At 56.7% G+C, this 124,689-nt stretch overlaps 2 protein-coding genes across 10 annotated transcripts; one reads left to right on the top strand and one right to left on the bottom strand.

Annotated features, from left to right (window-relative positions):
- The first annotated feature begins 41,481 nt into the window (after window positions 1-41,481).
- COMP (cartilage oligomeric matrix protein) lies at window positions 41,482-48,563 on the top strand. Of its 2 annotated transcripts, none has more exons than XM_079116006.1 (19): window positions 41,482-41,580; window positions 41,823-41,908; window positions 42,274-42,325; window positions 42,689-42,858; window positions 43,511-43,648; window positions 43,900-43,974; window positions 44,074-44,232; window positions 44,312-44,416; window positions 44,505-44,612; window positions 44,787-44,946; window positions 45,395-45,513; window positions 45,753-45,805; window positions 45,898-46,079; window positions 46,197-46,375; window positions 46,502-46,550; window positions 46,819-47,015; window positions 47,575-47,747; window positions 48,147-48,286; window positions 48,368-48,563. In XM_079116006.1, the coding sequence occupies exons 1-19, from the start codon at window positions 41,502-41,504 to the stop codon at window positions 48,412-48,414; spliced, it is 2,271 nt and encodes a 756-aa protein (XP_078972132.1). In that variant the 5' UTR covers window positions 41,482-41,501; the 3' UTR covers window positions 48,415-48,563. The 2 variants fall into 2 exon arrangements, with proteins under 2 accessions (XP_078972132.1, XP_078972131.1); XM_079116005.1 differs by having other exon boundaries at window positions 42,686-42,858.
- Window positions 48,564-52,872: 4,309 nt separating this feature from the next.
- Window positions 52,873-119,898, bottom strand: CRTC1 (CREB regulated transcription coactivator 1). 8 transcript variants are annotated; one of them, XM_079116000.1, is made up of 16 exons: window positions 119,743-119,898; window positions 78,137-78,253; window positions 76,947-76,994; window positions 75,283-75,420; window positions 74,266-74,327; window positions 72,570-72,664; window positions 70,484-70,569; window positions 68,054-68,094; window positions 67,389-67,609; window positions 62,931-63,064; window positions 61,038-61,190; window positions 60,879-60,929; window positions 58,608-58,712; window positions 55,403-55,489; window positions 54,674-54,854; window positions 52,873-53,606 (listed from the first exon to the last, which is right to left on the bottom strand). In XM_079116000.1, the coding sequence occupies exons 1-16, from the start codon at window positions 119,866-119,868 to the stop codon at window positions 53,395-53,397; spliced, it is 1,857 nt and encodes a 618-aa protein (XP_078972126.1). In that variant the 5' UTR covers window positions 119,869-119,898; the 3' UTR covers window positions 52,873-53,394. The 8 variants fall into 8 exon arrangements, with proteins under 8 accessions (XP_078972126.1, XP_078972123.1, XP_078972129.1 ...); XM_079115997.1 differs by having other exon boundaries at window positions 60,879-61,190; XM_079116003.1 differs by lacking the exon at window positions 55,403-55,489.
- Window positions 119,899-124,689: the final 4,791 nt, after the last annotated feature.

Below are 124,689 nucleotides of genomic sequence, written 5' to 3'. Positions count from 1 at the left end.
AGACCTGACCAGCTACTGGTTCTGTGACCCTGTACAAGTGACTTCACCTCTTTGAGCCTTGGGTTTCCTTGGCTGAGACTGGGAAATAATGACCATTAAGGTGGGATAAGGAACAAATGAGCTAATATTCACTCCTATAATCATTACTTATTTGAGAAGGTTCATTAAGACCAGGGGTCTACCTTTTTCACTACAGGTCTTCTCCCTAGGGAGAATAATACTACACAAAATAGGTGCTCAGTTAAAGGTTTTCCGATCATTTAAATCCAGGGTCAGCCACTGGTCTGTGGGCCTTTATCTCCCAACTCCAGGACTCAGCTTCCTCTTTTGCAAAGTGACATGGAGAACTTATCCACTTCCCTTTCTGTCCCAAGATTCTGGAACTCTGTAAATACTTGGAGCCAGCCCATGGGTCTCCTGGCGTTCGCAGCTGAGTTAAAAGTTCCCGATCCTACCATGGTTCCTCATTTTCCCATTTTCCTATTTATCATGGCAGGAAAAGAGGTTTCATTTTCCTTCACATTTTTAAAAATATGAGTGGTAGATGAACACAATACCTTTATTTTATATTTATTTTTATGTGGTGCTGAGGATTGAACCCAGTGCCTCACATATGGTAGGCAAGATCAATCTGGTGACACCTATTGGGGTTCTCCCGCTCTGACCCAGCAATTCCACTTGTAAGGATATTCACTTATTTTCTACAAATACTCTCATTTACAAAATGACATTGTGAGGGCGCACTAGAATGTAAATATATATATATATATATGTGTGTGTGTGTGTGGGTATACATGTGTGTATGTATATTTCAAACAAAAGAAGTCAGTAATGGAGGAATTAGACAAAAAACAATGTGCATGGAGAAATAGAAAAACAGCATAAATAAATCCTCATCAGTAATTATATTAAATGAAAATGGATTAAACTCTCTGCTTAAAATGCAGAGACCATCAGAATGGGTTTTAAAACAATAATCCACCTGTACACTATTTAAAAGAGACCCACTTTAGCTTCAAAAACAATAGGTTAAAAGTAAATGGACGGAGGGACTGGGGCTGTAGCTCAGTGATAGAGCATTTGCCCCGCATGTGCAAGGCACTGAGTTTGATCCTCAGCACCACATAAGAATAAATAAAGATACTATGTCCATATGCAACTAAAATATTTTTTATAAAGTAAATGGATAGAAAAGATATTCTATGCAAATACTAATACCAGAGAAAATAGATTTTAAAACTAAAATTGTTATTTGAGACAAAGAAGAGCATTATAGCCAGTTGCAGTGGCACCTGCCTATAATTCCAGCAGCTCAGGATGCTGAAACAGGAGGATCAGGAGTTCAAAGCCAGCCTCAGTAAAAGTGAGACACTAAGCAACTCAGTAGGACCCTGTTTCTAAACAAAATACAAAATAGGACCAGGGATGTGGCTCAGTGGTTGAGTACCCCTGAATTCAATCTCTGGTACCAAGAAAAAAAGAGCATTATATAATGACAAGAGTTTTGATCCATCAGGTAGATACTATTACAAACGTATATGCACCTAAGAACAGAGCCCCAAGATATATGAAGGAAAAAGTGAAAATTCAAAGGAGACATAAACAACAATAATTATAAGAGACTTCAGCCTTCACTTTCTTTTTCTTCTCCTCTCCCTCCATACCCCACCATTGTACTGGGTGTTGAACCCAGGGACACTCTACCACTGAGCCACACCTCCCCACAACTCTTTTTAAGTTTTATTCTGAGAAAGGGTCTCACCAAGCTGCCCAGCCTGGCCTCAAATTTGTGATCCTTCTGCCCTAACCTTCTAAATTGCTGTGGTTATTGGCATGTGCCACCACACCCAGCTTCAGTAAAAAAATTTTTTTTGGGGGGGGTACTAGGGATTGAACTCAGGAGCATTTGACCCCTAAGCCACATCCCCAGCCCTATTTCATACTTTATTTAGAGACAGGGTCTCACTGAGTTGCTTAGTGCTTCACTTTTGCTGAGGCTGGCTTTGAACCTGCGATCCTCCTGCCTCAGCCTCCAGAGCCACTGGGATTACAGGCATGCACACTATGCCCAGCAGCTTCAGCAAATTTTAAAAGCTTGAAATCCTAGTAAATATATTATCTGATCACAAAGACATGAAAATAGAAATGAATAACAAACATATTTTAGAAAATCCATATATGTGTAGTAAACAATATATTCCTAAATGTCCAAAGGATTTAAGAAAAACTTTGCAAAGGAAATGAGAAAGTGCTTTGAAAATAAAAGCAAACCATACCAAAATTTATGGTATGCAGCATAAGAAGTATCTAGAGGAAACTTCATAGTTGTAAACACCTACCTTAAAACGGAAGAACCAGATGCATTGCACATGCCTGTAATCCTAGAATCGCAAGTTTGAGGCCAGCATGGTCAACGTAGCAAGCCCTTGTCTCAAAATAAAATGCAGAAGTACATAAAAAGGGCTGGGGATGTAGCTCAGTGGTAGAGCATCCCTGGGTTCAATCCCCAGAGTTGAAAAAGAAAATAGCCAGGGCAGTGGCACACACCTGCAATCCCAACAGCTCGGGAGGCTGAGGTAGGAGGATCCAGAGTTCAAAGCCAGCCTCAGCAAAAGTTGAGGCACCAAGCAACTCAGTGAGATCCTGTCTCTAAGTAAAATATGAAATAGGGCCAGGGATGTGGCTCAGTAGTTAAGCACCCCTGGTGTCAGTCTCTGATACCAAAAAAGAAAAGGAAAAAAGAAAACCTGAATAGATCTATAACAAAATTCAGCAAAGGGAAGCCCAGGAACAAATGGCTTCATCCATTTGTTTTACCAACATTTAAAGAATTAACACCTATTCACAAACTCTCCAAACCAGCAAACGAAAAGTAGAAGAGGAAGGGTCACTTACTAACTCATTAGTACATTATCATCCAATACATCACAAGGAAAGAAAACTCTAGACTAATATTCTCTTTTTCTGCTTATATCATTTGTTTATACATACAGATATTTTTCAGTTTTCAAACACCCTATATCCAAAGCACTATTGTTTACATATGCTCAAAGATAGAAACAAGCTGTGATCTCACTGTGATAGATAAACTTGGGTTGAGTACATCTGGTGTTAAGATTTGGCTTTAGGATTTCTTTCTAAGATGTTATAGAATCCTAAAAACCAATAAACAGTTAATCCCTTTATGAAGATCACCGTTATCTATGATTTTTGAGAAAACCTGCACTGCCTTCCACTTGACAACTATAGTTCTTTTTAATTTTTATTCTAATTAGTTATATTAGTTTTATTTTGTTCTAATTAGTTGTACATGATATTAGAATTCATTTGTACATTTTGATAGATCATACATAAATGGAGTGTAATCTCTCATTTTTCTGATTATACATATTGTAGGATCACATTGATCATACACAGACTAATATTCTTGATAAATACAGATGAAAAAACTCCCAGAAAAATAATGTAAAATAAAATTCAGCATCATATAAAAATTGACATTTATCCCAGGAATGTAAAGTTGGTTGAGAATATAAAATCAAACAAAATAACAAATCATATTAATAAAATAAAGGGGGAAAATGATTGTCTCAATAAACCTAGAAAGAGAATTTGACAAAGTCCCAACATCCTATCATGATGAAAACAATAAATGAGGAATAAATAGAAAGGAACTTCTCAGCCTGATAAAAGACATGTATAAAAATCCCACAACTGGGCTGGGGTGCGGCTGAGCGGCAGAGTACTCTCCTGGCACATAGGAGGTGCTGGGTTCCACCCCAGCACCCCAGCACCACAGAAAAACCAGCTAACCAACCCACCAACCCACGGCTAATGTTGCACTTAATGGTTGAAGATTGAAAACCTTTTTTCTAAGATCAAGAATAAATCAAGGCTATCACTCTTGCCATTTCTATTCCACATTGTGTTCGTGGTTCTAGCCAGAACATTTGGATGGAAGGGAAGGAAGGGGAGGGGAGGAGAAAAGGAAAGGGAAGGAAAAAGAAAGGAAGGAAAGAAAGGGAAAGAAGAGGGTCATTTACATTAGTTAAGAAGTGAAGCAGCTCGATTTGCCGATGACATGATCTTTTATATTAAAAGAAAAAAAAAGGCCTGGCGCAGTGGCACACACCTGTAATCCCAGCAGCTCGGGAGACTGAGGCAGGAGAATTGGGAGTCCAAAGCCAGCCTCAGCAAAAGCGAGGCCCTAAGCAACTCAATGAGACCCTGTCTCTAAATAAAATACAAAACAGGGCTGGGGATGTGGCTTAGTGGTTGAGCCACATCCCTCCCCGCCCCCCAAAAAAACCTAAGGAGTACACACAGATGAAAAATTTGGAGCTAATAAAGAGTTCTTCAAAGTTGTAGGATGCAAGAGTAATGTACAAAAGTCTGGCGTTTCTTTTTTTTTGCAGTGCTGGGGATTGAACCCAGGGCCTTGTGCTTGCAAGGCAAGCATTCTGCCAACTGAGCTATATCCCCAGCCCAAAAGTCTAGTATTTCTATGCACTGTAATGAAAATCTTAAAATGAAATTAAAAAGTGATTCCATTTGCAGTAACAAGAGCACAGTGCTTAGGAATAAGTTTAAAAATATCTAAGATTTGTACCTTGAAAATTATAAAACATTTTCGAAGCCAATTAAAGAAGACTTAAATAAATCGAAAGACCTCTATTATTCCTAGATTGAAGAACATAATTTTGCTAAGATGGCAATACTATTCCCAATTTGATCCACAGATTCAACTCAATCCCTACCAATAATTCCAACTGTTTTTTTGTGTGTCAGCAAAGGACAACTTGATCCTAAAATTCACATGGAAATGCAAAAGACCCTGAATACCCAAGTTACTTATTTATTTATTTGGTACTGGGGATTGAATTCAGGGATACATTAATTCTCAAATCTCTTCTTTATCTATGTTTAATTTGAGACAAGTCCTCACTAAGATGCTGAGACTAACCTTGAATTTGCAATCCTCCTGCCTTGGCCTCCTGAATCTCTGGGAGGAGCCACCACACCTGGTACTATACAAGAAATCCTTAAGAACAAATATCTACACTCCCTAACTTCATCACTTACTACAAAGCTACAGTGATCAAAGAAGTGTGGAACTGGCCTAAGGGTAGACACACTGACCCACAGAAAAGAACCAAGCATCCATAATCAAAGCCTAACATTGATGGTCAATTGATTTTTGCCAAGAGCTTCTGATGGTTAATTTTATATGTCAATTTAGCTACACCTTAGTACCCAGAGATTTGGTCAAACATCATTCTAGATGTTTCTATGAAGTTATTTTTTTTATGAGACTCATACTGAAATCAGTAGACATTGAGAAAAGCAAATTACTCTCCATAATGTGAGTGGGCTTCATCCAATCAGTTGAAAGCTTTACAAAGACATTGACCTCCCCAAACAAGAAGGAATTCTGCCAGCAGACTGCCTTTGAACTTGAACTGCAACTCTTACCTGGGTCTCTACCTGTTGGCCTACTACCCTGCAGGTTTGGGATGTGCCAATCTTCCATAGTCACGTGAGCCAACTCCTTCAAACCTCCCTCCACGAGGTCTCCATATGTGGAGAGAGAGTGTGTATGTGTGTGTGTGTATCATATCCTGGTTCTATCCTGGTTCTGTCTGGTCCCTGGAGAACCCTCACTGATAGATCTGGGTATTCAAAATGGTTCTAGAGGAACAGAATCTTAAGAATGAGTCTTCTGAATTAGAATTTCTGGAATTGGTTTTCTCTTGCTCTCTCTTTCTTCCTTTCTTTCTTTTTCTTCTCTCTCTCTCTCTCTCTGTTTTTTTTTTTTTTTTTTTTTTTTTTTTTTTTGGTACCAGGGATTGAACTCAGGGGTACTCAACCACTGAACCACATCCCCAGTCCTATTTTGTATTTTATTTAGAGACAGGGTCTCATCAAGTTGCCTAGCACCTCAATTTTGCTGAGGCTGGCTTTGAACTCACCATCCTCCTGCCTCAGCCTCCTGAGCTGCTAGGATTACAGGCATGTGCCATGCCACCATGCCAGACTGGAATTGGTTCTCTAGTCTGATTACATTTAAAGATACTACTCACTATACTTTCAACAATAAAAAAAAATCACTGATAATTTATGGCATGATGTGACAATAGAAGCATGCAGATATCACCATTAGATACTCCTAAAGAAATTCATGAAAGGAATAAGATTACGGGTCACCATGTATATGGTACTTTCAAGTATTTCTGTCCAGCTAATGAGATAATGAGATTGTCTGTTGTTCCTAATGTTAAAGGACAAAGTAAGAAGTTATAAGAATGAGCTCAGGGATTCCAATTCCCAGCTCAATTACCACATAGATAACCTAAAAATTTATATGTCTGCCTTGAAAAATGCCCTTATTTCTTTTAGCTACAGAGCTGAGATTGCTGAAAATCAAACCCAGAGTCTCATTCTGCTAGTGACTGAATTACAATGCAAAGTGAACTCCCAAGTTTATGAGTTGTCTACTGTTAAAGTGAGGGCATTGATTGGGAAGAAATGGGATCCTTAAAATAGGAATTGGGACACAGAGAAAGACTGATGAAGTGGAATAAAAGTCGAGGTATTGAGTCCCTAAATTCTGCTGTCCCCCCACTTTTATTTATTTATTTATTTTTGGTACCAGGAATTGGACCCAGGGGCACTTAACAACTGAGTCACATCCCCAGCCCTTATTTTTATACTTTATTTTGAGACAGGGTCTCACTAAATTGCTCGGGGCCTCACCAAGTTACCGAGTCTGGCTTTGAGCTTGCAATCCTCCCGCCTCAACCTCCGGAGTCGCTGGGATTACAGGTGTGCACCACCACGCAGGCAAGAGTCCCTAAATTCTGATGAGTCCTCTTTGCCAGTAAAAGCAAACTCTCCACCACACCTGAGGGATCAACCTTACATTGCTGTCCTCAGACACAGTGGTCTTTCAAGGTTCCTCAGAACCCAGCTCCTCTACCACTCTGCTTCCGGACCTCCAAATCGCCATTAGTCCCAGCAGATGCCTAAAGGTACAACACCAAGTGTGGCCCATGAGGAGGTTTGCCACTCTCCAAAAGGCCCCTTGACTTTTTCTAATTTATAAAAACAAACATCTCAGGAATACGTGTGAGAATGCATTAGGAGTGTGGGCTGGCTGGGGCTGGGGCTCAGTGGCAGAGTGCTTGCCTAGCATGTGTGAGGCACTGGGTTCAATTCTCAGCACCACATGTAAATAAATGAAAAAAGTCCATTGACAACCAAAAAAATTTCTTAAAAAGTGTGCGATGAGGGTGGGAAGGGCCTAAAGTCGGAGCAGGTAGAAGGTACTGACGTGGGCCATCAGTGGAGATCTGACCTTTAACGCTGGAGCTCGGGGAGCTAGCAAGCACTTCACCAGTTTGTTTAGTTGGTTGGCCCACCGTGTGCCAGTTGCAAATGCCAGCCTCATTGCACTGTAAGGGGAGGCTCAAAGACTCGCCCCCACCAGCAGGGCCAGAAGACTCGCCTTTCACCAACACGTGAGACAGCGAGGCAAGGCAAGGGAAGCCCAGGCTCCTCCCGGAAGAGCGGGTGATTGCTCTTTGTCCGCAGGCGGTCAGACCGATAGGGGGGAAACGGCAACGGAAGGCAATGGGGGTGCTTGGGTCCCCATCGGCGTTGCAGGAGCCGAGTGGCAACACTCAGCCACCAAAGGCAAGGTGGTGGTCCTTACCAGGAATGGACGGCAGATCAAGCAGCAGTTGACCTGGGGAGGCGGCTCCGACGTGGTGCACGGGCTAAACACACGCAAAGCCCTGTGCTCGTTTTTATAAAAACAAAAAGAGAAGCAGCAGCCATCAGAATGGTCTGATTCACTCAGACCTATGATGTTCCTAGACGCGAAATAGGAAACCCACTACATTCTTAGTTCATCTGCAAAAGTAGAAAAGCTCGAGGTCAAGGGAACGAGAGTCTATCCTGAATTACAAGAACACGAAGAGCCAACAATCCGCAGGGGACTTCCAGACCCAGAGTCCCTTGAAGAAGGTGGAGGCCGGGTCCCCTTGAGGAAGGGCCCTGGGACACTGCCAGAAATGGATACCGTTCACCTTTCTCTCAGACTTCTTTACTGGGCTTAACTGCGCATGGAGGAAAAGAAAATAATGAGACCATCTGGGGACTGCTTGGCACTGGCTCTCAACTGCCATGGATTCCAGGAGACCCCCAACGTCACTGAGGCCTCCCAGTAAGAGTAGGAGCTCAGGGAGGTCAGGAGATGGATAAATTTTAGCTCAGGTCTCTTTCCCAGTGGGTGCAGTAGTCCCCAAACCCCTCCTCTGGTTGCTTCCCCGGTTCCAGAATGCACAGTTGGAAGAGACCCTTAACAGACGCATGATCCTGACCGTGGAGTGAGGGCTGTTAGGTGCCTGTGACTGAGACCACGTCAAAGTCACTACAACTCTCCACCCAGGAAGATTGCAACCCAGAAGCAGGAGTGCGTTGCCAGAGGCAAGTGCCACAGGCAGACCTAAAAGGCGCAGGGATGGCGACTTGGGCCTGTCTCCAGGCCACTCTCCTAGGTGACCCAGGCCAAGGACAGGTGAACAGTGGTGCAGGGTGCGCTTAGCCTGGTGGCAACTGCCACGGCAGCTGTTCTACCCGACGCAGTTTCACTGGGCAAGCGAAGTAACATACCCGCCAGCACCTGATTTGCCCCCACTGATCTGGCGAATGCTCTTTTTCCTCTGTCCCTGTTAGTAGAGACCACCGGACGCGGATGGCTTTCACCTGACGAAGCCAGCAGTATACCTTCACTGTCCTACCCCGACGGAGTGCCAGCTCGCAGCGCTGTGTCATAATTAGTTCACAGGGATCTTCTCTCCTTTCCCTTCCACGGGAATCACTCTGGTCCATTACGTGGTGACATTATGTTGATTGGGCTGAATGATTAAGAAGTAGAGCTGGCGCGGTGGGGCTCACCTGTAATCCCAGCAGCTGGGGAGGCTGAGGCAGGAGGATGGAGAGTTCAAAGCCAGCCTCAACAGCAGCGAGGCACCAAGCAACCCGGTGAGGCCTGTCTCTAAATAAAATACAAACTAGGACTGGGGATGTGGCTCAGTGGTCGAGTGAGTGCCCCTGAGTTCAATCCTGGGTACCCCACTGAAAAAAAGAAACAGAGGCTACTTTTGACTTATTGGTAAGACACAGGCCAGAGGATGGGAAATAAATTTGACAAAACTTCAGAGGCCCCCTACCTCAGAGAGATTTCTGGGGCTTCTGCAATCTGGGGTATGTCAAGATATCCCTTCTGAGGTGAAGAAAGAGTTGCTGCATCTGCCCCCTCCTACAACCAAGATAAGAGGGGCAGTGCCCAGGGGACCTCTTTGGGTTTTGGAGACAACATGGTCCTTAACTGGGTGTGTTACTCTGACCTACTTACCAAGCCACCAAAAAAGCTACCAGCTTTCTGTGAGTGGGACCCGGAACTAGAGAAGTCTCCACCCCAGGTCCAGCTGCTGTGTGAGCCGCCCTGGCAGCCAGGCCATGAGGGTCCAGCAGACCCAACGGAGCTCGAAGAACACGGGGTGAAAGAGGAGCTGTTTGGGAATTCTCAGACCCGTTAAGTGAATCCCACTGCAGGCCCAAGGGAACTGGGGCAAAGCCTCACTGTGCCCTGTGGTGACTACTCTCCTTTGAGGAAATGGCCCCCGTCCTGCTACTGGACTTTAATTGAGACTGGATGCTTAATCATGGGACACCACGTCAGCATGCAATCTGAACTGCCCATCGTGAACCGAGTGTCTCATGACTCACTAACCCGTAAAGCCAGGCATACACAACGGCACTCTGTCGCCAACGACACAGACGCTTGGCTCTCCGTATCTGCCCATCCTGCATCTGCAGCTTCAACCCACCAGGAATCAGAAATATTTTTTATTGATTTTATTTTATTTGTTCTAATTAGTTGTACATGACAGTAGAATGCATTGATACATTTTGATAGATCATACATAAATGGAGTGTAATCTCTCATTTTCTGATTATACATATTGCAGGGTCACGTGGGTCATGCAGTCATACATGGACCTGAAGTAATGTCTATTTCACGCCACTATCATTCCTTCCCCCGTACGCCTCCCCCTCCCTTCACTCCCCTCTACTAATATAAAGTAACTCTATTCTTCCCTACATGTCCCCCACCCACCACCACCAATTGTGAATTAGCTTCCGCATATCAGAGAAAACATTCAGCCTTTGGTGGTTTGGGGTTTGACTTATTTCACTTAACATAATATTCTCCAACTCCATCCATTTGCAGCGAATGCCATAATTTCATTCTTTGTTAAGGCTGAGTAATATTCCATCCTATATATATAAATATATATATATATATAAATATATATATATATATAGACATCTATACCAGAGCTGCTCCTTTATCCATTCATCTATTTAAGGGCACCTACTTTGGTTCCACAGTTTAGCTATTGTGAATTGGGCTGCTATAAACATTGATGTGGCAGCGTCACTGTAGTATGTGTAGGATATATAAAGAACTCAAAAAACTTAACACCAAAAAACCCAATAACCCGAACAATAAATGGGCTAAGGAACTGAACAGACACTTCACAGAAGAAGATCTACAGTTGATCAATAAAATATGAAAAAGTGCTCATCATCTCTAGCAATTAGAGAATGCAAATCAAAACTACCCAAAGATTTCATCTCACATCAATCAGAATGGCAAGAATACAAGGAACAATAAATGTTGGCAAGGATGTGGGGAAAAAGGTACACTCATACATTGCTGGTGGAGTTGCAAATTGGTGCAGCCACTTTGGAAAGCAGTGTGGAGATTCCTCAGAAAACTTGGAATGGACCCACCATTTGACCTAGCTACCCCACTCCTCGGCTTATACCCAAAGGACTTAAAATCAACATACTGCAGAAATTTTTTTTTTTTTTATAAAAGATTGCTTCCGTACTGAATAGGTAGATTTTTCTTGATATTATTCCTGAACAATAGAATATAACAACTATTAACACAGCATTTTATACCGTATTTGTATTGGGAGTTATAAATTCCTCAGAAATGATTTAAAGTCTGTGGGAGGGTGCCTATAGGTTCAAAGCGAATACTAATTCGCATTTATATAAGAAACTTGATAGATATCGATATCTCTGGGGAGTGCCCCGGAACCCTGTGGTTACTAACAGTGCGTATACCTGATGCGTCTAAGTAAACCTGAGGACACAAGGAGATTACGTGAAGTGACTCGACTACTCCTGGTCCCCCTCCCAGCCAGCAATGCGGCCTGTGGGAGTTGCGGATGATCCGTTCGCAGAGGACTTGGCCTGGTTCGCAGATGGTTCTGCCTGATGTGCAGGCACCACCCTACAGCAGACAAGCGTGGTGAGTGGCGCCTTTCTGGGAAACCCCTGAAGGACAGCAGTGAAGGGAGATCCTCCGAGTGGGACAGAACGCTTTCGTTTAGGTGCAGAAATGGCCGAATACCTAATTAGATACTGGTTCACGGACCATAGCCATGGGTTTGGCTGGAACATCAGGGATTTATAAAGAACAGGACTAGAAAATTGGTAACCAGAAATCTGGGGCTGAGAAAGGCAGACAGAGCTCTCTGAAGGGGGAAACGTGAAGATGTCAGTGTTCCACATGAGTGCCCACCCAAGGTGAATTCTCCTCTGCAGAGGAGGATCTTAATAATCAAGTCACTAAGCTCACCTGCTCTGTGGACAGCGCCAGCTCTTTCCCAGCCATCCCTGTCACTGCCGTGTGGGTGCATGATCCAAGTGGCCGTGGTGGAAGGGGTGGAGCTGATGCCTGGGCTCAGCAATGTTGACTCCCCTTCATCAAGGCTGGCCTGGCCATGGCCACCGCCAAGTGCCCCATCCGTCAGCAGGAAGATGCCCCAAGATGGACCGTTGCCCAAGGTGATCAGCCAGTGACCTGGTGGCAGGTTGATTATGTTGGATCACTTCTGTCATGGAAGCAGCAATGCTTTATCCGAGCTGGAATAGATGCTTGTTCTAGGCGTGGATTTGCCTGCCCTGCACACAATGCTTCCGCCAGCACCACCATCCCCCGTCTTAGAGAGCGCCTTGTCCGCAGTATGGTACTGTGCGGAGCATTGAGGTATTGAGTTACAGGTTCTGTGTTAGTCAGCTTTCTGTTACTGTAACAAAATGCACAAGATAGTCAACTTCTAAGGAGAAAGTCTTCTTTAGGCACATAGCTTTGGTCAGTTGTCCTGTGAGGAGGCAGCACACCACGGTGGGCAGCATATGGCAAAAGGGACCCATTCACTTCATCGCATGAAAGAAAGAGAAGAGGACAAGATCAGGGTCCCCAAATTCCTTTCAAGGGTACACCCCCAAAGATTTAAAACCTCCCACTAGGCCCCACCTCTTAAAATTTCCCCCACCTCTTAGTAGTGCCACGAGCCAGAGTCCAAATCTTCAACGTATGTGCCCTTTGGGGAATTTTATCCAAAGCCTGGCTGATACCAAGAAGACTAAACATCCCCTAAGAACTCCAGCTCCTCTTCTGGGGAACAGGTGGGGCCTTTTTGGTACTATTCAGGACAGCTGTGTCATTTTGGATGGAAGTATGATATTTTTGTTATTGTCTTTATTTGGGGTATTCTTAAGAATGGCATAAGAATATATGTATGAGTGAGGATTGTTAATTTTATAAGTCAGCTTGGCTAGAACATGGTATCCAGAGGTATGGAATTTGATCAAACATGCTAGATGTTTTTGTGAAGGGTTTTTATTTGTTTTGTGTTGTTTGGGTACAAAGAATAAAGAATTAAACCCAGTGGTACTTTACCACAATGCTACATCCCCAGTCCTTTTTCTTTTGTATTTTGAGGCAGGGTCTCACTGAGTTACCAGGACTGGCCTTGAACTTGTGATTCTCCTACCTCAGCTTCCCAGGTCACTGGAATTACAGTCTTGAGCCAGTGTGACCCATAACCACGCCCCCGCCCCCAGGTGTTAGGGATTGAATGAAGGACACTTGCATGCTAGGCCATGCTCTTCTACTGAGCTAAGGCCCCAGCCCTGGGAGGTATTTGTCACATGAGAGGAACATTTAAATTACCCCACTTTAAGTCAGGCGGATGATCTCTATATTGTGGTGGGCCTCATTCAATCCACGGAAGGCCTGAGTAGCAGAACCCTAACTTCCTCTAGGAAGAAGTAATCTGCTACCAGACTGCCTTTGAATTTGAACTGTGACTCTTTTCTGTTTCCAGCCTCCCAACTTACTGTGAAAATTTTGGACTTGCCCAGCCTTCATGATCATGTGAGACAATTCTGTAAAATATATCTCTCTGTCGTGCTCTATCTTCACACACACACACACACACACACACACACACACAGTGCACACACAGAGAGTGCTGGTTCTGCTTCTCTGTAGAATCATAACAAACCCTTAATTTAAAAGAAAAAAAAAATTCCCTTGACAAATGGTCCAGGGCATCTGGATACAGACAAGCAAAAGAATGAGTCTGGAGACACCATGGTGCCCACACCCATGTGTGGACGTGGAGAGGAGGTGGTCATCTAAGCCCAGGAGAGGGCCCTCAGAATATAACCACACCTGTGGACACTGTGACCTGGGACGTCTGGCCCCTAGAACTGTGAGAACATAAATTAGCTCTTTAGGCTGCTCCACCTTAAAAAAAGAATCTGGACCCCTTCCTCACACCATATACAAAAATTAGCTCAAAATGAATCAAATATCTGACTATATGAATAAAAATCATAAAACCCTTAAAAGAAGACATGGAGGTTAATCTTCATGACCTTGGGTTAGGCAATAATTTCATAGATATAACATGAGTACAAGCAAAGAAAAAATAAATATAGATATATTATCTAATATGCTTGATAAAAATTTAAAGCTTGTATTTCAAGGTGCACCATCAAAAAAATGAGAAGACAACTCACAGAGTGGGGGAAAGGGTTGCAGACTACATATCTGAAAAGGGACTGATATTCGTAATATAAAAAGGACATTGAAACTTAAAAGGGCAAAGGATTTGAATACATACTTTTCCCCAAGTGTTATATGAACGGCCAACACATACATGAAAAGATGCTGAACATCACTTGCCATTAGGAAGAAGCAAATCAAAATCCCAATGAGGTAGAGAGTGTTGCATGCCTGTAATTCCTGTGACTTGGGAGGCTGAGGCAGGAGGATCACAAGTTTGAGGCCAGCCTGGGCAATGTAGCAAGACCCCCACCTTAAAATAAAAATAAAAAAGGGTGATGGTTGTAGCTCAGTGGTAGAGCACCCCTGGGTTCAATCCCAGCACCACAGAAACAGCAACAACAAAACCCACAGTGAGATGACACCTATCAGGATGGCTATAATAAAATTTTTAAAAAGAAAAAGCAGAAAATAACGCAAGTCAGTGAGGATGTGGAGAAAGTAGAAGACAGTGCACCAGCTGGAGGAAAGAGTGCAGCAGTTCTTCAGAAAGCTAAGCACAGTGGTAGGGTTGGCATCTTGAATGCCCCCCAAAGGCCCGGTGTAGAAGGCTTGGCGCCATCTGTAGTGCTTCTGGGAGTTGGTGGAATGGCTGAATCATACAGAGATTCTGCGCATTCGTGAGTTTTCCATCACTGTGACAAAATACCTGAGCATATGCTTTTCTATCTCCTTAATAAAGAAAAAGGTTTTCTTTGGCTCATGATTTTAGGTTTCAGCCCTGTTGCTGGGGTCTGTGGCAGCACAGTACAGTATAGCCGGAGCCCCGTGGTAGAGGAGGCTGCTTACCTACGGCTGCCAGGAAGCGAGACAGAAAGGGAGAGAAAGGGCCAGCCTCCCAATATCCCCTTCAAGGGACAATCCCAGTGACCTCACGTCCTCCCCCGGGCCCACTTCTGGAAGGTTCCAGCACCTCCCAATAGCACCCTGCCCAAGAGTCACTTGGAAGTGGATCCCTGAGCTTCAGCAGTGCCCCCTGGGGCCGACCTCTTCCCACAACTTCACTAAGAGACCCTGGGCCAGACCCCCGGGGTCAAGTGGCTGCTGAATTCCTGACCCACAGACAGTGTGAGAAAGTAAGCCAGCATTTGTTATTTGAAACTACAGACAATTCCTGACTTAGGATGGTTTGACTTACTAATTTTTGTCTTTATGATGTGCAAAAGCCATATGCGTTCAATAGAAACCATACTTGGAATCAGGGAACTGTGTCTTTCCTTGGCTGGGGAGGTATGGTCCCATACTCTGTGGTGAGGCCCAGAAGAGGCAGTGAGCACAGCTCCCCGTCAGCTCAGTGATCATGGGGAACACCGATGCGCTGGTGTGTGCATGGTGAAGTCACCATGGGAAGGCGGATTCAATGCATTTTTTGACAAAATACTTTCAATTTGCAAAGAATTTACACTTTAGATCACCAACTTTGCCCCTGTGACATGGTGACATGGTAGCCAGGATTCCACACTGATTTCTTCTCTTATTTTTGGTACTGGGGATTGAACTCAGGGGCACTTGACCACTGAGCCACATCCCCAGCCCTATTTTCTATTTTATTTAGAGACAGGGCCTCACTGAGTTGCTTAGCACCTCACTTTTGCTGAGGCTGGCTTGAACTCCTCCTGCCTCAGCCTCCTGAGCCATTGGGATCACAGGTGAGCGGCACCACACCGGGCTCAGCACCGATTCTAACCCTCTCTCCCCAAGACCTTCGCTTCCCATCCTCTGATAGAAACGCACCCCACCCTCCCACCTCGTCTTTTCTCCTCCTTCTTCTTCTTTTTTGAGGCAGCGTCTCACTGTGCTGCCCAGGCTGGTCTCGACCTCATGAGCTCAAGTGATCCTCCTGCTCAGCCCCAGGAGCTTGGACTACCGACACACGCCACTCCATCTGACTCGGCCCCTTCCCGTAAAAGCTCAGCCACCACCTGTGAGCACCAAGCTGGGGCCAGACCTTCACACACGGGCCTTTGGGGGAGTTTCAAGATTCACGCCATGGCACGAGGGAGTGCAGACGTGTAGGGACAGTGTCCATCTTGTCTGCTGCTCTCTGTCCAAGGCCTGGTACCATGCCGGGCAAACAGTTGGCACTCAACAGGCTGGGGTTGTGGCTCAGTGGCAGAGCGCTCACCTGGCATGTGTGAGGCACTGGGTTTGAGCCTCAGCACCACATGAAAATAAGTTAAGGTATTGTGTCCACCTACCACTTAAAATTACTTTAAAAAACAGTAGGTGCTCAATAAGTGTTTTGATGGATGACTCCATGTTACTGCTTGGGGAGAACAAGGAAGGGGTTCTCGTGCCCATGCTGCCAAGCCCTACAGGTTGGAGGGACGCCTAGAAGGACAGTGGCATGTTGTCCGAGTCATTGCTGGCACAGTTTTCTTCCCACAGAATTGAGATTCATCCACAGCTTCCCACCTTGGGCCTGTGGGACTCCATGCGGGTCCCGAGAGGAACGGAGACAGGTGCACGCAGGTAAAGAAGCGGGTGGAGGGCTGAGGTGTAGCTCGGTGACAGAGCAGTGTCTAGCACATGGAGGCTGCGGAGTCCCACAGCTAGGAAGCTGGAGAACCAGGACAGCCAGCGGCGCCTGGGAGGCCTGCGAGCCCCGTGTCTGGGCTCCACGTGTCTGTGGGTTCCACCCATCAGGACCACAGCTCTCTTTAAAAACGGGCATCTGTACCGCACACGCAGAGCCTTCGCCGTGGGCACAGCCCCCGAACAGGCAGCGGAGGCTGATCCACTCGGTACCACGTGTGACTTAGCGGAGAGCTGCAGTCTGCCGGAGAGCGGGGGCAGGTGCCAGGCCACCCCCGCCCTTCAGCAGGAGGAGCGTCGGCATCCTGGGGTGGGCATCCTGGAGGGGGTCCTGGACACAGCACCCTGCACACGCCGAGGGTCTCTTGTGCTGGTCCCACTGTCTGGATCACTGAGGCTTGAGGGTGATTTGGGAACTGGAGAAATCTGATTCTCCAACTTTGTTCTTTCCAGTGCTGGGAACGGAATCCAGGGCCTCGTGGATGCTAAGGCGGGCACTCCACCCCTGCGCTGTACCCCCAGCTCAAACTGTGCTCTGTTAAAGTTTATTTTCTGGGGGCAAAATGTCTGCGCAAGTCTTCTGCTTCTTCTGATGGGTTGTCTTTCTCGTCCTGAGTTGTGAGAGTTCTTTTTAAATTCTGGATCCAAGTCCTTTGTCAGAATGTGATTTGTTAATGTGTTTTCTCACGCGCTAGGGTTTCTTTTTCACGTTATTGACGGAATAATGCTCAACTTTGAGCATTAACTAAAGCTTTGAACACTGATGAAGTCTCGTCCATCTGTTCTTTCTTGCGATGCCTGTGCATTGGTTTCATATCCAAGTAACCACTGCCTAACCCAGGGTCATGGAGATTCGTTCCTGTACACAGTAGGGATCCATTTAATTGTTTCTCATGTGGACATTCAGTTGTCCCAGCACGTTTGTTGATAAGACATTTTTTCACACTGCATGATTTTGGTACCTTTGTCAAATGCTTTTTTACTTTTTTTTTTTTTTTTTTTTTTTTGGTGCTAGGGATTGAATGTAGGAGCTCACCCTGTGTTAGTTAGCTTTCCATCACTGTGACAAAATACCTGGGATAATCAACTTAAATGAGACGAAGGTTATTTTGGCTCACAGTTTTAGAGGTTTCAGTCTGTGGCTAGTTGGCTCCATTGCTTTGGGCCTGTGACGAGGCAGCACATCATAGTGGGAGCGTATGGTGGAGCAAAGCTTCTTATCTCGTGGGAGCTGGAAACCATGACAGGAAGGGGTCGGGGTCACAGTGCTCTCTTCAGGGCCACACCCCCAAGGACCTAAGTTCCTTCCACTAGGCCCCGCCCCTTAAATGTTCCGCCTCCTCCCAATAACACCATAGACTGGCAACCGCGCCTTTAGCATACAGACCTTTGGAGGAGGACATCTGAGATCCAAACTGTAACACACACTCGACCACTGAGCTACACCACCAACCCTCAGATGCCTTTTTAAATATAAGTAAAATTTGGGACATAGGGTTGGCTAAAAAAATATTATTTGTTCATCTGAAATTATCGAATTGACCTGGGCATCCCATACGGACATTTGCTGAATCCAGCAACTCTATACTGGCATCTAGTGGGTAGAGGCCAGGGATGCGCCGATCATCCTGCGAGCAGGCACTGTCATTACTCGAACACGCGCCGTCGGCCGAAACGTAAATGTCAATGTGGTAGTTGAACAATATCGAAAATAGTCAATATTCACAACATTCAGGAAGAAATTTCCTCTGTTCAGAACATATACAGACGTTTAGCGGTTCCCTCGGTGAGACAGGGTAACAGCGTCACACCGCGTTTACTTTGTATTGGGTGTTATGTGTCGTCCGGAGATTAAAGCGAATGGGCGGGTGTGCATGGTTCTGCGTGAGTTCTGTGCAGTCTTATAGACGAGCCTTGAGCCGCCGGGGAGGTTAGATGAGGTGTTTTTATTTGTTTGTTTGTGGCACTGAGGATGGAACCCAGGGCCTCACACCTGCTGGACAAGCGCTCCCCACTGAGGTGGATTTTAGGATGGAGGGGTCCTGGAGCCCATTCCCCAAGGGATGGCTATATTTTTATGACCCTTCAGTGAAATACTAGGAGGATATGAGCTCATTTATTATTAAAAGGACCTTGTGCTATTTGTAGTCTTGGGGCTCTGCCGTGGTGTGGATGTGACTTCAGTGTGAATCCCCAGGGTTCGTGTATGAGAAGCCTGGTCCCCAGTGTGGCAGTGTGGAGGTGGCGCCTGGCGAGAGGACATTAGGCCAGGAGGGGTTCTTCCCTGGGAAGGATTGAGTACTTCTTGTGCAAACTTGGTTCGTTCTTGCCAGAGTGGATTGTTATACAAGAGCACGTCTGGACCCTCCCTCAGCCTCTGTCTTTCTGTCCGGCCATTTGATTCTTTTTCTCTTTCTCTACTTGTGTTCTTGCCCTGATACCATCTGCCAATCTCATCAGAGGCCAAACAGAGGAGGCCTGGTCTTGGATTTTTCAACCTCCAAAATTTTGAGCTAAATAAACCACTTTTCTTCATAAAGTACCTGGCCTCAGGCATTTTGTTGCAGCAAGGAAAAAAATGGAGACAGATTCACTCTTTTTCATGTGTTAATTCATTTTCTTTTTTTTTAACATATTTTTTAGTTGTTGATGGACCTTTATTTATTTACTTATATGTGGTGCTGAGAATCAAACCCAGGGCCTCACACATGCTAGGTGAGTGCTCTGCCACTGAGCCACGACCTCAGCCCTGGTGATTCATGTTCTAAACTATAATCATATGACTGCTCATCCCTTCAGCACATGTTTTACTGTTTCTCCAATTGCAGGAATTGAACCCAGAGGTATTGTATCACTGAAGTCCATCCCAGCCCTTTTTAGTTTTTATTTTGAGACAGTGACTCACTAAGTTGTTAAGTCTGGCCTCAAACTTGTGATCCTCCTACCTCAGCCTCCTGAGTAGCAGGTATTACAGGCATGGATCACAGCACCCAGCCAGACGACCAGTGATTTATTCAATTGTGTCTGTGTAATGAAGACTCCATAAAAGTCAGAAGGACAGGCTTCAGAGAGTCTGGATAGCTGGACATGTGGGGTCTTCTGTAGGGTGAACAAGAACAGGTGAGTATGCTGAGAATTTGACACACTCCGACTCACAGGGACAGAAGCTCCTGTGCTTGGGACCCTTTCAGACCTCACTCTATTTATCTCTTTGCCATCTATTTGTATCCTTTAAAATATCCTTTATGTAAACCCGAACGTGGAAGCAAGTGTTTCCCTGAGTTCTGAGAGCAGCTTTAGTAAAACTACCGAAGACAGTTAAGGGGTCACAGGAACCCCATTTAGCCGTCAGTCAGAAGCACAGGGAAGGTGGTGATGGGCGTCCGAAGGGAGGGACTGTCTTGGGAAGTGAGCCCTCCAGGTTCAGAGTGTAGGACTGCTTGCTGGTGGGGAGGAGCCCCCGCCTCTTGAGGTCACAAACGTCTCTCATTAACTGCTATGGCACCAGAGCGGAAGAAGGAAACAGATTGTCTTGTTTTTGTTGTTTTGTTGTTATTTTTTCCCATTTCAGAAAGTGACAGTTGCTCTCTACCAACAGGACAGATCAAACGTTGTCCCAGGAGGTGGAAGCAGGCAGGAAAAAGGGACAAGGGGCAGGAGGAACCATTTGGGGCTGCGGACGTGTCCATCCTCTTGATTGTACTGATGGTTTCATGGGTGCACATGTGTCAAATGTGTCTGCTCACGTGCTTTGAATATCCAGCTCATAGTGCAGTTGTCCACCCTCATCCACGGGACACGTCCCAAGACCCCCAGTGGACACCCGAAACCATGGATAGTACCACATCCTACACACACTGATTAAAAAAGTAAATCTATTTTGCTAGGCCTGGTGGTGCATGCTGGTAATCCCAGGGGCTCGAGAGGCTGAGGCAGGAGGATTGCAAGTTCAAGGCCAGCCTCAGCAACTTGGCGAGGCCCTAAGCAACTCAGGGAGACGCTGCCTCTAAATAAAATACAAAAAGGGCTGGGGATGTGGCTCAGTGGTGAAGCACCCTGGGTTCAATCCCTGTTACCAAATAATTAATCACTGTTTTTATTTGATACATAAACCCACCAAATTGCACCCAATAATTAGATACCAGGTGATGTTTCAATACAACTGTTTTTTCATATATGTATTATTTATATAATTCATAAATTGAACTTTATCACAGGAGTATATATACACACACATGTATATATACCTGTGTGTGTGTATATGTGCCCACGAGAAAGTTTAATTTGTAAATTAGGCAAAATGATACCATGAAACAGTTATACCATGACAAAAATTAAAAATTTTTAAAAGGGCTGGGGATGTGGCTCACTGGTTGAGAGTCCCGGGTTCAACCTGCAGTACCAAAAAATAATAATAGTGGTTTAAAGGAGGGACCCAGAGATGTTTGCACGAGTCCTTAGAAGTGTCATTCACAAGTTAAAAGGTGAAAGAACCCGAGAAACCCAGTGTTTGGGTCCCCCCCAAACTCCTAGTGGAAATCACAACCCTGAAGTTTCCAGTATTTGGCGGGTGAAGTCCTCACGAGGGGAGCCGGTGCCCTGAGAAGAGACCACAGAGTCAGCTAGCCCCTTCTGTCACCTGAGGACATAGGAAGCATCTGCGAGTGAGGAAGGGTGACCCCGACACCAAGCCTGCCAGCGCCCTGATCTGAGACTCCCGGCCTCAGAAGTGTGAGCCAGGAACTTCTGAGGTGTTCGGAGCCACCCAGTCTGTGCTGTTCTGTGACAGCACCCAAAGGGACCTAGTCACAACCCGAATGTCCACGTGCTGATGACCGGACACACAAAACGTGGTCCGTCCCCGCGGAGGAACATCAAGCAGCCATAAAACGGAAGGAAGCACAGACAGGCGGCCTCGTGGATGAACCTCGTGGATGAACCTCGCGGGCGCCTTGCCGAGCCAGAGAAGCCGAACAGCAAGAGCGACAGGCTGTATGATTCCAGCCGGCATCCCGTGTCCGAGGAGGTGGGTCCTCAGATGCAGAAAGCAGATGGAGGCCGCCAGGGGCTGGCGGGGGGCAAACAGGCAGTTAGAACTTAAGGGACACAAGATTTCTGTTCTGGGCGATTAAAAGTTTTGGAAGGAGATCATAATGAGAGTTGCACAATATTTCAAAAGGACTGACTGTCACCAAACAGTAACCACAGGAGTGCACACCTGCAGTCCCAGCGACTCAGGAGGCTGAGGCAGGAGGATTATAAGTTCAAGGCCAGCCTCAGCAACTTAGCAAGATTCTGTCTCAAAATAAAAAATAAAAAGGGCTGGGGATGTGGCTCAGTGGTAAAGCGTACCTGGGTTCAGTCCTCGTACCAAAAAAAAAAAAAAAAAGGCCAAAATGGAAATTCTTATGATATATATATTTTACCACAATAACAATTTCTAACATCCAGTTAAAAAGGAAAATATGACACACAGCTTTGTTCTAGTCACAGAAGGCCGATGGTTGCTTATCTCTGTTAACTAGAGCAGATCTGAATTCCAGAGTCCGCCCAGTCATCTGCTTGCTGTGTGACCTCTCTCAAATGTCTTGGTCTCTCTGTGCCCATTTGTTTTATGTGATGGGTATAGGGCTACAACTGGTACTTGGCTGCCCCTGTGGAGTACCAGCTATTTATGAATGTTTGGGCATCTTTGCTTGGTCTCCATTTTAGAAGTTCATTATTAAGGAAGACTTTCAGACTAGGCTGAAGTTCCCTGGGCCTCCACTACAGGCCTCTCTCTCTCTCCAAGTCCAGGCTGAATTCCAGGTAGAAGGAGGCCAACCCCAAGACTGCCCCTCTCAATGACCTAATCCAACTGGACACATCCCAGAGACTCGAGTCTTGAATTCACAGCCCTGTCCCACATCCTGGCTATTCTGGACATTTCCTGGCCCCTCCTGGAGCTGCATGCCAGCCTCCCTGGTCCAGGAAAACAGAATTTTTCTCTCGTACCAAGAGAGGTCCCTCGAGGGTAAGCAGCCGCCCTGGCTGCAGCAGGGAAATTCCACAGCTTCAAGAAAAAGACATGCCGCCTCCGAAGCCGCCTCCCTCTCCCGACCGGGTTCTCTCTGAAATCCCCAGGTCGGGCTCCTGCATCTGGATAGAGCCCCCGCCCCCAGCAGGGCCCTTGCTGCCATGGGGCCAGCCTGGGTAGACCCTGGAGGCTCTGTTGGCTGTCCCCGTCCCTGGGAACAGTGGACACTGTGGGTTCCTGGGCTCTGCCTCTTAACTCCTGTTCTTGCTTCAAAGCAGCCTCTTGTGGGACGTGGGTGCCTGGCCAGGGCCCTGGGCACACCCAGGCAGCAGCGGGGGCAAAGACAACTAGGAGAACACGTGTGCCCTCGTTTCAAGCCCTTCCCTCCTCTCCTCTCTGTGAACGGCCTCTTTGAAGATGACCGTGGGTCTCAGGAAGCCTCAGTGGGGGAAAGCCACCGCCCACCTCAACTCTCAAACCACAAGTTGCTTTTTTGGGGATGTTGGGGTGTCCTAAGGTGGGTTTAGGCTCGACCTCAAAGCCCCTGGTTCCTATAGAAGCTCAAGGCTGCTATTGAGGACGGCAGACGACGCCTGCCTCCCTGGCGAGGCCTGGGTCCCTGCCAGGCTCTGGCCTGGGATGTATTCTGGGTGGAATTTCACTGCGGCTGTTTTACAAGGTGCAAGTTAGAGCAGCGGAATCACACCTCCCCCTGGGGCCCAGGTCCCCGCTCTGCACACGCCTGAGGTGGGCATCCCGTCTCGGTCACAGGCGAAGGCCGTGTGGCCTCCTGCCGCCGGCATCCAGGTGGGGAGAGGGACAAGAAGCACAGTCATTAGAAATAACAAGTTGAAATAAGTCAGCGGCGCGCGTAGTAGAGGGTGACAAAGGGACCAAAGGGGAGCCGGACAGGTCACACACACCACGAGGTGGCCTCACCCCAGACAGAGCAGAAGGGCGTTGGCGGGGCGGGGACTGGGGCCTCGCGTGGCCGTGGCGGGTGTGGCGGACACGGGTGTGTGGGCCCCACAGCGCCGCCCCAGGCGTGGAGCCCGAATCCGACCACAGGGACTCAGATCCTCGCGCGGCGCCCTCGGGGCAGCACCCTGCACGGCACAGGTGGGTGCCGACGGCCAGGGGCCAGCAAGAGACAAGGGTCAGCAGAATCGCCCCTGTAACAGTGTCACAGCACCGTGTCTGAACCTCGAAGGCGACGCTGAGTGACAGAAGTCACCGCTGAAGGCCACGCGGTGCAGGATCCCTTGACAGGAAAGGTCCAGAACAGGCGGATCCACAGAAGGCAGCGCGGGCTGCGGGGGCGGGGCAGGGGGCGGGGCGAGGTGGGGAAGAGGGCGGGGCAGGGGTGGGGCGGGGCTGGAGTGGGCGGGGGGTGGGGGGACGGGGCAGGAGTTGGGGTGTCCTCTGGGGGGCGGAATGTTCTGGAACTAGGTAGCAGTGGCCACATAGCACTGTGCGTGGATGACACACTGAGCTGCTCGCTTCAAAATAGGTAACGTGATGAATTTTATGTGCTTTTTATAAAAAATTTTATACAATTTTTTGGTAGGGGCTCTAACCACTGAGCCACATCCCCAGCCTTTTTATATTTTATTTACAGACAGGGTCTCGTTGAGTTGCTTAGGGCATTGCTGAGTGGCTAAGGCTGGCTTTGAACTGAGATCCTCCTGCCTCAGGTCCTCCTGCCTCAGCCTCCCAAGCTGCTGGGATTATAGGCATGTGCCACCACTCGCGGCTGTACCCCAGTTTTGTTTTTAACAAGTTGCTTTGAAACCAACCAAGAACCTCAGTGAGCTACCTCTTTGCACCCAGTGGGTTGGCACAAATTCCCGAGGGAGGCTACACACAGCACTGGGGAGTCTGACTCTGCTTGGGGTGGGCGTATTATGGGGATCATGTCAGCACCAGCCTGGCTCCTCCCACCCAAGTGGAATAGTCACATACCGCAGGGGTTTGGATGTGGTTCAGTCCCCTAAAGATCTGTTTGCTGGAAGCTTGGTCCCCAAAGTCATAGAATTGAGAGGTGGTGGGACCTTTAAGATGAGGAACCGAGTGGGAGGCGGGTAGGTCAGGGCCACGTGCAATTAGGCCTCTAGACTGGGTTAGTTGCCTTGAGAGGGGTTTGTTGCAAATCAAATTTATCCCTGGTGTTTTGTCCTCTTCCATGTATATCTGTTCTTCTCTCGCACACATTCCCTCCATGTGATGCCATCCGCTATAACCCAGCATGAGGACTGTACCAGATACTGCCACCCAATTTTGAACTTCCTAGCCTCCAGAACTGTGTGAACTAGAGAAACCTTTTCACTTTATAACCTATCAAACCTCAAGTGTTTTATTATAGCAACACAAAATGGACTAAGATACGTGCCTTCAGACATGCCAAGAGAGCACTGCTAGAAATGTTCAGTGGCATCCATAGCAGGACACAGTTGTAAACTACCTGAAAGATGAATGGAAATGGAAGAATAGTATACAGCCATTAAAAGCGTGGATGAGAAGGATGGGCAGCACATGACCACAACTTAGAAAGAGCATCGCCACGTGAAAAAGAGTAAGTCCTCCAGAACATACAATGGCATGAGGCCTTTTTTTCAGTCAGTCATTCATTCATTTTTGGGCAATACTGGGCACTGAACCCAGGGGTCCTCTACCACTGAGCTACATGCATAGTCCCTTTTATTTTTTATTTTGGGACAGGGTCTTGCTAAGTTGCTGAGGCTGTCCTTGAACTTGTGATTCTCCGTCCTCAGCCTCCTGAGTTGTTGGGGTGATAGGCATGCACCACCATGCCTGGCCAGCATGCTAGCTTTTTAATACTAAATATGTACATGTTCTAGTAATGCATAGAAGTACCACAGAAATATAGAGAAAGAAATAAAAAGGATGAGCAGGGGCGTGCCAGGGTCTTGGGGCTGCTGTAACAGTTACCACAACCTGGAGTCCTAACAACACAGCTATTTATTCTCTCACAATTCTGGAGGCCAGAAATCCAAAATTGGATGGTCAGCAGTGTGGTTCCTTCCAAGGGCCACGAGAATCTGTTGCAGACCTCTCTCCTTTGCTGGTCAGTGGCTGTCTTCTCTGCGTGTGGCTGTGTGTGCAGCACAGGGGGTGGAACCCAGGGCCTCATGCTCACTAAGCCCTCACCCTCTTCTAAGGATGGTAGTTATGTTGAGTAGGGCCTGCCCTCAGTCCAGGGTGGCTACATCTCAAGATCCTTTCCTTATACTGCAATCCCAGCTACGTGGGAGGCCGAGGCAGGAGGATCACAAGTTCAAGGCCAGCCTGGGTCAGACTGACCCTGGTGATGTTTAATTTTAACTCGTGAACTTGACTGGTCTAAGGGATGCCCAGATAGCCAGTAAAGCATTATTCAGTGCCCCAAAGAAACGGTGTGAAGTTGCCCCTAACACTGAATTTGGGCTTGGGCAAGTAGCCTGGAAGTAAAGATGTCCAAGCCATTCAACTAGAGGTTCTTGTCTTCAGCAGTTTGCTTCAATAAACTCATGCAAGTATCTAAAAAGTGAGATACTAGGAGTTCTAGGGCCACTTGGAAAACCCTGGGAGCTACTTGTCTATGAGGTTAGGTCAGAGACAGGCTACTTACATGGAATATAAATATAAGGCAACTTTTTTTTTTTTTTTTTTGAGTTAAGGTCTCACTATGTTGTCCAGGTTGGCCATGAACTTCTGGACTCAAGTGACCCTTCTGTCTCAGCCTCCCAAATAGCTGGAACTCTAGGTACACACCACTACACATGGCCATTTGCAGTTTTAAAAGGTTAAACATGGAGATACCGTACTACCCAGGAATTGCACTCCTAGACCCAAAGACTTGCCAGCAGAAGTTGAAATGAATCTTTTTTTTTTTTTTTTTTCTTTTTGGTACTGGGGATTGAATTCAGGGGCACTCAACCCCTAAACCACATACTCAGCCCTTTTTTGTATTTTATTTAGAGACAAGGTCTCTTCCTGAGTTGTTTAGGATCTCTCTAAGTTGCTAAGACTGACTTTGACTTCAGATCTTCCTGCCTCAGCCTCCAGAGCTGCTAGGATTATAGGTATGGGCTACTTAAATGAATCCTTATACAGGACTGTCCATAGCAAACCTGTTTGCCACAGGTGGAAACAATCCAAAAGCTCATCAGCTGATGAATGGATAAACAAATTGCGGTCCATCCATGTGGTGGAATATTACTCAGTCATGAAAACAACAGAGCACCAACATAGGCTATAACGTGGACAAACCTCAGAAGCCTGATGCGGAGTGGCAAAGCCACATGGCATGTGACTCCATTGATATAAAATGTCCAGAATGAGAACATCCACAGAGACAGGATCAGTGGTTGCCAGGAGCTGAGGAGGGAAGTCGGGAGTGACTGCTGATGGGGACGGGGTCTCCTTCTGGGATGGTGAACATGTTCTAGAACGAGTCAGGGGACGGTTGCACGTTAGGCCCCTTTATTGTTCTTTGCCATGGTGAAGCATGTGCCCTTTGACTCTTCCCCTGCCCTGGAGGACGACGGCTGGCTCCTGCTCGCGGGTTGGCTCTCTGCTTTGCCCCGAGCCCCGTCCTCCTTGGCAACCTCCTGACTTGAGGGTAACTTTGAGCTTCCCCCTCCCCCTCCCACAAACACCCCAAGGGCAAAGGTGGGTCCTGCTCCATCTCCCGGGTCCAGCACCAACCTGGAGAGGCGCTCGCTACAGGAGCCGAGCAGATATGGGTCAGGGGAACAAAGGGCGGGAAGAGACCCCGCTCAGGCTTCAGCTCGGACCCCTGTTTTTCCAGTGGATTGCTCCCCAGGCAGGGGAAGCGGGTGCTTAGCTGGAAAAACTCAGTAGAACCCAAGTTCCAGAGAAGGGTGCCTCCAGGGAGCCTCGCGTGACGCGGCCTTTCCACCCTGTGGTCAGAGCCCGGCTGAGGCTGGAAACTTCTCCCTTCATATGTTCCTGCAGCCGCTGGCAGAGCCCAGGAGGAAAATTCCAGGGTAACAAGGAGAGAGGTCTTTGGCGTCCGCCAAGGCCAGGAGCCCGTGGCCAGGCAGGGGCTTGGGGGACAGGCAGCCATGCTGAAGGCTCCCAGGGGACAGGCAGATGTCGCGCAGTCTGGTCGGGAGGCTCCTGCGCCAGCCGGGCCCCCAAGGGAGGCTGCTGGGTGGTCTGGCCTTTCTGAGATGGCTCGCCACAGGAATTTGCATAAAGCTGCTTTGAGATGTGCCCGCCCTCACGTCAGGTCCACTGAGGGCCCAGGTCCGGGAAGGAGTCTCCTGCTACCTGTCACGGGGCACAGAGCTGGTGTCTCCCTGGGCTGCCACACCGTCCACCGCTCCCCACTGCCCTGGGATGGAATCCAGTGTCTGTCATCCCAGGCCCTGCAGTGTTCCCTCATGCCCTGTGACCCCGCCACACCCCACTACAGGGATACTACCTTGTTCTCCATCTCCTCCAGGCCTTCCCCACACTGGGCCTCCCGCCTGACCACAGTGTGTGGCCTCTTACCTGGCTGCTTCTTTTCTTTTTGTTTTTTCAATCCCGGTACCAGGGATTGAACCCAAGGGTGCTTAACCACTGAGCCACATCCCAGCCCTTTTTAAATTTTATTTAGAGACAGGGTCTTAGGGCCTTGCTAAGTTGCTGAGGCTGACTTTGAACTTGCTATCCTCCTGCCTCAGCCTCCAGAGCGGCTGGGATGACAGGCATGCGTCACCATGGTCCAGTGCTTGGCTGATTCTTATCCCTCCTTCAATCACAGCTAGGAGGTCCCTCGTGACTCCCCACCAGCTGCTTGTGGACCCTCATCACGCCGCCAAGCTCCCTGGCATTTACTGAACCCAAAGTTCTGGGTTCTAAATCCGGGGTGTGGCTGGAAGACTTGGAGGGTAGCTGTTTCTCAAACTTTGCTGTCGGAGCAGGCACGTCCCTTCATCCTGGAGAAGACACCAACCCTAGCTCCTGCGGGTCAGGCATGACGGTACCTCTGAGAGTGAATGACTGTCCCACGCTCATGAAAACACAGCAAAGAAGGTACTTTCAAAGAGTGAAGAGCATGCAAAGAGATTCTTGGGTGAAGGTATTTTCACTGGGTTCTTTCTTATTTACTTGTGTATTGAATCAGAGTCTCACCGTGTTGTCAGGCTGGACTTAAACTCCTGGGTTCAAGCGATTCCCCCTGCCTCAGCCTCTTGAGTAGCTGGGTCGACAGGTGTGTGCCACCATACGTGACAAGTGAAGGTATTTTTGCTCAGGGGTCAGGAGAAGCCTCCTGAAGTCATGACGTTTAAGCCACAACCTGACCGCCAATGGAGGAAGAACCATACAAATAGGGCAGAAGAGCATTCCAGACAGAGAGGTCAGCTTATGCAAAGGTCCTGGGGTAGGAAAGTGCTTGGTTACTGATGGAAAAATGAGGAGGCTGATGTGGCTGGAGCAGAGTGAGGAAGGAGAAAGGAGATGGGCTGGAGGTTTGAGCCAGTCAGATCACACGTGTCCTTGCAGGTCACCCTGAGGAGGTAGGTTTTATTCTAAAAGCAATAGGGAGCCATGGAATGTGTGTGAGCAGGGGAGAAACACAGCCTGATTTATCATTCTGAGGCATCCCCATGGCTGACTGGCAGTGTCCGGTCAGGAGGTGGTGGAGCCAGTACCTGGGCCAGGCTGGGGGAGGGGAACAGCGGTTGGACTGGTGTGTTTTGGAGGCTGAGAAGACAAGATGGGCTGTTGCACTTGGAAGGAGGAGGGGCAGAGCCTCAGGAGCCGCTCAGGTCTCGGGCCGTGCTGAGGAGGTGGTGGGGTTGCAGACTGAGACGGGTCGGCTTGGAGAGGGGATGCTGGGTTCGCTTGTCAGGCTGGGCTGGCTGGGCTCCAGATGGAACTAGGGGCCTTGGGGATGAAGAATGGCCTGCAGTGACCAGGCCTGGACAGCATCCACGGGGGGAGGAGGCCAGGGGGCTCCAGCCAAGCCTTGACCCCAACCTCTGTGCAAACGGCAGGGGCCTGTGTTTTCCCCACCCCGGATCCGCCCACGGCAGCTGGAAACCAGAACCAAGCGGTGAGGCTGGATGCAGCGGGGCCTGCGGTTTGGCGGCGGCCGGCCTCCTGGGCCCCCAGCAGGTCCAGCCTCCGCGTGGCCCTGCTGGCCCCAGGGCGGCTGGGCGTGGGGAGGACAGCTTTGGTTTTGAGTCTCTGGCTGAAAACGCAAAGGTTAAAAAAATAATCACCAGCAGGGCCAAGGCGTCGCCCCTCCAGACACCAGCCCCAGCGCCAGGCGGGAAACAGGCTGGGACCCCGCCAGCCAGGCGGCCAGGGGTCGGGAGGGCCAAGGGCTGAGTCGCGGCACCTCTCCGGCTGCGAGAGGGGACGCAGTGTCCCCCTGGAATCCGGGGCATCTGCTCTGGACGCATCCACGTGCCGGGTGGGGCCGGGAGCAGCCCTGTTCCCGCCGCGAGGTTGGCCGGCACCCCGCGGCCAGTGGGCGACTGGGGTGGGAGGGCGTGGACAGGGGCTGTCGCGACCTCGCGCTCAGGGCTGCTTCTGTCAGTGGACAGCAGAATATCAGCACCCGGCTGCAGGGGTCCCCACCCCTCCTCCTTCCTCCAGTGCCGGGGAGCTCGGGCCTCACAGTCAGGCAGGCGCCCCAGTTGGACTGCACCCCAGCCCCGTCGCCGTCGTCGTCGTTGTTATTATTATTATTATTATTGGTACCGGGCATTGAGCCCAGGGGCCCTTACCCACTGAGCCACATCCCCAGCCCTTTTTATATTTTATTTAGAGACAGGATCTCGCTGGGTTACTCAGGGGGCTGGGGTGGTGGCTCAGTGGCAGAGCACTTGCCTGGCACGTGTGAGGGCCCAGGTTCGATCCTCAGCACCACATAGAAGTAAATAAACAAAGTAAAGGTATTGTGTCCATCTAATTAAAAAATACATTTCAAAACTTGCTCAGGGCCTTGATACGTTGCTGAGGTTGACCTCGAACTCGGGATCCTCCTACCTCAGCCTCCAGAGCCGCTGGGACAGGAGTGCGCCACCGTGCCCAGCTCTGGTCATTATTCTCACGACAATATCCTTGTGCCCCACCACTTGGGACCCTGCTGGAAGCTCAGGTGAGACCGCGATGTTCCCAAGTCTGCTGATCCAGGTGATGCACTGGCTGCTTAAAGTTGGGGGGAATGACAGCTGGGGTGGGTCACACTCAGGTCCCTGGACACCAGGTGTGGGGAGGCTGTTCAGTCTGTGGTTTAGGAAGGCGCGTCCAGGGCAGGGACGCGGGTCACTCGTGCGTCCTTGCCCCGCCTGCTGGGCCCCTCGGTCCCCAACACCCCAAAACAAAAGAACAGAAAAGAAGGGGGTGGTTCTGAGGACTGGGGGGAACGGAGGGTGGGAGTGGGTTTTGTTTTGGGGTTTGGGGTTTTTGTTTGGTTTGCTTTTTTGCCTTTAGAGACAGGGTCTCGGGGTCTCACTCCGCGGCCCAGGCTGGCCCCAAACTCCCGGCTCAAGCGATCCTCCTGCCTCAGCTCCCAGGAGGTGGGGGCTGCGGGGCCTGGGGTGGACGCCTGCGATGGTGGCCCCAGGGGGACGTCCTGAGTGCACACAAAGTTCCCCAACAAATGGTTGGCACAGTGATTTTTTTTTTTTCTAAACTACAAAAAAACCCAAAAAACGTCATTTTTGAAGAAAGCAAAACAAGAAGGTGGAGACTGGAACCTCTGCCTGGCATTTACTCGTGGCCCTGGGCAAACGTGTCCCCTCTCAGGCTTCTGCTTGTCACCCGCCTCCCTTTCTCCCAGGCTCCGAGTCACGGGTGTCACCTGGATCGGGGTGGTGGCCCTGTGATCCTTCACGTGCCCACTCCAGCCCTGCAGGGCCCGGCCGAGGGAGGTGACCTCTCTTGAACGGCGTCTGAACTGGTGACGGAGTGAGCAGGCCACGGGTGCCAGCTGCTGGCACCTCTGCTGCCCACCAGCCACTTGGGAGGAACGGGCGGTGGTGGCCGTCGGAGCTGAGTGTTTCCGTGTGACGCTCCAGTTCTGGGAGGTCAAGAGGCCAGCAGAGCAGGGAAGGCGCGGGGCAGCCTGGAGCCGCCCGCGGCCGCCGTGCTGCAGGCCGGGGCTGGGGCCGGACTGTGGCCCTTCCTGTGAGCCAGGGCCGCAAGGGGAGGCGGGGCGAGGGGCTTGGCATCTGTGGGTCGCGCCGCGCCCTCGAAGCTGGCCAGCCCAGGGCCCGCGAGGCAGGGTCTGGGTGGGGAGCCAGCCCCCCGGCTGCCCGCCCCGCGTCCGTCTGCTCCGAGCCCTCCTTCCCCACGCGGGGATGGGTTGGGATGGCCGGGGACCGAGCCGGGCCGCTGGAGCCTGAGACCTGGCTGGGCCCTCGGCTGGGCCCGCGTCTGCCCCGCGCCCCAGGAGTTGGGGACGGCTGGGACCTAAGATGCGCCGCAGGCCAGGGAGGTGAGACGGAGCCACGCCGGACGCGGAGCGCGCAGGCTGCTGGAGGAGAGGGGAGAGCGGCCGCCGCGGGAGGACTGAGGCGGCCTGGCAGCCTTAGGAAGATCCCCGCAGGGCTGCCCCGTGGGCTGGCAGTTGCCCTTCCGGGTCTGGACTCAGAAAATCAAAATCAAGTGTGCAGACAGGTCTGTGTGCGTGCGGGTGTGGCGGGGGTGCCGGGATGGAGCCCAGGGCGCCTCGACAACCCCCCCTTTTTTTTTTTTTTTTTTTTAGGCAGGGTCTTGCTAAGTTGCCGAGTCTGGCCTCAGACTTGCCATCCTCCTGCCTCAGCCTCCCGAGTCGCTGCGATTACAGGTGTGGCCCCCGCCCCCGGCTCAAGCGAGTCTCTGTACATGGATATTTGTGGCAGCATTACTGGTAACGGTTAAAAGGTGGAAACAACCCCCGTGGCCGTCAGGAGATGAGTGCAGAAGCAAAATGGCGTCCATCCACATCATGAAATATCAGTCAGCCTAAAAAGGGGCGAAGCCCTGACGCAGGCCACGCGAAAGAGCCTCGAAGCCAGGATGAGAGGAGCCACACCAGCAGCCACATCGTGTCGGATTCCATTCACAGAAGGGTCCAGAACAGGGAGATGCAGAGACAGGAAACAGATCTGCCTGTGCCAGGGGCTGGGAGTGCGGATTGGGAGCAACTGCTCACGGACATCGGCTTTCTTTGGCGGAGATGAAATGTTCAGAAATTAGATAGAGCTGATGACTGCATGACATCAGAAATACACCAAAAAAATTGAATCACCCACTTTAAAATTGTTGAAATGGTTATTTTTCATGCATAGTCTATCATAATCAAAATAAAAGGAAGAAGAGGACAGCCGAAAAGGAGTCATAGAGCCTACAGACAGCGTTTGGGGTCCTGGATCCAGCCGTGCCTGAAGGCAACGCTCGCTGCTGGTCTTTCAATACATTCCCTCGCTGGGTCAAGCCAGTGCCCAGTAGGCTCTCTCCCTGTGACTGATGTTTCAGAGTCAGCTGGGTCTTTCTTTGCCCACGTCCTGTTATGCTGCAGATAGAAGCAGCCCTCGGGGCACCAGGGAGTCCCAGAAGGACCAGGACCCCTGTCCCCAGCAGACTGCGTTCCCATTGATAATGTGGGAGGAACAGGTGAGGGCAAGGTCCCTTAACACTAGGGATGCGTCACCTCTCAGCATAACCCCTCCCTTAGTATCACCGTGGATACGAAAACTGCAGATGCTGAAGTCCCCAGTGTAAAGTGGCATAATGTTTGCGTAGAACCCAGGCACGTCTCTCCATAGGCGTCTCTGGTTTTTGTTTGTTGGCGATACTGGGGCTCAAACCCAGGGCCTCACGTGTGTGCGGCCAGCGCTCCACCACTGAGCTATTCCCCAGCCCCGCTTTTGAAATCTGGAGACGGAGTCTTACCAAGTTGCCCCGGCTGGTCTCAAACTTGTGACCCCCCGGCCTCAGGCTCCAGAGTCACCAGGATCTCAGGAATGCCACCGCACCTGCCCTCATCTGGTGACGCAGAACACCTAACCAGGACGACGGCGTGCACGCCGGCTTAGGCTGTGCTCTTAGGGAATAATCAGCAAGAAAGTCCGTACGTGTTCTGTGTGGATAGCTTCCTTCTGCACGTTTTCCCTTCATGGTCCGTTGAATCTGCAGCTGTGGAACCCACGGTGACCGAGCGCTGGCTGTCCCAGGTCCCCTGAGCAGGACAGCGAGCGGGGGAGCGGCTGCTGCCCACTCCCCTGGCTCCCACACCTAGCACATCTGGAGGCGGACATCTGGGCCCAGCAGCAGAAGGGATCGGGTCCCAGAGAGGTGGCTGGCCGCAGGCAGGCGGGCCTGGGTGTCCCGGGCCGTCTCCGGCCCCGGCCTGGGTTTGCAGTCTGAAGGGGCCTGGTCACTGCAGGCACGGGGTCCGAAGGGCCTCGGGAGCTGTCCCAGGGGAGCTGTTCACACACTGTGCCTGGAGGGACGCCAGCTGGGGCTGCTGGAGTGGGGGACGCTGCCCGCCTGGCGCCCACCCCCACACTGCTGCTGGTGCTGGCCTGCGGGTGGCCAAGGAGCTCACTGGTGCTTTCCCGCCCATGGCTGAGCACTTGGTCCTGGTGGCCTCGCCAGCACCTGGACAGCCACACTGGGCCCTGGACTCGAGGTGTATTGGCGGCTGGCCAGCTGGGCAGCAGCCCTGGCCTGGTCCTGCCCTCCCTACCTGCCCCCGAGGTCAGGGACGAGACCTCCCAGGACAGCACAGGGGCCTGTGCGTGGCCCTCAATGGGCCTGCCTGGCCAATCTGAGCCCCTGACCAGGTGGCATCGTGTACGCCATGTTCTCATGCTGGTGACCTTCTCTCTCTATGCCCCGGGGTCCTGTGGCTTCCACGGCCCTGTGGCTCTGTGGGTTCCTAACGCTGCAGCCCGCCGAGGCCACCGCTGCTCGGCTCCTGCCGTCTGTGGCTCCATCGCCCCGGTCGCGTGTCCTCACTTGCAAGTCCCAGGCCACCTTGTCCTGTGGGCTTGTGGCTCCGATCCCCAGGACCTCCCCGCTACAGAGAAGGGCATTATTCAGCCCATGGCAAACACAGCCAGGAAGCGCGTGGGGCCGGGGTCCAGTGACTGCCTAGCCCTGTCCACAGCAGCAGTGCTGTCCCGGCCCCTGCCAGCACCTCCACATGCCTGTCATTGCCCCAAGCTCCCTCCCTGGCTTCCCGTGGATGCAGTTGGCCTCTTCCGGGGAGGATGGGATTTATCGTGTGTCCCTCTTAAGATGAGAGGACACATATGTGGACAGATAAGCCTGCTCCAGCCTCAGGAAGGAACTTCTAAGTCGGAGGGAGTAGGTGCTGGCCAGGCGGGGAGCGGGAGGAAGACTGCTCCAGGCAACTGACAGCCTGTGCAAAGGCCCTGAGGTGGAGAGAAACCTCAATGCAGGAGGGCCAGAAAGGAGGTCAGAGCAGTTGGCATGGGCCCTGCCTGTTCATCTCATGCTCAGCAAGGAAGACAGAGAATGTCTGAAAAGTACCTACTATGTGCTTCACCTTCATTCTTTCATTGACTCTTTAAAATTTTGTTTATCTTTATGTGGTGCCAAGGATCAAACCCAGTGCCTCACACAGGCTAGGCAAGCGCTCTGCCACTGAGCTACAGCCGCAGCCCCCTGACTCTAGTGACCTCTGAATGGGGTTGTCACACAGCGAACCTCCCAGGTAGGTCTGTCCTCCCGCCCACCCACGCATCCCCTTCCATTCATTCACTATTTGTTTATTCTACTCTGCGGGCATGTGGCCGGAGGCACCGAGGGGGACAGCTGGTGTGGGGCGGAGGTAGCCACATGACCTTGTAGTGCGCCAGCGCCGGGCACGAGGGTCAGGCTCTGATGGCACCCACTCAGGTCCCCGCAGGGGCCAGAAGCGGGCAGCTGAGCGAGGAGCCACACTGGACGGAGCCGAGGGGCCATCGCGGCCAGGCTGGAGCCAGGCTTGCGAGGGAGGTGGGCTGGCACGCGCTGCCCGGGGCCCGGCTGTTTCCGGTGAGCCCGGGCAGCCTCCACCTCACCTCCCAGCTGAGCGGCCTCCTGCCGGCCCTCCCTTCCTGCAGCCTGCGCCCGTCCACCTTCAAGGCCACCCTGCACACGGCCAGCGGCAGAGGGTCAGGGTCTGTCCAGTGGGCGAAGCTGTTCCATTTCGTGCCGCCATCTGGAGACAGTTGTTTGGCACCTTGCTGAGCACCAGGCTGGGGTGGGCTCCTCCCTGCTGGGCAGCGTCCCTCCCTCGCGGCCTGGGCTGCCCTGGGCCCCTGCCCGGCAGGCAAACACTCCTGTCCTGTTCCACCCACCACCCGCCTCCTGTGAACAAGGGCCTCCTGTGAACGGCCGGCCGGGTGGGGACGGCAGAGGTGCGGAGAGGGCCGGCGGGAGGCGGGCGGGCAGACCATGCACCCCACCCTCCTGGGGGCCCTTCCTGCGGCTCCCCTCTGAGCACCTGGGTCCAGAGAGACAGCTCGGGCCAGGCCAGGCCCGCTGAGCCTCAGTGACCACCCGTGAAGCCGGGCTTAGTGTCCGTCAGCAACTGCCCGGCTTTCTCTGCAGTCGCCCTGTGTATCCACAGGCGGTGGTTCCAGGACCCCGTGATGCCAGAGCCACAGGTGCCAGTCCCATCCATGAAGCGCTGCAGTGCCTGTGACTTTAAATGATCTCTAGGTGACTTAGAATCCCCCACGCAGTGTAAATGCTAGAGAACGGTTGCTCGTTCAGGCCTCTGGGCCTGTCAATATGGCCACGATTTTGGGCAAGGGTACCGGGGATTGAACTCAGGGGCACTCGACCACTGAGCCACATCCCCAGCCCTGTTTTTTTATATTTTATTTAGAGACAGGGTCTCACTGAGTTGCTTAGCCTCACTTTTGCTGAGGCTGGCTTTGAACTCCCGATCCTCCTGCCTCAGCCTCCTGAGCCACTGGAATTACAGGGTGTGCCACTGCACCCATGGGACACAGTTATTTTTCTGCATATTTCCTACCAGTGGTTGGTCGCATCTGCAGACACACAGCTCTCAGGTACAGAGAGCTGCTGTGTGAACTTGGTCAGTTTTCACGGTGACCCTAAGAGGTGAAGGCACTTCTTATACTCATTTTTACCTTGTCTGTCTGTCTGTCTGTACTTTTTTTTTTCCCCCTCCTGTGCTGAGGATGGAACTCGGGCCTCATGCATGCTGGGTACTGGGCCCGAGGCCCAGCCCCTGCACCTTGGCCTTTACTGCTGCGGCCTTTACAGGCGATTCCACTTTTACTTCACTGGACAGAGAGCGACTCCGGCAGTTATCCCCCAAGGCCGTCTCCTCTCCCAGGAAGACAGATGCACGTTTGTGTCAGCCTCACGTACACAACCCTCACTCAATGTGGGAGGGGCGGAGAGAAGGGCAGGATGCCCCTTTGTCCTACCACACTTATCCCTGGAAAACAAGGAAGGGAACCCAGCATGGGGGTGCGCGCCTGTCGTCCCAGAGACTCAGGAGGCCGAGGCAGGAGGATTGCAAGTTTGAGGCCAGCTTCAGCAACTTATCGAGATTCTGTCTCAAAATAAAAAGTAAAAAAGGGCAGGGGATGTGGCTCAGCGGTAGGGTGCTTGCCTAGCACGTTGAGGCACTGGGTTTAATTCTCAGCAGCACATAGAAATAAATAAATAAAAAAGTATTGTATCCATTTACAACTAAAGATTTTTTTTTTTTTTTTTTTAAAGGAGTGAGCTGGGGATGTGGTTCAGTGGGTAAGTGGATCTGGGTTCAACCCCCAGTACCAAAACAAAACAAAAAACTCAGCATCCCCAAATGCCACCTCCTCACATTCCAGTCAATTCCCAGTGAAGCTCCTTTTTCTTCAATCAACTCTTTAGAAGCATAAGCTGGAATAGTAAAATGTACAGTACAAAAAACTTTGGAAGATGGCAAAAAAAAAAAAAAAAAAAAAAAGAGAGAAAAAAGAAAAAAATGAAGAAACTGAGCACAGAGTGGTTAAGCAGCTTTCTTCAGGCCACACAGCAGAACCAGGGTGTGAAGCTCAAGCCCTGAATGCCAGAGTTGGCATTGCTGCACCCTGATTGCCCCCCTGTGCCCTCTGGGCTCCCATGATGATGGATTCTTGACTTCTGGGGCTCTGGCGAGAACAGAGAAGGAAAACTCAGGGAGGCCTCATGACAGGGTTTCGGCACTTGGCGCTTGCTCAGTGAAATTGAGCCACCATATTTATTGTTATCTTCTGTCTTTATCATCACTCAGAGGGGAGCCAGAGATGGGAGGGCAGCAAGGTCAAAGCAGAAGGAGACCAGGAGGAGGCGGAGCCGGCTCCACAGAAGCCGGGGTGGGTCTGCCGGCTCCTGTTCTGGACCCCTCGCCCTGGCCTGGCCTGCGGTCCTTGCCGAGAGCTAACTTCAGTGTGGCCGGCCAAGGCAGGGTGCGTCTGGGCTCTTGGGCTTGGACGCAGAGGTGGCCAGGGGCCCTTCGGTGCCGCCTTGATGGATTCCCCAGGCCCGGGGCCGGTGGCCGGCCCGCCGAGCAGGGTGGCTGCCTTCCAACATACTTTCCCTCTGGATTCACCGGGGCGGCGCTGGGCAGGAGAGCAGCCGGGCGCCCACACGTCTCCTGCCCAGCAGGCGTCTGCCAGGAAGGGCCCTTGGGCCCCCTCAGGCAGGCACCAGCCCCTCTGCCCCAGCCTGGCCAGGCTCCCGGAATCCCTGCGTCTGGCGAGGTGGGAAGGGGGACTGGCCCGGGCGCCAGCCAGAGGCCCAGTCAGGAGGTGCTGGCCACAGAGCATCGCAGCTAACGAGGGGGTCGGGCCAGCATTTTTAGCCTGGATTCTGTGACTAAGGGCGGGGAGGGCATGTGTGTGAAGGACTTGGGGTTCTTGTCTTCTCTGGTTTGAATTCTGGCTGTGTGATCTCAGGCCCTCTAGTCTCCTCTCTGAGTGAAATAAGAGAAATGATCTGAGAGGTGCCGCCATGTTCAGATTCCATATTATACGTTACAAAGCTGGAGCTGGGTGCTGGGCGCAAGGATGCCCTCAAGGCAGTTCAGTCCACCCCCTCAACATTGACTATACCCATTTTACAGGTGAGGAAACCGAGGCACAGAGAGGGTAAGCAACTTGATCTTAGTCACACAGCCAAGGCCGTTCAGACAACATTTGGAACCAGGCTATGCAGCCTGCAAGTTGATCTTCACTACTGTATCAAGTACTGTGGGATCAGGGGTTACTATTTTCTTCCATGTTTTTTTTAATTGCTGCATTCTAGATGTCTATAATAGTAGGATTTGTTGTTATATATCCGAACATGCGTGCAACAGGGGTTGTTATTATTAATAGTAAAGTGCAACATTATTATAAGGAATACTAAGTACTTGCAGGGCTGCTCCCCTGGCTCACCAGAGCTTTTGGCCTGTCGCCTCTGCACCCGCCCAGCCCCCTGGGAGCAGCGGGGTGGGAGGGCCAGAGCAAACCACAGACCTTCCCCGGCAGGGTCAGGACTGGGCTGGAGGGTCACCCGTCCCAATCTTTCCAGCCAGGACTATCTGCCTGGGGTCTGAGGGTGCTGCCAGGAGGGGGGCTTCCTGGGGGAAGGGCTGTCACTGCTGGGCTTGCAAGCAGGTGGCAGGCGGTGGCAGAAACAGCAGGTCCGAGGCCCACAAAGACGCCCACAGTGAGCGTCTCTGAGGCACGAGGCTGGTGCCCCGTGTGCCCGAGGAAGGGCCGCCGCCCGGAAGGGGGCCTGGGGCTGACGGGAGGGATCCAGGAGCTTGGACTGGCCGCCCCTTGGGCTTCTGCCGTCTGACCTGTGAACTGGCCCCTCCTGCCGACCTCCGTTTCTGCAGTTCCTTCTGCTTGAAGTGCCCTTCCCAGCATCTTTGCGTGGCCGAGCCATGGCTAAGGCCACGTGTGTCCAAGCCCCAGCCCCGTGCCTGGCTTGTGGCCGGGACCTGGCTTCCATGTGCGCCTGTCCCAGCGGCAGGAGGCACACGCAAGCCCACAGGCCCTGCTGGAGTCGTGGTTTTCCTGAGAATTCCAGGGCTGGCTGGGAGTGGCCCCCAGGTGTGTTGGATGCCAAGGAAAACAGGAGGTGAGCTCATGGCCCGTCGCAGCAGCGGGCGGCCGGGGAGGTCTGTGGGGCGTGGGCTTCACTGAGGATGCCTGGGCTGGGCTGGCTGCCCCCAGCAACGGCCCCCCAGACGCCTTCCCTCATTCACCTTCTGTGGCTCCCTATTGCCTCCGGAACAAATCCCGAGTCCCATGCCACTGGCACTGCCCTCCTGGAGCCTCATCTCTGGCTCCTCCCTGAGCCCCGAGATCTGGGGACCCTGAGATCAGTATGTCCAACAGCCTAGGCTCATGCCTGTCTCAGGGCCGCTGCCTCTGCCGTTCCCTCCTCCTGCAACGCCTTTCCACCATCTCTTTCTCTGGTGCTGTCGTCTTCATCTGTGTCCCAGCCCGGGTGTTCCCCCCGACCCCCCCTCCCTTCTCCCCTGGGTCACCTCCTGGGTGTTTCCCGTCAAAACCTGGCCCCTGGGCTCCCTAGGAGGGAGGAGCTGCGTCTGACCTGTTGGTCCTGCGTCCCCCGTGTCTAGCACAGGACGTCACCTACGATAACTGCTCCCTGCACATTTGTGGTATACATAGATGTGCCTGGAAATGTCCCCACCTCCGAGCTCCCCAAGCTTCTCCCGCTACAGCTGTCCTCCTCTCCTCTCCTGATCTGAGTCCTCTTTTTTCCTTCTTGAGAGAGGGTCTCGCTAAGTTGCAGTCTGGCCTTGAACTTGTGTCCTCCAGCCTCAGCCTCTTGAGTAGGAAGGATTACAGAAGAGCACCACTGCCCGACCTCCTTTTCCTTTGTCTCCTCGCCTCCACCTCCAGGAAGACCTCAGTGATTCTAAGCCTCCCATGAGAACAGATCTGGCTACGACCGCTTCACCTCTGCCCCCATGCGGTGGCCTCAAGCCAGGCACTTCTTCCTGGGCCTCGATTTCCCTGTCTACAGACTATAGGCTGCGAGTGCTGGAAGGCAGGGAGGGACAGGGTTAACTGACTCCAGGAGGTCAAGGTGGTTTATAGCTCAAGAGTGTAGCTGGACACCGAGGAGAGATTTTCCCCATTAGCAGGAACTTTTATTTTTATTATGGACTGTTCCCACAGCGACTAGAGGGAAACTTGGAAGGCATGGCGCAGCCTCAACACACAGAGGCCCAGGCTCCCCCTCTGACCTCCTCCAGCAGGAGCCCTTGATCACAACCCGCCCATGAAGGGCAGTTCACCCTGGCCACACACCCCCCCCAAGGTACAGACAGACAAACCGAACCCTGTCCTGGGCTCTCAGGCTGCCCCCCACCAACAGCCAAGAATCGCAGGGACAGGTACACCTTGCAACCCTCTGGGGTGGGCGCCAGCAGCTGCCCACCCGGCAGCTGCCCACCTCCCCTGCTCCTCCGGCGTTTCCCAGTGATGAGGGTCACCATGAAAGATGGTGCACATTGCCTCCTTTGTACCAGGAAGGAAACGCACAGAGACCTCATTTGTCTGCGGTTCTCTCTTTTTTTTTCTTTCAGTGCGGGGGATGGAACCCAGGGCCTCACTGGGCTGAGCCCCACCCCGCGCCCTTTGCGGAGTGGGGGACCAGCCGGATCCAAAGTGGGTTGTCCTAACCTTTTCAACCCCTCAGGGCAGCCTTGGAGACGGGTCCTAACCCCTCTCCACAGACCTCCGATTCCCCCACCGTGTCCTGATTCGGCCGCCGGCAACTCTGCTGGGCAATCCGGGCGAGGCCTTGAACGCAGAGCCCAGCGCCGTCTGTTTACCTTGCGGCTGGAGCTGGGCAGGGCCGCAGTGGGCCGTCCCTGAGGCCGGTCGCGCCGCTGGGATAAATAGGCCCCACGGGCCTCGTGGGCAGCAGAGAGTGAACAGCCGTCCAGCATCCCGCCACGCCATGGCCCCTGCCACCGCCTGTGTTCTCCTACTCACTCTGTCGGCCCTCGGCGTGTCCGGCCAGGGCCAGATTCCGCTAGGTAAGCCACGCTGGCCCCAGTGCCATTCCCCCCGCCATCAAAGGGGGACCTTTGAGAGGCTGGCGGTTCCTGCTCCCTGGGGCGCGGCGGCTGTTCGCTGGGCCGTGCACGACAGAGAAAGCAGGCTGTGGCGCCCAGGCTCGAGAAACCGAGCGGGATCGTGGATCTCCGCGGCTGCGGTGCGGGATGGGGTGGCGGGGTCCCCAGATCCCGACACCCACCAGCACCCCGCGTCAACACAGGCGGAGACCTGGCCCCGCAGATGCTGCGCGAGCTGCAGGAGACCAACGCAGCGCTGCAGGACGTGCGGGAGCTGTTGCGGCAGCAGGTGCGGGACCCCGGGCAGCGCGCGCGGAGAGAGCGGGCCGGGAAGCGGGTGGGAGGGGGTCTCGAGGGAAGGAGAGCGTGGGGGGCAGCGGGGAGAGGCGAAGGGAGTCCTGAGGAAGTTTATGGAAAGGAAGAGGGAAAGAGGGGGTCATGAAGACTGGGGCTCCGAGGGAGGAGGAGGGCGCCTAGGGGAAGGAGGAGGGAGTTGGGGAGTGTAGGGGGCCTGGGGGTCGGGAGCCCCAGAAGACAGCGTCTAGTTTAGGAGAGTGGGAAGGTCTGTGGACAGAGTCTGCGGGATGGAGAGCGGAGGCCCAAGAGACGGGGGTGCGGCTCCACTGACCGTCCCTCCCGGCCCACGCCCCGCAGGTCAAGGAGATCACATTCCTGAAAAACACCGTGATGGAGTGCGACGCGTGCGGTGAGCGCGGCTGGGGCGGCAGAGAGGAGAGACGGGGAGACCGAGAATGAGAGAAAGCCGGAGAGGGAAAGATCCAGGGAGGGGGACGCCGGCAGAACGGGGAGACTGGAAGAGACGCAGAGAGACCCAGGGGGAGGGGCGGCAGAGAGAGAGACAGGCGGTGCTGCAGAGCTGCAGGGAGCTGGAGGGACGCGAAGCCGGGAGGCCGAAAAGAGCACAGCGCAGAGCCGGACAGAGGAAAGACGCCGCCGGCGCCGCGCCGCCCAGGGCGGGATCCCCGGGCGTGCGGGACCTCGCCCCGCCTCCAGCGCCCGCCTCACCCCGGGGCGGGACCCTGACCCGCCCCACCCCCTCCCCCAGCAGGGATGCAGCCCGCGCGCACTCCCGGCCTGAGCGTGCGGCCTCTGTCCTACTGCGCGTCTGGCTCCTGCTTCCCAGGCGTGGCCTGCACCGAGACGGCGAGTGGCGCGCGCTGTGGCCCCTGCCCCGCGGGCTTCACAGGCAACGGCTCGCACTGCACCGACGTTAATGAGGTGCGCCGGCTCCCGACCCCCACCGCCCGGACGATCCCTCCACCACCCACCCAACGCTCTCCCTCCGCCCCAGCCACCCCCTCCTCCACGGGAGGTACTCTTCCAGACGAGCCCCTCACAGCCGAGGGAGCCAGCCCCGACGACCTCCCCACGGTTCAGGGACCCCCAACCAGAGCACCCTCGTTATCACCCGAGACGCCCGCCTTGACCACCCCCTCCATCGCTAGTGACGCCCACCTGGACGACTCCTTCACCGCCGGGCGTGGTCCTCCCCAACAAGCCTCCTCCCCACCTGGGGTCGACTGCCCCAATCACCTTTCTACGGCAGAGGGGCGCCGGCTTCAACGACCCCACCATCGTCGGGCACGCACGTCCCGGCGACCACTCCCTCCCTCTGCTGGGGATGCCCGTCCCCAAAACTCCTTTCCTCGTCCATGAGGGAACAGCCCCCTTCCTTCCTGGTCGCGTTTCCCCATCAAGGCCAAGACGCGTGTGACTCCTGGAGTGTTTGCCTTCGTCCCACGTGGCACCCTGCTCTAAGGGCCGGCTGTCGGTTCTTAAATTTTCCAAATCCGGGAAACCCTGAGGTGTGGCTCTCAGGGTCCAGCTCCACATTCATTTTCTGACCCCTCCGTGGCTCCTTCTCCCTCAGTGCAACGCCCACCCCTGCTTTCCCCGCGTCCGCTGCATCAACACCAGCCCGGGGTTCCGCTGTGAGGCTTGTCCGCCGGGGTACAGCGGCCCCGCCCACGAGGGCGTGGGACTGGCCTTCGCCAAGGCCAACAAGCAGGTGAGGGGCGTAGGGGCTCCACTTTGGTAACAGAAAGGAAGTGGGGGAGCATTTTGTTCAGTGAACTCGTGCTCCGGCCTCGCTGTAGCTGAAGGATTGGTTAAGAAGGGTCTCTCTGCGTCCGGGCTGATTCGGATTGCAGGGTAGGAGCAATGGAAGGAGTGGTCAGCTGGGTGTGGAAGCGGGGAGGATCGGGTGGGAATGGTGGGGGGATCTGAGTGGGACGGTTAACTGAGTGCCCCCTCCCCTAGGTGTGCACGGATATTAATGAGTGTGAGACCGGGCAACACAACTGCGTTCCCAACTCTGTGTGCATCAACACCAGGGTAAGGCCGGCGGGGGAAGGGCGTCGGGATTGCGCTAAGGGGAGCGGGGCGGGGGCGGAGGCCCGCAGCCGGCGCGGATTGACCCGGGCCTGGGCACAGGGCTCCTTCCAGTGTGGCCCGTGCCAGCCCGGCTTCGTAGGCGATCAGGCATCTGGCTGCCAGCGGCGCGCGCAACGCTTCTGCCCCGACGGATCGCCCAGTCCATGCCACGAGAAGGCTGACTGTGTCCTGGAGCGCGACGGCTCACGGTCCTGCGTGGTGAGTGCCGGCGCCCAGGGCGTGGAAGAGGGGTCGAGGGTACGGTTCCATCAGGGTAACCACCGACTCCCCTCTGCAGTGCGCGGTCGGCTGGGCTGGCAACGGACTCCTCTGTGGCCGGGACACTGACCTGGACGGCTTCCCTGACGAAAAACTGCGCTGCTCTGAGCGCCAATGCCGCAAGGTGGGCGGGGGCGGGGAGGGGCGTGGCCGAGCGGAGTGTGGGCCCCACGACGTGGTCAAGCCACTCATGCCGCGGTGAACATCCTCAGGACAACTGCGTAACCGTGCCCAACTCAGGGCAGGAGGACGTGGACCGCGATGGCATCGGAGACGCCTGCGACCCTGATGCCGATGGGGACGGGGTCCCCAACGAGCAGGTGAGGCCCTGGGCACGGCTGACGGGCCGTGGTTTTGTTCGGAGGTGTGGCCTTAGCGTTCCGCCTGGGGTGAGGGGTTCCCTGAAGAGGAGGCGGGACCTCGAAGAAGAGCAAGAATGAGAAGGGATCTTCACCCTTCCCAGCCGACTCTCCTTAACTGACCCTGTCCCCCAGGACAACTGCCCGCTGGTGCGGAACGCAGACCAACGCAACGCGGACAGTGACAAGTGGGGCGATGCGTGTGACAACTGCCGGTCCCAGAAGAATGACGACCAGAAGGACACAGACCGGGATGGTCGGGGAGACGCCTGCGACGACGACATTGACGGAGACCGTAAGCAGACTGGGGAGAGGAGCGGAGGGACCTGACGGCTAGACTCAGTCCGGGGCGGGGCTTGATGGGTCTTGGAAGCTGGACGGTGTGAGCTCACTTAGGTCGCCCTAGACCAATCCCCATGCTCCCGCGGGCAGCAAAATGCAAGACAGACCGCGAGGCAGGACTGGAGGAACGTTCACAGGAGGGGGTGGCAGACTCAGTGTTAGATACTGCCGACACGGGAGATGTCATTTTTACAGACAGGAACATAGAGGCTCAGGGTGGCATCCACAAGGTCCCCAGTTTGGCTGGGAGGGAGAACCAGGTTTCATGACAAGCCATCCATTCTTTTAAGTCTCCATGAAGCTGGGGCTGTGTTCCAGGCTAGCGTCAGGTTTGGTCTTTGTCCTAATGAAGTCATCCTGACCCAGCCCCAATCATGGGACTTGCCCCTGGATTCTTGCAGGGATCCGAAACTCAGCAGACAACTGTCCCAGGGTGCCCAACTCAGACCAAAAGGACAGTGATGGTGACGGTGTAGGGGATGCCTGTGATAACTGCCCTCAGAAGGACAACCCAGACCAGGTGAGAGCAGGCCAGATCCCAGCTGGGTCAGTGCCCTGGGGTGCAGCCCCGGCCTGGGTCACGAAGGCCACAGTTTAGAGCATTCCACCCTCCAGATAAATGGCCTCCCCCTGTGCAAGCAGCCTGGTGCGGGGGTTTCCTTGGGGTCAGGAGGAGTTTGGCTGTGGAGCGGGGTGCTGTGGGAGGCTTCTGCGTTCCTCTGCCCTGATTGTGGACCTTGATCCTTACCCTCTCCCCAGAGGGATGTGGATCACGATTTTGTAGGAGATGCTTGTGACAGCGACCAAGACCAGTAAGGAGGTTACCTGGGGGTGGATCTGTGGGATGCCCCAACAAATCCTCCTGAGCTTCCCTTTGTCTCTTCGTTGCACCTGTCCACTTTAGGGATGGGGATGGACACCAAGACTCCCGGGACAACTGCCCCACAGTACCCAACAGTGCCCAGCAAGACTCAGACCACGATGGTCAGGGTGATGCCTGTGATGATGATGACGACAATGATAGAGTTCCTGATAGTAGGGACAACTGTCGCCTGGTACCCAACCCAGGCCAGGAGGACGCAGACAGTACGACAGGGGAGGGGCCGGCGGGTAGTTGTTGTCTGGAATGGGCGTGTCCCTGACCTGAGGAGGAACCTGAAGCTGAACCCACCGCGAGCGTTGTCTTTTCCTATCTCTTCTCAGGGGACGGTGTGGGCGACGCGTGCCAGGGTGATTTTGACGCGGACAAGGTGGTAGACAAGATTGATGTGTGTCCGGAGAACGCCGAGGTCACCCTCACCGACTTCCGCGCCTTCCAGACTGTCGTGCTGGACCCCGAGGGAGATGCGCAAATTGACCCCAACTGGGTAGTGCTCAATCAGGTGAGGGAAGGCCCAGGTGGAGGTTTGGGGGAGCCCAGGACCCCCACAGCAGGGCCTAAGCGGGGGACGGGAAGCCTAGAGGCCCTGGTGGCCGACCTGAGGCCCTTTTTCCTTTAACCTCATCAGGGGATGGAGATCGTGCAGACAATGAACAGCGACCCAGGCCTGGCTGTGGGTGAGGCCGGGAGCCCAGGGGCTGTGCCCCGAGCCGGCTCAGAGGCGGGCCGGGGGCGGGGCCGGACCGGGTCTGAGCAGCGGCCGGGAAGGGCGGGGCCGTGAGCGGTCTGCGCGCTGGAGGGGCGTGACCAGTGGTAGCTTGGGGCGTGGTCCGGCCTCAGCGGGTGGGTTTGGACTTGGCAGGGGCAGGTTCCGTGGGGCTGCGTGGGCTCGGGTGACACGGAGACTAGTGTTAGGAAACCCCTTTCCTCTCTTCCCTTGCGCAGGATACACGGCCTTCAACGGCGTGGACTTCGAGGGCACGTTCCACGTGAACACAGCCACCGATGACGATTACGCGGGTTTCATCTTCGGTTACCAGGACAGCTCGAGTTTCTACGTGGTCATGTGGAAACAGATGGAACAAACATACTGGCAGGCGAACCCCTTCCGTGCTGTGGCCGAGCCAGGCATCCAGCTCAAGGTCCTGCGCTCCCACAGACCCCACGAAAGCCTTTCCAGACCCTGACCCCGAGCACCACTCTACAGACTCAAAGCGCTCACCCACCGGCTTGCCAAAGGCTCCAGTCTTCTCGGTTGGGCCCACAAGCCCTCAAACTCTGCCCCGTAGTCTTTCATAGAACCCCAAATTTTCCAAATCTCCCAAATTTTCTGCAGACCTCTTAGACCTCAATATATAGCTGAAACCCTCCAGCAAATCCCCCAAATTCTGTAGATTACAGTTTATCCCACAAGCACCCCAAATCTACAGGTGGTCAAATCCTCCCCAAATCCTCCCAGACCTCCAATCTGTCCAAGATTCACAAATCCTCTCCTGAGACCCCAGACTACCACTGCTCCCCCATGATCCATCCATGAGCCCCCCACCCCCACTTGGCCCCAAGAAAACTTCCCTGTGAGTCTCCCATCCAACAAGGGCCCCCTACCATGACCCACAGCTCCCTACCTGTCCTTTCAGGCAGGGTTCTGGGGTTTCCCATTCCCTGTGAAGCCTCTGAACCCCTTTCTTTGGACAATGGCAGGCTGTGAAGTCTTCCACAGGCCCCGGGGAGCAGTTACGGAATGCATTGTGGCACACAGGGGACACTGAGTCACAGGTGCGGCTGCTGTGGAAGGACCCCCGCAACGTGGGCTGGAAGGACAAGACATCCTACCGCTGGTTCCTGCAGCACCGACCTCAAGTGGGCTACATCAGGTGGGGACCTCACCTCTACCAATGAGCTGGACCAGGGAAGCTGAGGCCCAGCTGGGAGTCCCTCATCTGCGTGAGCTCCAGGATGTCCCCCTGGCGGGCTCCTGGGCCCATGTTCCCTTATCTGTAAAACGGGAATATGAGCCAGTTAGAAGTAGCCCGCAGCAGGTCTCCAGTTAGAGGAGCTCTGTCTGCCCCTCATTCCATGCTGCCAGGACGCCCAGGTGCTTTGCTTAGTGAGGGCTGTGTGCAGGGCCCTTCCTGTCTGTCCTTACACAGGCACGTGGGTTCCCATCAGGGGCCTGACCAGTCCTGAGTGGAGCCAAAAGAGGGACAAAGAAGTGGGAGCCTCTCCCAGGGGCGGGCCTGGCACCAGACCTGCCTCACTGCCTCCACCCATAGGGTGAGGTTCTACGAGGGACCCGAGCTGGTGGCTGACAGCAATGTGGTCCTGGACACAACCATGAGGGGCGGCCGCCTGGGGGTCTTCTGCTTCTCCCAGGAGAACATCATCTGGGCCAACCTGCGCTACCGCTGCAACGGTGAGCGTAGCGCCAGCCGGGCAGGGTCGGGGTGTGCTGGAGGCCTGCGGGAGCCTCTCATGGCTGGCCCTCTCTCTGCAGACACCATCCCCGAGGACTACGAGGCACAGCGGCTGCGGCGGGCCTAGGGAACAGGGGGAACCCGCCCTCGGACGATGGCTGCCCTCACCATGGCTGGACGGGGGTCCAGCACCCAGCCCCGAGGGGTGCCAGCCTGGTGGGGAAGGGAGAGAGGCCAGAGGTGAATAAAGTTTGTGTGCGGGGAGTGGCCGGCTGTGGTCTCTGCTGCATGGGGACAGTGTGAATGGGCCTCAGAGGGGGACTGTCCAGTCCTGATCTGGGGAGGGTCCTAGGTCTGTCACTGAGTCCCAGCCACCCACACTCACGGGCCTGGATCCAGCCATGGATGAAACTGGGACCCCTCCACTGGAGTGTCTGCGCTAGGATTCTAGGGGGCTGGTCTGTCACCTGCAAGCCTGAGCATCCCTCCCCAGGCCCAAACAGGTTGTGGGGGGCACTGGGGCCTGTGTTTCTGTGTGGGCATGTGGCCTTCCATGGAGATGGTCAGGTGCCCCTGTCATCCCTGAGGGAGGGAGACAGGGTAGGAAAAGAGGGGAAGAGACAGAGACGAAAACATTGGATTTTTATTACATTTCATTACAAAGGATGCAAAGGTACAAAGACAAAAGCGTCCGCGCCAGAGGGGGGGGCAGGGGCGGCCGCATGTGCCCTGAGCCACCCGCCCCCGCCTGCCTGCCACAGCGCCCACGCGCACAGTCCACAGGACATCCGCAGTGGAGTGTACATGCTGGGGGGACAGAGCCAGCCTGGCAGAGGGACACGGGCGGGGCGGGGCTTGGGCCAGCAGTTTGCATATATCAGTGGGGTTGCCCAGCCCCTGGGGGCAGTTCCTACTGGAGGGCAAGGCAAGGCCTGTGGACCTGGGCTGCCAAAGCCCAGCTCCGGGTCCGGTGTGAGGCCATGGCTATGTCCCCATGTTCTCAGTGGATAGGAGGCCAGAAACGCTTGGCCAGCAGGGCTGGGCAAGGCCGAACGTGGACTGCCCCCAAATTCCAGAACTCTGTGAGACAGGGGCAACCCCACCCCCAACACACGCCCTATGTCCCTGCTTCTGGGGAAGGGGTGTGGAGGCCAGGTGGAGAGAGTGGGTGGAGCCGGCAGGAGCCAGCACCATCCCAAGGCCCAGCCTCTGCCCCTGACCCTAGCCAGGGAGCCCGGGGCCCTGAGACCTTCAGGTTTAGAAAATGACAGGAGGGAAACCGAGGCTCAGGTCCCATGGGACTCCCTCCTGACCCTATGCCCTTGGGAGTAGCCTAGCACCCAGGCCAGGGTGCAGATCACCCACGTCCCATCCCTGGGACACTCACACCACACTGAGGGATCTGAGTGGTGGCTGACCCCCAGCTGGCCAGGACTCCTTGGAAGGAACCCAAGGACATGGTTGGCTCAGGCCAAGCTGACTGGGCATGGCCTGAGGGGGGATGTCCCAGGGGCCTCAAGTCAGATGCCAGGAGACCCCTGTAGGAAATGGGGGCTCAGGGGCCAAGGAGAATGTGGCTTAAAGGGACCCTGCTGCCTCCGCATCCCAAGCAGCCTCAGGGTTAGAGACCAAGTCCCCAAGCTCTGCAGGTCACGTGGAAGGGCTCCGGCAGCCACAGTCCCCGATGCACCAGGCCTAGGTACCTTCTGCCATTGGCACTGGGGTCCCTGGTGCTGAGGGCCCTGACCTCGACTGCCAGCTGCATCAGGAACCAGTGGGAGCGACGGGGGCTTCTGCTTCCCGGAAGGCCCAGTGCCCTGGGCCGCCCCACACCCAGCTCACACCTGGTGCTCAAGGTCTTCTGTGGGAATACAGAAAACTGGGAAGCCAGGTCGGAGGGAGTTTGGAAGAATGTTTGGTTTGAACCAGCTGAAGGCCCGCCAATGAGGAGGACAGGGGGCACCGGAGCCCCTCCAGGGACAGGCACTGACCAGGTGACTGGCCCTGCTGTCTGACCCTGCCCAGCCCTCCTGGGGCCTTTCACCTGAGTGCTGTAGGGAGCTTCTGGCAGACAGCACCAGCTTCACACCCATGCCCGTCTGAAGGCCATTGCCCCCCCCCATGGCCAGGCCTTCTGGCTGCGCTCTCCAGGGAGCTGGGCCACCTGGAGAGATCAAGCCGAACACACCAACTCAGAAGCATCCTCCACAGCTCTGGGAACCACAAGAAGGTGGCACCAGAGAGCAGTGTTCAAGGTGGGACCCCGTGGAGCACAAGCCCGGAACGGAGGGGCTGCTCCTGGCTCCAGCCTCTGCCTGTGGGGAGACAAACAGCACCCCAGTCACTGGAGGGCACTGAGGCAGGGGCTCAGAAACGCCCTGTCTTGCTCTGCCCTGGGGGAGGGTCTGAAAGCCGAGGGGCTTGGCCAAAGCCAGGAGCACAGGGGTGGGGTTGGGGGACGGCCCTGCCTGGACCCACCTTGGACCTGGCAAAGGCTGAGCATCCAAGCCTGTCCCCTACAAGGACATGGGCGGCGGGTCTATATACAAGCTGCAGGGGCCCCTGGCCTGCCCCTCCTGGTGCCGCTCACCCAAAATCACAGTATTTTCATGTCACAAAGCAAAGGGCTGATTCCCTTAAAATGTCTCATCTTAGAAAGTCTTGGCAATACAGGAAAACTTAGTAGAGAAGTGACGTCTAAAAAACAAACCCCCCACAAAATCCCGTTACAGACCCCAGGTGGCCTCCCAGGCACAGAAGGGGTATGAATGTTTCTAGAACACAGGGACGCCGGGCCACTGGCTCCTAGCTTGGCCTCGGGAATGCACAAGGCCCCACACCTTCCAAGCTTGACCTTGATCCATCTCGCTCCAACTGGAAAAGAAACTTGGTGAAGAGCCAAGGTCACTGCATTAATATTAACACAATGTGGCCTGTGCTCCTGGCGGTGGGTGCTGGAGAGTCGCAAGCCTGAGGTGGTGAAGGGCAAGGTCCCTCCTCTCCTGCCTGTTTGCACCAAGAGCCTGAAAGAGCAGTGGCTGTGGCACCAGCCAGTGGCTGGACGGACGGGAAGTGGGGCTCCCTCGTGGGGTCCCCGGTGCCTTATTTGAAAACTGCATCCAGGCAGGTTGCGTGGAATTTTATTAAGGCCATTTTTTAAAAGTTCTACATACAAGTCTAATGGCAATCAAAGTCTCCTATGTACATAGTTTCTTAAAAAAAAAAAAAAGTCCCTACTTTTTGCTTCCAGTTGCCACCACAGCAACAGGACAGGCTGTGACCCAGACACGGTCTAATGCCATGTCCCCTAAGCCCAGAGTGATGGACAGCAGCAGGTGCACCAGGAGGACAGGCCTCCTCATGCCAGCGGCCACCTGGCTGCCAGGACACGTGCTGTGTTGGGGAAGGGGAGGGAGGGGCAGCGTTGGCCTCAGATCTGGTTCTGGAGGGCAGAGTGAGGGTTCCTGTGACCTGGTGGAGGTGGCAGCTGTGACACCACAAAGAAACACACCCAGCAGGAGGTGCCAGCCCGGCAGGCGGGGCACAGGCCTCACATCCCAGAGCGGGAGGCAGAAAACAAAGCCGTGTCACCACCCGTCTCAGGGCCTGCGGTGGCAGTCTGAGGTCACCCTGGGTGCCCCCACAGCTATCCTGGCCTCCAGAGGCACTTCTCAAAGCACCTGGAAACCTGCCACTAAAACACACTCTGCCTTTGCCTCCAAGGCCACTCGGCCCTGGCTGAGGTACCAAAGAGGGGTGGCGGGAGCCAGGGAGGGTCGGGTGGAAGAGACGAACGTCAGCTCTGCCCAGAACTCGGGTCCACTCTTCTCTGCCGGCCCTGACGCCCTCAGCGTAGATGCCCCAGATGCGGGTCTTCACTCTGAGGCTTGGGGAGAGCTTGGGGAGCAGTAGGTGGACCTGGGTCTTCCAGAGACCCTCCAAGAAAACTGGGGCTGTGTCCCAAGAGTCGGTTTCGTGCACCACCAGAGGCCCCTGCCCCTGCAGCCACCACAAGCTTCTGACAGGCCTGGCCTGGCCGGCCCAGGCCGCACTTCCGTTTTGAGATAAGCTGGGGGCGAAACTAAGGAAGTCCGTGGCCCTGGCGTGCGCCTGTGGGTGGCCCGGTGCTCCCGGGCTCATCAGCCCACATTTCCAGTTAGCGTAAAAAACGGGTAATGGGGATTCTGGGATTATAAAACCATGCTCTCAGGCAAGTGTTGGCTGGAAAGATTCAGCAACTCATCTACAACCAAAATATAAATACAAATCAAAGGAGGAAAAGAACTCACGACACAGATCCCTGGCCACCTACCCACCCTCACCCGCACGCCCTGATAACATGAGTACCTCTAGCGATAACCACAGGTCAGAGACAGACAGACACCCGGCTCGCCCCTGCCCGCCGCCCGCCAGCCGCCAGCCTCTCCAGCCTCTTCTGCCTGCGGGGCGTCTGGGAAGGAGGCCCTGGCTGGGCTGAAGGGCGGGAGTGGGGCGAGGGGCGTCGCCGCGCGGCTGGCTGGGTCCACGCCTGCGATCCGCCCCACAGCGTCCAGTGCTCAGAGCGTGCTCAGAAATATCGAAGACAGCCATGGAAACAGCGTTTATTTCACTCGGCCCGCCCCTCTGGCACCCTCGCCCCCGGCAGGGGGCCACTGTCTACCTGACCAGGGCGGGGCGGCGGAGGGCGGCCGGGATGAGGAGAGGCAGTGAGAGCTCGTCAACAGTCGAAAGCGCACCTCGCCACGGACGCCCCGCTCCGAGCCTGCCGGACACCCCGCTTTCGGCAACTCGGAGGCCGAAGCCTCACGCCCGGCCTGGGGGGCAGAGCAGGAGCGAGCAGGGGAGGGTCTGCAGGAGTGAGTACTCACAGCCTCTGACCCCCGCCCGGCCCAGGCAGACGGACGGACGGAGGAACCAGCTCGGGGCCTCCCCGGGCTTCAGCGGGAGGCAGACAACCGGGGGCGGGCTGGAGGGGGGCGCTGGGCGGCATTGCAAGCTCAGAATCACAAGCTCGGCCGTTTGCGAGGGACGGAGTGTGGCCGCCCCCAGGCTTGGAGGGACGCCCTCGAAGACCACTGACCGGCGGCACTGTGCCGGGCATGGCGGCTCACAGACGGTCCATCCGGAAGGTGTCCTCAGTGGCTGGGTCAGCCAGGACCATGTCAGGGTCATTGAGCATGTGCAGTCCGTCGAGGGTCAGGGGGTCAATCTTGAGTTCATCCAGGGGGAACTGGTTGTCAGCGTCGAAACTGACATCGCTGACCCCGGCCAGAGTGCTGGTCAGTTCTTTAGAGAGGCTAGGAGGAGACTCCCCTGTCACTAGGAAGGACAATTGGTACAGCTTAGCCTGGCTTCACCTGGCTACCCATCCTCCACCACTATGTCAGATCTGGGTGTTCAATCTTGCAATTCTGCCCTCAGGGGGCACTGGCAAGGTCTGGGGACATTCTGGTTGTCACAATTGGGGAAGGGATGCTACTGGCATCTGGTGGGTGGAGGCACAGGACAGTGCCCGCCTTAGAGAACGATTGGACACTAGATGTCAGCAGTGCCAAAGAGCCGAAGCCCTGAGGCCCTGGAGAGGTAGGCTGCGGAGGGTGCAGGCGCAGGGCACCTCCCCCACGGGGCCCAGCCACGGCGCAGCTTGGAAGCCTGGCTCCCCACAGACACCCAGGTGGGGACCTGGCTCCTTCCTCTGCCATTTGGGGAGGCGCTGTGCCTGTGGAAGCTGGGAAAGGGGCTGAAGTGCCGACCTCCCTGGCTGCCTTGGCAACAGAGCAGCACCATCCATCTCCACCTGCTGCCTGACCCATGGGTGGGAGGTGTGGATTCCCACAGGGGACACCAGGGCAGGGGCTCTAAAGGTGACCTCCTCTACCCTGGAGGTGCCAGAGGGGACTGCCAGGAGTGCCAGGAGCATCCCCAGCACCCCTGGCTTACGAGGAAAGCCCAGTATCTTCCAGGGGAAGACGGGCAGCGCCACTGGATGGTCTGGGTCCTGCGCTGGATGCGGCGCATCCCCTGTGCCACGCAGAACGGAGCTGGCCTGCTCCCTGGGCCCCCGGGTAGTGCGAGCGTGACTGGCTTTGCTGTGGGCACTGAGTGCTGGATACCTGTCCCAGGGTCTAGGTGTGCCTCCCTGGCCTACCCTGCCCAGGAGTGAGTCGAGTGCAAGGTGCGGGGAGGGAGATCGGCCTCCTGGGCCCTCCTGAATGAGGGACTCTGCCTAAGCCTCGCACTGAGGGCAAGGAGCTCAGCCGAGCTGGTCCCCTGCTGGAGCTGAGCCCTCTCCTAGCTGCCAGGCTCCTATGGTGCCCAAGGCCCCACCCAGGATGCCTGTGCACCGGCAGCCACGGGGGGTGGCACCGGTCGTCAGGCCGCCTTACCTGTGAGAATGATGTTGGGAATGCCGCTGTGGCTGGAGTAGCCGAGCGGCTGTGTGTCCTGCAGGCTCCCGTGGCTGCTGGTGAGGCCCATCATGGCTGCCTGCGAGTAGCTGAGGGTGGAGCCGGAGCTGTAGAGGGGGCCGGGGCTGACGGCGTTCTCCATCATGTTGAACTGCTCCAGCTGGGAAGAGGCACCGCTGTGAGGGCCACGGAGGGCTCCCGCGTGGCCCCAGGATGCCCCTGCAGGGGCCTGGTGTCCAAAGCGGCTCAGCACGAGCACCCAGCCCCGGGCCTCCCCCAGCACTCAAGGCTTGATGGATGGGTGAACGATGAACGAGCGAGGGAGTGCTCAGGCCGCGCCAGACAGCCCATGCCCAGATGCCCGTCCCTGGCCTCCAGGCAAAGCCAGTGCAACCTCCCGGCAAACCCACGTGCACGGCCCACGCCAAGGCACTGCTCCAATAGCCGCTGCCCTGTCCCTGCCTGCCCTTCCTCCCCCTGCTTTGGAACTCCATTCCGCCAGCCAGGCACAGAAGCCCAGGGAGGCCAGGCCGAGCCTCCCAGACTGCTGGGGCCTTGGTCACCTTAGCCCAAAGACAGGACAGGGACTGAGGAGCGAAGCCAAGGGGCGGCAGAGTCCCCTGAGTGCGTGCAGCCCTGCACCACAAGGTCTGGGTCCTGGCGAGCATTTGCTGTGGGCACCAGCCGGTGGCCTGGGTACCCACTCACCTGGTGGGACAGAGCATTGGCCTGCCTGGCTGCCATCTGCTGCTCATAGAATGCGTCCCCAAACACGCTGCCCAGGGTGGAAGAATGCTGCAGACAGAAGAGAGGCCTGCTGTGGTCACAGCCCCTGAGACTGGGCAGGGTGGGAGCAGGGCCGGTCAGGAAGCTGGGGCCTCCCACGGCCCAGCTGGACAAGGAGAGAGGCCCCTGGAACTCCAGGAGGATGCTGGGGACGTGGAAGGCTGATGACTCGTTTATTTTGGGGTTCGTGGTGTGCCCCGGGATGACTGCTTCTTTCCACTTGGGGGGGTCTCTGCACCCTAATACTCTCCAAAGCAACATCCCCATGTCCCCCGAGCCAGGTGTGGGAGGCCCCACTTCCATCCTAGAGGAGGTGGGGCTGCCACAGGAGCCCAGAGGAGGGGCCGCAATGGAAGGTGCCTCCGCGTTACATTCAAGACAGAACGCGTGCGGGGGGATGCGACGGGCCTGGGAAGACAGGAGACAGGCCACACACACTTGGACAGGACGACGCACGGAGCTGGCCACAGGCCAAGAGAGCAGGGACAGGAGCAGAGAGAGGCCCGAGGCCCAGGCGCGGAGGCCGCCCTGCCGGCTCCATCTTAGCCAGCTGCGCTGTCAGAGGCAAGGGGCGGGGACTGTCCCTGGGAGAGGACCAGGGGGCCAGAGGACTCTTGGGTGGAGGTGGTGCTGGAAAGGGGCACTTGGAGCCCACACCAAGGACAGGAGACAGCCTGGCTGGGACATAGAAGGATGGCCAGGCAAGTGGCCAAGTCACAGCCACGGCACCTGACTGACAGGCCTCAGGAAACAGCCCAGACTCACCCTGCGGCCACAGGAGGCCTGCAGCACCCCAGGCTGGGAACTCCTGCCTGTGCCTAGCTCTGTATGACAGGGACCCAAGGAATGTGGACTGTGTCCCCGACACACGATGTCCCAGAGACCATCTCCACTGACCAGAGGCCCTGGAGCCTTTGCCCTGGGGCTCCCAGTCTGAGCTCTGTCCTGGGGAGATTCCCCATGTGCTAGGACAACCCGTAGCTTGAATCTGGGGCCTTGGTCCCAGAGAGGGGTTGACTGCAAACCCCCAGCCCCCAGGGGTCAGTGGCCAAAAGCAGGAGACAGACGCCTCTCTGACAGGGCGTGGCAGGTCACCATGATGGAAGAGTCACCCAAATGCCACTCAAGAGTCAGAAAGGGGAATTGAAGCCAAGGAACAAAGTGGCTGAAACCCTCCGAAGTCCTAGAGTGCACAGCTGCGGCACTGGGGTGAACGCGAGGTGAGTGCCTGCCTGGCACACCAAAGGCCCCGGCTCCGAGCCCAGCATGGCCCCGAACCAAACCAGCCTGGGCTTCCAGGAGGATGCCCGATCCTGTCCGCGACCCTGGACTCAGGCCTGATGCACGGGGAGATGAAGGTCAAGGTTCCTCTTGTGAGGCTGCCCAGCAGGGTGTGCCGGACGTCAGCTCAGAAGGCAGAGGCCAAGCCCCAGCTGCCTGGGGCCAGCGCCTGGCAGGGACAGACATGATCCTGACTGAGGATGGAAGAGGCAGGTGTGGGCACGGCGGGTGTGGCAGGCTGGGGTGGCCCAGCTGCAGCCAGAAGCCAGGTGTGGTCTCTGCCTAGCCCCTTCCGCTCCTGGGGGGTCCCTGACTTGCTTGTTTCTGGCTGGTCCTGTCCTTACCCGCCAGACAGACACCTGTGTCCTAAATCAGTACACACCAGACACCAGACAGGCCTGACAAGCCACCCCGACACCCCCTGCCCAGCGGGACCGGCTTTGGTCATCAAAGATGGACTGACCACTGAGGCGACTCCCTCCAGGGAGAAACCCGTGGACTCCTACGGCCTCTCCTGTCCTGCCCCGCACACAGGTAGGGGGCAGCCCACCTGCCTGGAATGGCATCTCTAGTCCCTTCCCACAGCAGCGCCACATGACGAGACCAGACATGTTACCAGAGCTCAGAGCAGTGTGGGTGGAATGGGGGAGTGTGGTCACCAGGCTGACCAGATGGAATTCAAGGCCACCACTACCCTCCCACTGCCTGTGGAGCAGGACCCGTGGCTGAGGGGAGGATGACCCTACTCCTGATATATGGGGACAGAGCCAGAAGGGCCTGGCCTGCCACCTCACGGCATATTCCCAGGGCACAGGGAGTCTGACCTCATTCCTACAGGGTCCCCCTGGAAGTCAACTCTCCAAGCCTTAGCAGGAAGGAGCGCCTATCATCCCCTCTACCAGGGACGAGGGAATGATTTCAGGGCTGTGAGCACTGCAGTGGCTTCTAGGACATTTTGGGGACGAGGTGGTCTCCACCCAGGGAGGTGGGGTCCCCTGATGGAAGTTCTGAATGGAATATGGGATCTGCTGGAGCCAAGACCACACCTCGAACCAGAGCTAAGCATCACAGAACCACCTGAGCAGGAGCCTGGGCGGGGAGAGGCAGCTGGCCACCCCACAGGGACTCTTAAGAATCCTAGTCCTGGGGGCACGGCACAGATCTTTACTGCCTGCGGCTGGCGGGAAAGCCTGCCTCTGAAGATGAGGCCACACCCTGTCCTGTCACCTGGAGCCTGGACTTGGCCTCAGTCTGCTCGTCCACAGGATGGGAACAGAGGTGCTCAGTGAACTGACCTGGGCTTGGGGGCCTAGCAGCCAAGGGACGTGCCTTCCTGAAGGGGGTGGGGAGAGACAGGCTTGGAAGCCAGAGCTTCCACAATGGGAGGGAGGTCAACTGAGCCCTATGAGGGGGTCCCTGCCACCTTCAGGAGTTTGAGCCTCGAGGACGCCGTGTGCCGAGTGGCTCTCAGCCGCACCCTGAGCAAGTCCTGAGGGCCTAAGGATGAGAGTCACCACTGAGTCCCTTGGTGGGATGGCCGCTGCAGCCCCTGCTAATGCGACAGATTTGAACAAGGAGCCCCCACCCCAGCAGGCTTGCCAGAGAAGTGGAGGTGCAAAGTGGCGGCTCTCAGGAAGGCCTGTGGCCTGCCAGCACATCCTCCCCACCTTGGCCCAGGTGGCTGTCTGTCCCTGGGTCCCGCCTGGTGCAGCCTGGTGAGCGCACAGCTCGGGGCTCGTGGAGGGAGATGAGATGGCTGAGCAGTGACGCACACACAATGGGGAGGCACACGGGGACACGAAGAGAGGCTGAGCATGGGGCCAGGCGGGGAGGCGGCGTCCCTTACTTGTGGGGAGCTCCCAGGGGAGAAGCCTTGATTGGAGACAGGCGAGGTGGGAGACTGGTTGGCCGGGGAGCCCGCGCTAGTGCGGTACTGCTGCAGAGCTGGCGCCTGCGATGACAGACAGGTCAGGACCATGGCCCAGCCCTGAGCACGGGTCCCATCCTGGCTTCCTGGGAGTGGCTTGTCCCATGAGCTGCCAGCAGGCCCCCACCTGGATGCCTAGATGACAGGTGCCAAAACACAGGCAGCCAGAGGACCCTAGGCACCCGAGCTGTGCTGAGGTCTGTGGGGACCTATCTCCAAGCCCAGCTTCCCCGCGTGGAGAAGAGCAGGCTGCAAGGGCCCGGTGCGGTTGGCCCGCCCTCCTTCCCAGGGCCACGGAAGGGGCTGGAGGGGCGACCTCAACACTAGGCACAAGGTGCACCCCCCACGTGCAATAGCCACACACCTACACAAACGTGTGCACACGTGCTTACAGGGATACGCAAGCATGACCATGTGCACACTCAGATACAAGTCTGCACTCACGCACGCACGCATACCTGCGCACACTTGCACCCACCGCTTGCACCCGGCTGTACACGAGTACGGGTCCCTATGTGCAGCACCCACCCGTGCTCACACTCACGTGTGCGCCTTCTGAGCACACACACCCGCACACGCACGGGGCGGGCAGAGCACCAACCTCTGCTCCTAACAGCCTTCTGCTGTGTGCCCCAAGTCGGCAGGGGCGAGTCTGAGCCCCCTCTTCACGGGGACTGACAGGAAGGCTGTCCCTGGGTGTGTCACAAGCTCCCAGCACTGTGTGGTCACCACTGCAGGCCCTCCGTGGATCAAGACTGCCTGGGCTATGCCATCTGAGAAGCAGCCACTTCCTTCAGCAAAACTACCGCCATGGCCCAGACCCAGTGACGGTAGCACAGGCCAGGCTAGGACCTAGGTTTGGACCCCACTCTGGTCCTAATCCAACCTAGCCATGCTGTGTGCCTCCAGCCTAACTTCTCTGCGCCTGGGGTTCAATGAGATCCAATTCAACTGGCCCACAACTGCTTCATCTGTTTTCTCAAGTGCCCCTTTTTAAGCAGTCTCAGGTAGGAGGCTGCGTCCTGGTGGGACAGGTATGAGCAATGGAGAAGCCAGCATGGTCACCTGGGATGACCCATTTGGGCTTCCTCAGAGTTGGCCAGGAGAAAACAACCATGAAGAAGTGATTCTCACCACTGAGTCTGCACAGAAAAGCAGAGGTCACCTGAGCCTGTCCCCAGGGAAACCCACAGACCCTGGGGTGGGGAACCCGTCTTTCTCTGGTGGTTCCTGGGTAGTCAAAGTCCTGACCCAAGAGCCCCAGGACACTCTGCACTTTCAGTGACTGCCCGGCTCCAGAGTAAGACCCCGGCACCAGCTGTGATTCCAGCAGAGGAAAAGCTTGGGCCCTCTGGAGGTCCCGGCAGAGCAGCTTGGGAAGGCGGGGGTCCCTACAGCCGCGTCGCCTGCTTCATGCCCGCACTTTGCAGAGCACGAGGTTCTAGCGACATTCAGCCTGGGCTCAGCAACCAGGGCTTGAGTGGGGAGGGCTCACTGTGTCCCAAACACGTCCTTAATGGAGCTGGACCCACTGTTAGCAGGAAGGTCTGGGGTTATAGGGGTCAACACGAGCAAGTCTGAGCACTCGCTAGCTTCAGCCTGGCCTGGGCGGGGCATGCCCGGTCTGCGGCCGCTTCCTGCCCGGGTGCTGTGCTGCCTGAGCCACCACCTCACAGGCCGACTTCGGCCTGCCTTCACCTGAGTGCAGCTTCCAGAACTGTCCCTGGGCCTTGGGAAGCGCATGCTCTGGCACCTCCAGGAGGCCCAGAGTGGGGAAGGGGACAGCGGGAATACTCCGAGTCAAACCCAAGGTGGTCCAGCTGGAGAGGAGTCGGCCAGTGACCCTGCTCGGCCTCGGTCTCCCCATCAGGGCCCATGGTGACAACCTCAGCCTGAAGAGCCTGAGCAGGGCCCCAAGGCCTGCCCAGCAGCGTCCACCTCCGTCCTGACCCCCGCGGCCTGCCCGGCAGCGTCCACCTCCGTCCTGACCCCCGCGGCCTGCCTGGCAGCTTCCACCTCCGTCCTGACGCCTGTGGCCTGCCCGGCAGCATCCACCTCCATCCTGACCCCCGCGGCCTGCTCGGCAGCATCCACCTCTGTCCTGCCCAGCCCAGCAGCGTGGCCTGCTGCAGCCCCCAGGCTCTCCTCCCCAAGCCCCAGCCAGGCCCTGCAGGACCATCCCGGGCTTACCGAGGTGATGTCGATCCCCATCGATGGCTGGCCCGGGTTCTCTGGGGGGGACTGGGGGAGAGAGGACGGTACCGTGACCGCGAGTGGGGGCAGCTGTGGCCCCCGCGTCAGACTGGAGCTTGGCATCAGGGGGCCGCCCGGGGGTAGGCCGACGGGCACCTGAGGCGGGGGCGGGGGCGGCTGCTGTTGGGACGCGGGCGGTGGAGGTGGTGGGGGCTGGGGCTGCGGCGGGGGCGGCTGCTGGGAGCCGGCCTGGGTGAAGAAGGCGTAGGGTAGCTGCTGCTCCAGAGATAGGGCGTCCATGGCCACGGCCTGGGGAGAAGAGGACGTCAGGTGGAGGCACAGGAACCTCGTCCCTGATGGCCCCCAGAAACGGGCATGCTCAACAAGAATGGGGGGACAAACCCTGGGGGTCTGGCCCTTGGACTGGGTGCTCCCAACAATGAGGAAGCTGGGGCCTGGGGAGGCAGGCCTCACCCAGGGCCTGTCCTACCCTAAAGCCCTGTCCACTCTGGGGACCCTGGAAAAGGTGGGAGTTTTGGAGACAATGGAGCCATCACTGGGCCAAGGCTGGCTCAGGTCACTGTCAGAATTGGCAAGAGGAAAAGAGGTAGAGGGAAATGGTGGCATCTGGAAAGTCTGTGTAGAAACACACAGCCCTGGGGCCACTGGGGGGAAGGCCCAGGGTGAGGCAGGCCGGGTCCCCAATCCTCTGAGCGAGGCTGGCTGCCCAGGAGCTGCAGGACCTGAGCACTCGCTGCCCAGTCTCCAACAAGCAGTCAGGGCTCAAGAATCAAAACAACGTTCCAGAAAGGAAAGGGGCAGCAGGCCTGGGTCCAAGACCAGCCAGTCCACAGGACACAGCTGCAGGAGCTGGCCAGGGCCGTGCGGATCCTGACCGAGCGGGACGCCCTGACAGGCAGGCAGGCAGGCAGTGGGAACCGGGCCCAGGCCAGGAGCAGGAGGGGATCCCTGGGACTCTGTTAAAGGTGGACGATGCCACTATTGGTCACGTTAAAAACGAAACCCAGGGCTGGGGCTGGGGCTGAGCACAGCATGCTCGCCTAGCACGCGCAAGGCCCTGGGTTCAACCCTTAGCACCACATAAAGTAATAGAATAAAGGCATTGTGTCCACCTACAACTAAAAAATATTTTAAAAAGAGAAATGAATAATATCCAAGTCCATTATCCACTAAAAAAATATTAAAAGTAAAATAAGCTCTGTACAAGGGAATTTTTAAAAGATGGGGGTTGGAGGTATAGCTCCATGGAGGAGTGCTAGCCTAGCACATGGGGCCCATCCCTGGGACTTCCAAACCAGAACAAACCCAAACAAAAAGATGAAATGGACAAATTCCTAGAAAGACAAACTACCAAAAACAAATTGAGATGAAACAGGCAACAGGAAAAACCTTGTAACAAGTAAGGAGACCCAACCAGTCATTAAAAACCTCCCACAGAAGACAAGGAGCCAAGTGGTTTCAGCAGCAAGATGCATGGATTTTACCAGAGATTTTGAACAGGAATTAAAATGCTTCTTAAACTCTTCCAAACAAAACCAAACAAAGGAGAAAACAATTCCTAACTCACTCTACGAGGGTGGATTTATCACGTCGGAGAGGTGACCAAAAATACTAAAATCAGAAGTGAAAATGGAACGTCCCTACTGACTCCACAGGAATAAAAAGGATCCTAAGAATGTCACGAAAATTGACAACAGCGAGTTGGACAACCGGGATGGACAGATGCGCACCAACCACGAGAAAGTGAGTAGATGGAGCCGTGTGCAAACTGAAAACTAAAACCACACTGCTAACCAGTTTATTACGGGGCGTTCAAGGAGACCTAAAGAAGCACAGGGCTTCATGAAGGCTCCTCGTCACACCTGGCGTGAGCTCCACTCGGCGGATCTGCCTGCGACAGGCACGGGGGACTCCTAACCACCGAGTTTGGCATTTTTCATGTTTGCAAAGGACAAGGCATCTCTTGACTCCGAATGCCCTGGGAGGGGGAGTCAGCCCTCACCTTCCCCACCCACCTCGCCCTCGCACCTGAGTGATGGGTGACAGTGGGGACAAGGTAGGTGACACCTGCTGGGCCTGCTGCCTCCTCGCCTCTGTGCTGAGGGACAGGGGGCTGACACCAGCAGGTCGGTGCTGTGGAGAGGAGCCTGGTGTGCTCATCCCTAGAAAGGAAGAAGAGGCAGGGAGGACGGTGTGAGGGAGGCCAAGGCCACCCACACACCCCAGGTCACGCTGCAGAGGGACAGCCCAGGTGCTCAGACAGAAGCCAGTTGGCCTGTTCCAAAGGCCAAACCTGGGGTGTCCCCCCACAGTCCCATCTCTGATGACTCTGGGGTCCCTCAGCCCAGCATGGGAGATCTTCTTGCCCCCCCAGTGAACCCCAGCATCCCTCCAGAAGTGGGGTGAGCCACAGGCCCAATCAGCATTTCCCCACTCCTGGAGCATGTGACTGGTCCCCAGATGGGTATGTGACCAGGCTGATCCAGAAAGAGCCTGCCTTGGGATTCTGGACGGAAATTCCAGGAAGGGCTGTCTGTTGTGGGGGGCACATCCCTACACCAAGCTGAAGAGCTGAGGGGCAGAGGCAGGACCTGGGTCCCTCTCCAGCCCCATGGAGTTCCCGGCCCCAACCACTCCCCTTTTCCACTGGGCTGGGCTCAGGTCGGAATTAGCTTTAACAAGCCCATGCTGCCCAGGGCTGCGCCAGTTCCTGCTCCCTAGCAGTCCCTCATGGCTCCGCCATGTCCCACTTCCACGCCATCCTGTGCCTTGTACATTCCCCATGCCAGAGTGCTCCCCGCAGGCTGACCCCACTAAGACCCAACTCCTTCACATTCTCCCCATCTCTGCGGGAGACCCTGCCAGGAGTCTGCACGCTGCCCCTTCCTTCACCCCAGCCTCCACAGCCCTCACCCTGAGCAACGTGATCCCTAGATACCACTGTGGTGAAAGAACAGGTGAGACCGAGTACAAAGTGGCGGCCGTTTGGGCCTGCTGGGCTACCCTGGGCACCAGGCCAAGCACACAGCAGGCTCTGGATGAGAGGGGAACCCTGGGGCCCAGCATGACCCACATCCACCCCGACATGGGTTCCTTGTCAGTGAGATGAAGACGATAATAGCTGCACTCAGGTTCACCGTGAAGCCCCAGCGAGGTCACCAGCAGGCTCTCAAGAGTCTGGCCTGCAGCCAAGGCCGGGTGAAACTGCCTGAGTCACCCTTCGAGATCCGGGCCCATCCTGCCCAGGGCACCAAATCAACCGTGTTCTGGCAGATGGGGCGGCGGGTTTACAGGTCTGTGGGGACACACCCAGCACATGCCAGGAGATGACAGGCAGTCTTCTCCATGCCCAGGGCAGCTGCTGGCTGGGGCAAGCTTGGTCAGGCCTGGACTTCCCCTTGGAGGCCTGGTGGCTCTGCTCAACCTAGCACAGGGAGGGGGCGGGGCTGATGTCTGCACAGATCCTGGGCACCGGGGTCAATGATGTCAAGGGGACATCAATGAAAGCCCAGGCAGGAGTCTGGGATGCACCTGCTCAGAGCAAACCAGGAGTTGGGACCCAAGGTCCCCCTTTGTCTCTGAGCACCAACCATCTTGTATGTTGTGGGGGACAAGAGACACTTGGTGCTCAGGTCAGGAGCAGATGTCAGGGCTCAGTAAGGGGCAGAAGCACATGCTAAGAGTTTGCAGGAGGTGACATGGGGACTGTGGCTCATCCTCAGTGCAGAACACTGACCTGCTATCACTCACCTTCTGACTGCAAGAGAAGCTGGAAATCAACATTTCCACACCAGTTGCCTGATTTTTAAACGTCAATTTGAAGTCACACACACACGCATACAGAAATCACGTGCCACACAAAATACACCAGCAGCTGGTTTGGCCTTGGGCTGCCCACCTCCAACATCTGTTCTGAATGTTCGAGTCTTTAATTCTCTGCTGAGCTGTCAGGTGGGAGCCTGGCCTCACACGGGGTGGTCCCTACCCCTGGAAAGGTCAGTCGGGCCAGCAGGGCAGACGGGGCATCTTGCTCTTGTATCCCTTTCAGAACCTGGCTCACCTCTGGAACGGGCACATAGCCAGCTGGAGGGGAACTCTGGGGCGGGCAGGCAGGGAGAGCCGCCAGAAGGGCGGGCTGTGTGGGCCAAGTGGCAGGGGCCCTGTGGCACGCAAGCCCTGCTGGCAGGGGTAGCCAGCCTTGGAGCTATGCCAGGAAGGACCCCCAGGGCCTGCCCCCTCCCAAGACCTGGCAAGCAGCCAGCACACAGCTTCAGCAAATGTGAGATGCGGGGCTGCCCTGTCTCCCCCACGGGGCTGGCGGTCAGGGCAGGGAGGGGGTCAACACGCATGTGCGCCCATGGTTGGCAGGCAGCAGGATTTAAAAGGCACTCAGAAAGCAAAGTCCCTGCTAGGGGAGCTGCTGGAGCGGCAGGTCTACAAACAGCTGCAGGCGTACTGGCCACTCCTGGCCCAGGCCGCAGGGCCGGCAGCGCACCGTCTGGGGTCTTCCCATGTGCTGGGTTTTCCTGTGCTTGTTTAGACTGGGTGCAGGGTGGGGTGTGCGGCTCCCAGGCAGGCTTTGGTGGACTGCCAAGGACCCACAGGCGGCGGAGGGGGACTCTGGCATGTGGCCCCAGGGGCTCCAGGGACAGGGTTCTGAGCAGGCTCTGTCAACTTGGGCAGCAAGGGGACGGAACTGGCCCAGGACAGGGCTTGCCGGGCGGCCACCGCGGTCCCTCACCCGCCATCAGCTGGGGGACTCTGGCATGGGTGTGGGAGGGTGGTGGCTTCTGCGGGGGTGCTGGCGGCCCCAGAGCTGACCTTTGGATCTTACTTTGCACAGGCCCATGCAGACAGATGCCACCGTCTGGCCAGGCCTCTCGGGTGGGGGTGGGGCGCTCAGGGGCAGGGAGCTTGCCTGGCACAGGAGGCCTTGGTTCAGGCCCAGCGACACCCGCACGCACACATGCACCCAGGAGCACTGGCATCGTCTTGCCCACCCCCTGCCCTGTTGGCGCCTGCCAGGAGCAAGCTGGGGCTTCCTGCTCGCCCCCTCCTCGCATCACCCTGGCTCCCAGGCTGGTCGGTGGCACCCTGACATCTCTCTGCAAAGCACCCAGTGAGATTCCAATCCTCTCTGGGCCCTGCGGCCCCTCCTGAGCCCCTTCTCCCAGGGAAGACAGAGGAACTCTGCCAAGGGTGCGTTTCAGCATGTGAGGCTTCCATGGCAGAGCCCGCTGAGGCTGCCTGCTGAGCCTGGGGCGGAGGCAGGACAGGCTGTTCCAGAGAAGTCGGGACAGAGCCTGCAGCATCCACACCCCAACGTGCCCCCCAGAAGCCCTCCTGCCTGTCCTACCACCTGGGGCATCTCCTCTCTAGAAGTCAGATGCCTGCCCCTTGGATGCAAACCCACACCCAGACAGCAAACAAAGGGTACAGGTGTCATGGCAGGGACCTGGAAGATTGAGGCCCAGGCCAAGGGACAGTTGAAGACCATGTGGCAAAGCTGGGCAAGAACAAATACAGAGAAGCAGTACAGCATGAGGTCAGGGGACAGGTGAGGAGGACAAGGTAGGTAAGGCAGGAGAAGCACAGATCAGGGCAGCACATGCAAGTGCCCTGAGGCGAGTTCATCCAGCTGTGGGGCAAGGCAGGGAGATGAGCAGGAGGGTGGAGGGTGGCCCTCACTCCAAAGGTCTTGGGCTTTTATGGAGAGGGAGGTGGGGACTGTGCAAGGTTCCAAGCAGAGGTGGGTCATGGGCTGATGGTGTTCTGGGTTGGAGAAGAGACTGGCGGGGAGGCAAGCAAGCAGGAGAAAGGATCTGAGTTGGGTCAGGTCTTAATGGTAGGGCTGACAGGTCATGCATTCAATAAGGAGGAGTGTGTGTTGTGTGACAAAGAGAGGGACAGAAGAGTTAAGGGGATAACTCCACAGTCCTCAGTGCAGCCCCTAGTGGACAATCCCCAGAAGGAACAGGGACAGAGTAAAGCTGGAAGCTCCCGGGACAGGCAGGGACCCATGGACCATCCCATGGACCAGGCCAGGGGACAAATGGGTGTAAAGTTCAGGGAGGGGCCAGGATGAGGTGTCACAAAGCAGGCAGTTCAATGTAGCAAGGAGGCGCAGTTCAGACCCATTTCTATGTGATGTGCTATTATCACCAGCACCAGACCCATTTCTGTCCCCAGTGAGGGGCTGGGACAAGAGAGATGGGGGCAGCACAGCACCCCAGAAGTTATGTCCGACCCCTGCCCTGGAGGCAATATGCACCCCCTCAGGCTTCGCCTAGGCGGCCTGGGGGCCGTGCCCTGAGCCCCCTGAGCCCTGCGGCAGGCCTGTCACCCGTCTCCACTCTCCAGGTGCCTGGTACTGTGGACGCAACCGTCAGCCCTCATCTGATGCACATGCCATCTTCCGTGGACAGTCCACCAGGGAGCGAAGCGCCCGGGGGGCCTCGCACTTGGGGCCATGCTGCGGGCCCTTACCCTGGCCGGCGCTGCCGATGCCCAGGTGCGTCAGGTTGGCGGCGAGGTTGCCAGTGCTGCTGGAGCTGCTCAGCGCAGGAAAGGTGGGCTCCTCGGGGTCCAGAGGGGTCGGGAGGGGGGAGGGGAAGTGGATGTTGGTCAGGTCGGGTAGGGAGCCCCCTGTGTTGTGGGTGGCAGGGATCAGGGCTGTAGTGTTTTCCTGGTCGGCGGATGGGAAGATGCTGGGGGAAGGCCAGACAGGGGCAGGAGGTGAGGCCTGGGGACAGCGGCCAGCCGACCGGCTGGCTTGCCCCCAGAAATCGTGGCAGGGGCAGGAAGGGGCCGTGAGGAGAAAACTAGCAAGTGCCAAGTGAACACTCCTCAGCCAGGGGCTGCCACGTGCAAGGCGACAATCGGGCACCTCCAGCGGGACCTGAGGGAGCACCTGCCGCCAGGTCAGGGAAGGGGGACAACATTTTCTGTGGCCCCAGGGGCTCCAGGGACAGGGTTCTGAGCAGGCTCTGTCAACTTGGGAAGCAAGGGGCCGGAACTGGCCCAGGACAGGGCTTGCCGGGCGGCCACCGCGGTCCCTCACCAGGATGCGCAGGCTGATGGCGGGTGGGCGCCCTGGGGAGTCCACAGCCCCAGTAGCCGAGGGCGTGTGGGCAGGCGCTGTGGAGACTTACTTGATTCCGGGGACCTCACAGGACTTGGGCCTGGATCCCGTCTGAAAGAGAAGACAGCAGAGGCTGAGCCAGCACCCACTGCACCTCCTCGGGGCACAGCTGACCTGCCCCCGGGTATCGAAGCTGCTCCATGAGAACCAAGCTTATGCGGGACCAGGATGACATCAGTGGCCCCAAGGGCAGAATGCCGCCCATGGGGGAAGCCAGGACCAGTCGAGGGTTGTGGGGACAGGGTCTTTCCGCAGGTCCCTACCCCAGTTCTTCCCTTGGCAGGGAGAGGGCACAGTTCCACTCTGGCTGCTTGGTTGGTGGGGACACAAAGGGTGACATGGTGCCTTGTGAGCAGGCATTTGGGCAGAACGTGTGCCAGCTCCTTCTGCCCCCTGGGGTTTCCATGGCAGTTGGTGGTCAGCCCAGCCGAGGGGCCACTGGAGGCCGGGGTGCCTGAGGTCAGGTGCTCACAGAGCTCCCCATCCTCTATGCTGTCCCCAACCATGGCAGTTGGGGCAGGTGTGGCAGGGGTACTTTTGCTTGGTGGCCATGGGGCGAATCTATGAGCAGCCACCAATCTCTGGGGACTAGGTTGGCCCGTGTCCAACGCAGAAGGGTATCAGGTCAGGACCAGATGCCTCAACACTGTCCAGCGGCCACCACCTCCTTCCACGAGGACCTGCCTTCCAGTGTGAGGTAAGGTCCAGAGGCGAGGCTCCCACCTGGCCCCAAAGCACTTCTTTGTCACGTGGGCAGGCATGCTCCCACGGGCCAGCTCAGGACGCCGCCAGTGTAACACCAGTTTCAGTGCTTGCTGGGGACATTTGCGGAACACACAGATCGCTGCAGGGAAGGCCCCGTGAGGCATGGCCACAGTGGCCTTTGAACTCAGGGCCACAGTGCTGCCTGCTGCCTGAGGTCTGGATGGTCAGTGACAGAAGAGCAAACCACCGTCACAGCACCAGGACAGCCATGCGGCTCTGGGCCACAACCTGGAGCCCCCACAGCCAAGGATGGAGCCCCTGCTCCCACGGGCTGGCCCCAGGGAAGAGTGCCCAGGGAGACGTGTGGCTTCTGAGTCGGGTACACGACTGTCAGCTGAGGGCCCTGCTGGGCCTGGGGAACTGAGGCTGCAGGCGGGCCCTGGACTTGGGCTTCTGATCTCAGTGGGCATGACTGGACAGAGTCCTGTCTCCTGACAGACGGCTCCAAGGCAGCCACGTTTCTAGCTCCCTGTCTGCTGCCAGGCCCTTGGACAGGTACTGCTGGTCAAGTTCTTCCGGGATCACCAGATGAGGACGGCCAGCCCGCTGGCAGAGACGGGTCTGCCTTGGTGCACACACCACTGGGAGCAGGCGTGGCGGGGCGCCTGCGGGGTGTCGCGAGACCGTCCGGCACTAAGCCTCTGCAGCAAACGCCTGCAGAACAGGTTCTACTTGGCCAGGGGCTCCAGTTCGCAGAGTAAACACTCACTCCATTACTGGAGTTCTGCAGAGCACGTGGCGCTGGCCTTCTGAAGACGACGTGGAAAAGCATTCCATGAACTTTATGAGATGTATAAATGGATTTCTGAACAGTTTTTAAAAATGCACTCCTCACTCTCCACCCCCCAGGGTCCCTCCAAGGCACCAGCCAGTTTTGCTTTCTTTAATGGATGGGTGACATCCAGCTGTGCAAATGGACCAAGACCTGCTTTTCCGCTACCAGACATTTAAGTGGTTTTGCAATTTTGTTTGGGTTAGATTTTCTTTACTTTCCTTCTTTACTTTTTTTAAAAATTTTTGTGGTACTGAGGATGGAATCAGGGCAACTGCTGTATCGCTGAGCTACTCCCCAGCAAGGTAACAGCATTACCAGGAGTGTCTCTTATTTCCTTAGAATCCCTTCAGATCCCAACTCTGAGGGACTGAGGGTCATCTCCTTAACAAGACCCCTAGGGCTGCATGTTCAGGTTGTTTCCAATTTATTCCAAAACCTCTGGATAAACACCTGTGAATGCATCCTACTTGCTGCAACTGAACCCTCAAGGTGGGGATCGCTTGGGCAAACTCTGCTAGAAGGTCTCGGGGCCAATGGGTCCATTTCTTTCTCAGAGGGGAGAAGCAGTTTTTCTCCCTTTGGAGTCAGGGTCTGGCTTACGTTGCCCAAAATGGTCTTGAACTCAGTCCTCCTGTCCCACTCCCAGGTGGCCACGGCCTGGCTGGGGACAGTCAGTGCTCTGTACTCTACACTGAAACCTGACTAGCAGTGGATGTCAACTGAGTGTGTTTGCTGGGTGACAGTCCTGCTGTGCACATTAGGTAGGCTTACGAGGGACTCTGAGTCCAGGCCCAGGCAAGCCTGAGGCAGTGAGGCCTTGGGGAGGGTGGACCCACCTCAACCTGCCACCGTCACCTCGTCCAGACAAGGAACTGGCTTTCTGGAGGCTGGGGCTCTTACCTTCTTGGCGTCCCACGCTTGCTTGGGAAGGTTTTTGTCTGCTTCTGTCGTGGACTCCTCCATTCCTGGGACTGTTAATAGTAAGACTAGGATGGGGGAGAAGGACACTCAGAAAAGAGGACACCTTCCTGACAGCCAGGACTGGGACGAAGCTGAAACTGTCCTAATGGGGGACTAGGGACTGTACTAGAATTACAAAAAAGGTTTCACTAAAAAAAAAAAAAAAAAAAAAAATCAGATAGCCCAAGAATCTGTATCTTAACACAGAAATGTAAAGAAAAGCCCGGGGCCCACGCTGCATCTGCCTCCTCACGCTGACAAGGGCCTTGGTGGCCTGGGGCAGCAGGCAGCACAGTCTGTGGGCACCCACCACCCAAGGACATCTGGCCACCAGTACCAAGCAGAGAGGTGCAGACCCTGGGCCTGACGCAGCAGCAGCCTCATGAGCCGGCTGTGATACTTGTTCTAAGACAGAAAGGTCCAGAGGCCCGGGGACGGGTGGCTGGGCAGCACTCAAGGGTCCTGAACGGGCCAGGCCTGCAGGCCTTCCTCAGGCTTCAGTCAGGCCAGAGCACCCGCTCCCCGTGCTCTCTGTGCTGCTGCAGGGTTCATTTTTTGATTTGCTGCTGGGCGCCATGAGGAACCAGCCAGACCTGTCACCAATGCCATGAAACTGGGCTGGCGGGGGCGGGAGGCAGCAGGGCCACTCCAGCCCTGCCATGGTCTGGGCCCCTCTCAGCAGCAGGGATGAGTGATGTCTCCAATCCTGACTCCAGGGCCAGCTGGATTCTGAGCAGTCAAGGGTCCTGGGTCTTGCCTTTTTTCCATGGTCAGTGTGTCCCTGGGGACAGTGACATCCTCATGCCTACCCCCAAAAGCCCTGTGCCAGTAGGACAGGCAGCAGTCCAAGAACGCGTGCTGCTGGCAACAGGAGGGCAGGCCCGGGAGCCACGCCTGCCTGGGTGGGTGGCGCTACTGCTCTGGGACCTGCCCTCTGTCGCCGTCGCCCGCGCCTGCGCCTGTGCCTGCAGACCGGGACTCCGGGGCTCACGCTCTGCTCACAGTCCCATGGGCGGAGTCTCCACTACATTTACACACCCACACAGTGAAGCCACGAAGGCAGCGGGCATCTGGGCATTCAACTCTGCCGTTCCCTGGCTTGGGGATCTTGGTCCAGATGATGCCCACACAGGGTTTCCGGGCCTGGCCTCACAGCACCTACGATCCCTTCTCTGGATGACACTGCCCCAATTTCGTTTTTGCTTTTCTGGAGCTGGGGACTGAACACAGGCACGCCAAGCCACATCCTCAGATCTTTTTATTTTTCATTTTGAGACAGGGTCTTACTAAGTTGCTTAGGGCCATACTAAGGTGCTGAGGCTGGCTTTGAACTTGGACCCTCTTACCTCAGCCTACTTAGTCACTGGGATTATAGGTATGAGCCACTGTGCCCAGCGACTGCCCCAGTTTTTGAAACATCTACTCTCCTTGAGGGTCCCCAGGATGCTGCCTCCATGCCTGGCTCCAAAGTGGATCCAAGGGCCTGGGCACAGAGGCCTGGAGAGGAGGCTCCCAGCGAGAGTGCAGGAAGAGTTGGGCTCTTTCTCACCCACTGTAGCAGGATGAGCTCAGGGGCTGTGGGGAACAGTTCTGAGCAGCACAGTTAGAAAACAGTCCAATATGAAATCCTGGATCAAGCAGTACCTGAAGCTGAAGGTCTACCCTACACTATAGTCCTGACCTGGTAAATGCCCCTTTTACCCAGGCCTGCCACCCCCTACATTGGAAAAAATCATCTGCACAGCCACCAGATTCCACAGTCATACCCTGAATCCATGAATCCTGGGGGCTAACGTGTCTTTGCAGGGGCATTTTCTCTGCCTAGAGAACCCCTATGCATTCTTTAAAACCCAACTCAAGCAGCCCCACTTCTGGACATTTCCCTGAGCCCCTCTCCCTGTCCTGTGGTGCAGTTCGGCTCCTCCTTTGAAAGTCTGTCCACTCATGGACCGCCAACCTCCGGAGCACAGGGGCCACCTGTCAGGCTTGCCTGACCCCAGCCAAGACAAGAGTCCCCTGCCCATACCTCTTTTCTGGTGTGCATCCTGGGACCCACCCGAAAAGGATTCTGACTGGGCGGGCGTCATTGTGCTCTGGTGAAGGGCAGAGTCTGAATTGGTCCTGGGGGAGAGGAGAGAGACAGTGAGACCCTGGGAAGCAAGAGGGTCAGGAGCAGCCGCAGTAATAACCTCAGCATCATGTGCCCTGCCCAGGACGCCCGTGGGACAGGGTGGCAGATGTAGCAGTCATTTTTCAAGTGGTTGCACCTGAGCAGAACCGTAAGGACGTTGTTCTCAGAACCACTAGACTCTGGCGTCCACCTACAGGCCCACTGAAGGACTGTCCCTCTGTTCCTGACCCAGCCCTGTCTGCCCCCTTCAGCAGGGCTTCTTGGCTTCAGGGACGGATGGTGCCTCACTGTTGAAATTCCCCAAGGGGGCCTGACGGTCCCATGGGCCCAGCCTTGGGGGTCCGAGTGTGCAACCTGTCACTGAGTCCCTCCCAGTAACAAAACACAGTGGGTGACTATGTCCTCTAGATGCTCAGTTTCAAACACTGTGACAGGTGGAAAGGAAGGGTTTAGAGAAGCCCCTCAGTGACCCCAGGAAAGAAACCGACGGGGGAGGGGCAGTCCCCCAAACGGTCAGAACTCTGGGAGGAGCCTGGTGGTCACTCTGCCTGGCGACCATCTGGGAACTGAGGATAAGAAAGGCCAGGGTGGGCCAATCAGCTCCCAGCTGGAAGTGCCTCTAGGGAGGGTCCCCAGAATGACACCTAGGTCCAGCTGCACAGCTGTCAACTCAAGGAGGGGACTAAGGGCTGATGTGCACCCCAGGGGATATCCCAGCCATTAGCGACAAGGATCAAATGTGGAACAGGGAGAAAGGTGACAATGGTTCAAAGGAGTCTTGAACCTGGCCCTGCCCCCAACCAGCTGTGTGTCCCTGAGCCAGTGTTCTGCCTTCTCTGTGCTCAATGTCTACAGCTAAAATGGGAAAACAGCACCTAAGCCACAAAGCTGTTTGTTTCCTATCAGCTGATGTGTGACGGTGGGAACAGGGCCTGAGGTACAACATGTGCCTGGTGGGTATCAACTATGTGACCGCATCATATCATGAAACTGCATGTGCGTGCACGCGTGTGCATCTGGTGTGCACACGTGTGTATAGCTGTTCTTCCGTATCAGTTCCTTAGGAGGTTGGTTCCGGAATCCCCTGGGACACCACTATCCAAAATGCTCAAGTCTTGCTGAGGAGTGGCACCTGTGCAGGCTCCCGGCACCGAGGCGGCGGGCACGCTGCAGAGGGTGAGGGCGTTTTTGCTCGTGCCTTCATGCACGTCCTAGTCCTGGCACGAGTGCAGGGAGCCCCTACAAGCACCTTCCACAACCGTTCGATGAGATGAAACGCTGCTTGCCAAGCACCAAATCAAAGAGCAAGCGACAACTTTGGTTAGAAAGAAAGAAACAAATGGACAGACGGATGGACAAAAAAGAAAAATCAAAAGAATGAGGGAGGGTTGAAGATCCCTACATGGGGTCTTCCTGATCTTGCAGGGTGAGAGCTGATTTCTAGAAACTTCAGGACGAGTCTAAGCTTTGCCATTTTGAGTGACTCTGGCTTGAGTGACCACTCACTGGTTTTCCACACACAACTACAGTGAAAGTTTAGTTTTGTTCCCACAGAGTGGGTTGGGGATGGGAGCCAGCGCTGGCCACCGACCTCCTCCAACTGGTGTCCGCGGGTGGAGAGAGGTACACAGAGCCGTATGGACAGCTGTCGGCGTGCATGTGAGTTAAGGGGACAGCGCTGTGGGCTTGGACCCTACCTGCACCCAAGTGCTCTCAGCCACCAAACAAGAAGACCCTCCAGTCCCAGTGGCCAAGCTGCAGGAGCTGATGGGAGGGGCATGCGGGTTGCACACAGCTGGGGCCAGCAGGGCGGGCTGTCCGCTTCCTGCTGGCCTTTCCCGCCTGGCTGTGACAGGGCTCCCGAGGGTGCGGCCCATCCCACCCTCCACTCAGCGCTGTCCTCTTGCAAGCGCACGTGCGGCCTGCGCCCCTTCCCAGAGGTGCCTGGACCGCGAAACCGGGCCACAGGCGCAGCAGGGAGTCCAGTTCAGCTGACCTGGTCTCGCCTCTTAATTCTGGGCTGACGGGCGGCTCCCAGGGCCTGAGCGTTTGGTCTGGGACTCAGCTGGTCGGGCTTCCCCAGCCCACGGAAATGAGCAGCAGAGAACAGGCGTCTCCGCTCTGCAGAGCCGGGGGTCCCAGGAGCAACCCGAGGCTGCTCGGATTCTGGGCTGGGGCCTGGCCAGTGGAGCACCAAGGGGAGGCCGACCGGGGGGCTCTGGCAGATCACTGCTTGACCGAGCAACAGCTGCAAACTTTACACACGCCTGGTGGTGATGGAGCCGCACAGACCCTCTGGATCTCACTCAGCCCCCACGCAGTGCCCACAAGGGCGCCATCAACCCAGGTCCACCCACAGCCCTCCTGGCCCCACTGCCCCGCCAGGAGCCCCCTGTGGCCCACGTCACCTGCCTCAACGCCTGCCCTGGGAAGTGCTCCCTGTGCCACCTTGGTTCCGAAGGGTCAGACACCACCTGCTCAGCTGTGGCACCAGGCCCTGGGAGCCGGGTCCATGCCCAGAGCCAGCAGCAGGCAAACTCGGGGTCCTGTAGCTGCTGACAGGAAGGGGCCCCATCCCTGCCCGCACATCCTCCGGGAAAAAGGATATCTGCCGTCCATGTTTGTCCACTGACAGGGGCCGGCGGTGCGGGGAGCCAAGGCGGCTACGTTCCCGATACACTCGGTCTACCAGCCCATGATGTCGGGTGGTCCGGCTGGTGTCCAGGCCTGAGGACTGGAAGGGTGTCTGGGATGAGGAGGGGGATGGGAGGAAATTGAAACAGAAAAACCCAAACAATGGTTATAAACCGTGACCTGGTATCTGGCCAGCCCTGAGATCTAATCTCAGGGACCCCCCACTCCAGAGACACCCTTGGACACCACTCTGCGTCCTGAGATGGGTGTCTTTGAGGCCCCAGCTCCCCAGCCCTCCGAGCACTGGGGATGGGGGTGCAAGAGGCGGCGGGGTGTCCGGGAGCCAGGGGTGGCAGGCGTGCAATGCAGCTGGCATGCACGGGCCAGGCAGAGCAGCACAAGCTCAGGACCCCAGTGCTGGCCGGGGTGCCTGGGGTGCAGACGGCCTGAGCAACCTCCTCCCAGCCTCGCCAGGTGCAGACAGGCCTCTGCCCTCTCTCTCAGGGCCGGGCCGGCCTTCGATCCCCTGCTACGTCATCCCTGGAGAGGCTGCCAAGGGAGGGCCCAGGGGTTTCCGCCGAGAACTGCTGCAGGGTCCACGTGGCCAAGCGCTGGCTCCCAGGAGGCTAGTCAAGCCCAAGGCTGCTCCTCACTGAGGCTGGGCCCCGCACCCTCCCTCACCGCCTCGTCCAGGCGCCACCCAGAGCCAAGTGCAGGCACCTTCCGGAGCCCTGGCCCATGGCTTCCCCGGATGGGGCTTCCTTCCAGCACCTGGGTTTTGCACAAGGTTCCCAGCCAGGCCTTGTTCCCCGCCAGGCTCTGTGCCCCTGGGGCTGCTGGGAGCCTGCGCTCCGCCTGCCCTGGCCCTGCACTGCCCTCTCACCATCTGACCGGAGCTAGGTCGGCTGCCTCTGCCAGATCTGGACACAGTGGGTCCCCCAACCTAGCCATCTGGTCCCTGGGCCTGTCTGTTTTTTCTGGGCAGTTGAGCAAAAGGCACTCCTGAGGCTAAGATGAGCCCCCCTTCCAGAAGAAAGCAACGGCTGCAACTGCCGTGCTCTCCCATGGGCCCCAGGCGGGCCACCTGCTCCCCAGTGTCTGGGGGCTCCCGGATCTGTCTCTGACCCAGCAGAGACCCTGTTAGCTTGGCTCGCTGTCCAGGGGGCAGAGCCATTCATCTTTCTGAATGTCTTGAAACCCAGAGGGGAACCTGAGGTGGCTAAAGCAGAGCTAGAGGGGATGGAGCTGGGCCAGCCACACCCCAGCTCGCCAAGCCCTGCCTGCTGGCCCCACGAGACACGTGCACACGCCCACGTGCGTGTGTTGGGGGGACGGACCATGCAGCGCTGGGGGCACATGCTTGGATTCTGCTCAGGTGGACCCAACTGGAATATGCGGATGTGGCATCCACCCCAGGTGGACCCCAAGAGTCGGGGCGGGGCCTCTCGATGCAACCATACATATTTCCCGAGATGGGAGTGTGGAGCAGGTCCGTTTCCGTTTGGTGGACAGGACGTCTCCCTGGGAGCCACAGGGGCAGCCACGTGGGGAACTGGGGACACCCAGCAGCCTCACACAGGTCAGGGTCTTGCAGGCTGGCGCTGGGGATGCCAGGCCTCAGCCTGGGGGCTCAATTACCAGAGAGACAGGAGCCGCTGCCAGGGCCTCCCCCAGAAATCCGCTGGGCTGAAAAATGCAAAGAACCGAGACCTGAGATGCCCGGCGGGCAGGAAGCGCGGCCCCGGCTGTGGGCCTCAGCAACAGGTGCCCAGTGGGACCGCGCCCAGGCCTGAGCGGGCTGGATCTGGACCCCACATGGGGCTGGGCAAAGGAGATGCCCAGAGAGATGTTCTTCTGGAAGGAAGAAGAGGCGCAGAAACGGAGGAAGGGGAGAGCTGGGAAGGAGGGAAGAGACCCAGCTCAGGAAGGGCTCTGGCAGAGAGGACCCAGGGAACCAGGGATAGCCCCAGAGTCTGCCGCATGAGGTGCCCTGAGGAACTGAGCTCGGCACACCCCAAGCAAGCCTGCAGCGTCGCCCCGTCCGGTCACTGTGCAAGGGGAGGAGGGGAGGAGGGTAACGCTGAGCCCTGGGGGACAGCCCCCCTTCCACCAGGCCTATCAGCACCCAGGGACACAGCTGTTCCAGAACCGCTCCCAGCAACGGACATGGGTGTGATCACGGGGGGAGGGGCATCTGTCCATGCAGAGCTCAGACACTCCTAGAGGTGGCCTGGAATCAGAGCCTAACCCCACCACCCTACTCCTACTGCCACCTGCAGACCAGGGATGAGGAGGAGGATCCTGGGACCTCATCTCCCGCTGCTGCTGATAAGGGTGGTGCAGCAGCCGAGCAGCCTGCGGGAGCGCCTGTGTGGGTCTCTGCCAAGAACTGTTTGCAGACAAGTGGGGTCAGGTGGCCGGACCTCCTCCTGAGAAATGCTGGGCTTGTGGATTAGTGAGGCAGGACCGAGCCAAGCCCCAGAGGCCCTGAGTGCTTTCCGCAGCCGCACAGCCGGCGGGCAGGTGGAGTGGCTGCTGGACTGCTCATGGCCACCAGGCGGGGGCTCTCTGTGGGGTCTGCGGATGGGGGACAGGCCAGTGGACAGGCAGGTGAAGCAGGGCTGAAGCGCTCTGCTTCCTGAGGTCCCCAGCATAGAAAAAGAGTAGGCAGGGGAAGGCAGGGTTCAGCAATTGTATGGTGACCTCGGCTGCCCTCAGAGTCCACCGCACGTGCTCTGTGGCCAGGGAAGGGTCCAGAGTGGGACCAGCTCCAGGTGGGAGGCTACTGGGGCCCCCCGCAAGGGAGGCGGCACTGCAAGGGGGCTCACCTGGAAGGGCAGGTCCATGGTGCCACTCCCGATCTGGTTCACGTTGGGCAAGGAGCCTCCATAGTACTGGCCGCGGCTTGGGCCCAGCTGCAGGAACTGGGACTTCTGAAGCTGAAGCTGCAAAAGAGGAGTGGCCAGCTGCCGTGGGGGAGGGGACACCTCCCGAGGGCACCCACAGAGCACCGGCCCAAAGGGTGTCAACAGGGTGATGGGCTTCACGTCCATCGCAGAGACTGCAGGACCCTCAGGGAAGTTAGCCGTCTCATGACCAAAGGTGACAGGAGAAACCAGAGGCATTGGGACAGCCTCCCAGGGCAGGGTGCACCCAAGAAAGCCTGTGACCCTGAACGGGGGCAGTGACTGCCTCACTGACCAGCAGGCAAGTGAAGGAGCGAGGAAGCCACGGAACCAGCAGGAGAAGAGCCACTCCTCGTCTTGATGCGAACCAACACTGGGCAGGAGAAACCGTTTGTCCAATGGCCTGAATCGGAGAGCGCCGTCTCCGAAGGATGATGCTGCCCTTCAGGAGTGGCATTTCGCTCCCTGCGGCAGCCTACTCAAGACCAGGGAGGCTGAGCGAGTCCTTGGGGGTCTTGCCCAAGCTCCCCAGGCTCCTGTGCGCCCCGCGGGCCTTGCTGGAGCAGGCCCAGCTGAGCGCCTTCACCTGAGCAGCGTCCATGCTGGCACTCAGGCGCCAGGGGCCTGCAGCTCCCTGACCGATCCTGCTGCTTCAGAAGGGGGAACAGTGATGGTCTCCTCTCCCTCGAGAGGCTGATTCGAATCTGCAGGGAGCAAAGGCAGAGGTCCCTGACCCAGGCAGCACGATGACCTTCATGGGTGATGGCCCACAATCCCTACAGGCCACCAGGGGAGGCAGCCGCCACGGGTGCGAGGCAGGAGCGGGCGTCCGCTGCGGCCCGGCAGCAGGGGCGGTTGCTAGGGTCCACACTGTGTACACAACAAGGCCAGCTCACGTTCCCTCACAAACAGCTCCTGGCAGGCGTCGTGAGCTGGCCGCCTGGCTGCTCGGCTCTCCCACGCCAGCCCCGGCTTCCTGGGGGGCCTCGGACACCGGAGGGGGAAGTGAAGCTCAGGAACTGGCTGTGTGCCCGGCAAAGCACCTCGCCCAGGTAAACAGCTGTTTCCTGTGCGCTGCAGTGGAGCTGAGAGCAAGATTAACCTTGTGCGCTCCTGGGTGGCTCCCCGGCACCTGTGCAGCCTGGACTGGGTCAGTGCACAGAGGCCCTGGCCCTTGGTGGCTGCCCGTCAGCACACCCACCCAGAACGCCCCACTGCGTCCCTCCTGGCAGACATGCGAGACTAAACAGGCTGTTCCAGGCCGGAGGGGGAGGCTAGGCAGGGTGGGGCCCACGGCTCTCGTCCCCCATGCCTGCCTGGGCACAGATTCCTCCCGACCTCCCACGACCCAGCCACACCCTCCTGTGTCAGAGCTATAGAGAAGGAGCCTGTGCTGGGTCCACTTCTCCTGGACCTTGTGGCCCCAGAGGCCGCGAGCCCTGCACCCTCCAGGCCTCGGCTTCCCCTTTCCTGGACTAGGTCACGGGGCGGGTCTGTGTGCAAAGGTTGGGCGTAAGTGGAGGCGCTCACTGGCACCCGCTGTCCACACAGGAGACCTGACATCACCAAGCGCCCTGAGGCCAACTCGCTGGGCCTCTCAGGCTCAGGGCCTGACAGTACGCTCCCAGCTCCCAGGTCCCATCCCTCTCCAAGGCTCTGTCCTGTGAAGCCCCAACCCACCCGCCTTGCAGTGCAGCCCCGGGCCCAGGCTGAACGCCATGGAGGATGGTGCTGTCCCTCTGGAAGATTCCGTGCTCACCTTTGGTAGCATGTGGAGCTGCACAGTAAAGGACTAAAATGACCAAGGAGAGGTACAGCGTTCTCCTGAGCCACACGAGGTGACCACAAAGTTCCCAGAATATCCTGCCTTCCAACTGTCCCTGGGTGCTACAAGCCTATAAAACCAGCTACTCAGGAAGCTGAGCAGGAGGATCCCAAGTTCCAGGCCAGTGTGGGCAACTTAGCAAGACCCTGTCTCAAAATAAACAGAAGGGTGGGGGTGTAGCCCAGAAGCAGAGCAACTGCCCAGCACGTGGGAGCCCTGAGTTCTATCCCTAGTACCGCAAGGGGAAAGAAAAAGTCAATGTATCCCTAGGGCCTCGGGCCACCTCAGATGGTCCATGTCCACACTGTGGTCTAGGGCGGAGGCCCTGGGCCACACAGGATCAGCGCTGCTTCTGGGGGAGCTACACACTGATGTCACCCCTCTGCTGATCATCCGTGCCAACAGGACGGATCCCCAACGACAACCCCAGGCACCAAGGCCCAGGGGAGCTCCTGCTTGGCAGTACGCCATGCATGTTGTCACACGCAGGCTGGGAAGAGTCAACCCTATCCACGTGACTCTACTGGGAGGGGACAACTGGAAGCCGCTGCTTGGTCTGCTGCCTGTGCCGGCCCTGCACTGGCTCCTTTGCTGTGGTAAGCCACACTTCAAAGGAGCCACCAACCTTGAGAGTGGCTGTGGGGACCCACAGGCACCAACTACCCGCCCAGACCAGGCCGGAAACCCCTGGGAGCAGGGCCCTTTCTCTAGGGTCCTGGGAGAGAGATGCCATGCCCGGCTGGACAAACGGACCTCACGCCTCGGGTAGGGAGCTGGGGAGCTGCTGCACTGGGCGTGGCTCTGGCCTCCTCCTGCTGCCACGCCCCTGTGCGTCCTTCTCCCCAGGACCCAGGAGTCAGCACCCTGTCCCCCACCGTGCTGTGCTCCCTGAAGCCACAGAGACCCTGCAGACAGAAATGCATTGGCTCTGCTGGCAGAACACACAAGAGCACATGAGTGAGCGAATGGACAGGTGCAGGGATGACTGGACACTGCTGCTCTTACCCCAAGCTCGTGGTCACAGGTGGGGGACAGGCCCGCCCGCAAGCCACGCAAGCACCAGGGTGGGAACCTGGAAGGCTCAGGCAGTGGCTCGGCCACTCTTTTCCTAATGACTCCGGGTGATGGTCAGTCTTGACCTCGACCTATAACCCAAGTTCAGAGCAAACATCTGGCTCTGGAGGGACCTCCCGGGAGGCCACGGAAGATCCCAGATGACTTCCTGGACCCCAGCCTCGCGAGGGTGGATGGAGGGGCTGCAGAGGAGCCGAGGCCTGCAGACACTGTCACAACCCAAGGCCACAGTGCCCCTCACTGTGGCCTATGGATCAGACAGACAGTCAAGAGTCCAGACTCCCTGTCAAGGAGAACAGGCCTGGAAGGAGGGCAGGGGCAGGCGGCCTGCTGCCCACCCTCACTCTGGCCCCCCACAGGCCCCGAGCAGGGCCTCTTCTGTGACAGCCCAGCTCCACTGCATCCTGGGGGAGCCCCCACCTGACCCCAGGAGCAGCCCAGCCACGGTCGCTGAGGCTCCGCCTTTGGTCCTGCCCTCGCCTGCTTTTATCATGACAGGTGTGGATTTGCAGAAAACGGCAGAGGAGCTTTGAGAGCCCAGAGCACCCCTGGCCCACATGCCCCCTACTCGTCCCCCACTCCCGAGGTGCAGCAGTTAAGGTGACAGCTATGGCCTTGGCGTGGCACCGCTGGCTGAGCACTGTGCCTAGGCATGGGTTCACACCCTCCTGACTTGTCACCTCAGTGACCATGTCTGGAATGCTCCTCCTCCCACCAGACAGTGTGCACTTGGGACTTGCGGGCAGCTGGTCACTGCCATGTCTGTCCCAGAGCCACGCGGCTGCGGTAGACCCGCGGTAAGCACCGCGGGCCCCTGGCTTACTGCCTGCCAGCAGCAGCCCTGGATTTTTCCAGAACACCAGTCCCACTCCACCAATCTCAAACCCTCAGGTTGTGACCAACCATCTGACAATGCCTGGCCCTTGGGGTGCAAGGGGATGAAGGTTGAGGACAGATGTCCCTGCCACTGCCCAGGCTGCAGAGGTGTCTCAGGATGTGGCCCCAGGCTGTCCCCAGCTGTTCGGGGGCCATGAGGAGCTCGTCACGGGGTCAAGTGTCTCCCAGCCCTCAGCCTTCTCGGGCGGTACCACGGGTGACCCTCCAACCATCCCCAGGATGCAGCATCCTGATGGCTGTGTTAGCATCCTGGAGCTGCCAAAGGACCACGGGCTGGGTGGCCCCACCACTGGACCATTCTCTCAGCCCAGGAGGCTGCAATCCCAATCACAGCCTCCACAGGCTGCTTCTGCCTGAGGGGAGGCGCCAGGCCTTCCTCGGCTTGTGGCCACATCCCTCCAATCTGTCTCCCCGTGACATGGCTTCTGTGTGTCTGTCTTCCTGTCTGCTCTCACAATCACAGGGTTGGCCCTCCACACCCACAGGCCCCACATCCCCGAATCCAACTGACGGCAGATCAGAATTAGGTGGGAAACAGTTTCATTAGTGCCGACCACGAACAGATCCGACCGCACTGCCCACGGATCTGCGGATGGGCGCTGGGTCTTGCGTGGTGCCCCGGAGAACGCAAGGACCAGGGAGGACGTGCCCAAGGGCTGTGCGCACACTGCGCTTTACAGAATGGGGTTTCTTGGTCCTGAGCCAACTCCCTTGGACACTTAGGGGGTCAGAGCCTGTCACTGGATTTGGGGCCCACCCCAATCTAGGAGGACCTCTTCTGGTGACCTTTAGCTACATCTGCAGGGACCACATTTCCAACTAAGGTCCCTCCCCCAGGTTCAAGGAGTGAGGACGCTGGCACATCTTTGGGGGTGACACAATCAAACCCACAGGCCCTCTGAGGACAGCACACTCCGAGGCCACCCAGCTGGGAAGAGGACTCCACACCTCAGCGCAAAGCCTACATGGCCCTCCTGGGGCTGGAGGTGGGTGGGAGCCCACAGAGGACTGTGCCACAGAGGTGGACCCAGGCGCTTCTGGTCAGAGCGTGGGCTCAACACTCCCCGACGCCAGAGCCCTCAAGGGAGGGGTGCCTCAAGGCAAAGAGCAGCCTCCGGCCCTGCCCACAGCCCTCAGCCCTCGGCCCTCGGCCCAAAGGAACCCCCAGCTCCGGCATCGCCCGTGCGTACGTCCCAGGACCCCCTGCACAGCCTCCCGCGACAGACCTGGCTATATCCAGTGTCCCAGCTCCTGCAGGCCCCGCCTCCATCCTGGCAGCACCCAGAGGTCGGGAGGAGCAGGGCCCCAAGGCTGGAGAGCAGTGGCCAGGGGCCCTGGGAGGCCTGGTGTGACACAGCTACTGCTACTTCTCCAGAGAGGAACAACGTTTGGGCAGCCCCCCGTCTCCGGAGGAGCCCTGTACAGCGCCAGGTGGCAATTTCACTGCCACCACCCCCACCTCACTGCAGATGGCATGGCCTTGGTTGGGCCAGGGCTGTCAGCAGTCACTATGGCAACAGTCTGGCCTTCTAATGAGATTAAAGAGAACAGACTGGCTGAGCACGGCCCTGCGCAGAGCTGTAGTGTAGGCAGGACCAGGGCGAGGGAGCTGTGTGCACTAGGCAGGCCAGCCCCGCCTGCCCTGCGCTGGGATGCCCTGCATGGTCCCCAGTCACCACACTCGGCACCCAGGCTTCCTCATGACCCTTCCACCCTTGAAACAGCCCCCGCTGCCTCAGGACCTTTGCACAAGCACTACCTCCACCAGGAAGGTCTTTCCCTCAGAACAAGCCACCACCTAGCACTGCACCTCACCTGTAGCTGCCTTTTCGCGGCTCCCTGCCTACAGCCCTGACTGAGCTCTGTGGGTCTGTCTCCTCTCGTCAGACCGTCAGCTCCCTGAGAGCCCCAAGAAGAGCCCGGCAGGGGTGCAGTCCCACATGGTGGGGGGAGCGTGAAGGATGACGTGCTGGAGTGACCCAGACAAGCTCCTGGACTCCAGCAGGGCCTGTGCCCTCCACCCTGTGGACAGGGTCGGAAACTGAGGTTCGAGGACAAAAGGGTGGCTGTCCAAAGGCAGAGGCCGCGCGCGTTGTGGCGCCGTTCATGCCAGTTTGAGCCATGATGCTCGGGGTCCTGGGGAATTCGCCACCCTGGCCTTGCAAGCAGAGGCGAAGTCCTGGGAAGACAGTCCAGGCAGAGGGGCTCCAAACAAAGGGGTGCCCCCTGAGAGGGAGGGACACGGCTTCACTGGGTCCTGGGAGCCTTTACCCGCCACACAGACGGGGCTGCATTCGCCCAAGTCCACACTGCCTGGGTCCCCCTGCTGACCTCGGGTTGAGTCAGGCCGAAAATCAGAAACCACAGTTCAGTGCTGGCCCAGCTCTGCCACAGTGGCCAGTCTGCAACGGCTGGCAGAACAGCGTCCCAAGGAAATCACCTGGCCAATACTGGGCACGACTCTGCGACAGGATTCTGGTAGCCAGCCAAAGAGACAAGGCACTGCCTGCAGAAGCCCACGGCCAGTGGCGGAACTCAGCACGTACGTGGGGGAAAGCGGCGGGCAGTGGAGGGCGAATGTGGACGTTCAGACTGGGCTGAAAGCAAGAGCTGCCAAGGCCTCAGGGAAAGGGCAAAGGACAGGGAAGGAAGAACGTACATGCAAAGGCCCTGGGGCTGGCTGCACAGGGTCTGTGGACCGCACTGGCAGCCAAGCACAGACAGTGGCCAAAGGGATGGAAGCTTTCAGTGACACTGTGTCAACAGCCAGGCCAGGGATCTCAGTCCTACAGCTCCAGGATGTCCAGGCTGCCTTGCCTGCTCATGCTGCCCAGGCCCAAGGCCCACTGCCTACGGCGCTGCCACCACTCCCAGCCCCAGCAGTCCTGGGGGAGGCGCCACCTGCTCCCAGCAGCTGAGACCTCGGATTTAAACCCAGGCTCGCTCCCGATCACAGCGCCACACTTGGCGCTCTGGAGGCTGCCCTGCTAGGAAACAGCGCCCCCACCTCAGAGAGGCTCGGTTCCAGGGTGGGAGGAGACGACACCAGCCCAAGGCCTCCACCCTGCCTGGGCACCCCCGTCTTTGAAGACCTCCCCACAGCTTCTCCTGAGTGACAACAAGGCTATGTCCCCAACTTGTGGATCCAGAACTTTGAACATCTGCTCCTGAGCCTCTTCTGTGCTCCTCTAGGGGCAGAAGAAAACGACCCAGCGCAAGAGCACCAAATGCACTTCTCAGATCCTGACAGCCCTGTTCCAGGCAGGGCTGAAGAGCTCATGCCCAGACCTCGCCCTGGGCACAAGCAGACTTCTGCGTGTCCCTCAGTGGGTCCTTCACCTCGGTGCGGTGGGGGACCCTGGGTCACTAGGGGGGCAGCATGATGACAGCGGCAGGCTGGACAGAAGGGAGGGGCAGGGCCTATGGTGCACACAGAACGGTGTGCGAGGGCCCGTGAGGCTGACCCTGGGTGGATGTTACCCACTGGAGGCCTTGGCAGGGCAGGCCCTGCAGCGAGAATGACCACATCCTCCCGTGGCACACACTCCCCAACCTATTCTTTTGGATTAAAAGTATGCTTTTTTTTAAAACGTTGGGCGCGCGCGCACACACATACACACACAGGTTCCCCAGAGCTGTGCAGTCGACGACCCGGGGCACTGTGTGTGCTATGCAGCCACCGCTCGGCTCCAGCACTTTCCACCCACCAAGAGTCGTCGTGTCCCCACCAGTGCCATCCCCTCCCCTAGCACCAGCGGCCAGGGATCTGCCTCCCGCCGTGGCCCTCCTGGACGCCTCCCATCAAGGAGTCCGGCCATATGCGGCCGCCACGTCTGGCTTCGCTCACGTCTGGCTTGGCTCAGGTACAGACCTCTGTGGTGCGCCCACGCAGCAGCGCACCAAGCCTACCCCCCCACGGCCCAGCGCGCCCGCAGGTGTGCGCCTCGCTCGGCTTGTTTATTTATTCACCAACGGATGGACACCGGGTTGTTTCTACCTTTTAGATGTTGGGAAAAATCTGCTGTGAACGTGGGCGAGCAAGCTGTCTGCGCCCGCTTCCCAGCCTCCCCCGCAGCCAGGGAGGGCTGCAGGGTCCCATGGCTTGGACCTCAGGCCGCGCTCCTTGGCAGCTGCACCACCTTACACTCTGCCAGTCGTGGAGGCAGCTCCCAGCCCTCCACATCCTCCCCAACGCCTGCTCCTTTTTTTGGTTTGGTTTGGTTTCTGCAGCGCTGGGATGGGGCCCAGGCCTTGTGCACACCAGGCGGGCGAGAGCCAAGAGGGCCACGCCCCCAGCTGCTGATGTTTGGACCGCAGTAGTCAGGGGGTGTGAGCGGGCATCTCACTGTGCTTTTTTTTGGCGGAGTGGTTTTTTGGGTACCAGGGATTCACCCAGGAGTACTTAACCACTGAGCCACACCTTCAGCCTGTTTTATTTACTTAGAGACAGGGCCCTGCTGAGTTGATGAAGGCCTCACTACATTACTGAGGCTGGCTTTGAACCTGCGATCCTCCTGCCTCAGCCTCCGGATCTGCTGGGATTACAGGCCTGCGCCAAGGCACCTGGCTCTCACTGTGCTTCTGAACTTGCATTTCCCTTGCGGTTACTGATGCTGAGCGTTTTGTCCTTGCCTGTTGGCTTTCTGTAGGTCACCTTTGGGAAACAGTCTATTCGGGTCCTTTGTCCATTTTTTTAGATCAGGTTGTCCTTTTCTTGTTGGGTTCTAAGAAGTTTCTTGCACACTCTGGAAATTTATCCCCCACTAAACACACAAATGACAAATACTTTCTGCCATTCTCTAGGGAGATGGATTTTGGAGCACACGTCTCTGTCCCGTGGTGTGCACTGTACTCGGCTGCTCCGCCGTGTTATGTCCAATACCGCTGCTATCCTGGGTCAGGAAGATTTGCTCGTGTTTCCTTCTAGGAGTTTCACAGCTTCAACACTTACACTTAGCTCTTTGGCCCATTCAGTTCGTTTCTGTCGGGTTCCGCTGCTGCGTGGCCTGCTGGCCCCAGGCCGACCCAGGGCCCCGCAGCGGGGCCCAGCTGACTGTGCAGAGAGCTTCCCACGAAACACTCAGGAGCGCGGGAGGAAGGACGCGGAGCGGAGGGAATGAATGGAAGCCTAAGAGGCGCGTGGATTCCAGGCTGAGTCACCGCGGCCGGCCCTCCAGACGCTCCCCGCTGCCTCCTCTCTCGTTCCCAAAGTGTAAATACAGAACCAAATACACAAACACAGCGCCTGGAATGCCTTTAATCAGGCTTGGCAGCCGCTGCCAAATTTCCAGACCCGACTGGATCAGGGTCCACTGTGAGCACGCTCTGTCTCTCGCTGTGGCGGCTGTGAACACGGAGGCTCTGGCAGGGATGGATGGATGTCCCTTGGGGTCTGCAAGCAACAGCTGGTTCACAGGGGCTCCCTTTCCCCCCAGGAGATGCCGGCCTGCCAGCTGGCAGAGTGCCCTCGGAATGGGGCCTCACGGCAGCCCTGCCAGACAGGAAACACCACTGCACCCACGTTTTGCAAGTGGGGAAATTGAGGCACAGGGAACTGCCTGTCACACAGTGCCAGGAGGGCCACTGGTTAAAATCCGGGGCCTGCGAGCATGTCTCCTGTCACAATTCTGAAAGGAGTGTCCCTGAGCTTGAGGGCTGCACTCCCTGGTCCTTGAACAACAAGCCCAACTTCCCACTCAGCCGCCAAGGCCTTCCTGCCTTCTGCCATGGGCCCCTGCACTTACTGCACCCTTGTTTGGAAGCTTCTATGGTGGCCCCTGCTCATCATTTGGGTTTCAGGCCAAATACCACCTCCCCAACCCCAACCTTGCTTCCAGCCTCCGGAGGCTGGAAATCTGACACCAGGTGCCGGCTGGCTCCATTCCTGGTGAGGGCACCTTCCCGGCCAGCCGGGATCTTCTCCAAGTCTTCCGTGGCCCTGTCTGGGTGCAGGGGGTACAGATGCAATTTCTCCCTCTTCAGAACCAATCCTATAAATTAGGGCCCCACTCTTATGGCCTCATTAGCCTTAATGACCTCTTAAAAGTCCCATCTCCAAATATGGTGGTCAATTAGGGGTTAGGGCTTCCACATATGAATTTGGAGGACAAAATTCAAAAAATAGCACCCTCTCATGGAAGCATGCCTGCCTGGGTCTGCCCAGGAGGCTGACATGCCCTGACAGCCAGGGACCAGTGCTGCCCCTAGGAAGTGTCCTCTGACAGCCATATCCACTGGAACTGGGGAGCCCAGAGTGGACCTACACTCCAAGTCTTCAGGGACCAATCACAGCCACTCAAGCCCTGCTGAAGCCCATGGAACCCACTCTCTGAAGGAGCTCACAGGACACAGAGCAGGGAGCAGGCAGGAGTCACTGAGCTAGACTCTGGTGCACCTTAGCCCTGGAGTGTCTAGGAGGGAGCAATGACCAGCCGATGCCTGTCCCCCGGGGCTGCTGGGAGCTGACCCCGCCAGTAGGCACTGTGGGCGTCTTTTGGATTCCGTCTCCAGAACAGAAGGTGAGGCGCCTGCTCAGCAGGGGTCTCGAGTGGGAGCTGCCGAGGACCCACCACCTGCTGGGAGGGAGTTGCAGGCGGCTGCAGGGCAGCTCGAGGCAGCCTGGACACCGGGGGTTCATTTGCTCGGTGCCGTACTGGGCTGAAGCACGCGAGGCAAGCACTGCACCCGGCACCGTCCAGCCTCTTTTTATCCTTTTTTTTAGACAGGGTGCTCCTGCCTCAGACTCTGGGGTAGCTGGGATTACAGGCACCTGCCACCAAGCCCAGCTCAGCATGGGGTCTGAAGCTGGGCAGCCCAGAGTTATCGGGTCTATCTCCTGCACAAAACTGAATCCTCCCCCCACCAAAATGTATGCCCACGGAAACCTTGGAATGTGACCTTATTTGAAATTAAGGTTTTTGCAAATGTAATTAGTTAAGAATCTAAAAATGAGATCATCCCGGATTGAGGGAGGTCCTTAAATCCAATGACTGGTGTCCTCCTAAGAGGGGAGGACATAGACACAGAGACAAGAAGGCCATGTAAGGACAGAGACTGGACTCACGAGGCCACAAGCCAAGGAATGGCCAAGGACTGCGGAAGCTCAGAGACACGCTCGGGGCAGAGTCCCTGTCGGCTTTGGAAGGAAGCAGCCCTACCCGCACTGCCACCTCGGGATTCTGGGCCTCCAGAATTATGAGGCAGAGCCTTTCTATTGGTTGAAGCCACTTAGTCCCTGGGACTCCGCTACAGCAGCTATGAACCTAGCCTCTGACCTGTGGAGGGGCCCAGGACACCCCCCGTGCTGCCTCATCCATGACAGGGCTCGGCCACGGCCTGGGCACAGCAGGAAAGGCAGCCAGTTCTCCAGGGGCAGGAGGCCACAGGGGCTACAGGGTCTCTGAGTTGGTCCAAAGTAGAGGACCCTCGCAGTGGGTTTTGGCAGGAACCAGAGGGTAATGATGTGGCAGCAGCAGGCCAGGAAGAGGTCTCGAAGGAGGAAGCCACGGGGTGCAGAGGGTGTCCCGGGGGCCAGGGGGCAGACCACCAGAGCCAAGCTTGGTGGGCGCTTAGACTCAATGGCTGGGAGGGCCAAAGACGGAGAACAAGACAGGAAGGGGCTCAGGCAGGGGTAGAAGTGGAGGCTGGGCAGCCGGGGACAGCCCAGGCAGTGAGGGGAGCAGGGACCAGTCCAAGCCGGCTCTCAGGGCAGTGGCTGCAGAATGGGGGGGCAGTAGCACTGGAGCCCAGACCAAGGCACCAGGAGAGAGGGGTGAATGCCAGTGACCCCCCAGTGCGCTTGCCCGGTGAGGGGGTCTTGGGACCCCTCAGAAGTGCCCCGTGTACCCTTCTGACTACACTCCCAGGCCCCGAGGCTGCACTGGGGCCTCAGGGGCACGGAGCCCTGGCTGCCCCTTCCTCCACCACCAGGCTGGGGCAGGATCCAGTGAGCAGGACTTCCCACCACTGACAGTGTGGGGCTCAAGGGGCCACATGCAGCAGGCCAGGAGGGCCCAGTGTGGTCCAGGCTGTCCCTGCCCTGGACGTGTCCTAGCAGATCCAGGAGAGGCACAGGGGTCCTGCAGTGGAAAGCAGGGAGTGAGCCCTGAGGTCCACACAGAGCCCAAGGCAAAGGCTGGCATGACCCTGCAGGAGCTGCTGAGCCTGGGCAGGGGTGCGGCTGCCACGCAGGGGGAGCTGGAGATACAGGGCACCTGCCCAGGGCCATCCAGGGGAGGCCATGCCAGCCTTAGAATGCTGAGGTGGCTTTTCACTTCTTACACTCAAGGCCCCGGTCATACGTGGACATCCTCAGTACAGGGTCAGCCGAGGAAAAGGAAAGAGGCCAGCCACCCCCACAGCCCAGGGCGCCCTCCAGTCTGGACCCTCCAGTATAAGGAAGGAGGGTCCCCACCACACAGATGAGCTTGTGTCTCCGTCAGAACCACTGAAGGCCAGGCTGGAGTGGTGGCATCTGGTTTCATCTATGACTTCAGAGAGCTGCCCTGGGCTCCAGCAGGGCCAGGCCAACAGTTACGGGAGGTCATGGGGCCAGGGGCCAGAGAGGCTTCCGGGAACAAGGCACACAGGACAAGGCCAACTTCCAGAGGAGACAGACAGGAAGAAGTTCCTGTGGGTGTGTCTCCTGCAGCTGCTGTAACAAAGACCACAAGCCAAGTGGCTTGAACAACAGGAATGTATTCCCTCACCCTGGAGGCCACAAGTTCAAAGTCAAGGTGTGGGCAGGGTGGCTCCCCCGGAGGGCTGCGAGGCAGATCTGTCCTAGGCCTCCTTCCTGGCTCCTGGTGGCTCCAGCAATGCTCAGAGCTTGGGCACATGGCCCTGATCACTGCCTCTTCACATGTTCTCCCCTCCTGTCTCTGTGTCCCTGTCTTGTCTGCCAAGGATACCTGTCACTAGATTTGGAGGCCACCATAACTGTTTCCTTACCTGATGAGACACTCGATTTCCAAATGCGGTCACATTCAGTCATGAATGGCTGTGAACCAACTATGTTCACTAGCTGAACATGAATTTTTTTTTTGGGGGGGTCACTTTTCAACCCCCTCCAGTCCCCGAATCCCGTGTTACCGCAGCCCCGTGCTAAGAACCCTCCCAGGGAGGCAGCAGCAGGAGGCTCCAGTCCCAAGGGCCCTGGGCAGCATCTTCCCCTCAAGCCTCAGTGTCCTCCGCTGTCACCCGGGGGCCCAGAGGTGAAACAAGGCCAGCCACATCAGCAGGGGCGGAAATGATCAGGACTCCGAGAGGCAGGTGGCCGGTAGCATCGGCAGCGCCATTTGGCAGCATCTGTGGAGAGCCTGAGCCACGTTCCCAACCCCTGGCCCAGTAATCCCACTTCTGGGAAGCCGTCCTGAGGGAAATCATCCAAAACACAGATTCATGTGCAAAGATGTTCTCGCGTCAGGAGAGCAAGCAGCCAGATCCCGTTCCAGGCACGGCCTCAAGGCTGGACGCGCTGAGGGTGTGGGCACAAGAATGGGGGAGTGGTGTCTGGGTGCCAGGGGCCAGGGCCAGAGCTGAGAGGTGCCACGCCTTCCAGAAATCTCCATGGGAAGCCCATGCAGGCAGAGGGACCCGGGGTAGGGCCAGGCTGCCCCCAACCCAGGCATGTTCCCAAGCGGGGCTGGGCAGAGCAGGGTGCGGGTGGCAGGGGTGGAGGCGAGCTGTTCAGAAAGGCCACAGACAGCAAGAAAGGAATTCTCCAGAACACAGGAGGAGGCCTGGTGGACCCCAGGCTGGGATGAGGGAGAGGAGAGGACAAGGTAGCACCAGGAGGGGAGCGGTGGCTTCTCAAGGAGGTGCAGGGCCGGCCAGCCAGGTACACGAATGACTGAGCTACGATCGCCAGCATCACGGCCATGCACGGCTCTGACCCGGCACTTAGCCTTCTTCAGTGTGGACCGAGGGCCCCGTGCCTGAGGCCAGGGGGCAGCCAGGACACCTTGTCCTCTGAGGAAGGTGACGTAGGCCTCCTGGGCACCAGGAGGGGACCAATGGCCCAGGTTCCTCCTGTTCAGCACAGAGACAGGCCTAAACCCCCAGATGCCAGTGATGACCCGATGGTGAGTGTGCCGGGAGGCCGGGAGGCCGGCAAGGGCTCCTGAGGCCACAGAAGGAAAGCCCATGGAGAACCAAGCTGACCATGGGTGACCAGTCTCAGGTGGAGCTGAAAAAGTGACAGGGACACAGAGCACAGAGGTCCCGCAGAGGTCAGAGATCCCCCAGATCAGAATGCTGCAGGGGCAGGAGTGTAGTCAGAGAATAGGGTTTAGTCTAGAGGGATGGGGACAAAGGACACCGGCTGCCATGGGGAGCACGCAGAGGTCTGCAGGTGTCCAGGGGCAAAGGACAGTTCTGGCAGACATCCTCAGAGGGACACTGGGGAGATGTGCCCTGTGGGGCCCAGGTGCAGATGGACAGGGTCAGAGGCCTCGGGGAACAACAAACAGGTGACACAGGGACCACATCTATGAGCCACAACACAGGCAGCCGCCAAACACCCAAAGTCCAGGTGTAGGGTACCAGCTCCATGTCTCCAGAAAGTTACATCCAAGTCCTGGAACCTGAGAGTGACTTTATTTGGAAAGAGGGTCTTTGCAGATGGAAATAGCAAAAGATTTGGGGTTGAAAAAATTATTCTGGAGTATCCTAGGAGGACCCCAAATCTAATGGCTGATGTATGAGACAGAAAAGGGAGGGCAGATCAGAAGCCGAAGCAGGGCCTTCAAGACAAGGAACTCCTGCAGTCCCCAAAAGCTGCAGGAGGCAGGAGGGCAACTCCCCTGAGCGGGGGAGGCACAGAGGCCCTGATGACCCCTGGATTTGGCTTGGCACCTCCAGGACTGCGAGAGAAGTCACTCCTGTGGTTCCAGCCACCTGGTCTGTGTAGCTCGTTACAACAGCCACGGGTCATTTACCCACGTGGCTCTCACACCCAGGACACGTGGTACCCTCTCACCTTCCCTGGGGAAACCACAGCCCCAGGCAGGTGGGCAGGGATGAGCACAGGAGGCCCCTGACCCCAACAGCACAGTCCCCGGATACCCGCCCGCTCATCACGGAGCCCCCTCCCCACACAACGCTGGTGCCCACCGCCTCACTCTCGAGGTGGGAACGAGGCTGAGCCCCAGCGGGTGCAGAGCGCACCACACCCGCGCCCACGCGGACCCAGCAGCCCTCCACTGCCTCCCTGGATTCAAAGAGGACGCAGGGAGTCCTGAGGGTGGCGCTGAGGCCGACGCCCACCCGCGGCCACTGCCAACCCCGCAGGACGCTCCCCAAGGAGGCCCCCAGGCCCCTCTCTCGGCCTGCACGGCCCTCATGTGGACGGTCTCACTGGTGGCGTTCAGCCATGCTTTTCTCCAGGGGCTCTGGAAAGTCCCCAAAGGTACACATGCTACGGGCCTGGTCCCCAGCCCATGGGGCCTGGGGAGGTGGTGGGGCCTTCGAAGGGGCCTGGGGGAGGACACCAGCACTGGGGCGTGCCCAGGGAGATGCGAGCCGGGTCCTTCCTGTCTCTCTGCTTCCCGGCTGCCATGAGGTGACGGCCTCCTCTGCCACATGCTCCCTGCCACAATGGGCCTTGTCACAGGCCCAAAGCAGCAGGGCCAGGTGACCACAGACCAACACCTCTTGAAACCGTGAACCAAAACACACCTCCCTTCAAGGTGATCAACTCGGGCATCGAGTCACGGCGGCACTGGTCACACAGAAAGGAAGGCCACTGTCGCCACACAGGCCCGCGCCTCCCTCCTGCAGCGCTGCAAGCACCACCCACGCCAGGGCCTCAGCCGCTGTGCCACTGCTGGCGATGCTGCTGTGGACCAGGCACCCAGAAAGGGGACTGTCCGAGCCACCTGGGCCTGAGGCCCCCATCCCTCGCCCCTGCACACGGGCCCTGGGATCAGCCGCCCAGGGCACGTGGCTGCGAGGCTCCTCCTCTGACTGCAGACGAGCGGCCATCAGGCAGGAAATGCCAAGCACACGCCTCACCTCCCAGAGCTTTGAGGTCCTCCATCCAGTGTGACACAAGCCAGCGAGGGACAAGGCCACTGCTGGGGACTGTCCCAGACCCCAGACCCCCACTCTGAACTGGCCTCCGCCATGAGCCTCCAGCACACTAAGCTGCAGTGTGGGGCTGACAGCGGGGCCAAGGCAGCGACTCGGGGACAGTCAGTCCTGTATCCGGACTCGGCTCTGTCCTCAGGGTCAGGGGCATGCCCACCTCCATCTGCTTCTCACTGACTGTACTTGCCAAGCGTCGCCAAGGGCAGGGATGAGGGGCAAGCAGGGATGGGGTGGAGAGTGTAGAGGGACGTAAACAAAGCTACAAACTGAGCTGGACTGTTCACGAGGAAAGTGCCGAAGGGCAGCTCGCCAGGTCACCTGCCTGGATTCGACCTCCACACTACGGAGCGCTAACGGAAAATCAGGTGAGAACATGTGGCCCATCCACACAGTGGACCATCAGTCAGACTGAAAAGGAACGAAATACCGACCAGCCACAACACAGCCGGCCCTCAGCAATGCCACGTTGCACAACAGAAGCCAGACACAAAAGGCCAAGTGGCACCTGATTCACCCGTGTGCACTGTCCACAATGGCAAATCCAGAGAGATGGAGAGCAGGTCAGGGGCTGGCACGGGCTGGGGGTAGGGTGGGGAGTGATGCTGATGGACGTCTCCTTCAGGGGGATTTAGAACGTTCTAGAACTCGACAATTGGTAAGCAATGGTTGCACAATGTCTCAATGTTCTAAACATCACAGAATCCTTCACTTTAAAATGGTTCATTTTGTAGGCTGTGTGTTTCGCCTCAATTACAAACCTGGTGACTCTTGGTGACCCTCGCTGGTCCTTGGCTTTGGCCACATCGCTCCAGTCTCTGCCTCCATCATCACACGACCAGCTCCCTGGGCACCTCTGCCTCGTCTCCTCTTTTTATGACACCAGTCACAAGGTTCGGGTCACCTTAAGCTCTTTAACTCAATCATATCCCCAACGACCATCTTTCCAAAACAGGTGTTAACTCCCAGGTGCTGGGAGCTGGGACGTGGTGGAGGCGTTGGGGTCACAACTTGGTGTGCCACACCACACTGCAGGGAGGCCAGATGGGGGCCCCTGGGGTGCCTACGCCTGCACTGGGTCCCAACTCTAACTCTCGCTGGCCAAAGGCACCAGGACGAGTCCCAAGTCACTTGGTCTCAGTTTCCTCATCCCCAGCCCTGGGCTGGGAGTCCCCACTGGCAGGACAGCAGAAGGCTGGGATGACTCCTCTCCCGGAAGTGTCAGGTGCCGGGGAGGGGGGGGTGGTGGTGTCACAGGTGCGAGGGCCAGCACGTCCCCGGAACCCTCAGCTCGAACCGAACAACACACACCCCACGCTCAGCTCTGCTGAGTTACAAAGAGCACGGGGACCCGGCCTCACCGTGACCTGGGCCTTCCTGGGTGTGAAGTGGGTACACACTGCCAGGTTCAGGGACCCCATGGGCACGTGGCAGAGGTCTGTGGGGGTTCATGTCCACACTCAAATCCCAGTGCCTGCGCACTTCCTAACCCCAGTCCCTGTGACGGGACCTTATTTGGAAAGAGGGTCTATGCAGATGTCATTAGTTACGAAGAGGTCATACTGGGCTGGGGTGGGCCCTAAACCCAAATACCGGTGCCCTGTAAGATGAGAAGAGACAGACGGACAGAGGAGAGGAGGTCATGAGATGATGCAGGCAGAGACTGGAGTGTGTGGCCACAAGCCAAGGATCACCCAGAACCCTTGAAGTTGCAAGAGGCCAGGAAGGACCGTGCCCCAGAGCCTGAGGGGACCGATCCTGAGGACCCCTTGATTGCAGACTCCTGGTCTCCTGAGCTGTGAGAGAATACTGCTATTGCTTTAGCCACCACATTTGTGGTCACTTGTCACAGCAGCAACAGGAAACAGAGATGGAGGCCCTACACATGAAGATGTGTGTGCGTGTGAGTGCGCGCGCGCCGTGAGAGGAGAGAGAGAATTCCAAAAATCGCTGCCTCTCACTATGCCTCCCAACACACCCTTGGTGTGCATGCGGTTTCTGGAATGTGCGAGCACACGTCTCTATTTGTAGCTGGGGGAACAGATCCTTTGCAGTTTAATTTTAAATCTCATCACCAACTGAATAACGCAAACCGCCAGCGGGGGACGCCGGCCACTTGAAACAGGGCCTGCCTCCCCAAGAGCGGCCCCTTGGTACTGGGCAGGGAGCCCATCGCCGCCCACACCGCCAAGCGGGGCCTCCCCTCAGCAGCCCGTGCCCGTCTTGAAACTGTCAGGCCCGGTTTTTGACAGGTGCCTGACCCAACCGCGGAAGTCAGATCCCAGATGCGGTGGAGGAGGAAGCCAGGGTCAGCTGCCTCTGGGGCTCTAAGCACTGCAGGGCGATCTGCCAGAAGACGCCTCCCGCCCGAGCCCAGCAAATGACTTTTTAAAGCAGCATCACCCTGACACCTGGCCTCAATGGGGTCTGAGCTGAGCCCCTCCCGAGCAGCTCGTTCCACGCCGCCTCCCTCCAGGATGGCAGGGACCATGGGAAGATAAGACAAAAGTGAGATGCCCTCATTACCACGGGCCCAAAATAGCTATAATGCTCCATTTTTCAGACACAGCTCAATGTCGGGGTTACATAAGAACACTAGAAGTCACTCTGTGATCCAGGCGGCTGGCTCCCGGGCCTGCCACAGCCCACCTACTACCCTTCGGGGAACTGCGTTCACAGAGCCCTGGAGAGGGGTCCCAAGACTCCCAAGCAGGCCTCCGGGACCCAGTGGTAGGACGTCGCCTGCCTCCCTGTCCTCAGAGCACATTCCAGGCTGGCAGCATCTGTGGCACACTCAGGCTGTCCTGGGCACTCCTGACGCAGGGAAGGCTCAGAACCGCTCACCGGGGAGCAGAGGTCATCAGCCCGGGGCTGCAGTCACTGGGGCTAAAGAAGGCAGGGGCAGGGGCGAGGTCCCCCTGCACTCCCTGCCTGCCCTCGGGATCATGTCCTAGCAGATCCTCCCCTGGTCCCAGCATGGGACACTGTGCACCTTGACCCAGGTGTCCCCTGGACAGAAAGCCTCCTGCACGTTGCTGGCACACACGCCCTTCTCGCCTTCTGTTATGAGTTCAGTTCAAATGCTGTCGCTCTCCTTGTTAGAACATACCCACAGTTTTCTATTCTATTTAAAACAAAACCCAACCCGCTTGTCAATTCAACAAGTTAAATGCCAAGTTACCACATGACCTAGGAATTCCATTCCCAGGTTTAGGCCCTAGTGAAATAAAAATACATCGATGTAAACCCTTGTACATGCATGCTCAGAAGAGCACAACTGACGAGAGCTAAAAACAGGGGAAACAGATGAACACCAAAATAATGACAGGTCCAGCCAAGCAGGGAGGCACACACTGTAATCCCAGTGACTTAGGAGGCTGAGACAGGAGGATCTCAAGTTTAAGGCCAGACTCAGCAAATCAGCAAGGTCCTGTCTAAAAATAAAAAGGGCTGGGGATGGCTCAGTGGCAAATCACCCTTGGATTCAATCCCCAGCACCAAAAATAAATACATACATACGTAATGATACATCCACACGGTGGAATATTACTCATCCATGAAAAGGAATGAAGCACTGACACCTGCTGCTGTGCATGAACCTCAAAAACATGACAATCAGGGACAGAAGCCAGACAGAGGGACACACCCTGCAGGATTCTGTTGACATAAAACATCCAGAACAGGCAAATCCACAGAGACAGGACGCAGATCAGTGGTGTCCAAGGGCTGGGGGAGGGGGCGAGACGAGACTGCTGGAAGGAACAGGGTCTCCTTTTGGGGGATGAAGATATTCTGGAACTAGGCAGAGCCAGTGGCTGCACAACACTGGGACCAAGCTAACACCTCCAACTGTTCACCTTAGAACGGTGCAGAGGAGCACACTTATGATTCCAGAGGCTCAGGCCGGGGCAGGAGGGTCACAGGTTCAAGGCCGGCCTCTGCACCTTACTGAGAATCTGTCTCAAAATTAAAAATAAAAAAACTGGGGATGGAGCTCAGTAGTAAAGTGCTCCTGGGTTCAAAAACATCCCGCCCTCAAAAACGTGAATTTTATGTGATGTGAAATTCGCCTCAGTAAATAAAATGAGATCCAAACCCAACCTGTCCCGGGGTGGCAGGGCCTGCCCTTCTGTCCCTCAGAACCACTGCCAGGTCTCCTCCCAGCCCCCACCAAGTCCCCTCAGCCCACACTTTGCCTGTGCCATCTGCTCCCACACCCACTCCCCTAGCTCCGGGGACAGCTGCAGCCTGGACCTGGGGACCCCGAGCAAGGCCCCTCCTCTGAGGGCCCTGCACCAGCTCTGCTCTGCCCCCCGGCACTCGCCCCAGGGGGACTTTCATCTCCCAGGGGAGCCAGGTGCCCACGTCCCCCTCTCTGGACGTGGTGCTTCCTGCCCCTGGCAGCACAGAGGTGAGGACGTAGGTGCCCCGCCCGTGGAGTCGGGGTCTGGGAACTCGGCTCGGAGGGAACACGTGGCCCTGCAGGGGGCGCGGAGCGGCTGCCCTGAATCAGTCCACGGTCCACTGCAGACTCCAGCTGGGCTGCCGGGCTGCCCTTGACCCCAAGAGCTACTGGCCCGGGACTGTCGATGCAGCTGAGCCAGAGGCCACAAGAAGACAGAGCCAGTCCTGGGCTCCTCATGCCCCGATGCCACACAGGGGACCCTGGGGGAGGGTCTGGCTTCCTGCCCTCCGTCCCTCACTCCCTGCCCAGCGCGCCCCTCTCAGCCCACCTGCAAGTGTTGCCGCTCACCAGACACTCCCTGCATCCGGCCCCCGGCTACAGGCCACCACTGGCGTGCACACACGGTGGGGTCTGCACGTTCAGGAGCTCACACTCTCCAAACTCCCGTGCCCCCTCCCCACACGTCTGACCCGCAGCACCTGCAGGGTGACCTTATTTAGAAAGGTGGCCTCTGCGGATGTCATCAGGTTAAGAGGAAGTCATATGCTGGAGGACAGTGGCCCTAATCCAATGGCGGGTGACCATGTATGATAAGGAGAACAGACGTTAAGAAGGCACATGGCAACAGGGATCAGAGGGAGACAGCCACAAGCTAAAGAGCCCCTGGAGCCACCGGAAGCTGAAGAGGAAGGAAGGACAGCCCCGCCCCCAGGAGTCTCTGGAAAAGTCAATCCGACCAACTCCGATTTTGGACTTTCAGCCTCCAGAACGGTGAGTAGAAATGGCTATTTTTTTAAGACAGCAGGTTTGTGGTCTCTTGTGTGGCATCCCTGGTACCATCCCTGAACAGGCACAGACACCCTCCCCAAAGCCCAGGCTGGGTGCTGCAGGCACCTGAGTCCTGCAGGAGCAGGAGCAGCTCTTGAAAGGCGCGGAGGGCATTGGGCACAGTGGCGCACTCAGGAGCCTGAAGCAGGAGGAGCACAAGTTCAAGGGCAGCCTCAGCAACACAGTGAGACCCTGTCTCATAAAAGGGCTGAGGCTGTCACTCAGTGGTAGAATGCTTCCCTAGCATGTGGAAGGCCCTGGGTTCCAACCCCAGCACAGGAAAAAATTAAAATGAAAAGACTCTGAGGGAGGGCACAGATCCCGATGTTCAGGAAACAGGAGTCCCAGCTAGTCAGGAGGCTGAGGCAGGAAGATTACTCAAGCAAACAAGTTCAAGATCAGTCTGGGCACCTGGGCACAATGGCACACACCTTTAATCTCAACGGCCTGGGAGGCTGAGGCAGGAGGATCACAAGTTCAAAACCAGCCTCAGTAACTTAGTGAGGCCCTAAACCAGTTAACAAGACCCTATAAATTAAAAAATTTAAAAGGGCCTGGGGAAATGGCTCAGTGATTAAGTGCCCCTGGGTTCAGTGTCTGGGACTCAAAAAAAAAAAAAAAAAAAAAAAAAAAACACCCAAAGAGACAAAACAAAAAGTTAAACAAAGTTACCACATGGCCCGGCAATTCCACTCCTTGGTACAGACCCAAGAAATCTGAAAGCCATTCACACAGATCCATGTACACACACGTCCACAGTCACTCACTCACACTGCCAAAACAGTGGAAACAACTCAAATGCCCATCCCCAGGTGAGCGGGAAGCACGAGGACCCGTCTACACGGGAATATTAGCCACGAAAAGGAAGGAAAGCATCAGGCAAGGTGACACACATTTCTAACCCCGGCAACTGGGGAGGCTGAGGTAGGAGGATCACAAGTTCAAGGACAGCCTGGGCAACTTAATGAGACCCCATCTTCAAATAAAATGGAAAGGACTGGGGATGAAGCTCAGGGGTGAAGCTCAGGGGTAAAGCGCTTGCCTAGAGCATGCAGAAGGCCCCGGGTGCCAAGCCCAGCACCATAGACACAGAAAGGAATGAAGTTCTGGTGCTACAATGTGGACGAACCTCAAAAGCATGATCCTGAGCAAAGGCAGTCAAGACACAGAAGGCCACATGCTGAGAGTCCATTTATGTAAAGTATCCAGAACATCCAGAGCCAGCTGTGGTGACACACGCCTGTGATCCCAGTAACTCAGGAGGCTGAGGCAGGAGGATCCAAGTTCAAGGCCAGCCTCAGCAACTTAGCGAGGCCCTAAAAACTCAGCGAGACCCTGTCTCAAATATAAAAAAGGCAAGCTGGGGATGGGGCTCAGTGGTAAAGCACCCCTGGGTTCAACCCCTGGTAATTAATTAATTAATAAAAAATATCCCGGACAGGCAAATCCACAGAGACAGGGCAGCAGACAGGTGGATGCAGGGACTAGGCTTGGGGGCAGGGGATGGCTGCTGATGGGGACGGGTCTCCTTTAGGAGGATGCGAATGTTCTGGATCCAGGCAGAGGTGGCGGCTGCACGGCACTGCTAAGCCACTGAAAACGGTGAGTTACTTCACGTCTCACCTTGAGAAACAAATGTGAAAGAGAAATCAAAAGTATCCTCGAGGTCTGGCAGTGTGGGGTGACCAGAGGGGCCCGCATCAGCCCACCTGGGTGCTGTCAAACTGGGAAGGCGAGGCCCCACATGAACATGGAAGAGAAACAACTGGTGAGCCTGGACACAGCTATGGCTGCTTCTCAGCCACCACAGGTCCCCTCAGCGTGTGGCAGGGTACAGGTAGAACTGCAGTGCCCCCATGGGGGCGGGGGACACAGCCACCCCAACCTCTGCAGCTCAGAGGAGCTCACCAGAGCCTGAAGCTTGGCAGGCAGGAGGGGGCCAGCCGCAGCTGTGGCCTTCCTGAGGTCTGAGAAGTGTGTCCAGAAAAATGCAAACCAGTGGCCAACTTTTGAATTTTTTATTTTAAAGTTAACTTAAACATCAGAATCGCTGGCTTCTCCTTAAACACCAGACATGCCGACAAACCAGTGCCTGGATTCCTGGCTGGGATTTTTCAGCCCGCTCCCCCTCCCTGCCTCCCATGGGAATGGAAGCTTCGGTCCTCTCGTGCCTGAGTCCAGCTGGCCCTGGACTACGAGGGGTCATCACAACTGGAGGTCACCCAGTGGGCTGCAGCCCCAGGGCCACCAAGCCCCGTTTGCTGCCCCGCTCCTTGCTCCAGCTCAGCAGCTGCTTGGCCCGATCCAAGGCCTGCAGGAAAGCCCCCCCCCCCCCCCCCGAGTAGTCCCCCAGCCCGCTCCCTGAGCAGCCGGCCATCTAGGACAGGAAGGTGCGGAGCTGCGATGCTACACACAGGCCAAGCGGGGCCTGGAATGCAGGCACTACCCGAGCCAAAACACCAAAGAAATCCACTGCTGCTCGCCCGGTAATTAACCATGAGTAGCCTGGCGTGAGCGGACGCCCCAACTCCTGCAGGCCCGCGAAGCCCTGGGGAGGGGACACTGTGGGGTGGATCGGGGGCAAAGCAGAGGTCAGCAGCCAGGCCTGGGCACAGTTTCCTCAAGAGTCAGGGCGGGGCTGCGCTGGCCAGGCCTGTGAGGCGCAGGCTCCGACCCCCAGCACCGCACACACAAATTCTTTTTAAAAGGAATTCCTGGGGATGTCACCCACACTTCACAGAGAGCCTGAGCCCCCACATAAGGAAGCAGTTCGACACTGTCACTCACACAGGTGCCATCTTTACCCTCCAGCACCCCCTTAAATCCTGCATGTCCACCCGGCTGGCAAGACTGGTGTCCCGGACCGGGGAGGGTCAGTGGCCAGGCACTGTCCCCAGCCAGTAGGACAGGAGGCCTGGGAGGCTCAGGAAGCACAGGGAGCCTGCAGCAGGGAGGCTGGCACACGGGGCATCCCATCAGCAGAGGGATGCTGGTCAAGCAGCTGGGCAGGCGGGCAGAGGAAGGAGGTTGTGAACGTCTGAGAGAGACGGCTGTGCAGAGGACAAGCAGGAAATGGGTGGCCAAGGAGGTGACGCACGAGCTGGGAAGAAGAGTCCAGGTGGGAGACCCAGCGAGTGCAGACTGTGGGGTTAAGGGGCGAGCAGGCCAGCAGGGAACACGGCCAAGGTCAGACTGCCCTGAGGGAGCTGAGTGGGGGAAGAGAGATGAGCACCTCCACGGGACTGAGCCTCTAGGACCTCAGGCGACGCAGCAGCAGCTGGGAAGTGGGAGTGACCCAGGCCTCGGCCCTCAGAGCCCCAGGGACCTTGACCCTGGCTGCACTTCAGGTTGGGACCCAGGGACATCTCGACACATGGGTGCATCCAAGCACAAGGACGATGCCCACGACAGAGAGGACCTAGAGATCCACCCCAAGGACCCCTCTATTTTGGGTTGAGCCCAGGCACACTTTTGGCTTTCCAAAGGGTCCAAGAGGGGTCACCCCAACTCCTGCACATGGTTTCTGGTATGCACAGCTCCTGAGCTGTCCCCAGGACCCCCACTCAGGTACTCCCTGTCCTTGCTCCCTCCCAACACGGTCCTCTCACCATCCAGGCCTTAAGGCCACAACCCAGAAAGGTCTGAAAGGCATGAGACCTGCCCCCAGATCAGGTCACTCCACCTGCTGCGATTTGCTACCAGCGCCCAAAGGATGATGTCCAGACACTGCCCGAGGGGGCAGGCAGAGAGAGGCCCTGAGAGGGCAATTCCCAACCCTGTCCCCTCAGCCACCTTCTGTGCTACGCCACCCAAGTGCACCTCTGTCTGCTCCAAGGTCAAGGCTGGCCCAGGAGACCAGGGGCTCCCCAGGCTCTTCCCACTGGCTGCCCGGCCCCTGCTGTCCCACAAACAGCACAAGGACCCACACCTCGTAGTACCATGCGGACCTGACGGAAGCACAGCAGAGGTCTGTCACTGAGGGACTGAGGTCCACCCGAGGCATCCTCAAGGGTAGGCAGGAAGCAGTCACTCCCTGGGGGACAAGTCAGCAGGAAGCAGGGGAGAAGCACTGGGAGCTACCAGCACAGCTCCCAGCACCAAGCTGCAGAACTGAGCCTCCTGTGGCATGGGGACACTCAACAAGGGACAGTGGCCAAGCAGAGGTTGAGGGACATTTGCAGGGTAGGACAAGAAGGGAGGGAAGTCACAGCCCAGCCTACATCTGAGTGCTGCCCTACTGGGGACAAGAGCAAGCACCATGGAATGTTCTGCAGGGACCAGATGATGGCGAGAAGAGGAAGGGCGCGGCCAAGGGAGCCCAGCCTTGGTCCACGGCCCCGCCAGGGACACCCAGGCACTCAGGAGCGTCCAGCCTCCCTCACTCCCAGCCTCTTCCAGCCCCACCTGCGGTCCCTTCCTGGCTCCTCCCCAAGTTCTTCCCACCCAAACTCAGGTCTCCAAGGACTCAGGCCACGGTGCTTCTCTTGCGTCACCTCTTCTGTCAGCCATCTCCCCAGAGCCTCTCCAGCCCTGCTGCTTCCAGAACATTCCCTGTGATGCTCACAGGAACCTCCTCTCTCCCAGCAGCCCCTCACCAGGTTCATCATGTCCCTGGTTCCTCCTCCCCACACCCTCGCTCAAGGCCCTGGCAGAAGGCACTGTGATCTTCTGGTGCCGTAGCCAGAAACCCGGGGGTGGCCTCCCTCAGGCCCTGTTTCGGCTGCTTGAGCCCCGCCTCCCTCACCCAGTCTCCTTACCAACCCACATGGCTCCTCAAGGTTTTCCTACGATTCAAAGCTGAGCCTGGGTCTCCCCTCCCCCACCCCACGGAGGCTTCAGGACCACGTCCAAGCTCCCCACTTGGCTCTCAGGGCCCTTCCGGATCTGGCTCCTCTCCCCTCTCTTCCCACCTGGCCCTTCTAGGCCTCTGGGCCTCTGAACATGCTGTTCCTCCACCACCCAAGACCCTTCCCCGCCCCCTCCTGCACCAGTGACTGGGAGTCATCCCTCCTGTCCTACTGCAGAGCCCTCCTCTAAGCGGCTTGTGGTGGACAGCCAGCAGAGCAGGCTAGGGTCCTGCCGGCCAATCACACACTGACAGGGTCCGCAGCACACCTACTCCGGAGGCCGAGACATAAGGATCACAATTTGAAGGCCAGTCTTGGCAACTTAGGGAGACCCTGTCTCAAAATAAAGAATTAAAAGAAAGAGCTGGGGATGTAGCTCAGGGGTAGAACATTTGCCTAACATGCAAGGCCCTGGGTTCCAACCCCAGTACTGCGCGCGCGTGCACACACACACACACACACACACACACACACACAGTGCAGAGAGCACAACCCAAAGCATCTACAGATTCAGTGCATTCCCAGTCTAGACCCCAAAAACATATGAATAGAAATTTAAAAAAACAAAAAAGCACACCCTAAAATTCACATGCAATCTCAAGAGACCTCAAATAGCTCAGATAATCTTGACAATCTTGAAAAGGAACAAAGCTGGCGGGCTCACACTTCCCAACTTCTAAACTTACTATGAAACTACGATAATCAAAACAGTGTGGTACTGACATGAAGACAGACATGTCGACAACACGGAACAGGAGAGAGTATGAAAATAAGCCCATATGGTCAGATCATTTTTGACAACAGTGCCAAAACCATTCAATGGGGAAAGGACAATCTTTTCAACAAATGGCTCTGGAAAAAAACTGGATTTCCATATGCAAAAGAATGAAGCTGGACCCTTCCCTAACACCATATACAAAAATTAACTCCAAACAGATCAAAGACCAAAAGTTAAATCTATAAAACTGAAAAATGTTAAAACCATAACTCTATAACTGGAACTAGAACTATAAAACTATAAATCTAAAACTACATATAACCAAAACTATAAAACTTTTAAAAGTAAATAGAGGAAAAACTTCATAACAATGGATTTGGCAATGATTTCTTGGATCTGACACCAAAAGCACAGGCAACAAAAGACATACATAAATTGAACTTTGTCAAAATTAAAAACATTTGTGCATCAAAGACACAATCAACGGAATGAAAAGGCCCATTCCCACGGAATGAGAAAATATTTGCAAATCACATAGTTGATAAGGATTTAACATTCGGAATATATAAAAGGACAGCCCAACCTAAAAATGGTTTGCAGAGAACTTCAACAGACATCTCTCCAAAAAAGATACACCGAGGGTCCAAAACACAGGAAAAGATGCTCAGCGTCACTCATTGCTCACGAAATGCGAATGAAAACCATGATGAGAGCCACCTCACACCCCAGGAACAGCTACTGTCAAGAAAACCAAAGCGACCAGTGCTGAGGGCGTGAAGAAACTGGGCTTCTTGCGGTAGGAATGTGAAAGAGAACGAGCGCATAACCCATATGATTACTTTTCTGGGTTTTTTTTTTTAAATATGTTTTTAGTTGTGGATGGACACAATACCTTTATTTATTTGTTTGTTTTTACGTGGTGCTGAGGATGGAACCAGGACCTTGTATGTGCCAGGTAAGTGCTCTGCCACTGAGCCGCACCCCAGCCCCCAGAGCCCCTTACAGAGGAGGACCGTAGCTCCTCAAAACAACTAAACGCAGAATCAACACATGACACAGCCACCCCGCTTCTGGACGTGTGTGCAAACAGATATTTACACACCTACACCCGGAGCAGCATCACTCACAACGGCCAAACCCAGGACAACTCCAGCGTGTGTCCATCAATGGATGAGCAGATACACTGCACGTGGCCACCCACACAGCAGAATAAGGTCCCGTGGTAGAGAGGAAGGAAGCCTGACGCAGGCTACCTGGTGGCCTTCAGTGAGCAAGCCAGTCACAAAGGGCCAACGTGCAGGAGGGCCTTAGAGGGGTTGCCCGCACAGAGGTGGAGGGCAGGATGGGCGAGCCGGGCTGGGAGGGGGAGTGGGGCTGCGTGTGCCGGGGACAAGGTTTTCAGGAGGAAAGGATGAAGGTTCCGGAGAAAGAGGGTGGCGATGGTTAGACAACCCCATGAACGCTTTCATGCCGCTGAAGGGTGAGGATGGTCACTTCCATGTTAGGTGTATTTTATGAAAGTTAAAAGGGGGTCTAGAGGCGCAGCTCAGTGGTAGACAGTTGCCTCACCTCCTCGCGGCCCTGGCCGTCTTCAGCATCTCAAAAACAAATAAACAAACTTCATTTCTGTGGGATTCCTACCAGAAACACCAACCTAGTCCTACTGCCAGAAAACATCGGCAAAACCACCATGGAGGACGTTGTACGAAATGCCTGGCCAACACGGGAGGGTGAGGGTCACAGATGAAAGAAGGGTCCGCCGAGACACTGCCACCTCACGCAACCTGGGATCCTGGAGCAGAGAAAGGGCGGCAGAAGTGGCCAGCACGGTCTGGAGTCCATCCCGGTCAACACTGCACCCTGATCCAGGGAAGCCGGGGGAGGGGCAGCAGGGGCTCTGGACAGTGTCTGCGACTTTTCCCAAGTCTAAAACCATCCCAAAGAAACAGTAAGGGCTGAGGGTGTGGCCCGGCAGCAGAGCGCTTGCCTGGCATGCACAAGGCCTGGGTTCCAGCCCCAGGATGGAACAGAAAGAAAAAGCAAAGGTGAAAGAAATGAATTCCCGGCACCACACAAACCTGAACAGTGAGGATTCGTAAACCACAATGCCAGGCGCGAGGGCGAACAGGGTACAATCCTACCCTCGTGGCTGCACACGTGGCACCCAAAGGCAGCCTCAGGCAGGAGGGTACCCTGCAGCCACCTCCTGTGCGCTGGCTACGGGCAGGCCTGGGGCTGGGCACTCTGCAACTCTGATCCCTGAGACAGCTCTCCCTCGTCGTGCCGATGGGAAACTGAAGCACAGAGGGGAGGGGTCATGTGGCAGGGGGTGGCAGATGTGGGGTTTTAGCCGCAGTAACGAGCCCCTCATCCAGGTGCAGGGGCCTGGGTGGGATCTTGGGCACAAGTGGCTTCTAGCACCTGCTGAGTCTGCTGTGAAGTTCACCTCTCCTAGCAGAGCTCGGCCCTGGGCACAGGTGACTGTGGGCAGGCTGAAGGGGCACAAAACACCCCAGGGGGCAGGGTGTATTCATTCTGTGATTTAATGAGATGAGCTACTCCTGTCCTAAATACAGCCACCACACCCACTAGCCTGGGAGGACAGAAGGGATCCCACAGCATAATGGAAGTGGGATGCTCCCGATGCCAAAGGATCCAGCAATGAAGAGCAGCGGAGCTTCCCCCTCTGGTCACCTGAGAATCGCTGATCTTGATGGCAACTGAACAGGCTTCTCAGAAGACACAGCCCCTCGGAGGCGAATAGCCTGTCCACGAGGGTGGACAGCAGCTTGGTTTGCAGATACTCTCCATGTCCCCACCATGAGGGCCAGCCAGCCCTGCAGAGTCAGCCCCAGGTGCCCAGGCTGGCCATGCTGACACTTCCTCCCAGAGATTTCCGGGCAAAAAACCAGCTGGCACGCATGCTCCCTCCCTCTGCACCCAGGTGAGCAGTGCCAGATGCACAGAAGAAATGGAAAGCACTTTGGTTTTTCTGGTTTCAATTTTAATTGAAGTTTGGAAACACAAATGACTTAATTTTTTTTTAAAAAATCAAGGTGTGGGCCGGAAGTGCAGCTGGGTGGCATGATTCGTGCCTGGCACATAGGACCCTGGGTTCCATCCCCAGCACCACCAAGACAAAAAATCAACGTGTGGCAGAAAGTGTCCCCATAGCACACACCCCAGCAGGAAGGGCCAGCAACAGCCACAACCTGCAAAAGTCCCCAAGGACTTTGTCCCCTAGCAGGGAGCCCCTGGAGCTGGGCAGGGGGTCTTCAGAAACACACACAGCAGGGGCATGGGGTGTCCTGGGTCCAGCCCCCCGTGCTGGACACAGAGACGCAGCCCCTCTGGTCCAGCCCCCCACCCCTGCTTCAAGCTCAGCTCCCAGGATGGGCACATCAGCTCCCACAGAGTAGGGGGAACTTCACATGTGGAACAGGACCTAGGTGCCTCTGCTGCAGGGGGATGCTACTTGGCATGGGGCCGCCAGAGAGCAAAGTCCGCCCTTGGACATGGGCCTCCCTTGCCTTCTCTCCTGGGGAACTGGACTCAAGAATCAGGTGAGAGACCTGCAGAGCGCTTCAGGAACCTTACGCACATGTCACAGAGCCAATCAGGCTTCGCCCAGCCACGCCGCCCAAGTCACACAGCCCCAGTGCCCACCACCCACCTGAGCCCACTCCCAGGTTTCCTGCACCCGCCCTCACTCCTCCCAGGTCTGTCCCCTCGTGGCAGCCAGAGGGATCAACACTAAGCATCAATGTCGTGACACTGTCCTCAACTCTCCCCAAGCACCAAACCACCCGTAATGGGATCCCGAGCCACAGGCAGCACCCGCCGAGCTCAGCCAGGACAGAGCCGCCCCTGCAGGAGGCCTCCTGCTGCTCACTGTCCTGCCCTCTTTGTTCCCCAGGGCTCAGCTCAAACATCGCCTCCTTCGGATGTTCACTCTCACAGCAGTGACCTCAGGGGCCAGGGCCAGTTGACCACTGGTACAGTTTTCTGAGCACTCCCTAGAACAAGGTCTCCGTGTGATTTGATGGACAAGGCATCCCCAGGGCCTGGCACATAGCAGGTGCTCAAGTAATACAGACTGCTGGCTGAAGGGACGGACTTCCCAATCCGATTCCCAGCTACTACAGGGCAACCTCACCGGCAGACCCTGGAGCGCCTCACATTTTCCCCAGGGAGCCCAGAGGGTTGGGCAAGCACCACCACATTGCTCCAGGCCCATCTGGCCCGGAGTCCACAGGGGCCTGACAGCCCGCCCGGGAACTGGGACACACTGCGTGAGTCAGTGCAGACTCAGGGCTGGTTCAGGGAAACAGTTCCAGAAGGATGGCCATGCTACTCTCCTGGCTCAGGACACCTTAGTACCTGGCACACAACCAACCTGCACTGAGGACACAACCCCAGGCCGCATGCCGGGGACTTCGAGGGGGGAGCTGAGTGGGTCAGGAAACCCCCCTAAAGTGCACTCACTAGCAGGCTCCGGAAGAACCTCGGGGAGGCCACAGTGCCCAGCTGCTGCTGCCTGCTGAGCACCCATTATGTGTCCCACTGAGTGCACACCGCACCTGCTGAGTGCCCACTGAGTGCACCCTGTATGCCTGCCGAGCGCCTGCTGAGTGCACACTGTGAACCAAGTACGCACTGTGCACCTGCTAAGTGCCTGCTGACGATGTGCCGTCTGCTGTATACCTGCCAAGAACTTGTTGAATGCCCACCCAGTGCTCACTGAGGGCCCACCGTGGGTTTACGGTGCATGTGTCCCCACAGCCTCAACAGCAGCAGGGGGTGCCACCTATGCAAGAGGTCACCCTCAGATGCAGAGAGCTGCACAGAGACCCCCATTCACCAAGGACAAAGCACAGCCCAGGTGGGATATCCTGAGAGCAAGTGGGGAGGAGGCTGAGGCTGGGTACCTACGAGATGGCCCTCCATGGCGCCCAGTGCTGCAGAGTCCTCCTGTGCCACCTCTCCACCACACCCACCTGAGGAGCTGAGGACCACGCCTCAGCCAAGCTTCATTTCCTTTCGGCAAATAATAAATATTGACTCTCAGCGTCCTCGGCCCTGCAGGCACGCAGTAGCTTCCCTGTTTGTGCACCTGGACCCCCATCCGGCCAGGGTGGAATGCCCCCTTCTGCCCTGGGCCACATGGGACATGGTGACAAGAGGAGAGGGAAAGGGAGATCAGAGAGCACCCCAGCCAGGTGGGGAGGCTGCTCCATCCCACACCCTATGGCCTCCTGAATGCCGAATGCCCCTCCTCCCTACTGCAGGGGCTCAGGGACACGCAGGGAGCCCTTCCCAGGCAGGGACCCTGCCTAGCCTCACACACACACGCATGAGTAAGGACACACTCATGGAATGTGTGGTCAGGAAAAGGCCCGGACAACGTGTGCTTCAACAGACGAGCACGCACCAGGCTCAGCCCAAGGCAGGGAAAAACAGAAAAGCCCGAGCCCCAGAGCCAGACACAGGCTGCGACCCCTGCTCCTCCTCACCGCCCTCACGGCCTCTGGGGCCTCAGGGTCGCCTCTGTGCAACGGGCTCCTTCTCGTTTTCCCACAGCAATCCACTGGGTCCACACAACGTGGACTCTAGCACACCCAGCTCCTGCCACTGCTCATATGGCCCTGGTGACTCATGCGGCAATCCCACTGAAGCCCTCCATGGCTCCCCAGAGCCACATGCTCAGGACCCTCACCACCTGCCTGACTTCCTCCCAGCTGCTGTCCACAGGCAGTCCCTGCACAGTTCCGGCATCCTAGGCCACCTGCCCTGCCCCACCAGCGACCTGAGCTGAGTAACCAGAGGAGACACACTGGCTACTGGGCTGCTCCAGTGGGTCACACTGGAGCGTGCCCTAATGCTCTGTGCCCTGTCCCCCACGCCTCATCCTCCCACCTGTGAACCAAGAGATACCATGTGCTGCCACAACTGTCGCTGCCTGTGGCAGGCTGAGGGTGGACCTCAGGTGACTGATGGCCTCTGCCCACCCTCCTCACCCAGCACTCCCAACAGAGCCAGAGGCTGCACACCAGGTTCTGGGCCAGATCCCCTTGGGCTGGGGGCCATGCTGTAACTGCAGGGGCTCGAGCAGCACCTTTGTCTCCACCACTCGATGCCAGGAGCACCCCACACACCCATCATGACAACCGAAAATGTCCCTAGTGCTGCCAAATGTCCCCAAAGGCAGAAGCAGCTGCTCCACATGGGAGACGCAGTTTTTCTTGACTTTTCTTTTGTCTGGATTGGGGCTGAGCCAGGCACTTCCCCCCACCCCAAGCCATGCCAGACACTTCCTGAGCTACCCTGAGTCGGGTCTTGCTAAACTGCCCAAGCTGCTGTGCACCTGCGGTCCCCTCACCCTGACCTGCTGGGTCACGGGTGTGCATGCCCCACCGGACCTGAGGTTTGGATGCTCCCCTGGCAACATTCAGGCCAGCCTCTTCCCTGCCAGCCCCACCCGATGCCCACACGGCACTTCCTGAGGCATCTTATGGAATCCCGAGCTGAAAGCAGAAAGCCTGTGACAGAGTACAGCTTACCCAGCCCCCGACAGAAGGACCGAAGGGCCGACTGTGTGGCAGGAACCCAAAGGAGAGAGCAGAGATGTGACTGGTCAAAGCAGGTGTAATTTGGTGCTGTGCTCTGAGGGACTAAAGCTGGGGACAGTGACAGGGGAAGACCTTCCCTGGCAGTAAGGACAATTGTCATGCCGTCACCCCAGGACTAGCTAGCTAGCTGACCCCAGGCCAAGGCTGAGCACCTCCCTCCAGCTAAGTGGCCAAAGGCCCAGACCCCCAGGCAACACCTGCGTGGCCGTCTTCAGACCTGCACTTGGAACTGCAGCCCCAGCCCAGACTGCAGGGCAGAAGCCGGGGGCTCAGTCTTCACCTGCACCTCCAGACAGCTCAGACCCACCACCTGCCACGCCCTCCTCCAAGTCCCCTCCATCCTCTGCCAATCCTCCTCTCTCTCTAGGACAGTGAGTCTTGAACTTCACACAAGACACACTAGCCCAGGGGCCAGCAAACGCCTGGGCGGACCATGCGGTCTCCGCTGCAAAACCTCCACTCTGCCACTGTCCCACAAAAGGAACCATGGATGGGCGCGGCCCGCGTCCTAATAACACTTTAATAGGTGTAGTTAGCTAAGGCTGGATTCCCGGGTTGAGACAGCAGCTTGGCGCACCCCAGCTGGCCTTCTGTGTTAAACCATGGTCTACGCCACGTGCCAGCACGTGGCAAAGGTGGAGCTCCTTGGACAAAGCTGCCCGGATGGCATGCTTGCTGGTGGGCACGGGGAAGCCACATAGACAAACATCTAACTGTGAGACTCGGAAGAAAGCGAGCCCTTGAGGGGGACGCTGCAGAGCCCAAACTATCGTCCTGGTCCCTCGGCGGTGATGCCTTCCCCTCACCCAACCGGGGCACCCAATTCTACACATGCTGCAGGTCTGGGAAGTTCTCCCGCAATCCCCAGAGAAGGTGGCCTGGCCACTGCCACCCTGACTATGCCCTTGGAGCCCGCACTTGGTTAGATCACGACACACAGCAACCCCACTCCCAGGCACCTGCCCAAGAGAAGCGAAAACAGGGACGCAAGCAAATCCTCACATGGAACTTCCAGAGCAGCACATTTGCAAGAGCTGAAGGTGGAAATGACCCAAATGTCCATCAAAGAACAAAGGCGTGAGCCAAAGGGGGTCTCCATACACTGAAATATTACTCAGCAGAGAAAGGTGCTGCAGCGTGCAGAACCTTGAAAGCAGGACGCTGGCAATAGAAGCCACACAAAGGCCACACGATGTGCTTCCACTGTGTTAAACGTCCAGAACAGGTGAATCCACAGAGACAGCAGATCAGCGGCAGGGGAGGGACACGTGTGACTGCTAACGGGGAGGTGTCTTCTGGGGTGAAACGTTCTGGAGCTAGACGGAAGTGATGACTGCACGACACTGTGAGGGTACCGAAGCTACCGAGTCATAAACCAAAATGGGCGATCTACTGTGACTCCATCTCAATCAAAGAAGAAGACTCGTGGCTCTCAGGTCTGCCTCCAAGGCTGGCTGGGATGAGCTTCAAGACATGTTCTCTGCCTAACAACCCGCCCATGGGGGTGCGAATGGAAGTGCCCGGAACTGGGCTGGGGCGCCTCCTCCCCATGGCAACCCCTCGGATGAAGCAGGAAGCTCCTTCCGCAGACCAGTGAGAAGGCGGCACCAGACCGCTCCAGACCCAGCCGTGTGGCCGCCACGGGAAGAGCAGCTGCAGGCACAGACAAGCTTTACGTGACAGTGCTCCACAGCCACACCCCAAGACCATGACAGTGAGTGGCAGAAGATGCTGACCCCCAGGTTCAGGTCACCAGAGAAACAGGGGCTTGGCTCGGGAAATCAAGTCACATCACCCGAGCACTCCCTCAACGACAAAGTTCTGGTTTGGTTTTCTGCATATCTGGTTGGTTTGGTTGCTCTGAGCTGGGGTCTCACTCTGCTGCCAGGCTGGCCGCCAACTCCTGGGCTCACGTGATCCTCCCGCCTCAGCCTCCCAAGCAGCAGGGATGGTGGGTGCCCGGACTGTACCAGCTTCTGTTTGTTTCAAACTCCTGTTCCAGACATGGGGTTGCAGGCTAATGCACGGCGCACCCAGCTCGGTCTCTTGACAGAAGGGTGCTGCTGTGGGCCTCAGTTTCCCCAGTGCAGGATGAAGGAAAGGAGAGCTCCTGCTCAGGCGCCGAGCACCTCGAATCTGGGAGTGAGGGAAGCCGCAAGGCGGGGGGCAGGCCCTCCCCAAGACACCGCGGCTCACCACGCCCGGCCACCTCGGTGCGCAACCCAGACTCCTGGCTGGGCAGCCTGCGCCCGGTCAGCCCCATGGTCAGCACGTAGGAGAGGCCACCGCCCAGAGTCTTACCATCACCCTGCGCTCGGCGTGGAGCCGGGCCCCGAGCTCCCACGGTGGGTGGACGAAGGGCCTGCTCCCATGTGACCTGACCTGTGGAGACAGCAGGGCAAGGCCAGGTGCGTCCAGAGCAGCTGCCAGCCTGCCCAGAGAGGTGCCCACCAGGTCCACCTCAGACGGACTGCAGCCACTGTCACAAATGACCACAGAAAAACGGGGAGGTGTGAAAGGACCCCAGCTGATTGTCCCCAGTTCTAGAGGCCGGAGGTCTGTGACAAGGCACTGGCACGGCCACCTGCCCTCGAGGCTACCAGCAGGATCCTCCGGCCTCCCGGCCTCTGTTCCTCGGCTGTGGCCACACCACACTGACCTCGCCTGTTTTCACATGCCTTCCCCTGTGGCCATGCAGCGGCTCCTCTTCTCACAAGGACACCAGACACTGGCTTGGGGGCCACCCCAAGTCCTGGACGGTCTCTTCTCCGGTCCTAACTTTTATCCCATCTGCAGACGTTTATTCTGACAAAGGTTCCATTCACAGGTTGTGGGGCAGTGGGAGACGTTTCATTGAAGCCACCTCGACCCCGCCACAGGCTGTGCAGCTCACAACCTGGAGGGGCTCTGGGAGGGACAGGCAGAGTGGCAAGGGCAGCGTCCTGTCCTCTCATCAGAGTGGCTCAGAGAGTCCTACGTGCGCACGGGGGCCGAGGCCACAGATGGCACCAGGGAGTGGAAGAGCCAGCCTGGAGGCTAGCGGTGCCAAGGCACGCCTGGGGCCAGGATGGGGGCCACCTCCACACTCTGCTAACCCAAGCCCCCGCTGCACAAGGCCCAGGGACCCAGGTGGCTTCAACCTGCGCAGAGCCACCACCACCACAGAGCAGGACCGGCAGAATGCCATCCCTCAGTCACGCCCAGGTCACCCTGGGCTGCTTGGCCCCGGAACTTGGTCTGGCCACATGCTGTGGCTGAGATGGTCAATAATCAGTGAGCTGATGACACGCCAGCCCTTTCCCTAACCCCTGCCATCTGATCCACCAGCCAGAACGCCACCAGGTCCACTCGCTCTTGGCCACCGCCTGTTGGAGCCATCACCCCCGTACTAGATGCTTCCTGGCCAGGAGCGTCCTCAGGTGGGCACACAGCACCAGCATAGGACCGCGACTCTGCCCCTCAGTACAAGGCCAAGGATGCAAATGTCCACAGCAGCAAGAGTCCCAGCAGCAAAAAGGCACCCAACAGGATAAACTGATAGAACAGATCCACCTAAAAAATCTACCATTCAGGGCTGGGCTTGTGGCTCAGCGGCAGAGCGCGTACCTGGCATGTGTGAGGCACTGGGTTCCAGTCTCAGCACCACATACAAGTAAATGAATAAAATAAAGGTCCATCAACATCTAAAAAATATTTTTTAAAAAATTCCATTCAGGCACACAAAGGAATAAAGTGATGGATGGAGTGACAGTTGTACAACACTGTGACTATACTTAAAGTCACCTAATGGTACACTTTAAAAAGGTTAAAGAAATTAATTTTATGCTATGAATACTTTGCCACAAAAAGAATTTTTTGGCAGTACTGAGGAATGAAAACTGGGGGGCTCTACTACTGAGCTACATCCCCAGTCTTATATTTTTTATTTAAGGATCTCGTTAAGTTGCTAAGGGCCTTGCTAAGTTGCTGAGGCTGGCCTCAAACTTGCAATCCTCCCGCCTCAGCCTCCCAAGTAACTGGGATTACAGGCATGTGCCCCTGAGCCTGACTGCCACAAATTTTTTTTTTTAAAGGAAAATTTTTTTGCTACGTCAAAGGCATAATGCTGAGTGACAGAAGTCAGACACAAAAGGCCACATGGCATGTAAGTTCATTGATATGAAATGTCCCAAACCAGCAAATTCAGAGAGACATAAAGCAGATTAGTGGTGCCAGGGTTGGGAAAGAGAAGTGGGGAGTGACAGCTAATGGGCATGGGATTTCCTCAGGGGCATGGAAACATTCTCAAAGTCAATGACAGATGTGCCACTGTGACTATGATAAAAACACTGAGAGGAGGATTTGCTATTATGGAGAATTACAGTCGTCCCTCGGAATCCCAGGGGATTGGTTCCAGGACTCCCCCAAAGGAAACCACAATTCACAGACCCCCAAGTCCCTGGGGTGAAATGGTGGAGCATCTGCACAGAATCAAGGCACTTCTTCCCACAGAACTTGGAATCATGTCGAGATGACTTACGACGCCCCACACAACGTGAAGGCTACATAAATAGTCGCCGGAGCGTATTATCTAGGGGCGCGGACAGGGAAAAGGTCTGCACACACTCGGTACAGATGTAATTTCCGTTTTCCGAATCTTTTCGGTCCACCGTTGGTGGGATCTGAGGATGCTGAGCCCCGAGACGCAGGGCCAATCGTTACAGAAATAAGCAATGCAGGCTGTGAACCCAGGCAGTCACCCCTGCCACCCTCGCAGGGGGACATCGGGCCCTGCACCCCTCCTCCTCCACCCACACCAGCCCAGGCTTTGCCCCTCAACTGTGCCAGGTGCTTGGGACCACTGGGAGCCTCTGCACCTGCCAGTCCCCACCTGGAGAGCTCTCCCCTGGCTCGGAGTGGGGGCTGGGTCCGCCTCTGGGGACTGCCCTGTTCACTTGAGCGATTCCTTCTTCTCCCCCAACACCACATCAGCTCCCCGGAAGCACAGCCCAGTACACCTGTACACCACTGGGTCCCCAAGCCCATGTCCCCGGGACATGCCAGGCAATGAGAACCGTCACCAAGTGAAATGAACGAGCTGCCCCAACTTTACAGGTCTGGATTCGAGGCTCAGAAAGGTTGGGAAACCGGCCCACAGTCACCCAGCAGGGCGCCACAGCTCTCCCTGCACCTGCTCTGCCTCAAGGCCAAGGACGGGGGGGGGGGGGGGGGGGGGGGGGATGCAGCACACCCCTCAGCCTGCTCCCAACAGCTCAGTCTGACAGGGATGTGCTCATCGAGGTGAACCCTGCAGACCAGCCTCTGGCAGGAAAGCACCTCAGGCGTGCCCACCGCCACCACTGAGAACCAGCCGCAAACACAGGTGTGGCCGGCTGTACTTGGACACTCATGAGAGGGGCAGGCACTGACCAAGCCACACCCTGCCGTCCACAGGGGTGAGGGAAGCCCTGGCATCTACGGCAGCCACAGAGGGAGTGCAGGAAGGACCTGTGTCAGGTGAGTCCATTCCCTGGACAGTACAGACAGGCAACAGCTAGTCAGGCGGATGCCCTGCTCATCCTGCTCCCAGCCTGCCCATGGTGGCACGGCCACAGCTGCACTCGACCTACAGAGAGCACCTCCGTGGCACTTTTCAGTGGCAGATTTCTTGGCCTTGGAAATCTGGGGGCAGAATGCTCTCTGGGGTGGGGCGAGCTGTCCACTTGAGGGTTCTGAAGAGCATCCCTGGCCTCTACCCCCCTTGCTAATAGCCTTCCCTAGTCAGGATGACCAAAATGTCTCCAGATATGGCCAAATGTCCCCTGATTCTGCACCTTCCCCAGTAGAAAATGCTGCTTTGTCTCTAAAAGTTCGGTGTAAATGCACCTAGGCCCAGAATCCACACCTTCCCACTAGTGTAAAGAATGCAATAGAGAGGAAGAGGCAGGAGACAGGAAATGGGTGGAAGCACCAACTACGTATTCTGAAAATTTTTTCTAAAACCATTAACCAAAGAATAGATAAACAAATCCCATGTATCCATCATAGGAATATTACTCAGCCACAAAAAAGAATGAAGCATGACACAAGGTACAATATAAATGGACCTAGAAAACATTATGCCTCATGAAAGCCAGACACAAAAAGTCACATGGCACCTGATTCCATGGATATGAAATGTCCAGAACGGGCAAATCCAGAGACAGAAAGCAGATTAGTGCTGTCAAAGGCTGGGGGAGGGGAATGGGCTGTGACTGCTAATGGGGATGGGGCTTTCTTTTGGGGCAATGAAAATAATCTGGAATTAGACAGCACTGACAGTTGCACAACTCTATGAATTCACTAAAAACCACAACTGTCCCCTTTAAGCAAGTAAATTGTATGATGTGGGGATTATATCTCAATAAAGCTATTATCTTTGTCTTTTTTTTTCTTTTTGTTGCCAAGGGGACTGAACCCAGGGGTGCTTTACCATTGAACTCCATCTCCAGCCCTTCTTATTTTTTTATTTTGAGACAGGGTCCCACTAAGTTGCTGGCTTTGAACTTACAATCCTCATGCCTCAGCCTCCGGAACCACTAGGATTACAGGTGCACCCAGCTGGAGCTGGTCTAGTAAAAAAATTTTTTCAACAATGATCCACTTCCAGCCCCGTGCAGAAACCAGACTTCCAAGCATGATGACAGCCATAAACTAGTGTGACCCCTTTCTTCCTGTCACACTACAAACATCTGACACCAATGGCATGTGGCCCACACTATGTGCTAGGGATAGGCAGCACACACTCCTGTTTCAGCTAACTGACCTGTGGATGCCACTCAAGTGGCACACTTTCTTTCCCCTTCCATTCATTGGTTTCCGGCCATCTCCTTCTCTACATCCTGGAGGAAACACAGACGTGGGCCGCCCTGAGCATGCTCCTGCCGTGCCTGGCCGGCAGTGAGCACCAGTGCGCACCGAGCGTATATACAGAAATGAAGACACGCATCCTAGTCTGTAAGGCCACCTTCTTGGGGAGAAACAAGCAACTAATTATAAAATAACAGGACCCCAAAGTTCCATGAGGAATCAGAGACAGAGGTAAGTCCACCTAGGTCAGTCAGATCAATGGCCGAATCCAGAAACCAGGTATGTAGGTGTCTGCGACTCCCAGGCACACCTTCCTGAGGGGCAGCATGGGGTCTCACCAATGAAGGAACGCAGCAGAGATTTGCTGCCACCTGTGCAAAGCATGCTCTCCTCCTTGACCCACAAGGAAGGTTCTGCTAGACACACCTGGCATGAGAGAAAACCGAGGCCAGGATCATGGACCCAGGAGAAGAGACGGGCTTCAGACCACAACCCCAACATGGCCTTGCGCCAGGCGCATAGCAGCTTCCCGAGCGGGCCTGGCAGAACCTGGCCTGCTCCTGCCCGCCAAATGCACCCAGCCACCTGAGGCAAATAGATCCCTCACCCTCATCCTGAGAGGGCCCGTTCCCTGGGAGAACATCGCCTGATCCCCAAAAGTTCCAAGACTCAGCACAATTTGCCCTCTTAGGACCTGCCAGGACCCCGTAAGGAAGGGCATCTGAGTTTTCCCTCAACTGTTCAGGAAAGAGAGATACCTGTCCCACCTCAGGTCTGCAAGGGGGACATCTGTCCCTCCCCCGACACCCAAGGAGGGCACAGGTGACTGTGATGTAGAGGCACCCCCCCCTCAGGTAGCAGTGATGTGGGAGCACTCGTCCTGCACTGGTAGGATGACGTGAGAGCACCTGTACTCCAACCCCAGGTAACAATGATGCTGGCTAGCAGCACTCAGTCCCTACACCTCAGTGCCGTCCCGTCCCCCCAGGTAGCAATGACACGGGGACATCTGTCCCCTCCAGGTACTAACAATGGGCGGCATCTGTCCCCCTCAGGTAACAACGATGTAGTGGCACCTGTTCCCTCCTAGTAGTAACGATGTAGAGGCCCCTGTCCCCTCCAGGGAACAATGATGTAGTGTCACCTGTCCTCTTAAAGTAGCACTGATGTGTAGCCACCTGCACACCTCAGGTTTCCATGGTGTGGGGGTACTGTCCCGCCCACGACGCCCGGAGCTTGGGGACACCTGTCCCCCTCGGGCCGTGCCAAGCCCCGCCTCCGCCACGCGCGCCCCGCCCCCGCCGCGCGCCCCCCGCCCCGTGCACGCGCCAGACACGCGCCCCCTCCTTTCTCCTCCGCCGGCCCCGAAGGGTCGGCGCGGGCACCCCCTTACCCGCGCGGCGCGCGTCAGGCTCAGGTCCTTCATGACCTCCTCGAAGGCCGCTGTCTCCTCCGCCTGCTTCTGATTGTGCAGCGCGATCTTCTCGCTGAATTTCCGCGGATTGTTCGAAGTCGCCATCTTCTCGCCGCCGCCTCCTCCTCCTCCTCCTCCTCCACCTCCTTGCCCCCCCACTCGCTCGTGCCACAGCGCAAGCGCTGGCCGGGCCCACGGGCGGTGAGCAGTGCGCAGGCGCGCAGGCGGTCGTGAGCGCGGCGCAGGCGCAGGGAAGAGACGCGCGGCGCGGGGGCGATGGCGCATGCGCGCGCCTCGGCGGCGCGCTTGGGACCCACCGGGAGGGGAGAGGGAAAGAGTGGGGAATTTCGGCGCAGGCGCGCTGATCCGGGGCCTGACCCGCTGGACAGCGGCCGCCTGGCTGTTGGGTAAGATCCAGAAATGGGCAGTAGTGCTGGAGACCCTAGGAGGGAGACAACCTGACCCATGCACTCCCGTTTCACGAGGGTGGGACCAGCCCGTCTCAGGGACAGGTGGCTCCCGGAGGCAGAGCCTGGACCCGGACCCAGAGCTCCGAGACCGGTTCAGAGCGCTGGTCATTCATGCGTTCATTCTTCCACCACGTTCATTCTCCTTTTCCCTGGTGTTGGAGCGCCGAGGCTCGAACCCAGAGGCTAAGCGTGCTGGAAAGGACTCTGCCCCTGAACTACATCGCCACCCTTTTTCTTTTTAATTTGGGAGAGAGTCTCGCGCCTGACTCTGCCCTGGAACTTGGGATTCTCCGTCTCCGCCACCTGAGTTGCTGGGATTACGGGCGGGCGCCACCGCACCCGGCATCGACATTCATTTTTTATGAAGCACCTACTATGCGCCAGGCAAACTAGGGTTTGAGCATGGACAAAAAGATGTGAGCCCTGCCCTTTTGGAGTGCACAGTCGGGGAGGGAAGCAGACATAACTCACAAAGAAGTGAGCGAGAACATTTCTGATGGAAATAAATGTGATGTAGGAAAATAAGACCAGTGATGGGCCAGCTGGAAAGCGACGGTAGGGAGAGGCCCCTGCGGCGGCCAGGGCCAGGGAATCAGGGCACACTTGAACTGAGACTCGAACCTCTCCAGCAGCCCCCAGTCTATAAACCTGGAGGTCATTCTGAACACCTTTTCCTTTCCCCTCCCATTTAACTAATCGCCATTCAGGACGTAAGCCAAAAAACTGAAATTATAAAACTTCAGCTTCCTCTGTGTGTGTCTCCAGTTCAGTCCTGTTCAAGGACTTCTGCTTTGCCATGGGCATTAACAGAAGTGTCCAGAAATGCCACCTAGACTGGCACTGGGAGTTGGGGGCAGAGTCTTACCAATGGCAGGGACATGAGGCAGGGAAGCAGGAGTTGCTCTGACATCTAGCTATCCCTCCTGAATCAAAGGGACCTCAACCACCAGTACCGAACATTATATTCAGGAAGATCAGGGACTTCAGAGAGGAAGCCAGGAGGAGCAGCCAGGGAGATTTGGGGAGCCTTTGGACAACAAGCACGTTTGCACTAGAGTGAGAGAAGAGCGGAGGGGACGCTGATGGAGATTATAGGGAGGCACCGACACTTTGCAAGCGTGCCTTTATTCACACTTTTAAAATGCCCAGGGCTGGGGCTGTAGTTCAGTGGTAGAGCGCTCACCTGGCATGTGCGAGGCCCTGGGTTTGATCCTCAGCACCACATAAAAAAATAAATAAAATAAAGATTTTAAAAGTCCATATTAATTATATTTACATACATGGATTTGCCTTTGGAGTGACTTTGCCACTGCCCTGTTTTTCTTTTGTGTTCATACGATTTTGAGCATTTTATGGACTTCAGCCCATTTTGCCAATCAAGCCTCTCCCTTCTTTTTGGTGTCAACAGCCCTCCTTCAGGAATGCCCATCCCGACTTTTGGCATCTGAGGTGTGGATGGGGCTGCCCCCACTGCTCTTCCTGCCCACAGACACCCCTCCATAAGGTGGACAGTTTGGCCAATCAGCACAGCCCATTGCTCTGGCCATCATGGTTGACTCAGGCCAGACAGATAACTAGGGTAGCGTAATTCTGGAATGTTTGTTTGAACCATGAAAAATGAAGACAACCCTCCCCCAAGAGTAGTACAGGCCTTCAGTGCCAGAGGTCACCATATGAAGAGGGTGGGCCCATGCAGAAAGGATAACAGAACCAAAAGGTAGCAACAGACATTTTCTGAGCTCCTGGATCCAGCTGTGCCTGAAGCCAGACATCCTTGCCTTTTCAGTTATATAAGCCAAACACGTTTTCCCTTTTTTGGTTAAAGTGATTTAAAGTCCATTTTTCTGTCCCTGGCATGGACTGAGACTGCAGCTTCTGTGAGTCAGGTGCAAGACAGCATGCTATAAATGTGGCTTCTAGTTCTTGTCATCATCACTGGAGGTCAGAGATGAAATGGAAACAGAGCAGGGACAGGGACAGCAGCTCCCCAGAGCAAGTTCAGCATGGGGATGAGGGTTAGAGCTCAGTTCTGACAGCAGAGCTCAGTGTCCTTCCTCACACTGGGTTTTGTAAGGTTTGAATGAAGTTAATCGTGTCACCTGTTGGCCCAGAAGTGCATGCTTAGATATCAGTTACCCTGGTCATTTACATGCATCAGCAGGAAGTCGGCGTCTGGACCCAGAAAAATCCAGGAGCAGGAGAGATCTGGGAGGCAGCGAGGTTGCCGGGTCTCCTGCCCCCACGTGCAGGACTAGAGCCCACCCTACGCTGGGCATGTAATCTGATCCATCCCAAACCCTGGGATGAGTCAGAGGAAGCTCCAGCCTGCTATTGCACAATGGCCAGCCGGTGACCTAAACCTCCTCCCTGCTCCCTTGACCCCCCAGGCAGAACCCAGTCCTGAGGTTCTCACTTCTTCCTTCATCAGCGGAAGTTGCTGCCGCTCGGCCTGCCTGCCCTGCCTGCCCATGCTCCCTGGAGCCGCCCGTGGTCTTTGTAAACCAGGGCCCATCCCATGTTTCCGTCCTCCTGAGCCCCACAAGGCCGTGCCCGCCTCGACCCCCTCCAGCCACACTGGCCTCTTCCCGTGAACTGCCGCCTCTGCCTGGACTGCTGTCCGCCCCCCTGTATCCTGTGGCCGGCACGGTCTCACCTATCACGCCTCTCTTCTGAGAGACCTCCTTAAAGGACTATGGGAAGTGGCCCCAGTGTCCCGACCCTTGACCCAGCTGCCAGAAGGCAGCGGTTTTGGGGTCCTGTCTGCTTTCCCCTTCACTGCGCTGAGATCAGAGGGCTAAGGTGTGTTCACCCGTAAGCACACCGACTCCAAGGACACCTACACTCACAGTTCCTTAATTTTTTTGTACCAGGAATTGAACCCAGGGGTGCTTAACCACATCCCCAGCCCTTTTTATGTTTTATTTAGAGACAGGGTCTCGCTGAGTTGCTTATGGCCTTGCTAAGTTGCTCTTGCTGACTTCGAACTTGCCATCCTCCTGCCTCAGCCCCCCAAGTTCCTGGGATTACAGGCATGCACCACCCGCCTGGCTCATAATTCCTTACCCTTAAGGCTCTGTCCCTATTCCCTGAGGGTCTGAGAACTCTGGGCCTCATTTTATACCTACCTGGGTTCATTCTGGTTCCCAGGCACAGTACTAGGCACAGTACGAGGACACAGAAGAGTTTGTTGAATGATTTTCTCCCGGAGAATCTCCTACTCATCCATCAAAACCCATCAGAAGGCCCATCCTGATCCCCAAAGAGATCAGGGTCCCTCCCTGTAGGCTCACCCAACCCTGGTCACTCTCCAGCTAGCCCCAATCCCAAGGGGCCAGAGCATCTGGTGGCTAAAGAGCTTCACTTGAATTGTGAAGCGCGCTTCGTGAACCACCTCCCACTGCCTCCCGGTCTAGCTTTCCCTCCTCGGCTTCCTGACTCTACCTGATTCAGTCTGTTCCCTAACGTTCCCAGGTCCTCTCCACCCTTCCCTTTCTCACACCCTCTCTCCAGTCTTGCTACATTTGGCCTCAGGGCCTTTGCACAGGCTGTCTCCTTGGAACATCCTCTCCTATCTACATCTGGGCCACAGCAGGCCTCTAAACACAGTTAAATAAAAACCTAAACTCCTGAGAGTTTGTATACACCAGCTTTGTCGATTGTCCAGCTGTGTGACCATGGGGAAGCAGCTTTACCTCTCTGAGCCTCACTGTCCTCCCCCACTAAATGTGAACACTGGCGCTCCTCATACCGGGCTCTCGGGAAGATCAAACAGATAACACACGGAACGCACTTAGCCCAGCGCCCGCTCCATCACAGGCACGAACTGCCAGGGAAGCGAAGTGCTCTTGAAGGTGTTGGTTTATGCTTTCCTTTCGTGCTCTTCCTTATATGGGATCTTAGTCTATTTGGGGTGCCCATGTTGTGTCAGGGTAAATTGGGGCCTTGGAGCCAGGAGGCTGTCCTCAGGGAGGTTTGAAAGACAACAGGTGGGTGCTTGGCTCAGGGGGCGCTTGCCTAGCCCGTGCAGGGCCCTGGGCTCCATCCCGTGAGGCAGGGGGCAGCAACTGTCCTGGCAGAAGCAGGACACTCAGACGTGGGCTGGAGGGGCTCGGGGTGCCCGGGTTCCACCCCCAGCTCCGCAAAAACAGAAAACAAACCGAGCAAAGGAATGAGCAGCCTCGAGCGCACTTGGGCAGAGCGCAGACGGGGGATGAGGACCCAGGCCCCTCACCCTCCTGCCAGGCCAGGTGGGGGCAGGTGGAACAAGGGGGGACCGCCTAGTGCGGCCAGGGGCTGCTGTGTGGGCGGAGCTGGGGTCACCCCCAATGGGGCCCCACAGGACCCCCAGGAAGGGGCAGCCAGGACGGGTGTCCACCAGCACCCACAAGACCTCTGCCTGAAACTTGCCTAAGCCACTGCTGGTGGTCCCCATCCAGATCCCGCCCCATGTCCAAAA

The sequence above is a fragment of the Sciurus vulgaris genome (genome assembly GCF_902686455.1).
Source record: "Sciurus vulgaris genome assembly, chromosome: 16".
NCBI lineage: Eukaryota > Metazoa > Chordata > Mammalia > Rodentia > Sciuridae > Sciurus > Sciurus vulgaris.
Note: the sequence above shows the minus strand (reverse complement) of the source record. Positions and strands in the feature narration are given on the sequence as shown.

What these genes read in the sequence shown, in the direction of transcription:
- COMP (XM_079116005.1), top strand. Translation starts at nt 41,502, where the DNA reads ATGGCCCCTGCCACCGCCTGTGTTCTCCTACTCACTCTGTCGGCCCTC. An exon ending in GGGAGCTGTTGCGGCAGCAG is followed by an intron (nt 41,909 to 42,273) that starts GTGCGGGACCCC and finishes CACGCCCCGCAG; the next exon opens with GTCAAGGAGATCACATTCCT. An exon ending in ACGGCTCACGGTCCTGCGTG is followed by an intron (nt 44,233 to 44,311) that starts GTGAGTGCCGGC and finishes TCCCCTCTGCAG; the next exon opens with TGCGCGGTCGGCTGGGCTGG.
- CRTC1 (XM_079115997.1), bottom strand. Translation starts at nt 119,868, where the DNA reads ATGGCGACTTCGAACAATCCGCGGAAATTCAGCGAGAAGATCGCGCTG. An exon ending in AAGCGTGGGACGCCAAGAAG is followed by an intron (nt 68,095 to 70,483) that starts GTAAGAGCCCCA and finishes CTTCTCTTTCAG; the next exon opens with ACGGGATCCAGGCCCAAGTC. An exon ending in TGGGGATCGACATCACCTCG is followed by an intron (nt 58,713 to 60,878) that starts GTAAGCCCGGGA and finishes CTGTCATCGCAG; the next exon opens with GCGCCAGCTCTGCAGCAGTA.